Source organism: Callospermophilus lateralis, chromosome 2, assembly GCF_048772815.1.
Source record: "Callospermophilus lateralis isolate mCalLat2 chromosome 2, mCalLat2.hap1, whole genome shotgun sequence".
Lineage (NCBI taxonomy): Eukaryota > Metazoa > Chordata > Mammalia > Rodentia > Sciuridae > Callospermophilus > Callospermophilus lateralis.
The window spans coordinates 119625613-119761651 of NC_135306.1; the positions used below are offsets into that span (position 1 = coordinate 119625613).

General features: G+C 35.6%; 1 protein-coding gene and 1 pseudogene across 2 annotated transcripts; both read left to right on the top strand.

The window, feature by feature from the left end:
* The first annotated feature begins 13304 nt into the window (after positions 1–13304).
* LOC143387536 (rRNA N(6)-adenosine-methyltransferase METTL5 pseudogene) lies at positions 13305–13822 on the top strand (annotated as a pseudogene).
* Positions 13823–45404: 31582 nt separating this feature from the next.
* On the top strand, positions 45405–97516 carry Alkbh8 (alkB homolog 8, tRNA methyltransferase). 2 transcript variants are annotated; one of them, XM_076843803.1, is made up of 12 exons: positions 45405–45444; positions 50037–50172; positions 52935–53172; positions 56397–56528; positions 57196–57291; positions 59591–59695; positions 60741–60811; positions 71324–71430; positions 82069–82220; positions 84252–84508; positions 90260–90409; positions 96665–97516. In XM_076843803.1, the coding sequence occupies exons 1-12, from the start codon at positions 45431–45433 to the stop codon at positions 97205–97207; spliced, it is 2001 nt and encodes a 666-aa protein (XP_076699918.1). In that variant the 5' UTR covers positions 45405–45430; the 3' UTR covers positions 97208–97516. The 2 variants fall into 2 exon arrangements, with proteins under 2 accessions (XP_076699918.1, XP_076699919.1); XM_076843804.1 differs by lacking the exon at positions 90260–90409.
* Positions 97517–136039: the final 38523 nt, after the last annotated feature.

A 136039-nucleotide genomic window follows, 5' to 3' on the forward strand; every position in this document is an offset into this window, starting at 1 on the left:
AGATTGCAGCCACTGAAAGAATCAATTTCCTAAAAGAAACAAGCCCACTAATGATCTCCTTAGAGAAAAATCAGAGCAAAATAAGAATGTGCATTAAGGTAAGTCACTATCTTGAGGCAGAGAATGCCAGTCTTCTGGAAAGTGTGTTGAATTTTCTAACATTCAGGATGAGAGTGACTTTATTTTGTTATATTTTAATATGATATAAAATTTCACAGGGAATTCCATTAGTCCTCTTGAAAATCATCCTAAATATAAGTCTCAAAACAAAAACATCATAAACACACCATCATACAACATACTCAAGCTATTCAGTCTTCAGAAAACCAATCATAAATACAGATTTCAGAAATATCATTGAGGTAGCAAGAGCAGAGCCTAGAAGAAACTAGGCTAATCTTGTTCAGATTGGCCAGCCAACCAAAATCTAAATTAAGGGATATTTAAAATTAATTATTTCAGAAAATAATTTTATACAAATGTATTAGTTGGTTCCTTGACTGCTGGCACCTTAAACCTCAGCTTTCAGCCCAGCAGCATATCATACCATTCTTTAGAGACACACGCCATCAAGGTTGTCCATACTACTCATGATTTTGTGCCCATGTTCTTTTGTCTCCTACAAGTGCTCTGTCACAGGATCAATGTGCATTGAGGGTTGGCAGAGGAACTTTATGATCAAATTATTCTTGTCCAAAATGACAAAACAGCAGACCTGGTCATAGGATTCCAAATGGTGAACAGAAATACTACCCTAACTGGCAAAAAGGTTTCTTGGCTTTAGTGGGCTCATCCAGGAAGCCACAATCACTTACCTCAAGAAGTGCTTCATTGTGCCTCTGTTGACTGTCCAGATGCTAGGCAAACCGTGCTTCCAAATCTGCTTTTGTCAAAGTAAGTGTGAACTGTGGGAAGAAATTAGATATATTTACTAATTAGGGGACAAAAGACCCTAAACCAAAAATTTTTGCTCCTGAGGTAAGTGGACCAGAACAGCATCCACACAGTTCACAGAGTAGAAGTTCAGGGGATGAAGATTACAACTATAGCCTCTCACTTTATAATTATATAATAAACCTTTCATTTTAAGTCACTCGCTGGAGAAATTATTAATTTCATGAGCTTCAATACTAAGGTTTTTTTCCCCCTATTTTGGGCATTATTCTTGTATCTTGAGGAAGGGTATTTATAAGGAAAATAAAAATAAAGAACAATAGATATAACTAACTATCTTGATTTCCAGATACCCACCTTGGCAGCCTCAACCCTTCAGAAGTACAATTGAAGAAGAACTAGAAACAACTGATAATGTTATGAAGCTCATACTATATGCATATTTGAAAATATCACACTGAGCCCCACTAAAAAGTACAATTAATAAAATATTAATAAAATTTAAAAAATAGCTATAAGGAATCAGGTACTCCAAACAAATAAATGATTCTCCAGTTGCTATTTTCTGGGGCGTGGGGTGGGCAGAGCTATAAGACTTTTATTTGCACAGCACTTCTAAGTTTACAATTTGCTTTCACAAAGCTTACAACATCACTCTTCTTCATTCTGAGATGGGATAAGACAGACTGGAGAACACAGAGTGTCTGGGAAGTGACAGCAGAGAGGAGAGGAGTCACCTCTGGAGAGGAGAGACAAGTGGAACAGCAGCTCTAAGAGGATCGTGAGGAAACGCATATATGAACAAATGGCAGAAGACAGACACACAACTACCAACTAGAATAGCCCAGAAATGGGGGAACTCAGCCCCAATCAAAGCCAGTTTTTCAATAATACATTTTTTTTCTGCAAACATTCCATGCATAGTTGAGAGAAATGTCTATAAAGCAACTTAAGATTGTGGTTGGTTCATTACCTTTGGGAAAAGACTCAGGGCTTAAGCATAGGGAGAGGGAAAATAACCTTTAATTTTGTAAGTTTTTTTTTCTTAAAATAAAAATGTAGGAAAATAAAGAAGGATTATTCATTTTTGGTGGTGGGAACATACGTTATTTTTTGCAACTTTGTGGCTTTTAATATAAATCTCAATTTTAATTTAACTTGGTTAGTGCGCACCCAGCACTCTGATCATGGCTTATAATACATTCAACAATAAAGGAACCCAGGGATCCTTGGACAATAGTCTATTTAGGGCCGGGGGAGGGCAAGATGAACCTGAAGTGCTCAAGACAGACAATGTAGGGTATGTCAAATAAACACAGCTGCAAACTGAAAGAGCTCTCAATGCCCCAAAATTAGAATAATCTAAGCAATGAAAATAAAGTAGTATCTGATTATGGCCCAAAGCGTAACATAAAGATTCATGGTTTCATACTGATGTAAATATATGACCGAATAAATAAATGTGGAGAATATATAAATCTCTTATACAAAAGAATTTCAAATAGTTTATGTGGATAGTCTACACTCAAGGAGGTGAAATGTAACTCCTTACCCTTTAAGGGAAGGCAGGACTTACAGATTTTCCCAGTACAGTATGCAAATTGAACCCCCCCCCAAAAAAAAAAAAGCAAAGTAGAGAAATCTGACAGGTACTGCCTTGGCTAAGTGTTGAAGGCTAATATCACCAGTGAGACATCAGGTCAACAGCAGGTAACTTGACATGATATGATGAAAATGGTACTTTACGCCCATGATTTCCCTTCACAAAGCCTCCCAAAATCTAGTCTAATCATGATGAAAACTTCAGATGAATTCTAATTGGAGAACATTCCACAAAGTACCTATTTAGTACTTCTCAAAACTCTCATGATCATAAAAAAAAAACAAGGAAAATCTGAGAAACAATCAAAGGAGATGTATGCCTAAGGAGATATAACTTTTAAATGTTATGTATCCTGAATTGTATCCTCAAACAGAAAAAAAGACATGAGATAAAAACCACGGAAATCTGAATAATGTATGGATGTTAGTTAATAATAAGGTGTCACTATTGGTCGATTAGTTGTGGTGCATGACTTAAATTTAACAATATGGGAAGCTGGGTGCCAATATAATGGAATTCTCTGTAAATCTAAAACTATTCTAAAATTAAAAGTTCATTAAAATGTGTTAATAACTATTATACTCTAGACACAGAGTTAGGCACCAGGGGTCAGGGTGAACTAAAAGGGCATGACTCTATCCTTCAGATTCAACGGTCTTGAGGCAGGATGGGAGAGAAGATGATATAGAAAAGCAAACCATATGTAAAAACAGCATTAACCCAGGAAATGGTGACAGTGAGTAGGAGAGATGCCAATCCTAGCTGAAGGGCTTAGGGTTTCCCCAGACAACATATGCAAAACACTAGAAGCAAAACAAAACACAATGTGTACAGGGAGAAATGTTCAATGTGACTTAACTCATTGAAAGAGACAGGGAAAAACAGGGATGGCAAAATATGGAAAGGTAGACACTCCAGAAGACCCCACCTACAACTGTTGAGAAGAGAAGCTGAGAATAATTTGAACTGCAATGAAAAAAATTCTTTAACTTTCATCAAAGTTTATTATTATTATTATTATTATTATTATTATTATTATTCACTGTTTAATTGTGACCTTAATGCTACATGGACGTTTACACAGTTTCCTATTTTTTTTCTTCTCATCTCTAGCATTTTTGAAGCCAGTTATTTTACATGAATTAGTTTTTATAAACTTAGGATGTCTGATTAGTATAGTTTAGTTTTGTTTTATATTCTTTTATTTTTATTTATTTTTGGCAGAGCTGGGGAATTATTATTTTATTTTAATTTAAATTTTTACTTTATATAAATATTTTTTCCTGCCTGTTTCCCTTGATTCTCGCTTTTCTTCTCCTAAGAGCCAATCTCTATTATTTCTTTCTTTAACTCTTCCTTTAACCTTTCACTTCAACGTTTCCTTCTCCCTCATAATCATCACATCCTAAATCACTTCTGTTCTCTCCCTGTATACCATTTGAAAATGTAAACCTTTTTGCACACTTGCTTTTTTTATTATAGGCATAACTGATCATATCATTTCTGTTTATTGTGATAATTAACATTGTAGATGTCACAGTAGGAACTATTTGGTTCAATGCTGTAAATTGTTTGCATTGGTTGTTATTATTTGTCTCCCCCTAAACAGAGGCATGGAAAACCTTCAGAAACACTATAAGTCCACAGGGTAGAAATTTTACTGCCTCAGATTCATACTGTTAGATGGGTAGACACACAAACAACATGAAAAAGCAAGGGAACAAATCACCCCAAGCAAACCAAGATACTCTAATAAATAGAATGTGATGCTACCATAGTGGAAGAAATGTCAGAGATGGAGTTTAGAATGTACTTAGTTAAACTGATCTGTGAAGTAAAGGATGATGTAAGAGAGCAAACACTGATAGCAAAAGATCACTTCAATAAAAACATAGATATTCTGAAAAAAAAAAAAGCAAAACAGAAATCTTTGAAATGAAGAAAAAAATAAACCAAGTTAAAAATTCGATAGAAAGCATCACCAAAATACTAGACCACTTGGAAGGCAGAACCTCAGGCAATTAAGACAAAATATATAATCTTGAAAATGGAGTTGACTACAGAGAGAAGATGTTAAGAAACCATGAATAGAAGTTTCGAGAATTTTGGGTGACATAAAGAGACCAAATTTAAGATTTATTGGGATAGATGAAGGTGTGGAGATACAAACCAAAGGAATGCACAATCTTTTCAATGCAATAATATCAAATTTCCCAAATCTAAAGAATAAAATAAAAAATCAAATACAAGAGGCTTACAGGACCCCAAATGTACAAAATTATAACAGACCCATACCAAGACACATTATAATGAAAATGCCTAGCATACAGAAAAAATAAGGATAAAATTTTAAAGGCTGTGAGAGAAAAACATCAGATTACAAATAGGAGGAAACCAATTTGAATCTCAGCTGATTTCTCAACCAAGACCCTCAAAGCTAGGAAGGGGGTCCTGGAATAACATATATCTGCTCTGAAAGAAAATGGATGCCAACCAAGAATCTATTCTATATTTGGCAAAATTAAGCTTCAGATTTGAAGATGAAATAAAAACCTTCTATGATAAAACAAAAATTTAAAAAACTCACAGCCAGAAGTCCTGAACTTCAGAATATTCTCATCAAAATACTCCATAAAGATGAAATTTAAAAAAAAAATGAAAATCAGCAAAGGGAGAAACTACACTAAGGAAATATTAACTCAAAGAGAGAAACTAATTCAAATTAAAAACTAGAAATAAACCAACATGACTGGGAACACAAATCATTTCTCAATGATAACCCTGAACATTAATTGCCTAAACTCATCAATTGGATTGGATTAAAAAACAAGACCCAACAATATGCTGTCTCCAAGAGATTCACCTCACAGGCAAAGACATCCACAGATTGAGGGTGAAAGGATGGGAAAAAAAGTTATCACTCACATGGATTATGTAAACAGGCAGGGGTTTCTAACCTCTAAAATAGACCAAGTTATGTAAGCTATATAATTGTAATTATACAATTGTAATATACATTTTTAGGGGTTGCTTTGAAAGCTTCCTTTCCACTGATATTAATTTTTTCTTGATTAGACTTGTTAGATTTTTATCAACTTTTAGCTGTATTAATTTTTTTCTATTTCACATATTTCTGCTCCTACTTTTTTTTCCTTCCTTACTACCTAATTTGAAAATAATTTGATTGTTAATATAGTTTCTTTCTGATACAAATACTTTAAGTTATAAGTGTTCATCTGAGCACTATTTTGTTCCCAGAGATTCTGATATTTTAAGCTTTCATTATCACTTAGTTCAAAGCACTTTTAATTTACTTTTCTTGTGCTTTCTTCTTTGATCTGTGAGATATTTATAAGTGTGCCATTTAATTTTGAAGCAGTTGAGATGGGAAGGTGGGGTTCTACATATCTTAAGGTGATTGATTTTCCATGGAATAAATCATGCAGGAAACAGTCTACATGCTTTCAGACTTTTAAAATTTCTCAATGCTTATTTTATGACAGAATATAGTCTACCTTATTAATTTTCTACTTGTCATTTTTGTGTATAGTTCTCTGTAATAACAAGTAGGTCAAGGTGGCTGATAATATTTAGCCTTCTATATCATTATTCCTTCTTGCAAAGTGAAGGGACTCACAATCTCTAAATATGATTGTGGATTTGACATTCTAGTTTTATTAATTTTTACTTTATGTACTTTGAAATTTTGTTATTAGGTACATACACTTTTAGGATTGTTATACTTTCTTGAAGAAGTTTCCCTATTCTGGTTATGAAATGTTCCCCTGTATCTCTGAAAATACTTTTTCTTGAAATTTATTTATATTAATAGCTCTCCTTCAGATTTCTCATGCTTATTTCCCCCTTCTTTTGCTTTTAACCTATTGTTATATTGATATTTAAAGTTTGACAAATAGTTATTGTTTGCTTTTTATACATGTTGAATATTTATACCTTTTAATTATAATATCTAGTTCATTTATATATTCTTTAAAATATTTTTTAGTTGTCAATGGACTTTATTTTGTTTATATATAGTGCTGAGAATTGAACCTAGTGCCTCACTCATGCTAGGCAAGCACTCTACCACTGAACCACAATCCCAGCCCTAATTCATTTATATTTATTATTGATATTGTTGGAAATAAAGAACAGCTGACATGAAGGTCAGTGAGAAATTGGGTAAATGATAGGTTTGGTGATGTAATATTTTGGAAAATGGGTTGAATAGTCCTCCTGTCAGGTTCAGAGAGAAGATGGTTGGAATGCTTTCGTTGCAATTGTCATTCTCTTATTTGTTATTTGGTACACAACAACAAATTTATTGTTTGTTAACAATAAATTTTTTATTTTACAAAAAAATAATATATACAAAAACTTTAAAAAATATAGAAAGGCAAGGAAGGGTCACTTATTTCACAATGTCAAGAAGTTTGAACCTTATTCACTGTGAAGGAAATGAAAGCTTTCAAGCTGTGATGTGAAATGATTAGATTTCTACTTTAAAACATATACTCCAATTGTAGTATATGAAGAATGAATTGTACTATAATTTTTGGTAGTGACACCTTTGAAAAGCTTGCTACAATACTATAGGCAAAGATATTGGAAGGATAAATCAATGGACAAAGAGTGTGAAGGATTTGACAAATATTTAGAAGGTAGGATTGATGGAACTTTTAATTGATTAATTGACGGGTGGTGAAGGCAAAGGAAGAATCAACATTATGCCCATGTTAATGGATGGCAACTGGATAGATGGTAGAATGATTCACTAAGGAATAGAACTTTGAAGAAATACTTATGGGGGTCTGGGTATATTAGAGATCACCTAAAAACTCTCATTTCATAATGATATGAATAAGGGAAAAATATACTCTTGAAGTTAAAATAAAACACAAAGCTTGCTTTTTTCTGTATGATGTATTCTAAATTTATCCATTAAAAAAAAACTTTCTTGAATGCTTATGTGCTGTGGTAGTAAGGCAATATGATTTAAATACTGCAAGGAAGCTGTACTACTCAAGGTAAAAAAATTGGCAAATGAGCAGGGACTGTGTATGGTGGTTGAGAGCACTAGTTTTGGAGACAGAGTTTATGTGTCGGATCTACTACTAGCTAACCAGTAGTTTTAGGCAAGTTGCCTAATCTCACTAAGGCTAAATGGGGAAGAGTAATTATAACTACTTTGCAGGGTTTTTCTTAGGGTTAAATGAATTAAATAAAGCATATAGGGTACTTAGCATAGTTACAGGCATGTAATTGGCACTCTGTGAGTGGGTACTCATTGATATTATTAGTTTGTGATTCTTATTATATCCTCATCTAAATTAAAAGATGTTTTGTTCAAAAATCACTTAGGAAATTGTCAAATTCTGACAAATTGAAGTGACTTGAACTGGGACAATGAAAGAAGTGAGGGATAGAAGTGAACAGAGGTGAAGAAAATTTAGGAGGTAGAATCAATTGAAATTACTGACTGGATTGGGGGGGGAAAGTAAAGGAAAGGAAAATAACCATTAGCTTTAATTATCTGTCTTCCAAACAGGAAACAAAGATAACAATTAGATGTAATGTCCCCCAAAGAAAATAAAAACAAAAAATGGCTTTGGGAGATTGAAGACATTCTGTGCAAATGCTATTTAATTCATTTCTTATTGGAAACTTACTACACAACTTTGCTAAATGTTTTATGTAGAAAAACAAAAAATAATTTAATTTAAATTATTAGGGTTTTTTTGTTTGTTTTGTTTTAAAGGAGGGTCACTTGTTAATGCCCTATATGGTTAGCTGGATAATTGGTGTAATAAATCATAGTCTGGGTGCAGTGTATGGTACTCTGAGCCATTATTGTTAAGAAATACCTTTTGATACGCTTTTCTGTGAGTGGTGTCACAGTTTATTTACTCATTTGTGACCAAATCAGCATTTCCCAAGTGGCTGTGCAGGGCATACAGATGGGGAGAATTTAAGTTTGCTCTTCATCTGTACCATACTCTAACAACAGTGTGGCCACATAAACTTCTTACGTACTTTACACACCAGCCTGTTAACTCTAACTTGGTTAAATGTAAATTACTTACCTGGTTTATATCTGTTTTACTAATTGAAAGATACAGATACTAACTTTGTTTGTTTCATTAACAAAAGTTATGCTACCTGTTTCATAGTAATCAAGGAACACTGCTGTGTGCTGTCTCTTCTGCATGATGTCCTCTCCAAAGGGATTTTATCCTGCGATGGACATCAGAATTACGGGCTCTATTTTAAATCTCTAATAGTGTTCCAAAATTATCTGTTTTGTTTCTTTCTCCTCTGGACTCCTGTGGACTGGTGTAATGCCTGGCACAATGAGAACTCAATATGTATTTGTCAAAATGAATGTTGTATCTTTTTAGAAACATGTACCTTCCCAAATGGAAGAAAAATATGTGTATCTTCCTTTAATCAAAATAAAGAATACAATCATAATCCTAGGTTTCCTAACCCCATCAGTGTAGTGTAGTGATTTCTTTCCATGTGTGCGAAGACATTGCCCTGAACTCATTCAAAGGGAAGGATCAAACGATCGGGCTTGCCAGATCAAACACCCCTATAGATCAGTTGACACTACAGTGCTGGGCTGCCGTTACCTACCTCTTCATTATTTTTTTTTCCAGCTGAGAGGAAAGAGACAGCAATGAGTGGTCTGCTACTTCTGAAAACTCATCCTCCCACCTGACATCAGGGGACTTGCCCTGTCTCCTTTGAGCAAGAAACCCCCTGAGGTTCTTTGCAAAGTACCACGTACCTCAGGGTAACCCTACCTCTTAGAAGTCTATCTATCCATTGAACACCCCAGGGAATGAATTAGAGACTCAACTAGAGGGAATAGAGCTTCTTTCTTTAAAATCTTAATTCCTACATGAGAGAAAAACCTACTTTCTATGGAGCTTTTCAAATTCTGTATTGTTGGTAACAAGCAAAATATTTGTGGACTCAGTATGTTTATACAAACCAAAAAAGACAATCTACAAAGTAAATACTGTTTCATTCTATAATCTGCCTGATTTGGGATTATCCCAGAGTTGAAAAAAGTGTTGTATAAAGAATATTTTTAAAAATCTAATTTGAAACATTCTCAACTTAAAGTTTTGTGAAATTAATAATAACAGTTAATATTTACACAGTACTTGCCAATGTGCCAAGCAATATTTTATGGACTTGACTTATATTGGCACAGTTAATTTTAGCCATTTTATGAGATGAATAGTGATTATTATCTTTATTTTTCAGCTGAGGAAATTAAGACACAGAGAGGTAAGGAATGTTCCAAGGTCATATGGCATAGCTAGTATTTGGCAGAGCTGAGATCAAACCCAGGCTGCCAGTTTCATAGGCAGTGCTACTCATCACTGTCATATGCTGCCTTGGGAGACCACTGAGGCATAATTCTGGGTTGATATCAAAGAGTGGAGAATGCATAGAATATTCACTTTAAACTAAACTGCAGAGCTAAGGATAATCAAGGTCTGAGTGTATACCTGCACCTCAAAACCTAGTGTTCTCTGGGAGCTACCTGGGGAACTCCTATAGACACTTATTACCTGGTCTAACCATATGTACTTGTGTTACTTTTATAATGTGACAAGATCATGATGGTGAAATCCCTCAATCAGGCCATCAGGTAGAGGTTTGGGAATCTAGCAGAAACAGATTTAGGCTTCTATCCTGTTGCCCAGTTCTTCAGCAATGACTATGTCTGGAGAAGGTAAGATGAAAACGAAAGACAACTATCCTGGTAATGGCCAAGACTAACAGATACCTTAAGCCAATGTAGTTTAAATATGTATTTAAATCAGCTTCCAGCTCCCATTAGCTCTTTATCATGCCCTGCATGTATGCATGCCTGTGAAAGATTTTCAGTAAATTTGAAAAAGTTCTTCCAAACAAGCCTGCCAGCAGGAAACACATCTGTGTGGGCACACAAGGCAGGGACACAGATGGTTTGTGGATAAGCAGTACTTGGGAAGAGGCTGGGCTCTGGCTGAAGCAAACCACAAACACAAAAGGGTCAGTCTTAAATCAGCTCTGTCTAGCATCAGACTCAGATTGGGTGAATAGATGGGTCTGAATTAACACATTCAGACAGTGACTGTTTTCATCTTGCTTCATATTTCATTAAGTTCTAAGGAACACTCTGTCTATGCAAGGGAAATCAGAGAGCTGAGGAACCTATGGTTTTCAAGGATATAATGCAATAAAACTTTACCATATGAAACAAAAAGACAAAGAAAGGAGGGAAAGGGAATGGAAAAGAAAGGAAGAAAAACATTTTCTAAGGCTCTGAGTGTTTGAAGCATGTATGAAAGAAATATAATTTTTTACTTTATACAGATATGCACATGAGGAAAAGAAAGTAAGCATTATGAAAAATTACCACCCCAGAGAAATGAAAAATCTTTCAAATTGTGCATTTACAGTTCAAACATGCTATCCAGCACATCACATTAGAGGTATAATACTCCTACATAATGATCTCTCTCAGGCCACATTCCAGAACCTTCCATTCCTCCTTCTCTGACAATTAGCTTGAAAAATTCTCTGCTGGTATGCACTAAAATGACATGTAAGAGGGTTTTTTTCCTCCTTTCTTGGGGAATAAAAAACTCATCCAGAGTTTATTTTTGTGGTTTATAGCAATGGAAGTTCAAGCCAACCCTAGAAATCAGGGCTGCCTGTAAATTTACTTATGATCTGCTTCAAAAGTAAAGTGGTTTTTCTGACTTTCATTGTGGTCATCCACATCCAGACACTGGTTTCATGGAGGCAGCAGAGTGTGGGGTAGCAGGGGTAGTAGGGTTGATGAAATTTGTTCTGATCTACAAAAGAATAGGAAATTTCAAAATATGATAACATCAATCCATTTGGCACAAAAATAATCTAGATTTTATATGTTCTCAATTATATATTCTAGTTTTAAAAAACAAATTTCTAAATAAAGTCACAATATAAAATGGTAAACTTAACATTTGCATAAAAAATTAAGTGGATTCAGTTGTGTTGCTGTAGAATGATGTTTTGGTAAGATTTTTGCTTTTGTATGATAAGAACACATTGGAGGCATTTATCTAGAAACATCTGACAGAAAGACTAAGTAGACTGGGTCATCTTCAAGACCTTGGAGGTAAGCAAGGTACCCTGCTCTTAAGGCAACTGCTAACTCTGATCACACAGAGGAGGTCATAGAATTCATTTATGAACTAGACTATTAGATGGGGCTTTGCAATGAACTCCTACTGTAAAACCAACAACAACAACAACAAAAATAGTTTTTAACTCACTTTAGAGCTATGATTATGCACGAATTGGTAGCTGTTTTCTGAGTGATTTACAGTGTTAACAAACATTGAATATTTATTGAGTAAAACAGTGATATTGAAGAAGGAAAAGTGGATGCATACAAGGTGTGAAAGGTAAATCTTTATATCTGTAGTAGATCAGTGCCACAGTCTGGCTGGGCACAAACCACGAGCCACTGAAGCAGGAACAAACTTTATTTCTGACCTCCACCAGCACACTCCACCCACGCTCCCTGGGAACTGTCCCAATGCCACACCGCTCCGCCAGGAAGAACAACCGGAAATCCCCCTTCCAGAAATCCCTCCTCCTACACTTCCCCAACCAATGGGAACTCTCCGGGAATCCCCATGAGAACTTCAAAGCAGGCCAAGGCGGACAGTAAAGGTCTAATATACAATTGAATCAATTCAGCATCATCTTAATGGCTCGCCTCTCAACCAATACTATTGGCAAGATGCCAGGCGTCATCCTGACTCGGCTGTGGCTCTCAACAGATCAGTAGACCTGATACTTTAAAATATTGAGAAGTAGCAGTCAGAACTCAGGAGTCTGAGACAGGATCACATGTCTGTCTGAGGCTAGCCTCAATAACTTAGTGAGACCCTGTCTCAAAATAAAAAATAAAAAGGACTGGGGATGTAGCTCAGTGGTAAAACATCCCTGGGTTAAATTCTTAGTACAAAACAAAGCAAAAACCAAACCAAACCAAACCAAACCAAAACAACAACAAAAAAGCTGTCAGTCAGTATAAATGCTAGAACACACCCGAAGAAACAGTTAAAATAATTAAAATGGGTTCTCTTGAGAAACAGAAATCTGGAGATGGATTAGGCCGTGAAGATTGCTGTCTTTCCATTGTAAGTCCTGCAATACTATGATTTTCTTTTTTATACTGGGGACTGAACCCATTGAACTACACTCCCAGTTTCCCCCAGCTCTTTTTTAAGTTACTGAGGTTGGCCTCAAATGCATGATCCTCAGCTCTCAGCTTCCCAAGTCACTGGGATTACAAGTGTGTGGCACCATACATGGACTGTGATGTTTTAAATGATGTGAAAGTGTGATTTTAACATAAATAAAAAGTAAACTTAAAAAGAATGCTGCTGGGTATGGAGGTCCACACCTATAATCCTAGTTACTTGGAAGAATGAGGCAGGAGGATCACAAGTTCTAGGCCAGCTTGGGCAACTTACTGCGAGCCTGATTCAAAATTTTAAAAAGGACTGGGAATGTAGCTCAGTGGTAGAGTGCTTGCCTAATGTGTGAGCCATGTGTTCAATCCCCAGTAACATACAAACACACACACACACACACACACACACACACACACACACAGACACATCCCACCCAAGCAGAGGTACTAGAGATACAGTACCAATAAACCTCTTGAGATACAGTATCAATAAACCCTTACCCACTCTTTTGAAATACGAAGAAACTAAGTTTCAAGGAACTATAGTGTTGCATGCAACAAATGTATGAATTTAACAAATGCAAGCTACTTCTAGAAAAGTATTCAGGCAGGCCACACATTGCATAATTGTGTTGCATTTGATATAGAAGAAGCATGGGAAATATTTAATAGGAATGTGGAAGAGTTTCAGTTAAGAAACATTGACATGGTTCAATGTGATAAATGCTCAGTAGCTACCAGAATGTCCATGTAATCAGAAATAGTAATTATGAATCCTCCTTTGGGAACCAAAAATAATCAAGTGAAAAAATATGTCTTTTCTGGAGAATACATTGGAAAGAGCAAGAGTATTCTTTACATAAATCCTCAATGAGAGAATATAATCAAAATAAAGTAACAGAATGAAAATATCGAGATAAAATAGAAAATATCAGATTATTGCAGATCTGTGATATAACTTTTCAGTATCCTACAAATTTCATAAATAGAAACCAGTGGATATAGAAGTAAACCTAATTCAGTTTTCCTTTCAAAAACCTCCAAACATAAAAACGAAGCTTAAAACCTAGTTAAAATAAATGAAAATTTTGTTTATTAAAAAAGTACCACAAATTATAAGTATTTTTCCAGAGGTTTAATAAAGATATTGTTAGTATGTATTTTTTATATTTTGCAGTGCTAGGGATTGAATGAAGGACCTTATGTGTGCTAAGCAAGCGCTCTACCACTGACCTACATCCAAGCCCATGACTAATTATATATATATATATATTTTTAAAGTCCTTTAAAGACTTTACCTTTTAGAGATACACACTGAAATGCATACAAATGAAAAGATGGTACTTGGGATTTGCTTCAAAATAAAATGGGTGCAAAGAGGGTAAGTTTGTAAGAGATCAAACAGCATTGGTTATGGGCTAATGATTTTTGGATATTGGGATCTATCACACTAGTCTACCTACTTGTGTGTGTGTTTGTGTGTATATATATATGTATATATAATTTTCCAAATATAAAATAATCAAAAAAGGTGTTATCCACAAAATTGAGAATCATTGCAAGTAAGCTAACATTTTCAACAACCAAGAAAGATTATGATGAATTTGTTCATAAAAAAAAAGTTAAAGGTAAACTGATTACTCTTTAACCACTTTGTGAAACTATGAAACACAATAAAAATATTTAATTTGGTATTTAACTCACATCATTTCCATGATTGACTTAGTTCTCTTTAGACTTCTTTGAATCCTCTGGTCTATAGCTCTCGATATGCTGTTTGGCACAGTCATTATTTAAACAATTACTTAATGAGTTTTTACTTAGTGGTACAAAATATAATAATATATATCGATGACATCCTAGGTTCAGTGAAATATAGTAGATGAATTGAATAGATAAAAGTGGCAATTAAGACGTGACACATTCTAACAATACTTCATAATTTTATAAAGTTAAAAATGAAAGAAAAAAATGTGCCTCTTGGAATTGATGAAGCATAATATTTATTTTCCTGAAAAGTATCTTTTATTATTCCAAACCTTTACCTCCATACTAAATCAATCTTTAAAATCAATTGAATTATACATTAATATTTATCTCTACCTTAAGTTTGCCAGTGGTATCCCTACCTCCTCCTACTAACCCCATATCACTAGTTTGAAGATACTAGCTTTGTATTATCTCTCTCCTTTTGTCCAACGCCAAGCAAGGTGCCTTATCTCATAAATAATTAAGAGAATGAATAGACACAGAGTACATTTCAAAGTGCTGTGTGCTCAGTAGGTCCTAGTGACTGACAAATATCCCTCTGTAAACATGGACTTAAACCTTGTACCAGTCAGGGTATATTATTCAAAAACAGAAACTAGCTCTACCTATTCAAGCAGAAAAGGAATTCTTCTGGAGATGAGTAACCCACAGAATCTTTAGGTGGGCTAGGGAACTAGGTTTGCAGGTTATGTAGCCAAAAATAAGGCTTGAAATGATGACACAGAAGACTCCTCTACTGCCACCACCAGGCACAGACTGGTACTGTCCCCTTTGACCCTCTGGCATTGAATAAGGGACTTTACTGACTTGAACATGGGCCATGGAAGAGTTTGGACTGTGGGCCCAGGTCTATGGTGCAAGGATGTCTAGGAAGGAAACACAGGAATAGGTTCTGCCTTATAATGCAAGAGAGCTGGTTAATTTTAGGTGTCAGGTAGGTTTGCCATGGAGTACCCAGATTCAACATTACTTCTGGGTAGTCTGTAAAGGAATTTCTGGATGAGATTAGCATTTGGATTGATGGACTTGGTAAAATATATTGCCTTCTACAATGTGGGTGGGCATCATCTCATCTGTTGAGGGCCCCAAAGAGAACTAAAAACTGAAAAAAGGCAATAAGGAGAAATGAGCTCCTTGCCTACTGGTCTTTTCTTGCCCTTGGACTATTATTACTCTACCAGCTTTCCTGGATCTCCAGCCTGTACACAGTGTATCATGGGATTTCTCAGCTGCCCAAAACAAGCTTCTTAGCTGCCAATTCTTCATAGTACAGTTTTTCTATACATATCTCCTATTGGTTCCCTTTATCTGAGAACCTTGACTAATAACAGTCCCTAACATGGGGCAGGGGTTCAGATGGCAGTGTTGGAAAGGAATAACAAGTGTCCATTCTACATTATAAACAAATACCTTTGAAACCAAAACACAATACAGAACGATGATAGAGTACACATAGAGTACACTCAAGAGCAAACACATATTCACCTGGTATCTTTGATTAGGTGCACTGTGCAATTTATTTTAGAACTAAGACACTTAGCTATTTTATAGCTAATCAAAATACATATCATCATTTGGAACTAAGAATTTCAAATATGATCTTAGATAATTTTTAAAATGTCTGGAAATTGACACTTTAACCTAGTAGTAGTAGTTACAGAGGAGATGCATTTATTTTAAGTTATAATCAGCCAATTACCTCAGAAATAATTCAGTATAAAATAATGTTGTATATTCATTATAAATCAAAGAAATGAGGTGTAATAGTTACATGTATGTCAATAAGGCTTAATTAGACATTGGTGGGTTTGTTTGTAGGTGCCTGGAAACTCAATTTAAACTGCATAACCAGATTTAGAAGATGCTTTTAAGGTTATCAAAGCTAACATCCCACCTAGTAAAGGCATTCTTTCTTACTATATCCGTGACAGGTGGTCCAAAATGCATCACTTTATGTACAACATGCTGTAATTTTTGTTGTTGACCTTCTTTAATCTGGACTTTATTCATCTGAGTCCAAACAAAGTATAACACTAATTTCTTCTCTACTATTAGCTAACATTCAAGTGAACTAAAATTATTTTTAACAACCCAATTGTTGGTAAACTAGGACTTCAAAACCCAGTTATTGGTGACTGATTTTAGAAACTAAATGGACCTCACATCTATCCTTTTGAAAATATAATCTAAGCTTCAGTTCTTGCTCTAAGCTAAGAGACATCAAGTTTGAATCTGGTTGTTATTCAAATTCACTGCTTTTTTGAGCTTTTAGAGATGATTTCTGTATATTTGAATCATTTAGAAAATTTTAGAAATGTTATTATCAAGTAAAGAATTCTAAGGCAAGTCAATAGAAATCTTCTATGTTGGCTTCCACCTCTAAACATTCTTTGAATAAAGATGCCCAACTATGAGATGACATTTCAAACCTCATTTCTGCATTTCACTCACAAAGATTATTTAAGAGCCTAGTTGATAGCTATGTTGTGTATATGTAAAAATTGTATGAGTCTGACTGTATTTTAAATACTCTATGTTTTCTGAAAGTTAGAGGAATAGGAGGGGATTAAAATACTTGGTCCTTTACAGAACTCTTCAGTGAAGCAAAAACTATAACCCAATTCATCTGTTTTATAAGTCTTGATTTTCACTTATTGGGCTCACACATTGGGCTATGTATACACACATCATACATGAGACAGACTCTAAAGTCAAAATTCCATGTTAGGTATTTGAGTGAAGGTTTTAAAAATGTATATACATGTATATACATTCCAATTGAAACAGTTCTGATAAATGTTTACCATTTTAAGAGATTGTAAAGTTAAACTTCTCAATTAAGAGCATTTATTTATATTTTTGCTAATTTAATGGATTCTAAGGCCAAAGACAATCTGAAATTAAAATGTAAGTGTTCTGCTGAAATACAGAATCTTTAGAAAATCTGGCTTCCAAATGATGGAGGGGGTAAAATATTCCTCTGCTCCTTTTAAAGAAAAAAAAGAAGAAATATATAGTAAATTAACTCCATAGATTAATTTACATTTTAAATATTTATAAGGCCAACTGGCAAGTGAAAAAGATTCAGGGAACAGAGTTTATGTCGATGTTGATATCTGTGAAACTAAAATACAGCTGTAGAATAAATAAATTATTAACTTCATCATGAATGAAACCTTTAAAACGTATGGCAGATTTTCACCAACTACTTGCACAAAGAAAAGTAGGAAGGAGAATTACAGTAGCTGAAATAAACTCTTTATTTATTTTTTTTTATTTTTTATTTTTTAAAGAGAGAGTGAGAGAAGGGCGAGAGAGAGAGAGAGAATTTTAATATTTATTTTTTAGTTATTGGCGGATACAACATCTTTGTCTGCATGTGGTGCTGAGGATTGAACCCGGGCCGCACACATGCCAGGCAAGCGCGCTACTGCTTGAGCCACATCCCCAGCCCTGAAATAAACTCTTATATCAAGCATTTCAATTAGTCAAGTCCTAATCCCAAAATTAAGATAAAAGCTACAGGGGCTGGGGTTGTGGTTCAGTGGTAGAGCGCTCGTCTACCATGTGCGAAGCCCTGGGTTCGATTCTCAGCACCACATAAAAATAAGTAAATAAAATAAAGTCATTGTGTCCAACTACACCTAAAAAATAAATATTAAAAAAATAATTCATGTGCGAGCACTGGGTTCGATCCTCAGCACCACATAAAAATAAATAAATAAAATAAAGATATTGGGGCTGGGGATGTGGCTCAAGCGGTGGCACGCTCGCCTGGCATGCGTGCGGCCAGGTTCGATCCTCAGCACCACATACAAACAAAGATGTTGTGTCCTCCGAAAACTAAAAATTAAATATTAAAAAATTCTCCTCTCTATCTCTCTCTCTTTAAAAAAATAATAAAAAGATAAAAGTTACATTAAAAAGCTATATAAAGAACTTTGAATCTGCAGTCACAAACTTGTTTGAGACTGATTTTTAAAAAGGGAATTTAATGAGCTTTCCTTAGAGATTTATCACAATCATCTCACTTTGCACCAAAAGAAGGAAAATATTAATTTGTAAATTATTTCAATGGCATCCGAAACATCATATAGAGCACACAGACATTATACAAATTCTCTAATTTCATTAAGAGTGAAGCTCTCCATCCTTAGAGCCCTAGCAACATTTAAAGCTCATTTTATAGATACAGATATTGAAGTTGACACAATATTATTATTTTTAATGCTCATACCTTCCAATCTGTAACACAAAAACTGACATTAAATATGATTTGATTTGCTCATGGTTATCATAAGTGAGCTGAAAGGTTAAATCTCCTTTCAAGAACATTGTTTCTTTAGGATCTTTAAATTCAAAGTTTTTACTAAGGGCTTAGAATGTGAACTGAGGACACAATTTCAGTTGAGGCTTTCCCTGGGTGATGGTCCATATAAATTGTCATTTGATATCAATAAAGTTAGCCTTTCTTAGGTAAGTTGTATCCATATGAAACCTTGCTGAAAATAAAACCAATGATCTTTTTGCCTTGAAATTTTACAACTTGAATATGTCCTAATCACCACTTTACATATACTCTCAAAATTATTATGTAGGACATGTTTGGCTAATACTGCAAAGAGGAACAGTATAAATAATACCTTCTGTATTTTGAAAGATGATTACTTGATAAGAAAGTCCCTGATGGGAGTAATGGTGCATACTGGTAATCCCAGCAGCTTGAGAGGCTGAGGCAGGAGGATTGCAAGTTCAAAGCCAGCCTCAGCAACTAGTGAGGCCCTAAGCAACTTAGCGAGACTGTCTTTAAATGAAATATTTTTAAAAAGGGCTAGGATGTGGCTCAGTGATTAAGTGCCCCTAAGTTCAATCCCTGGTACAAAACAAAAACAAAAACAAAACGCTGATGACAGCTTATATGGACTATCACCCAGCGAGAGCCTCAACTAAAATTATGTGTTCAATTCATGTTCTATGTCTTTAGTATATACTCTGAATTTAAATGACCTACTCATCGGATATTTTTCATACAGTAATTTTTATGATTTCAAAAATTTATTGTAAAATATGAAGTAAAAATTTAACCATATATATGGATACTCAAGTATATGATGAGGGCCTTCTGAAGGATGGTCCTTATTCCAAATTTGTTGACAGCAGTATATGGTACTCTATTATCAGTTGTTGTAGTTTTCCCATTTGGAATCTTCAAAAAAATGAGTTACTGTTCTGTGCCTAGACTGTGTTGGTCTGATCTTCGACTTCCCTCGAATCTTCCTATCCTGAGTAATTGTGAAAGTACTTCTGGGTCTTCAAAGACACAAATGTAAGTGGTGTGCTACTGCTTTGGAATTAATTGCATTTGGAACACTCTAAGTAGGTATTCTTGGATACTACAAGCATATGGTCATTTTCACATAGTGCTATTTCTGTAAAATATACATTCTTCCCATCATCAAAATCTGCTTCCTTAAAGATGGATCAACCAAATCAGAAAATGATAGCAATTTAATGTTTTTTTTTATCTTCTTGAAGCAACAGATTTGCTAACATCAAAACATCTGCTTATCTTATTTCAGGAATTTGTACCAGAAGTAAACTGAATATTGATCAGCATCTCAAACATTACATTTAAATATCTACTTTTATACAAAAGTAATAAAACTTTCAAAGAATACATTCCCATATCATGTCATCACATCATGATTTTCCCTGAGGAAACCAGGATAGTAGTGAAATAGTGAAAGAGCACTCAGTGTGTTCATCAAAGGGTAGATCAACTGCTTTTTTGGGGTGGGACGGGGGAGGGTCCTGGGAATTGAACTCAGGGACACTCAACCACTGAGCCATGTCCCCAGCTCTATTTTGTATTTTATTTAGAGACAGGGTCTCACTGAGTTGCTTAGCACCTCGCCGTTGCTGAGGCTGGTTTTGAACTTGTGATCCTCCTGACTCAGCTTCCACTGGGCATTACAGGCATGCACCCGCCAGTATCTGCCTTTTAAAATGCAATGAGATGCATTCAGCTAAGCTCCAGTACCAGTCCCTGCAATTTTCCTTTTCTTCTCCCTCCCATCAGCAACTACTTAAACTTTTTCTTTTAGATTCTCCTTCTCCCTTCCCTCATTCTCAGCAGACCTCTGTGTCTTTTGAGACCATCAGGTAAAATCCTTCAATTTCCAGCTCTACTCCACTATCCATAAACCTATGACTTTTTTTTTTTTTTCTTCCAGGATAAGATCTCATACTTTATTCTAGGCCAGCCCAGTCAAAACTGCTGGGCAACTCAATTGTGATTGGAGCTGTCCAGTAGAATTCAGTGTCTCTCTCAGGCTCCTACAGCAGACCCCTTCCTCTTACCTCCTGCTTTTAGCACAGCAAATCCCCCATCTTATGTTGTAAATCCCTCTCCCACCCCACTTCTCAACTTTGCATCCTTGGCACCTCCCACAAAGCCTAACAAACAGAGGTATTCAGCAAATATATATGGAATGAAACTACTCATTTTTAAGCATGGGTTATTTTCAATAGCTTAAACCAGCACTGAGCTTGTCCCAGATTGTCTACAGAACAGCATATGATTTCTGCTCTACTTTATTTTTTTCAACCCATAAGTGACCCAAAAAGGAGGAATAAAACATTTCCATTAACTAGAGTTGCTAGGAAAAAAAATACAGGCTGTCCTGTGCAAACTGAATTTCACATAAACAACTATTTTTTTTGCATAAATATATCCCAAATATTATATGGAATATATTTAAACTAAAACAGTATTCACTGATTTGAAGTTCAAATTTAACTGGGCAGGGTGGATTTTTTTATTTTTTAAATCTGGAACCCTTACTAGTGACTGTTTAAAAATTCTCAAAGGACTCAGGGATTGCTTCCTTAACACACCTAGAAATTTGTATCTGAGCTCTTCAAACTTCTCAGATAGCTAGATTTTATGTATGTTAATGCAGCTGTGTTTATATCTGAGTAGCTCAGTAATACACTTTAGGAAATGCTGCTTATTATGTAACATTTTCACTTACTGTGTTAATGTCATTGATTCCTTTTTAATATCATGTATCAATTATTTTATACAAAGAATACTGTGATATTGGCTCAAAATCCCTTGAAAAACTAATATTCATAGAGTTATTACTAACCTGAGTTAAGTCCTGGCTGTATGTATTAATAAGAGTTTTTGAAAATGTCCTGTTTTCAAGTAAATCAACAATATACAATAAGAAATGTAACTAAAGCTCTCATTCTGGGATTTCTTTTCTTTATTAATCAAGCATAGCAATACATACTGTTCTCACTAACAGACTGGGAGAAACAGTCTGGCAGGCGGAGGTGGAGCCAGTGATGTAACTGCAGTAGGTCTTTGTTGGGAGAGCTCTCCCTAAATGTGAAACATCTGTAAATGGGAGAGCTTGAGCCTCACTATGTTGGGCTGGCAAAAGAAAGAGAGTTCTTCTTTGATCATCCTGTACTGAGAAGTTTGATATTTTAGTTAACAGAGGAAATCCTCATGGATCTTTAAGAATATTAAGTGGAGAGGGGTAGCAAGGAGTACCATTTTAGAGTACTGACTGTGTGTCTGTGTGCCTGTTTTCTGATTAAGGGTAATGGTGCAATGGAAGTTATATTCTAAAGTGTAGGGGAAAATGACTGAACCTGTTTCTCTCCTCAAGTTCCCTATAGTAATGGGTTCTTTTCTCAGCGTTCTTGACAGTGATGTCGTACAGAGAAAGCATCCATTTCTTATTCCCATCAAAGAGATTAAGGAGAGAGAGATATCTCCCAATGTAGAGGGATGTACAAGAGTGTGCCTTTGCCAAAATTTCAACTAGACTGTCCTCAGAGAAAACTTCTAGAGAGAGAATGACTAAGTCTGCTGTAACTACATGATGTTGTAGGATGATAATGAATTAAGATGTTTATCCCAATACTAACACACTACCTTCTTTCCACCATAATGGCAGCACCAGTAAAGGACGGTTGTCAAGCGACGGACACAATACTGCACACACTGCAGAGATGCAGAACAATGCCTGGAAGTCTGCCCAAAATTGGTCTTTCCAAATGACAGGTTCAATTTATGGTACCAATCTAAAGCTCACTGGGTGTTAGTGACATCTTTCTCCTCCTTGATGAGGGAAAGCGATAAAATTTAGAAGGCTCACGGCACTGGTTTGGGGCTTCCACCTGCCTGTGCAGAGCAAAAAGGCTGACAAACATACTCATTAAACTTGATCTGAAGCAAGTGAGACTGTAAGGTCGTTTCTGAAATATTCATAAGGCGTGTTACCGGACTCGCCACTTAAAGGTTGAGCTGAAACACCGTGAGCCGGAGCTGCCAGTGCCCACACTTGGAAAACGCACTTGGAAACACAGCAAGACCCACGGCTACACTCCACTGTTCGGGTTTTTAACAGCTCTGTCGGCTCCCCACTCGCCTATTTAATTCTGCCTGCTCTGGAAAGAGAGCTGTTTTAAATGCAGAGTTTCCCAGCAGTTGGAGGAGGCGCCAGCCCCTCATATAGCTCCTCCAGGTGGAAGCGCCAACGACCCTAGCCCGGCGACTCCACTCTTCTGCCTTGCCCAGCCTTAGTGACCAAGCCCACAGGGAAGAGGGTTCCTCAGGATCCGGACCGGCCACTCGTCCCACCCAGGCAGCCCTTTGTCCCGGCTTCCCATTTTGGCTTCTGCTTTGGATCCCTCCCACCCGATTCCGGTGGCGTTCAGTCGCTAGGCGACCTGCGCCCAGGCCGAGATGCAAACAGCCTCTGCGCTGACCTGCGGCGCGGCTGGTGTAAATCTCAGGGGGCAGGATGGGGAAGAGGATTATGATCCCAGGTGACCCCAGAGCTCCTGCACCGAAGTAGTGTGCACTTTCATCCAAGTCCCCTCTCTGCCTCCAACCCTTAGAATTTCTGCTGTGCCTCAGCGCAGCTCGCACTATGCCTGACGTCCTCGCAGCCACCTCTCTCCTCTTCAAGGGCATTAACCTTGCCCCGTGGATCTTCTGGGGTCACTACTCACCTGAGCTTTTGACAGTGAAAGGCTCAGCAGCTCCCAGCGCTCAGCAGGGCGGTCTCCATCTCTGCTTCTTCCAGCGTTCGGGCGGCGCGCTTCGCGGCCCTAATCGACGCGGTTGGTCTCTGGCGCCGAAGCTGGACAGAGGCTGCCGCGGCTGCCGCACTGGCTGCGGGCGCGGGAGGGGCGGGGGCGGGGCAGGAATCTGGGTCGCGTGGAGCTGAGCAAGTCGGGATGCACCCTGGGCGGCCGGCTCCGAGGAGGCGACCAGGAGCAGATGGGGAGGGCGTGCAGAGGTTTCCCTGGGAGCACCAAGCGGGCGGCGACTGAGCATGCTCAGTCCGGGAGCCCGGGGCGCGGGCGCGGTGCAGGGGGAAAGAGCGTGGCCCCCAGAATCAGAGTCTTGAGGGAAAGGGTTAAATCTGCGGACCTAACTTCTGTGGACCCATTGGCATGGTGTTGGTTGCAGTGACCCAGTTTAATTGCGCCTGGGTAGTTGAGTGGAGGCGTCCACGACTGGAAGATGGGTGAACCCAGGGAGACTTGTCAATGGGAATTTCAAGCAGTTCAGCGCAAGGTGTTTTCCCTACCCGCTTTTTAGAGAATTGTCCAGAAGTCAAAGTTTGTTTTTAGTTTAGCTTCAACCTCCGACATCCCACGGAGTGCGAGGCACTTCCCCATCCAGATACCCAATCCTCATCTGTTTTCCTGTGACAGGAGACCTCAGACAACTTCCCCCGCCTTTTCCTGACTCCTGGACCTGTCAGGTCAAGTTGTCAAAGAGCCAGCTCTTTAATTAGGAGTAATTAAAGAGAGATCTTGTCAGTATTCCCAGGTCCATATCTGCGTTTCAACCAGGGCTTGTGAAACAATACCTTAACCTCGCTGTTAATTATAATGGAATGAATTATAGGCACAGTGGTCTGGGGCTATTTGGGGAACATCGTTTCGCAAGGCAGTAGGTTGGCCCTAGAACCCACTTCCTCCAACCCCACCCGCATGCTCGTGTGTGCACAGTTGCACGCGCGCGCGCGCACACACACACATATACACACACTAGGAAACTTGACCTACCTTTCTTGGGGATTGTACTTCGTGTTTCATGAGACAGCATTGGGTTGGGCAAAGAGGATGAGCTTTGAAGTTAAAGTTGATTTCAGTCTTATTTTTCACACTCAAGCAAATTATTTGGTTATTTAGCCGTTCTGCACCTCTGCCTCATCATCGTGAAATGGAGGGTGGTAATAGCTACCTCTCTGAGCTGTGTGGAGAATTACCCCAGGCAGCAGGCTGCCAGAAAGCCACAGTAATCAGTTCTGGTAGAAAAAGCCCCTGTCACATAGTAGATGTTCACTGAATAAAAGTTTGTGGGTTCTACTTCCACTATTCTGTTTTTATGAAAGTTTGGTTTAGTGAGGTCCTTAAGTTTACCTATCATCCCACACAGTGAATGGAAAGTAACGGGGAGGGACAAAAAGTTTAATCTCCATACTAAAATATTTCCTTTCTCTATACCCAAGGACAGCATTTCTGTAATTGCCAGTGTCAACCTGGATTGCTGGACTCATGTCATAATCATCTCTTCCAGGATCTTATACCACTTGTAGTTCCTTACCTTTACCCACCTTTAGCCTCTATTTTTGTCAGTAGTTATTCCCTCTATCATATATCTACCTACTGTTTGAATAACTTAAGTTTTTCTCTCTGATCCTCTTATTGTCTGACAGTGAGGTAGAATTGGCACACTTAGAACCAACTTATCCAAAGCATATCTGTCTACATGTACTCCATAGCAACTAGTGATTACCTTGCCATTGTTACAAGTGAGCAACTCCAGGCCAAGGTCTCATTCATCTTTGTATTACAGAACTTAGAAGATGATCAGCATGTATGCATGTTCTCAACACTATTTGCTTCCTCAGACCATAGTTCTTTTCTGATTTGTCTTTATGTTAACTCTAGAATTAATTCACTAGCATTGGGCTCTATTTTTTTTCCTTTTCTTGGTCTGTTAATTTCCTTCTAGTCACAAATCTGTATGTTTCTTTACTTCTGGATGCTGAATTATTTTTGTATAAAAAATCTTATTTAGCAGATTAACGCACAACAACAGAGATGGTAATTGTAGAAGTTGAGATTATGTGATCTAGCATTTGCAAGTAAAAAGTAAAGAATCCATAGAGGAAGATGTTGTGCCCAAAGTTAAATCAGGAAAGCGGAAGAGGAAGGGGAAGACTTAGGAGGTGCTGGGCTGTGTCATCCACTTTGACTTAACATTGGCTCATTACAAGTGACACAGAGGTTGAGTCTTTTCCAGGCAGGTGGATATAATTCTTTGTTCAGGAGATCTCTTATTGAACATCATCCTGAGGAATTTATTTGAATAAAAATTTGTCCACCCAGAGATTTCTTTAGCAAGTTAGATTGAGCAACCGTCAAGTGGGAATTTCCTGTTTGAATCATTTTGTGGGTGGAGTAGAAGTCGTGGCCCATTTTTATTTTCAGTCTAGCTCTGATCCTAAGCATTGTGACTTGGGGAATTTGTAGTAGGAGACTATTCTTTGATGCATTTGTTTGATAACAAATCTAGAAAGAAAGCCTCTGGATTTAAAAAGTATTGAGCCTTGTCTAATTTTATTTAATTGTGTAAAGTTTAGAAATTGATATAAACCTCTCTGTCTTCCAATAGAATGAATTTTATAGACCTATGGAGTTCTGGGTACAAAACTGAAGTGGCAGTTGGACTCAACATGCCTATTAATTAAGCTATAGTGATAAAATTGTGACTGGGTTTACATGCGAGTTAATCATCACATTAGAGAGTAATTTAAACCAAATAAGCTATGACTCTTAGACATGCTGCTGTGGCAGTAGTTCTTAAAATGTGATCTAGAGATAGGCTTTTCCAGTGGCCCAAGGACTGGTCCAAAATGCAATTCATTTAATCATATATCCCCAAGTATATATGCCGTGCTAGATGGCTAGATGTTGGAAATACAAAATGGGTAAGACACTGTCTGTGATCTTGAAGTATTCGTATTTGGAAAGTTGCATATCTCTCTCTCTCTCTCTCTCTCTCTCTCTCTCTCTCTCTCTCTCTTTCACCAAGTGTGAGATTTTTCTTAAGGTTTGTTTCTAATGTAGAATTAAATTCGTATTAAACTCCCTTATCTTCTCATCTCAATCATCTAGACTCTTTTGTGTGTGATCTTTGTTTAAGATATCATTCCCCCACAACAAAGACCTTAATTTTTAAATTCAGTTGAATGTTGGTGTACAAGTCTCTACTCCTGCCAGGTAAATTTAAGGGAGTATAATTCACCTTGAAGAAATAACTGATCTTGCAAGAATATAAAAGAAAGAACTGATGTCAAAGAATGGGATAAAACTTTAAATACTTTGTGACTGACACTGTGTATAATGTTCCTGTTTAGAAATTATAATGGACCAATCCTTTATTGGCCTTAACTAATGGGAAGCTACTGAGAAAGGCATTGATATTTATGGGTGGCAGCTCCTATATCAGAATTTATTTTTAAGGAGGAAATTTACATTTTTAAGGCATAAAGTTTAGTCAAGTCTAGCATATGGGAGAAAATTTAGGCTTCTGTAAATCTATGAAAATCAGCCTACAAATCAGATTAAGGAGCTGTATTATTTCTTCCTGAAAATAATGCAGTTTTGACGTGAAATCCTTTGGTGAAACTCTGGAATGTTTTGATGCCAAGATAAACTTTGGGGACAGTGCAAAATTCCCACAAAATATTTGGCATGACCAACAAATAAAAAATGTATCTCTTGAAAATAAAGAAACCAGATGTGGTCGAAAATATACAAAACTAATCAGCTGGGCATGGTGTTGCACTCCTGTAATCCCAGCGGCTCAGGAGCTGAGGCAGGAAGATCACAAGTTCAAAGCCAGCCTCAGCAAAAGTGAGGCACTTAGCAACTCAGTGAGACTCTGCCTCTAAACAAAATATAAAATAGGGCTGGGGATGTGGCTCAGTGGTTGAGTGCCCCTGAGTTCAATCCTTAGCACCACCCCCTCCCCCCCAAAAAGAAAATATACAAACCTAGGTGGGACTATCATTTACTTTGTAAATGGTGGTGGGCTAGACTGGCTGGCTGTGATATCAGTTCCCTTAATGGTCCAAAACGCAGCCAGTTTCTTTGACCTTAGCAGTGGTATAAAGGAAGCTCAAGTACGAACATTTAAATTGTTCATTGCTGATCCTAAGTCTGAAATTATCCCAGCATTGTTTTAGGTAGAGTAGTGAAATCTGCTATTATTGTCAATGCCATCATTAGTGACTACTGAGAACTAGAACTCACAGCCTCTCTGGTGGTCAGGTTTGAAGGAATCAATGTCTTGGAGTCTCAGAATGAACTAAACAACATCCAAATTCCCTTTACTTCTGTTGTTGACTTGGAGGATAGAGATGAAATGGTTATGGCCAACATGGCAAATAAATGGCCCCTTCCTTCTAATCCACTGGGGAAGGAAATCTTCATCCTACAGAAAGGGACAGGCCCCTTATCACTAGGAAGACAATAGTTATCCACTAGGTAAAAGAAAAAAGAAGGGAAGGGTGGAGGAGAGTTTGTAACGAGGAATTAAGGATCTCATATCTATTCTTTTCTCAGGAATATATATCTAGATAACCTAATAATTCTGATTTCACATTTAGTCTTCATGACCATAACAACCTCTTTTTTCATGTTATGGTCTTTATCAAAGTAAACCTGTCAGTAGATCATACTTTGCTGACTTTTGGCACAATTCATATAGTCAAACAATGAGAATATAGTGAAAAATTAGAATCAGGTCATTTTAAAATTATTTTTTTTATTGAGGGGGATGGGTACTGTGGCTTTACATTTCATGGCATCATGTATTTAAGTGTATTAATTATAACATTGAGCCACCTGGAGTGAAGTGCCTTTGAAAGTCTGACTTTTCAGCTTTTGAAATTGCATTAAATAGATGTGTTTAGAGTACCTGTTCTTTCTTTTGTTGTTGTAGAAAGGGGTTTCTTCTATGTGAAGCATCTAGGAAACTCAACATTATGACTGCACAAGCATTAAATTCCTTCATTTCAGCAAGCATTTCTTGAGTGCCTATTACAAATAAGACTCACTTCTAGGGAGGATTCCACATATTTAGGTTCTAAAAATTAGCCATAGTCCAAGGATAATATTAACTGAAGATAACTTAAAAATGGTAAATAACTAGTACTTATACATGTTCTTACTATATGCCAGGCACTATCTGAAGGACTTTACATATTAACTAAGATGAAATGAGGGATTCCACTAATCTCTGACTTAATTGTTTTCCATAAATTTGAGAATAAAGGAGATCATAAATTATGTCAATGTACTGAGAAATAGTTCCCTTTTAAAATCCCTCTTTTTTCTGCTCTCTTCAGCCAGGTTTTCTTACAGCCTTTAAGGAAGGGACTACTTTAGATAGCTGGGTTATTAATATTTTGGGGGGTTTTTTTTGGTAATTTTTTACTTGTTCTTTTTAGTTACACATGAGAGTAGAATGTATTTTGACACATTATACATACATGGAGTATAACTTTCCATTCTTGTGGTTGTACATGATGTAGAGTTACACTGGTCATATATTCATATATAAATATAAGAAAATTATGCCCAGTTTGGTCTACTGTCTTTCCCATTCCCATCCTTCCTCCCTTCCCTCCATCTCCCCTTGTCTAACAATTTTGTGTATTAACAATTTTTAAAAGCAGAGATGCAGCCAATGAAAACAGGGAGAACTTGGAGGCTCCGGAGCCATCAGTGGGTGAATTAATATGTCTTTTTATTTATAACAACTATGCTTTTTTGAAACTAAAAAACATACTTTAGTTAAATAGAATAGAATCCGATTATATTTTTCCTAGTTTCTATTCTGCTCTTATCTCTTGATCAAAGTCCTTAGTGACTTGGGTTGTTCACATATGAAGGTAGACAAGTATCCTAAAATAAAAACATGGGGGATAAGCAAGCATCCAAGAGCAAAACAGAAATTGCAACAGCAATGCCATTATCCTTTCAGCATCCCAGTTTTTAGGCAAAAGAAGTGAGTTGCAGTATCCACAAAGGCTTTTGTTGTTTTGTAATTCTCAACAAAATAGCAGAAGAACCCACTAGAAGAATGACTAGAAGCTCAATATTAATGAAATATGAATCATAAATTCATGATATATTGAAAGATGAACTAAAGACATTTTCATTTGTGAGTGGAGAACCTGATAAGAAATTTCTAGTACACTTCATTATTTGGGCAGTGCCATCAAAATTGTGGATAGTCTATATTCCAGTTTAAGCTGGTTTTTGTTGAAGCGGGGAAAAGGGTCCAGGAATGCTTGGAAGAGTAGCTCTGATTCAGAATCACTTGGGTAAATATTTTCCAAATAAACGTGCCAGAACATCACCTAGGCCTCATGAATCAGAATCCTTGGGGGGATGGGGCCCAGGCCTGAATATCTTTTAAAATCTCCCTCAGGTGATTCTAATACACAAAGCTGATTAAGAACTGTAAGGAGATGAGCCAAGTCCTCTAAAAGCAGCCACTGAAGCTCATTTGTTTTATATTTTATTATATTCTTACAATTAAATAATAAAATTTATATGTTGCCTCAGGCTGAACCTTCTAAACAGGCCTATTGTGGATAGACTACATTGTGGTTATTTCCTTTCTTTGCCTAAGTGAAACAAGTATTACTAGCATAACACGGAGAACATTTAATGGGCACTCCACAGAGAGAAGCAAGAATGCTAGTTTCCCCAAAATACTTGCCATCCTTTATCATTAACATTTATTAGGCTGTTGTAGGCATGGTACGGCCACAAGGGACTGGGCCAATTTATTTGCAAGGAAACATGATGTAGCAGACAGAGATGGGGAAAGAGTTTTATAGCAAAACATTTTTTTTGTTTGTTTAGAATAACAGCCAGCACTAGTAGAGCCTTTCTGCCAGGCCTTATTCAGAAAACTTCAAATTATTTCATTTTGTACTCAAAGTAGCCTTAAAGGTGGATTTTATTATTATACAAGACTCACATTATAAACAGATGAGGAACCTGAAACATAAGGTTGCAAATCTAGTGTTGATGAAGGGAGCAAGATCAGGCAGTCTGGGGAGCCCACATTTTAACTACATGTGATATTGTCTCAAGGCCACATTAACTGATGGTTATTTGGTAAGAAGGAATGGAGGGTATAAGTTTTATTCTGGCTTTGTCTTTTACTAGATTGTTAGTCAAAATCAGTCTCATACATAGTGGAAATTTGGATGTATTTTGAGAATGGTAAGGAAGACTGGATCTCCCCCATGCCAAGAGACCACACACTCCTCTTCCTTTAATCCTGTTACCTTCTGTGTGCGTGTGTGTGGGTGTGTGGGTAGGGTTCCTGGGCATCCAACCCAGGGCCTCATGCACTACCACTGTGTTCCCAGCCCTCCTTTTCTCTTTTCTCTTTTTTTCTTCCCCTATTCTTTTTCCTTCTCTATTGGTTAGACCATTAGTCCATAAATGCCACCCATAGAAACTTCTTAGTGTTATTGGTGATCCTCAGGTATAAATAGCCAGGGGTAGTGGGTGGAAGGACAAACACTACTCCAGGCAAAAAGGAATAATAAAAGCACAAGGTAAGAATGCTCTGGAGAAGAAAAGCAGAAAGAACCAGAAAGGTATGTAAGCTGAGTGGAGAGAGGGAGGCGTCCCAAGTGGCTCTCCTAACAATTAGGACACCAATTAGGTTTATAGCAAGGCTAAAGGGAAGGGAGGAGCCTACATGTTTGAGATGACTGAGCCTAGGCTTGCAAAAGAGGTATGCAGTTACATGCAAACCACATCCATGCAAAAGTTAGAGATGTCTCTAGAGGCCAGTGAAGGTAAAAAGATGCACAGGTCTTAGGCTGGGATGGACCACTACCAAATAAGACACTTGTCTTACTTCAGTCTCAATGAAATTACAACATCATACACTGTTAGAGTGAAAGAGACCTTTGAAATAATTGAGTCATGATATTTGAAATTTAAGACAAAGAACCTTTATAAGTGGCCTTCTACTGTGAACCCCAGACCTCAAAAGCAGGTCTGCTCTCAGTAAAGTTGGGGAAGGTCAGTGTTCCTCTCCTCTCCTCACTCCACTGTGTATTGTAACTACTTCTTGGGAAACCCAAATAAGGCTGACCATTTAAAAAGCAGTGGTTTGGTCCAACTTCACTCCATTACAGAGAAGCAACTAAGGTGCAGAAAGGAGAAAAGACTTGCCAAAATAAAATTCTCCTCACTTATTCCCGCTTGCAGTATGTTCTCTGCTGAGTCATTCTGCCTTTAAGTTGGCCAACAGAAGGTTAGGTGCAGGGGTGCACATCTGTAATCTTAGTGATTTGAGAGGCTGAAGCAGAAGGATCCCAAGTTCAAGGCCAACCTCAGTAACTTAGTCAGACCCTGTCTCAAAATTAAAAAATAAAAGTTGACTGGGGATGTATCTCAGTGGTAAAGCACCTCTAGGTTCAATCTCCGGTGCCAAACAATAATAACAACAGAAAACAAACAAAAAACCCCCAAAAGCAAATAGAATAAGTCAACCTATATATACTGAGCACTATCAATGTTCAGGACTTGATCCTAGATACTGTAGGATAGGGTACAAAGTATAAGCTGTGGCTTTCAAAGTGTTTATAGCTTAATTAGGGAAAACTGAATAACAATATGAAAGTAAAACAGCAGAAAGAGACTGGGAGGTGGTGGTTTCTCTTCTATGAGGATTGGTTTGCTTGCTTTGTTTCCACAATGGGAGTTTCTTGAGCACACCTGGAGTTGCTTGACCTTTCACCTATAAGTGCAAACATGCCTAGTTGTTACCCTCAGACCTGACCCAAGCAGTAGGATTTAAAATCCCCACAAGAGGGGTGGGAATGTAGCTCAGTTGGAAGGGTACTTGTCTTCCATGTATAAGGCCCTGGGTTCAATCCTTAGCACCACACACATACAAAAATCCTTACAGGAAACTTCCTTATGCCAAGTTGCCAAGTCTCAGGTTGCTTAGCTAGGTTTTTACAAGAGCTTCCTGCTTCATATTATTATTTCGGAGCCCACACTATGCGAACTTAATTTCTCTGAGAAGTGAAATTCTGCCTTGCTTTTTGAAGGGTAGGGTACAAAGTATAAGCTGTGGCCTTCAAAGTGTTTATAGCTTAAGAATTCTCTTAAGGAGTGGACTTTATTCTTAACTGAGTCCTGAGACTTTTTATCTGAAGATGCTTGCTGGAAATTCCAAGAATTACCTGTTGTTGAATATTTTGTGGTCACTTGTGTTGAGATGACTGTGCTACTGTATGCTGCTTGCATGCCACAAGTCTTCATGACCTTTGGATATACTGTTTCCCGGCAATACCCCGATCCCAATGGACAGATGTCTAGTTCTACAAGTACTTCAGACTCTTCCCTTTGGGTTTCAGTGGATGGTGCAGACAGTGGCTGAAGAGCTTGACTGTTCTAGCTGATGGTTTCTCCTGGTCTTAGCAGTTATTGAACTGACTGAACATGCTGTGTCCCTGTTTGGGTGCACATATACCTTTCAGGCTTTATTTTGTTATGGCCTGACTTGAAAGTTAAGTCAGACTGACCCCATTCTGCTCAGACATCTCACCCCTTGCAGAAGCTGCCCCCCCCTTCCTATAAGAGCCAAGTCTCATAAAAGCTGACACCCCCACCCACTTGTACCCTGACCACAATGTCTTTAAACTATGGAGCTTGTGCTAGCTTATTTCCTGAGTAGGTACAAGAGGTGCAAATTTCTGAGCACATACTTGTGACTATACTTGCCTTTCCCGCCCCCCTCCTTTGTGTTTTTTCTGTTTTTAAATGGCCCTTCCATTTGCATTCAGTGCCTTGAACTGCAGAACTGTCTGTCTTCTGTTCCCTTGTCCCTGGCCAGAATAAATCCTTTGTCTTTATTTCAAAAAGACCTGAAGTTTTATTTGGGATTTTGAAATAGCACCTTAACAATTTCTAGTAAGGAATTCAAGATTTTTTTTTTTGACAACCTAATTTGCAATGAATAAAAGCTGTGGTTCTGGTGTCTAGAGAAGAAGTTGCCACAAAAGAACGCTGTTCAACAGCTTTATAGCTCCCTCCTCACCGAGGAGGAGTGACTCCTGAAGACCCAGCATTCCAGACATGCTGTCATGGTGTGACCTACTTCACTGAGAGTTGGACAGGTGGAGGAGCCACAGAAGTTCTAGTTATTTGTGAGGACATGCCTTTTTTTAGGGCCTAGAATCTAGTAGCAGACTCTTCAACTGACTAGAGGATAGTTAGGCTCAAAGTCTTTTGGCTGGGGGTAGAGAGTGGGGAGTTAAGAAACTTGCTGTGGAACAACCTTCATTCAGTGCCTCTGTGATAGGATTTATGGACAAATGCTGGCAAAGTTTTGGGGAGAGGCCAGTGATGGTATGAGAGAGAAGCAATAAACTAATTTTTAAATTCTAACCAGAGATCTTTCTCCAATGGAGACTGTATCATGGAAAAAAGCTCAAGCCACAAGTGTTTGCAGCAGACCCCTGTAACTGTGGCAGTCTGAGACGTCTAGCCACATGCCCGGTGTACGAAGGGTGGAGATAGCTCTGCTCCATATTAAAGATCTTCTTCTGATTTTCTCTGTGTCATCCACTTCTAGCTCTTAAACAGACTTGGAGCTCTGACTTCCTGGCCAATGATACGTATGGAAATTATCTTGTTTGGAGGGATAGGACTTGCATTTTTCTTTTTTCCTCTTTCCACATTTTTTATTGGTATATTATAGTTGTACATGCTCTCTTCCAATAGGACTGGGTCTTTTCAGCCTTGGCTATGTCTTTAGTGCTATTAGTTGGAGACTAAATCTCCAGGTCCATGTTGGCACTTGCTTCTCAGATGTGTTCTATTCTTAGTACTATTTACTTGGCTTGGAATATTTCAACTCTAACTTTGTACATTTGACAGCTGGGTCTTTGCAGACTGTCACTCCATAGTCTCTGGTCTTTCAATGTGGAGACCAGTGTTCCATCACTAATGAGCAACACTATCAGCCTCCCCTTGATGTTTCAGGAGCTATTGGTATTCTGTCCAGGTGTTTCATGACCACAGTGATAAAAGTCGGAACCCAAATCTTTCGGATTTCCTTGAGGATCTCTTGTCCCATTTGCACTGTGGCTGTGGGGCACTCTGATGTGACATGCCTGTCATCATCAACCTCTGGACAAGTTATTTGGCAAGGAAGGAGGCCAAGCCTGACCAATAAGGAGACTATTATCTTGGAACCTGATATTAAAGAGGACTATTTGGACCTATCAGTACTTCTCTATAGCTCTTCTGTATATCTCATGCTAATCACTATCTCCTATAATTAAAAAAAAAAAGACAGGTGACTGGTTCTTATTTTTTTCTTTTTTAAAGAGGGAGGGAGGGAGGGAGGGAGGGAGGGAGAGAGAGAGAGAGAGAGAGAGAGAGAGAGAGAGAGAGAGAATTTTAATATTTATTTTTTAGTATTTGGCGGACACAACATCTTGTTTGTATGTGGTGCTGAGGATCGAACCCGGGCTGCACGCTTGTCAGGTGAGTGCGCTACCGCTTGAGCCACATCCCCAGCCCCAGGTGACTGGTTCTTATTTAATCCTGGGCTCTGAATCAGATTAACAATCCAATAAATACCTGTCAGTCTCAACCCTGTTCATAAAACCTGAAAAACATGGCCAACAGAAGTCATTCTCCTAAAGTACATTTGCCCTCAGGAAATGTAAATGGATCTCTTAGATCTAAGTGTTTTTGTTTGGAACACCAAAGGTCCTCTTCATCAGTACAGTTTGGCCCCATTTCACTACTTTCAAAGTCCCTAGGTATTTAAATCTCCTATCACCATCCCTGTTTTGAATTTTTCCAGAAAAAATAAGGGCAGTTCTAGACAGTCTGGAGACCAAGCCACGTTTTACAAAGCAGCACAACCAGGAAAGTAAGGCATTGTACTAGAAGCGAAATTCTTACTGTAGGATCTCTTCTTCTTGTGGTATTAGGTCTGATTTCTCCTCACTCTCAATCACCTCTTCAAGATATTGGGGAAATCTTCATTGACCTTTATTAAATTGGTGAATTGTAATTATAGATAATAGTTGGCTTCATTGTGAAGTATTTGTACCTGTACACATGTTTTGGTTATTGATCTTCTTTAATCTGATTGATTAGTCTCTCCTTCATTCCTCATCACTACTTACTTTAACAGTTATTTGGCAAGGAAAGAGGCAAGATCTACACCATCAGATTTTTATCTGCTCCCAGGGATACCTAATATGGGCCAAGAAACTGAATTCCCCCAAATACGTCATCATTATTTGGGATTACCACTACAGTTCCTAGGTGGGACTTCTGTTCTCCCAGGAGGCCTGCCCTGTGCTCCCACCACTACTTTAATAATTGGTGTGAACCAGAGGTCCTGCCCAGATTGTCAGCCCTGGAAACATTTTCAGTCCAGTCAGATTTATGTCTTGTTTTGTTTGGGGACTTGTGGCTTAAATCCTAAACCATTTTCCTGCTTTTTATTTCGGTGGTTCCCTGCCTCTGATACTTGTATTTCACTTCTCTTGTTATTAATTGGGATAAAATTGGAGAGATCCTTTATTACTGTGGCTTAGCAACATCAGCTAAAAGACTTAATCCTTGATTATGGGTTAAGGGGACTCCTCTCTGTACTCTGAACAGAAGCCTGGATCACTTCGTGGAAATGGCATCTTCTAAAGACCTCCTACCAGCCAGAAGCAGAGCTCTTGAGAAGAAATCCTTATTTTCCAGTACTGATATTTGCCTCAGGATTCCATTCTACCTACAGACGTTCCTGCTTCTATTGCTGCCATCTCCTGGTAGAAGATGATGGTTACATTAAAACAAAAACAAAAAAACAAAACTGGGCTAGCAACTTCTGGTTTTTTTAGGCCTTAGATCCCCATGTTTTTAACAAATTGCCAAGAAGACATTAAGAATTCTCAGCCAAGTCTTGTGTAACCACCCCATCTTATCCCAATCTTCTTGGGTTTAGAATAGAACCAATTAATGTGAAGTTACTGCTGCCATACATTTCTGTTAATTTTACTGAAAGAACATTAAAAACTGGAGGAATTTGTAATATGGAGAAAGACATAAGGAATAAATCAGATAGCTCGGTTTGATGGCGCAAGCCTGTACCCTGCTCCGAATGGGATGGGGGTGCTCTGAGCCAGGAGGATTGAAAGCTCAAAGCCAGCCTCAGCAACTTAGTGAACCCCTGTCTCAAAAAATAAAATAAATAAATAAATAAAAAATTTAAAAAGGGCTGGGGATGTGGCTCAGTGGTTAAGTGTCCCTGGGTTCAATCCCTGGTATCAGAAAAAGAAATCAAATACTCAGAAATCCCAGATGATGACATACATTAAAAACACATGTTAACATAAGGTCATGGTCTTCTGATACTACCAGGTCAATAGTTCAACTTCACAAAACTTCATTTCAAATAATTCTTGAAAGTAATCTATTTTTAATTTAGTACATGTCTTGGCCTATTTTTGCCACTATAAGAAAACACCTATACATTACCTAGTCTAAGCAATAGAAACTATTTTGTATATTTCTGGAAGCTGGGAATTCCAAGATCAAGGCACCAGCAGATTCAATCTCCATAGAGGCCCTGTTCTTCATGAATGGCACTTTCTTTGTGTGTCCCATGTGGTGAAGGATGGAAGGGCAAACACACTTCTTCCACCCTCTAGTATTAAGGGCACTAATCCCTTTTAATCTCTTCCTAAAATTCACCATCTCTTAATAATATCAGGAATTAAATTTCAACATGAATTAATTAATAAGGATGGTGGAGGAATGTCACCATTTAGACTACAGCCATCTCTTAAATTTCATGAAGAAAAGTGCCATAACCAATGGTAATTAATTATTCTTCATCCTGAGGAAGTCAACAGACTTTCTGGGAAATGTTGAAAAGTAAATTCCAGATCTGGTAAACTGACTTGACTACATGATTCCATAAGACTTATTTTAAATAGATGACAAAATAAGGCTATCCGATCTTATGTTTGACTTGGACATCTGGGACAAGAGACTAAAATAATGCCCTTTTTTTTAATAATATAGCACATAAACTTTCAATTAAGATTCTGTATGTGCTAGCTTCTTTGAAAGTTTCAAAATTACACTATGTAAATTTTTCTTGTATGTGCTTGCATAACAGATGAACTCACTTCAACAAGACACTTATCATATTGGCCATGTCTATATTTGTCTCATTACACTTGTATAAACCTCAAAATATAAAAAAAGGTATATCTTCTCATAATGATGTCTGTCCCTCAGCAATAGTGCACGAGGTCAGTCAAGAGAAGTAACTTTGGATTGGATCGTGGCTTCATACTATCTGATCTTGGGAGAGTTCCTTAACCTCTCTGAACCTCAGATTTCATTTGTAAAATTAGGAGAATTAGATTTTTGAGTTCTTTTTTTTAAAAAAAAGAATTCAGTAATAGTGTATATTCAGTATTTCGTATTTACTACTTCAATAAAAGTTAGCTGTAGAAAAAGAGGTATGTGTTCTATAAACTGCACCCCTTTATTCATAAATAAAAATACAGACACATAAATGTAAGGCACTCTTAAAAATATCTCCTACTTATATACTCTGTCTTAGTTGCTACATGTGTAAAATGGGATATGGTAATGCCAATAATTAGAATTATTTTGAGACATAATTTCATGGATTCTTAAAAATTTTTCTCAGTTTTTGGATCATCAAAATTCTTTGTCCTTTGTACCTTAAGGAATTAAAATATTCCAACTGAAATGAAAATTCCAAATATAATAGAAATCTGGCAGCTGGTCACCTTTGGGAAGTTTGTTAGACATTTATCTGTATTAATGAATAATGTACAGTGTTTTTCTTCAATGGTTATACATTTACAATGGAAGCAGGCCTTTTTGATAAACATACAAATTACCAGACTCCAGTCCCCCAGAGATTCTGGAGTACATACTATAATTCATTGATGTTCAAAGGAAACTATTAACATCTATATTTGTTCTCAATTTCCTCATTATAGCTTGTCTGGTCATAAATTACATTTTCAGGGGCCAGAGATGTAGCTCAGTGTAAGCACTTGCCTAGTGAATACTAGGCCCTGGGTTTGATCCACAGCACCAAGAAAACAAACAAAATTACGTTTTCCGGGATGGGGATGTGGCTCAAGCGGTAGCGCACTTGCCTGGCATGCGTGTGGCCCGGGTTTGATCCTCAGCACCACATACAAACAAAGATGTTGTGTCCACCGAAAACTAAAAAATAAATATTAAACAAAAATCTCTCTCTCTTAAAAAAATTGCATTTTCAATAAGTACTCCAGTGATTTAGTGAGGCAAGTAGTCTAACAACAACCCTCTGAGAAATATGCCCTACTGCAGTGGCCTCTAAGGGTAAGTATGTATAACTTAGAGGATCTGGAAGATTATATTGGAAATTCTATTTATATTTCTTATCTTATTGAAGTTTCCATTCACACTTTATAGACTAGAGCCTTCATTAGGTCTGAAAGTCTGATTGTCATGAACTCTGAGAGATGCTGTCAAAGAAAAGAAGAGGGGTGCTCACAGGCAGGGGAACTGCCTCTGACACCTCCCTCTTTTGATTTAAGCAAGACATGATTTTTTTTGGTCTGGTAAATGGATGAAATAATGCAAAACTACTTTTGCAAAATGGAGAAGTAGGTTAAAAAGCTCCAAACTCCTTACAATGAAGTGAATAAAGACAATAATTCAAGCCCAAGTAACCAATACAAAGTGGTAAAATTGATGCTCTAGTATGGGAGCTTAGTTAGTCATAATGCAAGCAAAAGCCAAGACCATCTAATCAGATCTCACAGAGTCGACTCTCCAAATTAGAAATGATCGCAAAAGCTATGTGAAATACAAATTTATATTCAGTGTAGTTAATGATGCAGCTTGCACTTTGGGGGCAAGTATCTTTGGGTCTTAGGATTGAGCATAGCATGAAGCCATCAAAGTAGCAAGACATTTTAAAATGAAGTATTTATAAATTCTTAAGAGATTTTTTTTCTTATAGAGTAAAGGGGAAATATTTTAAACATTATTTTATTGAAACCTTTAAAAATCCACAAAATCTATTCCTCTAGCCATCCCCAAAGATTTTCCCTCACTTTAAATTGCCTACTATTTCCTCTCTTCTACTTGAAAAATATGTTGCAGGAAAAAACAAAACAAAACTGCAGTGTAAATAGGTTTTCAGACTTAAGAATAAACAAACCATTTTTGAGAGGTTAATGCTTCACAGCTTAAATTTTATGTTTTGCAAGTGACCAAGATATAACCCTCCAAGATGAGTTTTATGTTTTGTATTACAGATTAAAGTTTGGTTTCATTTCTTCTTCCTCTTTTTTTTTTTTTTTGGAGTGGGGGGGGGTGGGTGCCAGGAAGGTTACTTTTTGCCTCTAATTACTGCACCAGGAATACTTTCACCATCTGACTTATAAAACTGCTAACTTTTCATTGAATTTTTATTACCATAGCATGAATAATGCATTTCGTTCTGAAATGTCACAGTGAACATCAAATGGTTTTACATAATGCATTCTTGCAGGAGTTTCAAGAAGCTAGCAATCCTGGGAAAGAGTAGTGAAGACACAATCTTGGAAAGGAAACTTGATACAAATTTGTCATTTACCCAGGAGGGAAAAATAAGTAGCAGAAGAGTAAGTGGAGAGGAAAGACTGTGGAATACAAGTTTTTTTTTTTTTTTTTTTTAACCAAAAATAAGGGAATAAAAACAAAACATGTACACTTGCTTCCAGGGTAAGTGGAAGAAAAACCTAAGGGAGAAAGAAGCAAATATGGGATCAGGGTGGATAGGGAGAGGAAGGGGAAGGGAGGTTAGAAACTTCATAAATACAAGAATTAAGTCTGCATTTAATACCTTGAAAAAGACTGAAATTGAATTTGAAAATGTAGAAAAACCAAATCATAGTTTGGAACCACAGTATGTATAGAGACTATGAGAGCCATTTTCAATTTTTTTCTGATTGATGGATCTGGAAGAAGAATGCAACAAGATGCTGTATTAATTGATACAAATGCTCATACATCTTTTAGGATTTGAGACAGACTATATTATGAACACCTGACCAGAAATAAGTGGTAAACCTCCATGTCTCCCTAACAGAATTCTAATAAAACTCTCTCTATATTTTTAATTTTTTTGTAGATGGACACTACATCTTATCTTTATTTTATTCACTTATTTTTATGTGGTGCTGAGGAACAAACCCAGTGTCTCACATATACTAGGCAAGTGCTCTACCACCATGTCACAACCCCAGCCCAGAACTCTATATTTTTTAAAGCCGGGCCCCAATATTGCCACAGGGGTGTGGCACCTCTACCTAGGGTATGACAACACCCTAGGTAGAGCCTCCATCCTGTGGTGGAAAGTGGTTAGAAGAGACCCCCCCCCCCCCAATACACAAACTTCACTGAAGCCACCAGAACTTAGCTCCACCAATAGGTAGCTGGGGCAGCATGTGTTGAACTCACTTTTTGATTCTTCTTCTCATTGGTTTTTATATATTCTTCCTTTAAAACATCTCTCAAGTTAATCTTTCTTTCAAAAACAAACAAACAAAAAAACCTGGAAACCACTGTCCTACTTTTTTCCCCACAAAGCATAGTGTATCAAGGTCTTTTGATCTTAGGGAAGCTTCATCATAGCCCTATAGAAGAAATCTCATGGCTGGCCTTAAAGCAATCATGGTAATTCTACTCCCCTTACCTAGGGATTGGTCTGGGATAAGCCTATGTATTAATTTTCTATTGCTGCTATAACAAATTGCCACAAATTTAACAGTTAAACACAAATTTATTATTTTTCAGTTCTGTAGGTCAGATGTAAGGAATATTAGTTTAGTTGATTTCCCTGCTCTGAGTTTCATGAAGATAAAATAAAGATGCCAGCTGGCTAGGTTCTTATCAAGATGCCATGGGAGGGATCTGCTCCCCAACTTATTTAGGTTGTTGGCACAATCCATTTCCTTGTAATTATATGATGAGATCATCTTTCCTTTTTTTGGCTATTAGCTGGGTACAGCTCCTAGCTCATCTGAGGCCTCTCTTCAGTCCTTGCACAAAGACCCTTGTATCTCAGCAACAGTGTTGACATCTTCACACTTAGCATCATTCCGTGTGGTTTCTTTGGACCCTTGCATAATCTAAGATAGTCTATATTAGTAAAGTCTGCACTTAATTATATCTGCATGTTTACAGGTTGCAAGAATTAGAGTATAGATGCTGATGGGGCCCATAATTCTGCCTTCCATATTATACTACTTGTACACAGTTAAAAAATAAACAAAACAACAATAACAAGGGGAAGTCTATTGGAAGCTTCATTTCCTGGATCAAAAATGAAAAGGGGGAGACACTGCTACTTTTTTTCAGTTACAGGTGCTAGTATACTGGGAAACATTAAGAATTAGAATAAAATGTCAATACACCAAGGGTGGTGAAGCAGGGGATTAGAAAGTACTTGGATTTTTTATGACATTTTTGAGCAGCAAAACCAATGACAGTGACTACCTTTGGGTAGCTTCTAATTTGGAGAAAAACAACTGTTCAATAAGACCAGTTTTCTGTTACTGGCAACTAAACACTCGCCTAGCATGTGCGGGACCCTGTGTTCAATCCTCAGCACCACATAAAAGTAAATGAATGGAATAAAGGTATTATGTCCAACCACAACTAAAAAAAATAAATATTAAAAAAAGCAATTCTAAATGATATGTTGTTCTTCTCCTTAATTTCTGGAACTCTTACTTTTTACTGCTTTAATAGTGTGGGCTAATCTGATTAAATTCATTTATGTTAACATGCATAGTAAATATCCTCAGTAGTGGGTTCAATCACAACTTTACCTTGAGAATGTGCTCTCAATTAGAAGAGGGTCCAGGGTTGGCAAATTATGGCCCACTGGCCAGGTGCTGTGGCATAGTTAGAGTAACTAAAAAAATTTTTACATGTTTAAAGGTTTGTTTAAAAAAAGGAATATGTGGCCGGAAAGCTGAAAAGATTTATTATCTTGTCCTTTGTAGAAAAATCTTGCCAAACCCTGCAGTTGCACAGAGGACCTATCTCATGAAGTTGAGATTAGGATTTTACTAAGGAAAGAATCATTATGTCAGTATTTAATACCTTTGAAAAATTATTATAGATCACCACGTTAATTTTGGTACAGGTTAAGATGTATTCTATCTTTAAATTAGATTCCTTTTCAGTTTACTAAATTCCTATTATTACAAGACTATGAAAGACACTGGGGTTATGTAGTGAATAAAAAAAGGATCTCATTGTAGTTGCAAATTGCTTAGGGAGAAATGGTTTGAGGAATACTCCAAAGAAAAGATAAGGGTATGCATACAAAAGATTGCATACATTTTTTTTTTTTCAGTACTGGGGATCAATCTCAGTGTCTTGCACATGCTAGGTAAGGACTCTGCCACAGAACTTCTTCCCCAGTCCTTAAAATTTTATATGTATTCACCTTTTTCTATAGATCTTCAGGCAGGAATGAACAGTAGATAGAAATGTGGGCCTAAACCTCAGGAGCAGAAGAGGAGAAATGAACAACCATCCAACAGCTACTCTATATGTGTCATTTTATTACATCAATCCTCAAAGTTAAAATGTTTTGCAGTTTCTACTTCAGGTCATACTCCAATGCCCATATTATTTTCATTAAATTAAATTGCTTCTTAAAGGGAAGTCAGAACTAAAGGAAAATAGGGAATGATTCACAAAAAGTCTGGGGAGGGCTGTCAGGGAGAGATTATGGAATAAGATGTAAAAGTCAAACACAAAACCTGAGGGATTGCCTGTGTTTAATTATGGTAAAAGGAGGAAAGGTATTAGAAATCTCTGAAAAAAGTGATCCAAATGTATAAAGATAACTAAATGAGACTTCATGGAGACTTGGAAATTCAAAAGTTTTAAAAGCTCAGTACCTTCAAGTACAACACATACAGAGAAGAAGTCATTTAATTTGGCCAATAGGAGAAAAGGGGATATCTTACAGTGTCCTTCAATTAGGTAGCAACTCGTCACATGTAAATTAATTGAAGCTAAATAAAAATTTAGAGATTCAAAATTCAGTACCTTACCTATCTGGCCACATTTGAAATGCTCAAAATCCAGATGTGGCTAGTGTCTACCACATTGGACAACTCAGGTTATAAAAAATTTCCATCACTGCAGAAATTTTGATTGGGATATGTTTGCAAAATATCAGAAGCAAGATTGAAATGGGGGAGATTGAACATGTTTACCTTCACACTAAAACTTGATTTGACCTCTCCAGCTTGCACTTGCCTTTTCCTCTTATGTTCTGGTCTCAATCTTCCTTTCCTGGACTACTGCAAGGCTGCTTGTCTGCCTCCCAACCTCTGTTCTTTTCTCCTTCTAACTTCCTTTTCTCAAAATAAAACATTTCTCCACTCAACAATACTTTCTTTTCAGTGCCACTTTCCCTGGCTACATACATAGCCTTAACTTCTATTCACAGTCTGTTTTAGTGGAGTGCTGCTGGCCTTCTGGATCAACGCTACAGGAAGGCGGCTGAGTGTCTCAAAACTTCTTTCCCTGAACTCACAGCTCATAAAACAATGCTGAGAGAATGATTATGGTGCATTGTATCACATTTAACATTAGAATAGAAACAATTGCTGATCATTGCACTTTCCTATCTTTTCTCATCTGTGTCAACCCTTTTTTTGGGGGGAGGGGTGGTGGTACCAGGGATTGATTCCAGGGATGCTTAACCATTGACTACACCTCCAGCCCTTTTTGTATTTTATTTTGACACAGGATCTTGCTAAGTTGCTTAGGACCTCACTAAGTCGCTGAGGTTGGCTTTTTTTTTTTTTTTTTAATATTTTTGTAGTTGTAGATGGATACTATACCCTTATTTATTTTTATGTGTTGCTAAGATGGAACCCAGTGCCTCATAAGTGCTAGGCAAGTACTCCACCACTGAGCCACAACCCCAGCACCCCCCACCCCCCCCAGGTTGGCTGGGGATCCTCCTGCCTCAGCCTCTGGAGCTGCTGGGATTACAGGTGTGGGCCCCGCTCAGGCCCAAACATTTTTTTCTTTCCCTTTGCCGCTGTTGTGACTCAGTTAAAATTCCGGTACATTTCTGTTTACCACTGCAACAACTGTCTTAATTCTAGTCTCTTCTTTCACTTTCCACAAGGAGGTCTGGTCATACCATTCCACTTCTCTAAGCTTTCCTCCCTTAGGCAAACAGGATATAATATCGTTAAGTTTTCTAATAATTTAGGGACACCCCACCTTTCCTACCTTGACTTCTTTAACACATCCTTCTATTACTCTGCGGGTACTCACCATTCTCCTGGAGCTTTCATGCAATGTCACCCTTTCCCTCCCGCCCACGTGATGCCATCTTTCATACCCCAAGATCCTCTCAAACCTCTAATAAGATTCAGGACTAAAGTAGCACAAAGAGCCCAAGCTGAGGGAGGCTATTATTGATGGAGTAGAAGGACACGACCTGTGTGACCTTGTCCTTTTGAGAAGGGACCCATAAAAATAAGCGGCACGTCCAACCACAACTATTCGTCCGAAAAAGAACCAAATCTTCACTGTTATGGTCAGCGGCTGACAAACAGACTTTTGGGGTCAACGCTCCCTGGGGCTTTGGGAGCGAGGGGGATTGTGGGAGCGCTGTTCGCGCCCCGCTGGCTCATGGGAAATGTAGTGCCGTGTTCTCCAACATGGCCGCGCCCAGGTACGGTGGTGTGCGAAGGCCTGTTACGGCTCTCTGGGGCTAGGTGGAAAGGCTGGCGGGGGAGAGAGCAGCAGAGTAGCGAGAACCCGGCCTGAGCAGAGGCGGAGGTGTGGGGCACTTCTTGCTGGCGGGCACGAAGGGCTGCATGTCCTCATTTTCTCTTGTCGGACTTTTTCGTTCTTTGTTAGGTCGCTGGCCTGGGGCTGAAAGCTCGAAAGAAGGAAGATCTAGGCGGCGCTCCCCTTGTAGTTTGTGGGCTGTACTGTGTCTGTGCGCTGGGTGATCCACTTAAGGTTGAAGGTGCACGTGTGTTGTGTCTTGTTTTTGGGGCCGGGCAGGCACTTGTCACCTAGGGCATGTTAGTATGGCTCTTCTAGGGCTTTTTTGACCAGTGTCAACTCAGTGAAGCAGAGAGCTTGTTGATGGCCTGATTTCCCACGGAGCTGTATTCCTGTGCTTTTGTTTAGCAACCCCTGTGCCCCTTGCGTGTGGTGGTGTCACCCTGTGGTTTTGATCGATTTCATTGGACATTTATTGCTGGCCATATGCCAGGCACCCAGTCTGTTCCGTTAAGTAGATGACAGCCTTCTGAGAGCCCAACACACAAACAGGTAACTATAATACAATGTGAGAACTCCAGAGATAGAGGTATACACTGTGCTAATGAAAACGTTGAAGAAGGCCACCAGAATCAGAATTCTGGGGGAGGAGAGGTTTAGGAACTAAGATGGCACATTCTATTTAGTTATTTTTTAAAAAGTTTAATGAGTAGCTACTGGGTATTAGATCTTGTTTAGGTGTTGAGTGCTACATGGTGACTAATAGACAAAATCCTTTCCTTACAGAGTAGACATTCCATTAAGTTGTAGGAGAAAGGAAAAAAAAAAGTTGTAGGAGAAAGAATAAACACATTAATGAACACACAGACATTTAGAAAGTACTTCAGTACTTCTAAGGTACTTTTGAGTATTCAAAGGGTCAAAAAGGGACGATATGATAAGTGATAGGGGAATTTTTCCTAGTTGTTTAAAATCTTTATTTTCAAATAGGAAATGCATTTGAATAGCCACTAAATTCAAGTCATGAAAGAGGAAAATTCTCATTTCTGGATTCATCTTACCATTTTCCATTCCTGGAGACAACCCATGTCACCAATTTCTTGTGTGTTCTAAAGATTTATATGTATACTCTGTATACCTGTACTATCTTTAAAATCAGGCCTCATTTGATGGGAATTTAGGGTCTTTCTACTTATTGTTATTTAAAAAAATTTGTTGTTGTTGTAGATGGACACAATACCTTTATTTTGTTTATTTTTATGTGGTCCTGAGGATAGAACCCAGTGCCTCACATATGTAAGGAAAGAGCTCTACCAATGAGCTACAACCCCAGGCCTTACTCATTGTTATTAATGCAGGACTACATAAGCACAGGAACATTTGTTTTGCCTCTTACTACTTTGTTCAAAATAAGCTCTGTATTGTTTAAGAAGGGCATGGACATAGATACTACAATTGCCACTTGGGGTGGTATTCAGGGTATATTGAGGGTTAAACTACCTAGCAAGCAAGTTGCAAAGCGTGCATATTCTTTAGGCTCTTTTATCCTACAGAGAATATCTTCAGGCTGGGAATGCTCAACTGGGCCCAGCATGGCTAATATCCTACTAAATAGTGACTTTACTCCTATAATATGCCAAGGTGCAACTGAGAATCTGTGCAATAATGGAAAACTCCCTGGCTAGGGAAGTGGCCTTGATGAAAAGGAGGTACCTTTATGCTTCAACAGCTGACATCCTGTTATTGTTGAATTGACGGTTCTGCTGGGCCATTGCATTGCCAAGCCACAGGAATGGAAGTGGGAGACCACCTTCCAAGGCTATCTGGATTTGTCTTTCTTTACATGCAAAAATATAGCATGAATGAGGGAGGGAGAAAATAGAAGGGATGACCAAAATGTGGTATGAGGCTCCATCTGCTGGTGTTGGACTCTTAGTGGCAAACTTAAAAAAAAATGTATTCAGCATCTTTTCTTTTTCATTCTTCCATTCTTAGCTTATGTGAAACATCAAGAAAAAAATTTGTAGTATACTCACTATTTGTTTTCCATGACATACTACAAAGTTGCTCTTAGAAAGATGGAGAATTTAGAATGGAATGACTGTAAAATAGTCTGTTGAAAGCCCTCAACTATTCTTTGTTTTGTTAAACCATTCTGATATGGCTCGAAAGAAAATTAACAGTAATGTAGTAACAGATAAATTTAATCCTAAAAAAGTTGTGAGAGGCACTACTATTATTATCCTTATTCATATTTACGGAAACTGAAGCACAGATATATGTAACTAACTCAGTCAGGATCATTCAGCTAGTTGGACTCCTAAACACTGCACTGAAGAAGGGTCTAGGGTAACTAGGGAAAATATGACTTAATTCCTCAAAGAGCTCATAGTCTAGTGGAAGGGAACAGATATTAGAACAAATAATTTGAGCAATGTTACCAATATCCAGTCATTTATTCTCTTCCTCTCTAATGATTACTCCTCAGGTTGTCCAACCTTAGTGGTCTTCTTAGGAGCTACTTAGTATTGTCAACTGCTAGGCAGACATTGAGACTGTTTCTCACCAATGCCTTAAACATATCATATCCTAAATCTGACTCAATACTTTCCTCCTCAAGTGGCCCTTCCCAACCTTCCTCTTGACTTTGCAGTTTTGAAATGACATCACTAGTCTCTCAATCACTCAGTCTGTGTACTATTAGTATGCTATCTTTTATTCCTTTCTTCCTCACATCTGAGTGGCAATCAAGGTGTACTGATTCTACCTGAAAAGATTTTTACCCTTCCTCTTTCCCCTCTCCTCATTTCCTTTCTTTCTATAACTCCATTGTAGACCAGGCCAACATTTCTACTTGCCAAGCTGGGTTATTACATATTTTCTCATCTCTCATCTCCCTAGTATGCTGTCTAACCAGCCTGTCTTACTGGTTTTCCTTCCTATCACACGTGCCCTGTGTACTAGGAAGCTGGAGAGCTGGCATTTCAACAAACTTGGTGTTTTTTTTTAATTGTATACTTAAAGACTAGTAATGAGAGTTTCTACTGTTAGCCATTTTTAAATATAATTTTACTTAACCCCCTAAATTTTGAAGTGTGCAAAGTGGAACTAGAGGGTCAGCAAACATCTCTGCTCAAAAAAACATTATTTCTGTATCACACTGTCTTTGCCAGACATACTCTTTTCTGTTTTAGTTTCTGTTCTTTACCACCTCACTAAATATTTTCTTCTTCATATGACTCTATAATGTTCTTATCCTCCAGTACTGAGAATGGAACCCTTTCTGGTTTGAAGTTTTCCCAACTTTAGTTAACACTGATCTTATGTTTTTGGATCTAATTCATGTCACACTTAATGACTGTACCATTAGCACTTACAGATGTGTCATATGATTTCATTGTTTGGTATTTGCCTTGTCGAACTTAAACTTTTTGAAAGCACATGGTATGTATTATAGTTGTATGCTGCAGGGTGAGACTATAATAGGAATATGTGTATTCATACATTTAATATTTATACCTTCAACAGTATTCACTGGGCACCTACTGTGTGTTGGCATTCCTGCTCTCTTGGGGGTTACATCATGATGGGGGAGTTAAGCTAACGGGTGAATCATAAATTATGTTAAATTCTGTGAACAAAATAAAATTGGCTATTGTGATAAAGCATGGTGTAGGGTGCTGATTTTTAATGATTATAAAAGCCTCTTTGGGTGTACTTAATAATTCCCAAATTTGATGATTGACACGTTTGATGATTGATATATTTCAACAAAATGAATAGTTTTATAGGGTTCTTATTTCTATTATTTAAAATTATAGCTATAAAATATATAATATATACAGCTTTTAAAATAGTAGTACAAACACCTGTACCTGTTTTCTGGCTTGAGAAATACCTATGATGCTTCCACGTGACACTCTCATCAGTTTTCTTTCCCTTTCCCACAGATATAACCTCTCTCCTAAATTTTGTGTTTATCATTTTATTGCTTTTATTTTAACTTTGTTATATATATTTAATATATATATTTAATATCTAAACAGTAATGGCTTGCTTTTGGATTTTGAACTTTATTATAAGTAGAATTGTATTTATTTTATGTTCTTCTGTCAATTTTTTGTATGGTTCTTCCCTCTATTGCTCCTCTTATCCCTCTTCCTCTTCCTCCTCCTCCATGTCTTACATTGTGATAGTGAAATTTATCTATGCCAGTGTTATATTGGACTTTATAGTAATGGCATTCATCACCTATGGGTAGAACTGTGTGCTTAATGGACTAAAGCATTGAAACATTTCTTAGAACCCTCAGAAATGTTATTAGATGTTCCTATCTTACTACCTTCTTAGATATTCCTTTATTTCCCATGTCTGTCTGTTCTCATTTCTTTGGATTGGTGAAAGGTAAATAAAGAATTTTAAAAAAATTGTCATGTAAATATTTTTATAAATTATAGGACATGAATAACATTATTATAATTGTTCCTTTAGGGAATCTTAAGGTTGACATTTTTTACTACTTTTTTTTAATAGTGTTGCTATGGACACCAACCATCAAAGTAATATCAAACTCAGTAAAACTGAGAAGAAATTCTTAAGGAAACAGATTAAAGCCAGGAATACTTTGCTGAGACATGAAGGCATCGAGGCAGTATCCTATGCCACTCAGGTGATCTAAAATATTATTATTATTTGAATGTACATATATTGGTATGTAAATGTGTTTTATTTATATTGTTAATTGCTCAAGACTGTAGTTGTGTGTTACCTCCACATTAAATATACATATGATAGGGCCTAACTTTAGATTTTGGGCCATCGCATAACCCAAAAGGTTTGCTAATCAGTAACTATTCTTTGCACTAGAATAAGTTATGGGTTTATATTAATGATAACAATATACAAGTCTTTTCAGTTGATAAAACAAACTTATATTCATTATCATATTTAATTTCCTAAAAGTCCTTATGAAATAGCTGAGAAAACTATAAAGTTTTGAGAGATTATGATTTATCCATTGATTTAAACTAGTAAGTGGTTGATCTTGTAAGCCAGATCTTCTGTATCCTAATACAATCTTTCTTCTGTTCTCAACCTTACCTGTGTTATAAAGTATTTTGATAATATACAGTAAATCTTTTTTCATTTACTAGACCTTATTTACAAAACTTTTTCATTATTTGCCTACATAATGAAGCTTCCATAAAAACCCAAAAGGACAGAGTTCAGAGGAATTTCTGGATAGTGGAACAGGTAGTGGTTCCTGGAGGGTGATGTAGCAGAGAGGGAATGGATTCTCTCTTCCCTTTCCACAACTTTACCCTGTGTATCTTTTCCATCTGTCTGTTCATCTCTGTCCTTTGTAGTACTCTTTATAATAAGTGGGTGCATGTAAGTAGAGTGTTTGCTTGAGCTCTGTGGGCTTCTCTAATAAATTAATTGAACCTGAGGAGGGGGTCCTGGGAACCATTTACAACCATACTGTCAGAAATATAGGAGACAACGTACTGTTTGCTGTGGCATCTGAACGTGAAGGCAATCTCGTGGGACTGACCTCTCAACCTGTGGGATCTGATAGTGTCAGAATTAAACAGAATTAGAGGACACTTTAACTAGTTTCTCCTGGAGAATCTGCTGCAAAATATACTGGTTGCTGCTGGGGAGAAATCCTCACAGTTTTTGATGGCTAGAAATCATAGAAATATTTTCTATTGGGTTGTATTGCATGTGTGGGAATAGGAAAAAAACAAAATTTAACCCACTCTGTCTCTCAGAGTTAGGGATATGGAAATGTTTTTGTGATTATATGTGACTACATATAAGCAAATTATTTTGGCATTTTAATCAAAAAACAATGCTCATTGACTGAGGTCCAGGGCAAATAAATTGCCATCTGAAAATAAATTTTCTGTCCTTTAATATAGTATTGTAGTACTGAATTTGTTTACTATGTATATGTGTATACTTGTATGCATATAAAGTATTGGATACTCTATGACAAAATAGTTTCACTTTTCTTCTTATCCAATTAATGGTAATTCTTTCACATCCTTTTTAAACAAGGTTATAGATAACTTTCATTTTGTATAACAAAACTAATACCTAATCTTAAACTTGGAATAAATTAGGGGGTCATCAAACAATTGTCCTAAGAGCAAATTAGGCTTATGAGTTAAGAATGGATTTTACATTTTATGGGCTTGTTAAAAAATAAAACCAGGGGGCTGGAGTTGTGGCTCAGTAGTAGAGTACTCAACTAGCATGTGTGAGGCACTGGGGTCAGTCCTCAGCACCACATAAAAAAATAAACAAAATAAAGGTATTGTGTCCATCTACAACCAAAAAAATAAAAAAAATAAGAAATAAATAAAGCCAGGACTATATTACAGAAACTTATGTGGCTTTCAAACTCTTAAAATATTTATTATCTGAGTCTCTTTAGAATTTTACCAACACCTGGTATAAAATGATAAAGTGAATGAGAGGAGACCGACCATGGTTTACTTTTGTTATACTGTAACATTTTTAGAAATCATAGGTCATAAATCGAGCTCTTAATATTGTGTAGAATGGTTTTTAAGTATAGAGATATAAGGACACAAGGCTATAAACATCAGAATGAAGACAGGAGGACTCTCCAACCCAAAACCTCTTGAATAAAGCTTAGTGTAGGACTGTAGATGACAAGAAGCACAAAACTTACAAAGGAAACAATTTTAACTGCAAATTGACTAAATTACTTAGACTGAATTAATTTCCTTAGGGAAATGTTCATATTTTATGCTCAATAGAACCTATAATTGATTTTTCTTTGAGCTAATACCTTTACTTTTAGTTTTTAGTAACCATTTTATAATAGTTGTATTAAAAGTGTGGATTCTGTAAAACTAGTAGAAATAGGTTTGGAACCAGCTCCTCCTAATCACCACCTTAACCTAATTGTTCTGATTTTCAGTTTCTTCCTCTAAAAGGCTCATATTACTCAAATAAATATACTTCTTGTAAAGATTATGTTAATCAAGATTAGGTAGATAACAAGAATATAGAACATTCATTCTCTGGAAAAAAGCAAGTATCATAAAACTGCTTGTTTCTTCCCATTCTTCCTCTTTTCTTCCCTTTCATTATGCTAAATTTGTTTTTAAATGATAAAAAGTCATTTTAAATTTGCATTTATAGTTATTAAGAAATGAATATTTTACAGAAATTGGCTATTTAAAAACAAATGTTATTTACAACATAGGAATTCTTTTTATTCTTCAGATATTTAGTAAATTGGTTTACATACTTTGAATGAAATTAACAAGTAATTACCACAAAAAATTTCTTTTTAATTACATCTTTGTTGAAAATTATTTTAAAATAACTTTATTTTAAAACAAACAAGTTGATATCAATTGATCATGTTTCTTTCTTTTTTTTTTTTTTAAGAGCCTGGTTGTTGCCAATGGTGGTTTGGGTAATAGTGTGAGTAGGAAGCAACTGCTCCCAGTTTTAGAGAAATGTGGACTTGTGGAAGCTCTCTTAATGCCACCTAACAAGCCCTATTCATTTGTAAGATACACAACTACAGAAGAATCCAGAAAAGCCTATGTTACCCTCAATGGAAAAGAAATAGTGGATGATTTAGGACAAAAGATTATTCTGTACTTGAATTTTGTGGAAAAAGGTATTATCATAAAGGTATTATATAGTTATTTTTTAAATAATGGTTCTTGCCTTTGTAAGTTTTCTTTTTTTAAAAAAAATATTTAACATCAATAAAATTTAAGGTTATCCTGTATTCATGTTTAACTATGCAAAAGTACAATAGGAATTGATTTTGTGATTTTAGTGTTGCTGCAGTGAGAAAACATATTGCATGCTAAAAGATAATGCTTTTCATCCTTTTTATAATTATTACTTTAATCATGATAATCATAATCATTCCAAGTAATATATACTTGTGTATATACTTACATATTATATTTACATATAATCATATGACCTAATTATCATCTTATAAGTTATTTTTTATTTCAAATTTTTTCTTTTTTTATTTGTTTTAATTAGTTATACATGACAGTAGAATGCATTATGATACACCATCTGGGAAGCTTTTGTGAGTTTTCTTTTCATGGGCATAAGTTGGATGGGAGTTCAGTTACTGTGAAACAAAAGGCCATTGGTAAAGCAGTCCTCTGACATATATTCTTTAAGCACCTATTTGTGCCAGACTTGGGGCTAGTAGTTAAAGGATATAGTGGTGAATAATACATGGTCTGCCCTTCAGGAGGTCTCACAAACTAATGATTAATTAATTAATTTGTTTATTCATTATAGTATTGGGAAATAAACCCAGTGCCTAGCAAGTGCTAGCCAAACACTCTATCCTTGATCTACATCCCCGGCCCTTTTTGTTTTATTTTGAGACACAGCCTTACTTGGTTAACCAGGCTGGCCTTGAACTTGCAATCCTCCTGCCTCAGCCTCCTAAGTAGCTGGGATTACAGATGTGTGCCACCACAGCCAGCAAACAATACATTTATTATGCCTGTTACTTAATTTAGAACTTTGCTACCTAATTTTACTTTTCAGAGTTTAATATTGAGGATTCAGATCAGTTTATTTCACAGTATGTACCCGGAAGCTTTGAATTAATCACTTAAGAATCAACTGTGATCCAAGTGATGTATGTCAATCTTCATCTTTTTTGAAGAGCGGGCAGAAATCCCCAAAACTTTATAGGGTGTTATTCAATGGACTTTCAGTGTTGGTGAATACTTTCATTTCTGTGCTGTCCATACAATAGTTGTGGATAGTGTAATAGAGGAACTGAATAATTTAAGTAATAGCTTTATAGACTTATTTGTACAATTGCTATAGGGAGTGTTACACCTTTTTACCTCTACCCATAGATATGAAATGTATTGAGATGAACTGTAATTCAGATATCTAATTTTATATCCATTTTTTATTTATTTAGCAATAAAAGAGATGTTTAGATATCCTGGGGGTAGGTAACTGGGTAAAATATGATCAAATTTATGTTTTTGTAAAATGAGACTTAAAGGAAAACTTTTAAAGACTCTTTTTAAATATATATGTAGAAATTATACTTCTCAGTGTCCCTGTGTTTAATTTTAAATCTGACTTAGGCGTCACAGATTTTAAAAACTAGATTATTCTTGTACTTTGTTTCTGATTAGTTTTTGAAAACTGAATGGTGAAGGAGTAGCTAGTAATCAGGAAGTACTGTTCTTAGATTGCCTCCTCTGCCTCACTCCATTTAGTATATAGGACGTTCAGAAAGGAATTGTACAAAGTGAGCTTGGAGTATTCTTTATATGATATCCTTCATTAGCATTATATCCAGGTATACTTCTAAGACTGTAGCAATCACATTTATAACCTTGGAAATAATTTTTAATTGAAATAAGAACTTTTATTATTTATTTATTTATTTATTTATTTATTTATTTATTTGGTATCAGGTATTGAACCCAGGGGCACTTAACCACTGAGCCATATCCCTAACCCTTTTTTATATTTTATTTAGAGATAGGATCTTGCTAAGTTGCTTAGGACCTCACCAAGTTGCTGAGGCTGGCTTTGAACTTTTGATCCTTCTGCCTTAGCCTCTTGAGCCATTGGAATTATAGGCATGTGACAATGTGCCTGGTTACAAATGTTTTGATACTTTTTTATATCTGCTGAAGAGCAAATATAAGAGCTTAATTTTAATTTTTTTTTTTGCAAAATTATTGTTACACAATAGAATACAAGAGATATTTTTAATTTTTTTTTTAAAAACAGGTGGATGTTTAGGAAACCAAATATAACTTAATTGTACTATGAATTATCTATCTTTAAGGAATTCTTCCCAAAGCTTTTCTTAACAAAATTTGAATAAATAATATAATTTCTGGCATATAGTAGGCACTTGGTCTATACTTATCAAGTGATTTACTATTTATATTTACAAAGTGCTATTAACAGAATCTAGTGGGTACTTATTATTTTTGTAAATTTTTATATTAAATAATTCTAAGATATATTTGCCTGGCTGAAAATCTTTAGAAATCATTTCTGCAATGTGAACAATTGGATACTTAATAGTAGATATTAATATATGTATTCCCTTAATCTGGTAGAAATTTTTTTCACTTTCCTTCTGTACCTATCTAAAACTTTGAAGGACATAGAAACTTAAATTTATTTTAATATGTATTAAATAATTCTTCTTACGTGATTTTTAAATTTCTTTAGAAAGCTCTGTGCTAGTTTACATTTTTCTATTACTTGACCACATTTAGTATGAAGAGATTGAAGAGTAAAAATGGGCAACTAAATTCTTGAATTAATATTCAAAGATAACCTTGACCTTGTTGTAGAGTTATATACTGTGAATATTGTGAGAAACCTTATCTTTTAGTGATGATTAAAAAGTGAATTATGATCAAACAGTATACTTAGTACTGTTCTATATGCTGAAGGGAATTGGGTGAATAAAATATGCCATAATTTTGATCTTGGTCCTTGTTTTTGTAATTTCTTTTTTTGGGGGGGAATGGGGGGCACGTGGTACTAGGGATTGAACTCATAGACACTCGACCACCGAGCCACATCTCCAGCCCTATTTTGTATTTTATTTAGAGGATTTCACTGAGTTGCTTAGTGCCTCACTTTTGCTGAGGCTGGCTTTGAACTTGTGATCCTCCTGTCTCAGCCTGATCCATTGGGATTACAGGCATGTATTACCAAGCCTACCTATAATTTCAATATGTTGTGTGCCTTTTAGCATTCTTATTTATATGAGAATTTTCTGAGTTGATAAATGACTATTGGACAGAATTATCTGTATATAAAAATTTTCTGTTTTATATGTAACTATTTTAATTTGATTTCCCCTAGCACAATGGAAGGAGATGGGGCTTCAACCTTTACCTCCAGGACTCATGGTAGTGGAAGAAATTATTTCGTCTGAGGATGAGAAAATGCTTTTGGAAAGTATTATTTGGACAGAAGATACAGACAATCAAAATTGTAAGTAAAACTTTCCGAATATCATGTTTAAAAGTTCTGCAAAATGTTCTGTCACTACTCTTCCTTCCCTCCCTGCTTTGGTTTATTAAAACTTTAAAATTTCCTCAAGTTCATTGAAAGTAGCCTGTATCCAGTGTTAGGCAAGTCATACCAATAATTCTTAGGAACACTAATAGTAGATAACATTTATATAGCTATCAATTTTAAACTCCAAACTGATGAATATTTATTAGTTAGCATTATACAGCTAACATTTTAAGTCTTTTCACATATATTATCTTATTTGCTCCTTTCTACACTAAGGCAGATTTCCTCTGAGGAATCAGCAGTGCAGTACCATACCACTGTAGTGTAGCCAAAGCCTCCTGGTGTTATTTGCAAATTAGAGTTACTCTGACTTTCCAGATCATTAGCAGTCTTGTGAGTGGCAGTGTGTATGTTTATGTCTTTCACAGTGATTAGGTGAATCTCTTCATGTGTTTGTTACAATTTTAGACTTGAAAGAACAGTGGATATGAACAGAATGGTTAATGTTTTCAAAGACAGTAATTTAGCAGTCAACAAAAGTTATCATTCTAAACAAATCCATACTCATAATGTTGACTGAAATATATGAAGGATTGCATTTTTTTCCTCCTAAATAGTTTTCTTTTTTCTCTTCACACAGTTCAGAAATCCTTAAAACACAGAAGAGTAAAGCATTTTGGTTATGAATTCCACTATGAGAACAATAATGTAGATAAAGATAAGCCATTACCGGGGGGTAAGTAATTGTTAATAATAAATATGAGTTTATAAAAAAAGACTTGTATATTTGAAGTTTGTCATAGCTAAAAATGTATGTTTTATTTGTAGGTAAACTTTTGATATATTTATTAAAGCCTTTTAATTAGATAAATGGTATTATTTTTATATTTTTAGCTTCTTACTGTATTTCTTATTGGTATAATTATACATTATAGTGGGATCCATTATGCCATATTCATATGTGTATCTAACAGTTTGATCAATCTTATTCCCCAGAACTTTCCTATTCCCTTCCCTTCTCCCTCATCCATTTGCTCTGCTCTACTGATTTCCCTTCTATGATTATTGTTATATATACACATATATATATTTTAAACATTTATTTTTTAGTTACAGGAGGACATAATACCTTTATTTTATTTTATGTGGTGCTGAGGATTGAATCCAGTGCCTCATGCATGCTGGGCGAGCACTCTTCCTCTGAGCCACAACCCCAGCCCTATTATTATATTTTAAAAATAAGTGTATTATAATTATGTATATAGGCAGGATTTATTGTGGTATACTTGTACATGGACACAATGGTAATATTTTGTTGTAAAAAAATTTGAACATACAAATAAAACTACTTCTTTCTTTTAAGAAGTTTGTGATATTACAAGTTTAGCATATATTCTTCTAATCCTTTAAAAGATAAGTGTACATCCAAGTATTTACCTACTAAAATATGTAGTTTAATATATGTAGTATTATATTGTATAAATTGTATATTCATATATTACATGCATCCCTCCAACATGTTCATTTTCCTTCGTGATATATCTTGAATATCTTATGTAGTTTTTCATTTTATTGAAAGTTCCATAATAGCTTATTCAGTTAGTTTTCTCTTGATAAGCATTTAGGTTATTTCTAGTTTTTATCATATAGTGCTATAATGAATATCTTTGTGTGTGCTTCCTTAAGTACAATGTAAATGTGTTCTCAAGAGAGACTGCCAAGAAATAGAATTATTGGGTTAAACATTAATGCTCATTTGACATTGTTACAAGATACAAATTGTTCCTCAAAACAGCTGTGCCAACATATTCTCCCCAAGTGTGCACCATTTTCCTTTCACATTTTCTTACATGTGATGTTATAAAACTTTTAAATTTTTAATTTCCTAATTAGTAATGAGGTTAAGCATTTGTATATCATTTTTTATGAATATTTTTCATATTCCTTACCAGTTTTTTAATATGGCTCGCTTTTATGTCCTTGATATTATTTAAGGCTTTTCGTTCATTGTGAAATAACATTTATGACTCCCATGGACTAACACTTATGACTCCCATGACTCCTATCACTTGAAAAATGTGGTATTTTAAAGACAATAATTTAAAATTATATAAAATAAATATAATACTTAACATAACAAAAAGAAAGTGAACAGGTTAATTTCTAATATATAATGAACAGGTTGATTATTCCTAATTAGAAAATCCAAAATTCTCTAAAATCTGAAAAGTTTTGAATACTAATGTGATGCCACATGCATTACCCATATGAGTTCATGTGACGGGTCAGTCAAAACATAGGTGCTGGGCACGTGGTGCATGCCTCTAATCCCAGAGGTTCAGGAGGCTGAGGCAGGAGGATCACGGGTTCAAAACCAGCCTCAGCAACTTAGCGAAGCCCTAAGGAACTCAGCAAGACCATGTCTCTAAAAAAGAAAATTGTGTGTGTGTGTGTGTATGTGTGTGTAAAGGCTGGGGTTATGGCTCAGTGGTTAAGCATCTCTGGCTTCAATTCCCAGTACCAAAAAAAAATAAAAAAAAAAACTCCAAACAAACAGAAAAACTACTTAGGCAAACTAAAAATATTATATGAAATTACTTTCAGACTATGTAAATAAGATGCATATATGAAACTTGAGTGAATTTTGTTTAAATTTAGGTCCATCTCTGAAATATCTGTTGTTATATATGCAAATATTTCAAAATCTGAAAAAATTCCAGAATCTGAAAATTTCTAGTACCAAACATTTTAGATAAGGAATAATCAATACATACTAAGTTTTATTATTTTGTTATTATTTTATAAAATACTCAAATTGTTGTTAGTGAAATTATTATTTTAGACTTTTTATTTGATAAAATTAATGACATACATAGATTCTTAAGATGTTTTGTTTATAAGCTCATTGTTATATTAATAGATCTGACTGCTACATTAAATCTGTTTGATTTATATCAGAGTGACTTTTTTATTTTGGGTGAAACATGCAAAGTAATTATTTTAATATGTTTTGCCTTTATGATTGCTGATTTCAGGTCTTCCTGACATTTGTGATAGCATTTTGGAGAAATGGCTGAAGAAAGGTTACATTAAGCATAAACCTGATCAGTTGACTGTAAATCAGTATGAACCTGGGCATGGTAAGTATTTATTCTTTTAAAATACCAGTTATATATTTCAGAATTAAGAAGATTATATAACATTTTAAGATCAAAGGTATTTGATAGTTAGCTTAAACTCTAACTTTGCTTATATTCAATATTTATGTTTATCTTAATTTCTTGCAAATCCACGCCTCAACCCCTTGAGGAACATTAGTCAAAAAGTCTTAAAAGACTGATATAAATTGATGTTAGTAATTTTTTTTTTGTTTTGCTTCTCAACATTTTATTTAGAGAAGGAGGTGACTGCTTAAAACAGAAATCTTCTATAATGAAAGAACTGAATAATTTAAAGAAGGGAAGAAAGTTAATTGGTTGAATGCCACTTTCTCTATTTGAGAATATAGAAGACAATTCTAGGATGTCATGTTAGTGGAAAATCTTTAGGTTGTAGATTTTTTGCCTTTGTTAGCAACATCTTTATCTGATATTTGAAATAATCACATAATTTTGAGGGTTTTATAAATGGCAATAGTTGATGTATTTTTTTATTGTTTATTAACCTGTCTTTCCACTTGTTTGTAAACTTCTTGCAGACAGGGACTAGGTCTTGTTTTATATCTTTTCACTATCCTCTTAGTTTCTTTACTAAGAGGTGCTCAATTAACAGATTGATAGATCAGTAGAAGAAGCCTTATCTTAATTATTAGATATGCTCAGTCTTCACACATGGCTATTGCCTTTATTCTCCAAGTACATGGGAATTCAGAATTCAAGGGAAGCAATGACACTTATTCATCTTTCACGTCTTCCTCTTGGGCTGGGCTTGGATAAGTGTCCTAGTTAAGCACTGACTCCCAAGCCTTGATTGTAGAATTCTAATGGTACTTTATCATGAAGTTATTTTTAGTTTAGCTTTAAGTTTAATTTTGTTTAGTTACATTACCTTGTTTCCCTTTAACTAAAATTATAGTACCTTTTTGATAATCAATGTTTTCACCATAATTGCATGAGGCTACATTTAGAATCATCTTAAATTTTCTACAAGGAAAAATGAAATGACATGTTATATTTTTTATCTCAGGAATTCCTCCTCATATTGACACACATTCTGCTTTTGAGGATGAGATTATTTCTCTCAGTTTGGGGTCAGAGGTAAATGTTCAAACATTTTTATTATCTTTCAGCATGTGTCTTACTTTGGAACAATGTCTTTTTTATAAAATTATTCACATTCTTAATTAAAATGAATTAAGATTTTTAAACGATAAGTAAGGGCATCATTAGCACTTTATTTCTCATAGGGCTGGGTATAGTGTTATGCATCTGTAATCCCACTGACTCAGGAAGCTGAGGTGGGAGGATTGAAAATTTGAGGCCAGACTCAGCAATTTAGTGAAATCCTGTCTCAAAATAAGAATTAAAAATGACTGGAGATGTAACTCAGTAGTAAAGTGTCTGTGGTTTTAATCCCTAGTACTACACAAAAGTAAAACAAACAAACAAACAAAAAATCTTAGAGAATATGAAATTATCATATTCTCTCCCTTCAAATATCCAACGTTTTACCATCCTTCTTATCAGATACTAAGAAAAATTTAATTTTTACATATTTCACTTTAGCAGTTAAATGAAATCCAGATTTCCCTTGGTAGGTTGGCCAACTTTGGACCTACTGATGCTGCATTGCCATCTAGTGGCAAAAGACCATACCTGCAGGCCTTAGAAAAAAGACAAAACTAAAATGTGTCAGGAATTTTGATAAACTTTTTTACATATGTTACGTGATTAAATACTTTCCCAAACTCTGAGCAGTAACAGGGTCTTATACACATTTTTTCCTGATGAATAAGAGGCTTATGTTTATTCACAGTTTCTGTAGCTGAACTTTGTTGAACTGCTAAAGAAGATATCAAAACCATGACTTAAAATGATATACGCAATTGCAAGAATTTTAGAGAGAAAAAATTAGAATTTTAAATCCAGAATAATCTTTAAAATATGGGAGTATCTAACCTAACTAGACATTGCTTCAAAATCTGATCTTGTACCTGGTTGAGTTTTGTTTTAGTTTTCTTTTCTTTCTTTCTTTCTTTCTTTCTTTTTTTTAACCATAGTTTAGTGCCCATCACTAGGTCTTCAGTGCTTTCACTTCTCAATCTTTGCTGAGCTCCTGTGATCATGCTAATACTGTGGTTAAAGAATTAAGGCTGTTTGTTTGGTATGACAAAACCATCTTATCAACTACACTTGTGGTTTCTTAATTTAGACTTTCAAAAATAATGAAGATGGGGAAAAAAAGAAAGAGGTCTTCTCTGTGATTTATTTTTATTTTTGCCTCTTGTCTTTGCTTGTAGCTTTAGGAGATTGATTTAAAAAAAAATCTTTGTTTTTTCTTCCCAGCTAGGTAATCAGTTGAAAAATGAGACCAAAGATAAATGGAAATTAGAGCATTAATTTTGCTACTAAGAAAGTGATAATAGGACATAACTGTAGATTTATGACCAATTGGACTTGTAATACTTCACCTCTGAATTACAGAAACATACTGACCTTGTCACTGGCACCTATCTCCCCCATAGAGACAGAGGCTACACCTATAACAGGGATGTCAAAGAGCTATGTTAGATCCTACAAACCAGCTGGTTCTGAAAAGAGGAAAGGAATGAGCCGGTTGAGTCTGGCTGCAGACTAACTCGTCAGCCAAGAGGTTACTTCTTTTCTGGAGAGTTGTAAGTGAAGGGACAGAGAAAGCTAGAAATGTGCTTTCTACTTTTCACTTCTAGAGAAATTCCCCATTTAGCAGTTTTTCATTAAAAGTTATAAAGAAGGGAAATCTTACCCTTTAGTTGAGCTAAAAATCTGCTGCAATCATTATTTTCATTTGTTGTCTCTAGAAGCCTATAATTTTTAGCCACCAACAGGAATGATGGAGTTTTTGTTGGAGCCATCATTGTAAAAGTCCTGGCTTTGTCAGATTTTCAAATCTTAGGCTTGCTTTATATGTTATTTAAATGATTTTCTGATTAAGAATGTCAGGGATGAAGGCTGGTTTTCTATATTTATAGTTTTCTTCCATATAAAACAAAACTTCAGATAGACTTCTATCTTTTGTAAGAATTGTGATTCCAATTTGTTCATATTTGCATTGCATTGGCTCATATTTGTAACATCAACATTCACTAAAAGGCTGACCAAAGGGGTTACAGCAGTGAGCATAAGTAGTAGCTGATGTTGAACAATGGTTTGGGCCATTATTAATTTTATAACAAGTTGGTTGGTTTATCAGTGAATATTTCTTTTTGGACTTTTGCAACTCAGTGGGTTTGGATAATCCTGTACATGGGTAATGAAGATCCTATCTACTGAATACTTACTACTAGGCAGCATCTTTCATTATACTGTCTGCTTTCTCTCTAGGCTTATTCTTTCAGTAAACAGCTGTTGAGTCCAGTATGATCTTCTTAGTAGGAAATTGAATATAAATTCTTTGTGAAATGTCTTGAAATACCCAGCCAAATGGTATGGTAGCTTTCCTAGTCTTTTCAATTTGATCTTGCTATATAGTTTTCCCAGCAGTATTCTCATTCTGGAGAATTCTTATCACTTTTATCTAACAGGAATATCTTCTCTTTTACGAGTTTATTGTTTTAATGGACAAATGTTCATTACTTTCTGATCTTTAGCACAAACTGGAAAAAGCACAGACCTTTTCATATACAGCTTAGAACAACAATTACAATCTGAACTCCAGACATACTGACTTCATCTACAGCCTTTAATTTAGCCCTAAGTATTTGCATTTATAAGTAACGTTTATAGACTCGGACACCAATCTCCTCTTTTTATCTGGATTCCAAGTTTTAACTTATCTAAATGAAGCTCATTATTTTTGTCTTCAGCCTTTTACCTCCCATTGCCATTCTCTCATATAAAACAAAACAAATTTCTGCTCTCTCTGGGTTCCCTGCTCTGGTTAATGATCAATTCAGAACCTGGGAAATGTTCTTGACATATATTTTATTTTTTGTTGTTTGTGTGTGTGTGTGTGTTTCTGGGGATTGCACCCAGGGCCTCACTCATGTTAAGCTCTATCACTGAGCTACATTCCCAGTCCTATAAATTTTACTTGTAAGTACTGCATTATTGCATCTAATGTCTTCTTTGTAGAACAGCTTTACAGAGGTAAAATTAACATACAATAAGCTGTACTTATTTAATATGAGATAGCTTTACTACACTCAAAATAATCAAAAAGAATGAATATATATATAATTCTCTAAAGTTTATTTATTTTTTCAGCAAAAAAAAGGGATACAAACATATTTTCATTTCAGTCTTTATCCCCCCAATACCTCCCACCCCCCATGTTAGACCAGAATATCCAATGTTCTGAAAACATTTTAGTTTGTTTTCTTTTTGGGGGGTGGGAGGTGGGAGGGGTACAGGGGATTGAACTCAGGAGCACTGGACCACTGAGCCACATCCTCAGCCCTATTTTATATTTTATTTAGAGAAAGGGTCTCACCGAGTTGCTTAACACCTCACCATTGCTGAGTCTGGCTTTGTACTTGATCCTCCAGCCTCAGCCTCCTGAGCTGCTGGGATTACACGCATGTGCCACTGTGCCTGACTAGTTTGTTTTCTTTATTAAAGATTTCACTTATTTCTGACTTATGTTATTGCTCTTGTTACCTTTGAAGGTGACTGGCTTTTTTTTTTTTTTTTTTTTTCTTTTTTATGGTCTCCAGGGGTGCTTTGCCACTGAACCACACCTTCAGCCCTTTTTATTTTCTTATTTTGAGACAGGGTCTCACTAAGTTACTGAGACTAGTCTAGTACTTACAATCCTCCTGCTTTAACCTCCCAAGTCACTGGGATTGCAGGCTTCTTGAATCTGTGTGTTGGTTTTGTCCATCAGTTTTGTAAATCTCAGACATTGTCTCTGTAGATTTGCCTTTGTCCCATTTTCTCTCTTTATTTACCTTTTCTTTATATTCTTTATTTTACTTTTCCTATTCTTATATGTTTTATTTTATCTCTTTATGCTTCATCCCAGATAATATCCTGTATCACTAATTCTTTCTTTTGCCATGTTTAATTTGTTCTTAAACCCATTCATTGAAGTCTTAATTTAATTCATGGTATTGTTCTGTTTTAGCATACTTGTTTTGTGTCTCCTTTTATAATTTCCATTCCCTGATGAAGTATTCAAGCTTAGCGTTTATATCTTTGAACATGGTACACATGTTTGTTTTATAGCCTGTGTTTGATATTTAAATATTTGAGGTCTCTCTGGTTCTTTTTTTTTCCCCTTTGCTAGACTGTCTTTTTGTACTTTGGCTTATTCTAATTAAGAATGTCTGTGATGAAGGCCTTTTTGTATATTTATAGAAAGCTCATAGATGATTGTGTTATTTAGCTGAGATTTTGGACAGTGGAGTTAGAAAATGCAAAATCATGGAATTTGCAGGGAAATGGATGGCATTAGAGCAGATTATGCTAAGTGAAGTTAGCCAATCCCTAAAAAACAAATGCCAAATGTCTTCTTTGATATAATGAGAGCAACTAAGAACAGAGCAGGGAGGAAGAGCAGGAGGAAAAGATTAACATTAAATAGAGACATGAGGTGGGAGGGAAAGTGAGAGAAAAGGGAAATTGCATGGAAATAGAAGGAGACCCTCATTGTTATACAAAATTACATATAAGAGGTTGTGAGGGGAATGGGAAAAAAAACAAGGAGAGAAATGAATTACAGTAGATGGGGTAGAGAGAGAAGATGGGAGGGGAGGGGAGGGGGGATAGTAGAGGATAGGAAAGGTAGGAGAATACAACAGTTACTAATATGGCATTATGTAAAAATGTGGATGTGTAACCGATGTGATTCTGCAAACTGTATTTGGGGTCAAAATGGGAGTTCATAACCCACTTGAATCTAATGTATAAATATGATATGTCAAGAGCTTTGTAATGTTTTGAACAACCAATAAAAAAAAGGAAAAAAAATGCTGAAATGCTAATATCACATGGTATAGTTCCAATTCCAAAGACAAGAAATTTCAGACTTATTCTTTCAGAGAAAGATTAGAAATGAATTAATATAGGCTCTGAATGGCAGTTTGAATCATCATTCAATTAATATCCTAATGCAATGCTGGAAACTGAAAAAGTTAAAGCCCATATGTTTTATTTTCAGATCCTTGTGTGTTCCTACTGGAACTGAATTCAGCATGGAACAAGTCAAGAAACTTGGGTTCAGCTCATCTCTTATATTAATAACTTTTAATTGACTAAGTAGAGATAACTTCCTTTTTGTGTTTTCTGTCTTATATTGCAGTTGGCATACAATATTTGTATTTAATTGTCACAGGGAGTTGGTAAGCATTTAGTACAAATAATAGCAGCTACTATTGCTTTTCTTCATCACTGTCAATGCTGCTATTGCTATCATCATCATTGCCAGCAACTACCTGTTCTATGCTTGGGATGTGGTAGATGCTATAAGTGACCTTTTTCTTATGGGAACAATCTAGTGCCTCAGGAACAGATATACCCCTGACTGTTGTTCTTTGTTCCTCTAGATGTCTTTTTTTGGTTATATGTATATATGATTTGATTTATTTTGCTTAAGGAAAAAGGTCCATACAATATACAAATGGAATTTAGGAAGTCTTATGTCCAAAAGATACACCACTGTATTCTTTCAAATAAAGTATTTATAATTAATTAATTAAAAAATCCTTATAGAATATAATACACTAGACAAGCTATAATGAGTATATAGGGATAAAATTTTAAAAGTTTATATTTTTTAAACTAAAATGTCTCATTACTTCTTTAGCCTTATATATAAAGTGGTTTGTGACTAACATTTTTGAGACCCCATTTTTGGATGCTGGTTCGGTTTCCACAAACAAATGAAGCCACAGTGTAATTAACGAGAGCTCATAGCAAATGGTCTCAGTGTAAACACATAAGCATGAGCATATTATCTTTTAGGCATTTAAACCAAGCATTTATAATATTTAATATGCAATGGTATCTAAAGTATCTTCTTGAGCATCTTTTATTTTTCACATTAATTTTTCTATTATGCAGTGGGCATTTTGCTCTCCATTGTACCATTTGTAAATTGCATTTAGACTATTGAGCTAAAAGATGCCTTCTGTTTTTATTTTATATTACACTGGAGCTTAGCTAGACAAGAAAGTTCAAAATCATCTGTAATTGGGGCTGAAAAGGATAAGATGGTATAATTTATTCATTCTGCAGCTGAGACCGACTTTTGGAAGGCAGAGTTATGTTTGAAAGGTAGAATTGGCTGATTTGTGCTATAGTGTTAGTGTTTTATTTTTAAAATTTTTAACCTACATAATATTGCTTGTTTCACATATGCACACTGCAGGCATGTTCCTTGATATGTGTCCTAAATGTGTGTGTAGTACCTGATCAACTGAGAAAGTTTTTACACCATAAGCATCAAATGAAGTTCTGCCCTTCATATTCTCTCTTAGTAGCAATGAGAATTGAGTGCCTTTGGATTGCACTGTATTTAGCTGTTGCACGTGCTATTAAGGGCTTATTCTCCCATATTGTAGGGCACCATCTCATTTTCATGTTCAAATGGGTGTGATTTTTTTCCATTCTCATGACCAGAATAGAGAGGCCTATATCTTTTAGAAATTGATGTTGTCTAAAGGACAAGGAAGCAAAGCTTGTTTTTTATTTTTATCATTTTCAAATGGGAGGTCCTATATGATGATTTCAGGGTGCATCGGTGACATTTTTCTCTTTTACTTTAGGTTTCACTAGACTTGGTACTTTTGGGATTCCAACTTTCAAACAATTTAATCAAATGGATTCAAGTCTCCAATGTGGGTTGTTTAAAAAAAAACAATTTATTATTATTATTTTTTAAAACATACTTTGCCAGTAAGAACCAGGAAAGAGAAATAGGTTTGTTGCAGGTATTGATTTTAATTTGTCTTAAAGGAGCAGGCTATGTGGCATACATAGAAGTTTTAAAGGCTACTGAAATCAGCCATTGGTTTTCATTGGTGTCTATCTATTTTTCTGTCAGAAAAATATGGCATACCAACAAACTTCTCTTGCAACTACTCTTCAGCATAGCGGTATGTTCTTGTGGGAGCATCATCTTTTGTTGAGAGACAGAAAACTATATTTGTTTTACTAAAAATGCTCCCAATTCCTCTGATTACCTACAGTAGACAAATTAGCTCTTCAAATGGTGGGACTCAAAATTTGTAAGTCCAGGGAAAATACATAAACATATTTTTGGCACAGCTATGTTTTGTAGTTCTGATAATTTTTATATAGTTTTTTAAATATATAATTCTAATCTTATATCTTTGCAATTTTGAGTCTGTCTTCTCTTTTTCTTCTTTTCTTTCCCACTTATCCAGACATGGTGGACATGTCTGTCCATATCAAAGTATGTGGAGTCTCTTCTTTGCTGTTATTTCATTTTAGTCAAATTAAGATATTAGTACAATCTAGAAGATTTAAAATTGGTAGTTTGTGGGAAGCAGTGGACTTCAATCTATGAAATATCTTCTGTAAATAATGAAGTAATTTCTGGCCTCAGCTTTAAATTTTTTTTTTTTTTTTTAGTTGTAGATGGAAACAATATCTTAATTTATTTTTATGTGGTGCTGAGGCTCAAACCCAGTACCTCACATGTGCAAGGCAAGTGCTTTACCACTGAGCCATAACCCATGCCCCCAGCTTTTATCATTCTTTGTGAATCACATGTCATTCTTTACATCATATTGTCACTTTTCCACATATTCTTCAGGGTTTCTCTTAATAGGTGAATGATTTTAGTCTATTTCTAACCATTAAGGATCAAGATTAAGTTTGTCTTCTTTTCAGAAGTGTGCCCAGTGATGATATGTCTTTCATTTTCATGTTTAGCCAATGTGGAGATCTGTTCCTTCTTTTATGTACTAATGAATCTTATTTTTTTCTAATGAATCTTATTTTTTCTTGGGTGATAGAGTGATAACTGTATCTGAAATGTTCATTCTGTTGCATTTTGGATGTGTAAAGTTGTAAAAGATCAGAATGTCTAAGATATTTGTTTGTTTATTTGAATTGAATATTGTCCTCAGACATGTCCACAAGTTTCTGAGGACTTGGTCTTTATTGACTCTGCCATCTTGGAAAGTAGAGAAAATAGGTTAAAACAAAAATAATAATTGGAAAGGGCTCCTGTACATCTGAGCTGTCCCATGGCAGAATGATTCAGCAGTTGCTGGGGAATGTTATTCAGTGCATTGCAGTTTCTAAGAGCACTTGCAATAAAGTAATCAGGCTCCCCTGGCTGGTCATGCTCTTATTCTTATTTGCATTCCTAGCTCAGGTGCTTTCTTTTTGTGAGGCCTTTGGTCAAGGTCCTCTTCATGCACCTCTGCCAAAACCTTCTTGTTGGGGGATGAGTGGCAAACCTAGAAGACACCTTTTCTCACTGGTCTTTGTACTCATGCCTTTTGAACTCTTAGTCCTTCTCCTTCATCTTTTCAATCCCTGGGTTCATAAAATTGTTAGAGCCTTCTGTTTGGGGTTTAAGTTGAACAATTTTATAGGTAGCTTATAGAATTCTATAGGTGTCCTATATATAGGATAATGCACATAATGGGTTAGTAAATATTTGTTTGATGAATGAATTGGAGTCTCATTTTCTAGAATATTTTCCTATCACAATGTGGGATTTCCTTTAAGCTACAGATGACTGTCTCTAATAAAACGATAAACATGATGAATATTCTTTTCTATATGTGGAACTTAGCTTTTATTCTGAAAATTGAATCCCATATACATTGGTTGAAAATGAGCCACAGTCAGGTGGATTTCTTCCCCCTTTCCCTCAGTAATATATTATAAAAATTTTCATGTGGAAAAGTTGAAAGAATTATAGAGTAAATATCTATATACACACTACCTAAATTCTAAAAGTATCATTTTAAAACTTTTGTTTTATCAAATATCTATCCATCCATCACTTCATTACTTCTTTATTTATACATTTAAAGAAAGTTGCAGGTATCAGTACACATCATCCCTAAAAACTTCAGAAGTAATCTGTAGTGTTTATGAATAGAGTGCTTTTAGAGTATAACTATATGAAATTACATGTATCACCTTACATTACTTTCCACAATTAGATTGAAAGAATAGGTGAGGATGGGGAAAAGAATCAGCTTAGATCTGTATAATTACTTATAGTTTTCAGAGAATTTTCATGTGGCTTATGTAGTTTTATCCAATATTATTATTAATAATAGCATTAATAGCATTTATTGAATGGTAACTTTGTCCCAGGTACTTTGCTGAGTTTCTCTCTCAGAAAGGTATTTCTTCATCCCACTTAATACTTTGTTGTATTTATTTTTCAAATGGGTTGTTCAATTAAAATATTTTTCAGCCCTATGGCATGCCTTTTCATTTCACATTTGTCAGCTGCTGCTATTTTAGATGAAGTCTGGTGTTTGATAGGCTACTAGGACAAAAAATATTTTATGGGTGTAGTATCTTTACAAGTTGCTGTTCTGAATAATATTTGAGTATAACTTAGGAAAAGTGACTGAAAAATTTCCTGTTTTCTCTAATCATCTCTTATTAATCAGTATCCAATTCCAGTATGTTGTATGACTTTCAGGGTGCAAAATGGGTTACATTAGAATCTGTATTTAATCGTCACTTCTCCTTAGATTATTAATTATTAGCATTCTAGAGATAATAAAAATAACAGCTACAGTTTGTGTATTTACTATGTGTCGTGTCTCTTAGCACCACATAAGATTAAATAAAATAAAGGTATTGTGTCCATTTATAACTAAAAAAAATAAAATCATAAATGTTAAAAAATAATAAGTAAAAGATTAAAATTCTAAGTGTACGACGAGAGCTAAACCTCAGCCTGACTTTCCCATAGCTGTGCAAGTGACTTCCCTGGTCACCAAGGCAGTGCATACATATTGGGGTTACCTTTACCTTTTCTATAAGTTGTACCAAAACATCCACTTATGTTCCTTAATTTGTACCATTCCTTCAAATAAAGAAATTTGGTACCAAAAAAAAAAAAAAAAAAAATTCTAAGTGTAAAAAGAAAGGCCATAGATGCCCCTAGGTTTCTAGTAGAATTGAACCCAGAAGTCCCAATGTGCAGGCATGATCCTATTTATGTCTATTACATATTTAATCATATAGCAATTGTATAAGAGCTGAGAAAGGCAGGGCACAAAGAGGTTAAATGGCTTGTCCCGGTTTGTGTGGCTGGTAAATGGAAGAGCCAGGATGTGAGCGTTTCAGCTCCAAAGCCCTTGTGTTTGACCATTACCTTAGGTTTTCCATGGTATGATCCTCAGATTACCTGCTTCATAATTTCTTGGGGTGATTGTTAGAAATGCAGATTCCTGAACCTTATTTAGACAGATTAACTCTGAATTTCTACGGATGGATTTTTTTTTTTCATTCATTTGACTGTATTCTGCATGAAAGTTTGAGAACCACTGTGCTGTACTTTTCTATAAGCATAATTTAAAAAAATATGTTATCCTAGAAAATAGGCCAGAATTAATAAATCACCCTTATCCTTGGAGTATATGAAATTTTGTATTGACTTTATGTTTTTGTTTTTCCTTCAAGATTGTTATGGATTTTAAGCATCCAGATGGTGTCACAGTACAAGTTATGTTGCCTCGTCGGAGTTTGCTAGTGATGACAGGAGAATCCAGATACCTTTGGACTCATGGGTATGTATATTTTGCTTTGTGAGAGTTCTTGTTCTTCTCTGTCTGAGCCACTGGATCATGCTTGAACATTGGGGCTTCTGGGTTCAATTCTACTAGGAACCTAGGGCCATCTATGGCCTTTCTTTTTTACATTTAGAATTTTAATTTTTTACTCATTGTTTTTAACATTTATGATTTTTTTTTTTAGTTGTAAATGGACCTTTATTTTATTTATTCTTATGTGGTGTTAAGGATCGAACCCAGTGCCTCCCACATGCTAGGCAAGCATTCTACCACTGAGCTACAACCCCAGCTCTATGATGTTATTTTAAACATTTTAAAATCTTTTTATTTGGGGAAAAATTAAAATTTAAAGCAAAGTTGGAAGCATAGTGAAGTGAACTCCCTTCACCTTTTACCTAGATTTATCATTTGGGAACATTCTGCCACATCTGTTATTTCTTTCTCACATGTTATTATTATTTTTGCTGAATCATTTGAAAATTATATCATGACCGTTTATCTTTACATGCTTCATTATGTGTTTCCTAAAAACAAGGACCATGTGTATGTCAGGGGTTAGCCAACTATGGCTTATGGGCCAAATTTAATTCTGTTTCTATGCAGCATTGAGCTAAGAATGAATTTTATATTTCCAAAGGGTTTTAAAATGGAAAACAATGGAGAATATACAACAGAATCTATATGTGGCCTTCAATGCCTGAAATATTTATTGTCTGGCCCTTTATGGAATGAGTTTGCTTATTCATGTTTAATAAAACCATAGTGCAACACTCAAATTCAGAAAATCTAATATTGATAAAATACTTATATATAATCCATATTCAGGTTTTGCTAGTTGTAAGACAAAAAGTGCTTTATACCAAGCTTTCTCTCAATTTGAGATTCAGTTCATGATCCTACATCACATTTATTTGCTAATTTTGTTTAATCTTTACTTTGAAACACTTCCTCAACTTTTCTTTGTCCTTCATGATGTTTGGTTCTTTTGAAGCGGCCAATTGTGTTGTAGAATACTCCTTGAGTTTGATTTAATCTAAATCTAAAGAAATACATTATATGCTTTTGGTAGGAATGCACTTTTAACCTTTTGAGAAGAGAGTACTGTTACAATTTATGTCTATTGTCACTTAAAATGTTGCTGAGTTATGTACTTACTTTGTTCTGCTTGGAGGTTTTAGCTGACACATTTTTATAAAAATTCATGGAAATGATCATGTAAATGAATTTGTAACCTCTCTTAAATGTGAGCCATAAAAAAGATGGCCTGATTTTGTGCACTAGTGCTTAAATTTATTTGATTTTTTTCATGGCTACTAAAATGTTCACAACTTAAAATAAATGAAAATGGTGATCTAATCCATTGGTTTTATATATTCTTGGAATTTTGAATGTAATGACATTTTCTTTTTTGGGTACAAGCATTTTTGCTGTCACTAATGTTTAAACTTAAGAGTAATGCTATTATAAAAAATGCAAAATAAGAAATTACTGTCTATATAGTAAGAAAATATTTCCATCTACTTTCAGTAATGATACAGATTATTCTAAAACATCATTTTGATCAGATTTATCCTGTTGTTGAAAGTATATCATGCCTTTAAATGTTAATAGTTATTTCTGGAAGGTTGGATTATAAGTAATATTTATTTTTAATCTTGGCTGTAGACTCAAAAGTCTTTTCAATATTTTTTAGGGGAAAACCCCTCAGTATTATTATTATTATTATTAACTGTGGACTGAATTCAGGGATACTTTATCTCTGAGCTATGTTCCCAGCCCTTTTTATTTTTTGAGACAGGGTCTCATTGAGTTCCTTAGCACCTTGCTAAGTTGCTGAGGCTGACCTCTAACTTGGTGATCCTCTTGCCTCAGCCTTCCAAGTTGCTGGGATTACAGTTGTGCACCACTATGCCCAGTATTATTTTTGAAGGCTGTCATTGACCTCATTGCCTATAATGTGACTGTATGGTGGTGTGTGTGTAGGGTGTGTGTGTGTGTGTGTGTGTGTGTGTGTGTGTGTGTGAGGGGGGGGGGGAGGGAGGGGGGGGAGGGAGGGAGGGGGGGAGGGAGAGAGAAATGAGAGAAGGAAGGAGGCAAAGGGATCAGGAGAGAGAAAAGAGAGAGAAGAAACAATATCCCAGCTATTTAAATGTTTATCAGAATCTTTGGTGAAAGGGAAAATAGATTGAAAAAGCATATTTAATATACCTTAAAACTATATAAACATAGGAAATAAACCTTGATTAAAAACTTTATTTCTATTCTGAAATAAAAAAGTACTAGAAAGCACTGTGGAGAGTCATAGATTTGAAAAAGTTTAATGCTGCCCTATAATATTAATTTCAAATACCTTAATCTAACTTCAATTTGATGAAACTCAAATTTATTAATTTACGTGTTCTAAATTTACGTGTTTGCAAAGGTGGCAAACCTGTAGCATGTGAATAAACTTAACAGTCTGAAATGTTCTGTTTGACTGTTACAGGGTGGATCACATGGTTTGTTCTGTTTTAATTACGTACATACAAGAATCATGAGCTTTCATATAAAATTTGAGTTTTTAGTTTCTTCTGAAAACTGAAAAGTTCTGTCAATACTGGGTCACATATTGCTTGGTAGCAATAATGGAGACTGATATCAATGTCATTTTTTAGGTGGTAGCTACTTTTCCAGTTTTCTACAGTTATACCCTTTTCTATTACTCCTGGATCCAAAACTGAGTAATAATTGTTATTTATCACTGTGTTTGTTAATATTGTTTTTATGTGATAATAGAATTAAATAAAAATTAAATATTTCTTGAACTAATATCTGTTTTTTTAATATTTATTTTTTAATTGTAGGTGGACACAATACCTTTATTTTATTTTTATGTGGTGCTGTGGATTGAACCTAGTCTCTCACACATGCTAGACAAGTGCTCTACCTCTGAGCCACAACCCTAGCCATCGTGTCTGTTTTAAGAAAAGTAGGAAATGGAAAACTAGACTGAATGAGAATATGTATTCCCAGAAAATGGAAGATAATACTCTGCTTTATTAAAATGAAAATTATTCCTATATATATAACAGCAGACAATGTGTTTCTAAATAAATCTACCTGCTTCATTTTATTTGTTACACGACTGTCCTTGGGAGGCATTAATTCATGAGATTTCGTGAACTCTTCTTTTAAATTATTTGTCGAGGGCTTGGATTATAGCTAAGTGGATGAGTGCTTATCTAGCATGTACAAGACCCTGTGTTCAATCCCTAGTACAGGAAGGAAAAAAAATATGTATTTAAATTATTTTTGGAATATTTTCTTTGTATCAATTATTGTTCTGAAAGCTTTACATCTATTAACTCATTTAATTTTTACAATCATAGTGGGAAGTTGTTCCATAGTTTTGTCTTCATTTTTAAAGGAAATTGATGCATTAAAGAAGTTAAATAACTTGCACAGTCACAAAGCCAGGAAGTGGCAAGCCAAGATCAGCAGCCAATTTGGCTTTAGAATCGGTGCTCTTTTTTTTTTTTTTTTTTAAAGAGAGAGTGAGAGAGGAGAGAGAGAGAGAAAGAGAATTTTTTAATATTTATTTTTTAGTTATCGGCGGACACAACATCTTTGTTTGTATGTGGTGCTGAGAATCGAACCCGGGCCTCACGCACGCCAGGCGAGCGCGCTACCACTTGAGCCACATCCCCAGCCCAGAATCGGTGCTCTTAATCACAGTTCTAGTTTGTTCCCTTCCTCTGAACTTATACTGTGCCTTCACACACTGTTAACCCTCAGAACAGTATGTTTCATTTTCCTTTCCATTTACTCTGTTTACACTCAACTTTTGCTTCCTTTTTAATTTATAAAACTTTTCCTATATTAGCTTGAAATAATTGATTCCTTACTTTCCTGAGGACTGTATTGTCTCCTACTACCTCTTCTATTATATTGGATTATTATTTAAAATGTTTTTATCTTTTTATTGAATATTTTCCCAATTAGATTATAATTTGAGCACGGGGAAAAATAAAAATTTTTAGTGATGTGTAAAGAAATCATTATTTTAACATGGAGGTTACCTATCTCTAAAAATCTGAGATTGGTATCAAAAGCAGTTAAAAGCTATTTGTCCTTCAGTAATTGACTTAAAAGTGCTGTAATAGAGAACTTCTTAACCCCCAAGAAAGGAATTTAGTTTTTTAACAAAGAGTTTCAAGACACTCATAAAAAACTCTAATGTTCAACCTCATAGTTTTAATATTTTTAGCTATTAGAGTAACATATATTTAGGCAATGATTGCTTGCTTTTCCTTCTTAAAAATTGCCCTTAGCACAAGCTCCTTTAGTTTTCATTTTTTAATTTTCTTTTTTAAAGATATTTTTATTAATGCCTTATGGTTATGCATTTTGACATTCATGGAATTTAATTGTCTCCATTTCAGTCCCCAGTACTTCCTCTTTCCCTCCTTCCCCCTTAAAAAATATATTTAATATACACAATATTAACAATATAATTTGGCCAATATCACTTTCCAGCACTTCCCCCTCTCCCTCTCTTGGTCCCTTTCTTTACTGATCTCCCTTTGATTTTCACGAGACACCCCTGCCCTCTGCCACACCTTTCTTATTTCCTCTCTAGCTTTCACATTACTAGAAAAAACATACAATCTTTGACCTTCTGAGTTTGGCTTGTTTTGCTTAACTGATGGTCTCTAGTTCCATCCATTTACCTGCAAAATGACATAATTTCATTCTTCTTTATGGCTGATTAAAACACCCTACTGTGTATATACCACATTTTCTTTATCCATTCATCTGTTGATGGATGGACACCTAGGCTGGTTCATAGTTGACTGTTGTGAATTGTGCTGCTAAAACATGGATATGCATGTATCACCCTAGAAAGATGCCTTAATTCTTCAGAGTGTATACTGAGAAGTGGTCTAGCTGGGTCATTTGGTCGTTCCATGCCTAGTCTTTTGAGGAGCCTCCATACTGATTTCTACAGTGGTTGTACTAATTTACCATCACACCAACAGTGTAAAAATATTTCTTTTCTCCACATCCTCTTCAGCATTTATTATTGTGTTCTTTTTTTAAATTTATTTTTTAATTTTAATTTGTTCTTTTAGTTATACATGACAGAATCTATTAATTAATTAATCTAATCAGGATTCTTGATGACTACCATTCTGACTAGTGTGAGATGAAATCTCAGTGTAGTTTTGATTTGCATTTCCCTAACTGCTAGTGATGCTGGACGTTTTTTTTCATCTATTTGTTGGCCGTTTGTATTTATTCTTTTGAGAAGTATCTGTTTAATTCATTTGCCCACTTATTAATTGGTTTATTTGATTTTTGATATTAAGTTTTTTGATTTCTTTAGATTTTCTAGATTTTAATCCTTTGTCAAAAGAGTAGCTAGCAAAGATTTTCTCCCATTCTGTAGATTCTTTCTTCACATTCCTAATTGTTTCCTTTGCTGGGCAGAAGCATTTTAATTTGATGCCATCCCATTTATTAACTCTTGGCATTATTTCCTGAGCTTTAGGGGTCCTATTGAGAAAGTGGTTACCTGTGCCTATCTGCTGGAGTGTTAACTCTATGGTTTCTTCTAGGAGTTGCATAGTTTCTGGTCGAATTTCTAGGTCTTTGATCCATTTTGAGTTGATTTTTGTGCAAAGTGAAAGATAAGGGTCTAGTTTCATTCTTTTACATATAGATAACTAGTTTTTCTGGCAGCATTTGTTTAAAAAGCTGTCTTTTCTCCAATGTATGTTTTTGACACTTTTGTCAAGAATCAGATGATTGTATATGTGTGGGTTTGTCTCTCTTGTGTTTTGTACCATTGGTCTGTGTGTCTTGTTTTTATGCCAATACCATGCTATTTTTTGTTACTATACATTTCTGTAATATAATTTGAAGTCAGGTATTGTGATGCCTCTAGCATTGCTTTTATGGCTGTGAATTGGTTTGGTTAGTCTGGGTTTTTAATTCTTCCAAATTATTTTAGGACAGTTTTTCCTAGTTCTGTGAAGACTGTCATTGGTCTTTTATTGGGAACTGTATTGAATCTGTGTAATGATTTTGGTAGTATGACCATTTTAACAATATTAATTCTGCTTACCCATAAACATTGGAGGTCTTTCCATCTCCTGAGGTCTTCAATTTTTTTTTCTTCAGTGTTCTGTAGTTTTCATTGTAGAAGTCTTTTACCTCCTTGATTATATTTGTTTATTTTTTTGAGGCTATTGTGAATAGAATTTTCCTGATTTCTTTCTCAATGCATTCATTGTTGGTATATAGGAAAACTATTGATTTTTTTTCAGGTATATTTTATTTATTCTTTTATTTTTCTTTGTACATGACAGTAGAGTATATTTTGACATATTGTACATACATGAAGTATAACTTATTCTATTTAGGATCCCATTCTTGTGATAAAGCTACTGATTTTTGTATGTTGATTTTATAAACTGATACTTTGCCAAATTTATTAGCTCTTACAGTCTTTTAGTACAGTTTTTTGGATCTTCTAAGTATAGGGCCATAACATCTGCAAACTGATAATTTGACTTCCTTTCTTATTTTTATCCCTTGTATTTCCTTCTCTTGCCTAATTGCTCTTGCTAGAATTTCTAGCACTATTCACTAGGAGTGGTGAGAATAGACATTCTTGTCTTGTTCCAGATTTTAAAGGAAATGCTTTCAGTTTTTTCCCTTTTACTATGAGGTTGAATTTGGGTTTTTCATATAGAACCTTTATGATGTTGAGACAGGTTCCATCTCTTCCTTTTTTTCTTCAGAGTTTTTTTTTTTTTTTATCATGAATGGGTGCTGAATTTTGTGTATGGCCGTCTCTGCATTTATTGAGAAGACTAAGTGTCTTTAATTCTATTTATGTGATGAATTACATTTATTGATTTACATATGTTAATCCATCCTTGCATGATTGGAATAAAACCAACTTGGTCATTATGTACAATCTTTTTAATAGGTTATTTAACAGGATTTGCTAATATTTTGTTAAGTATTTATGCATCTAAGTTTATCAGGGCTATTGGTCTGTAGTTTTCTTTCCTTGATGTGTCCTTATCTGGTTTTGGTATGAGTATGATACTGGCTTTATAGAATGAATTTGAAAGTGTTATATCTCTTTCTACTTTATGGAATAATTTGAGGAATACTGGCATTAGTTCTGTTTTAAAGGTCTGGTAGAATTCAACTGAAAATCCACCTGGTCCTGGTCTTGGAAAGTTTTTTTTCACTGCTTCAATCTCATTACAAGTTATTGGTCTGTTTAGGTTTTCTATGTCCTTTTGATTCAATTTTGTCAAATCATATTTGTCTAGAAATATATCCATTTTTTTTCTAGGTTTTTCCAATTTATTGGAGTATACTTTTTCAAAATAGGATCCACTGGATTTCTGTGATGTCTGTGGTGATTTCTCCTTTTTCATCTCTAATTTTTATTAATTTGGGTCTTTTTTCTTTTGGTTAGTTTGGCTAAGGACTTATTAACTTTGTTTTTTCTTTTCAAAGAGATAACTCTTTTTATTGATCCTTTGTTTTATTAATATTTATTTTTTAGTTATAGATGGACAGAATATCTTTATTTTTATATGGTGCTGAGGATCGAACCCAGGGCCTCCCACATGGTAGGCTAGCACTCTACTCTGAGCCATGACACCAGCCTTTGTGTTTTTTTTACGTTTTCAACTTCATCTCTAATCTTAATAATTTCCTTCTTTCTACTGGTTTTGCAACTCATTTGTTCTTATTTTTGAAGGGCCTTGAGATGCATCATTAGATTGTTTATTTGGGATCTTTCTGATTTTCTTATGTAGACATTCATAGCTATAAACTTTCCTTTTAGACTGCCTTCACAGTGTCCAGAGGTTCTGATATGCTGTATCACTATTCTCATTTAAGTTTAAGAATTTTTGATGTCTCCCTTGTTTTCTTCTACTACCCATTCATCATTCAAAAATGTATTGCTTCATCTCCATGTATTTATATAATTTCTATAGGATTTTGTTGGGTCGAATTCTAATTTCATTCCATCGTGATCTCATAAGATGCAAAAAATCATATTAATTTATTTTTTTTGTATTTGCTGAAAGTTACTTTGTGTCCTAAAATATGGTCTGTTTTGGAGAAGGTTCCATGAGCTGCTGAGAAATTATATTCAGCTGTGGTTAGACATCTATAGATGTCTGTTAAGTTCATTTGACTTATTATATTTGATTTATAGTGTTTTTCAGGTCTATAAGGTCTTTACTGAGTTTATTGTGTGGATGGCTTATTTTTGGGGGGAGAGGTGTGTTGAAATCGCCCAGTATTATTGTATTGAGGTCTATCTGAGGCTTCCATTTCAGTAGTCTCTCTTTTATTTGCCAGATAGGTGCTATGTATCCATTGGAAATAAAATGAACCTCAGTATTTCATACCAGTAATAAAAACTAATTTGAGGTAGATCATCTATTTCAATATAAAAATAAAAAATATAAAATGTCTAGAAGACAATATGAGAGAATATTTTTGCAACCTTGGAGTAGTCAATTTTTTTTTTCCTTTTAAGAAAGATTTCAGAACACCATGATAAAGCATAATAAATTGGGCCTCATCAAAATTAAACACTTCTGCTCATCAAAAGTTATCATTAAGAAAATGTAAAGGCAGCCACATATGGGGAGAAAATATCTGCTGTATACACACACACACACAAGAAAAAAAATTGGAAAAAAGACTTAAACAGATCCTTCATAAGAAAAAAGATCTGTGAGCTGCTAATGAACACATGAAATAATGTACAATATTAATCATCAGAGATATGCAAGTTAAAACAATTTCATACCACTTGCCATTCAAAAAAATGGCTCAAATTGAAAACTCAGGAAATATCAAGTGTTTGTGAGAATGTCAAGCAACTGAAAATCATTCGTTGCTTGTTAAAGTGTAAAATGTTGGGATCACATAGGAAAACTGGCAGTCTCTTAGTCTATGATCCTACCAATTTCATTCCTAGGTATTTAGCCAAGAGTAATGAAAATATGTACCTAAAAGTGATGTAGATAAAAATGTTTATAGAAGCTTTATTTTTAATGATCCCAAACTGGGAACACCAGAATGTGCAACAGAGGATTTTGAATAAATAGATTGTTTTTTTTCATATAGTAGAATATTGTTTAGCAATAGAAAGACAATAAGGTACTGATACATAGCATAACATGGATGAATCTCAAAATCATTATGTTAAATGAATAGATACTGTTTATGAAATTCATGAGCAGGCAAAACTGTATTGATAGAAATCAGAAGAGTGATTGTTTTAAGGTGGGAAGAGAACAAAAGGGAATTTCCTTGAGTGATGGAAATATACTTGATTCTGTATTGGTTACATTTGTCATGCATTATACATTTGTTAAAGCCTATTCAACAGTACACTTATCTGTGCTTTTTACTATAATTGAGCTGTAAAGAGTTTTATTTCCTACCAATTGATCCCTTTTTCCCATTCAAAAGTGTGACTTTACTCCAAGGATCCTCTTTAAAACTTCTAATAATCTAAAATAAGTAGTACCTCTCTCTTTTTTTTTATTTTTCAATTTTTATTCTACTTATTTATATTATGAAGTTTAAGAGTTAATCACTACTTTTTGGATTCTATTATCTGTTGTTTCTTGATGTTTAAATATGTCTCTAAATTAGATTTCAGCTACTGAGAAGAATGTATCAAAAACTCCGATATAGTCATGTATTTGTATATTTTTCCTGTTTTTTTAAAATTTTTGCTTCATGTTTTAAAATTGTTATGAAAATATAGGATTTTAGTATTTTTGTGTTGAATTGACCGTTATGGAATGCCCCTTTTATCTTTAGTAATATTGCTTTAAAATCTGCTTTATCTGATTAGTATAGCTGAATAACTTTTCTTTTGGTTTTGTTTGGTATATGCAAAATATTTATTTTTATATGTTATATATGTATTTTTTATTTTCAGCCAGTCTTTATGCTTATAATTAAGATTTTTTTTGTAATTATCATGTAGTTGGATTTAATTTTGCAAGTCTAGGCCAGCAATCTTTGTTCTTTAATTAGAGTTTTTAGTCATTTTACATTTAACTTAATTACTGAAATTAGATTTAAATTGACCATCTATTTGTTACCTTTTTGCCTAATTTGCTTTTGTGTGTGTGTGTATGTGTGTGTGTGTGAGAGAGAGAGAGAGAGAAAGAGAGAGAGAGAGAGAGGGAGAGAGAGAGAGAGAGAGAGAAAGAAAAAGAGAAAGAGAGGGAGAGATATACTGGGGATTGAACCCAGTGCATGCTAGGCCAGTATTCTATCACTGAGCTACATCCCCAAACCTTCAATCTGTTTTTTAAAAAATTGTTATTAATTGAATATTTGTTATTTCATTTTTGCCTGGGATGTTTGTTTTAGTTGTACATTCTTCCAGTATTATTATTCTGAAAATAACTTCCTTAAATATTTATGTCTCTTTACTTTTTCTACGGGGTCTAACAAATCTGGGAATCTAATAGATATATGTAAAATATTCTTATAGATTTGCTCTGTTCCCTTAATAGTTTAAAAAGACCCAAAATGGTTTTCTTAATGCAGTGTAAAGTGAGTTATTTTACCTATTGTTTTTAGAATCACACCCAGGAAATTTGATACTGTTCAAGCATCTGAGCATTACAAAAGTGGAATTATCACCAGTGATATTGGAGACTTAACTTTAAGCAAGAGGGGAATACGAACATCATTTACATTTAGGAAAGTGAGGCACACACCTTGTAACTGTAGTAAGTATATGATTTCATTTCTACTATAAAATGAAGTAAATCTAGTATGGAAATCCTTTAAGGTCCCCTCAGTACCTAGGATAGCTTTTCCATAGCTTCTATAATGGCATTTCCTATATTCTGTCTTGTATTTTACTTTTGGAATACTTTTTCTGTACCACCTCCATTAGAGTATTCTTTGAAGTTAAGAACTCTTCTTATGATCTTTTTTTAAAAATATTTTTTTAGTTGTAGATGGACATACAATATCTTTATTTATTTTTATGTGGTGCTGAGGATCGAACCCAGTGCCTCACACATGCCAGGCAAGCGCTTTACCACTGAGCTACTAGTCCTAGCCCCTCTTCTTATGATATTTATTTTCCCCATACTTAGTTTTTTAAGCAGTTGAGTGCCAAGAAATACTTTATTTATTGAAGTAACAGTTTAGAGTATTAGAATTATGGGACAATAAAATATCACTTGTACAAAAATAGGTTTTTGTTGAAAATAACTTGTCAGATTTCTTCTTATTATTATTTTTTTATTAATCCAACAGGGAAGCTAGAGATGACAAATAGCTTTATGGTAGGTTACTATAGGGAATAAGCATTGGTTTATGGCTTAGTCTATTTGGAAACCTAGAAGGGACTAAAGGGAACTGCACAAAATTTGTCACGAGGATACTGTTTTGAATTGTCTACATAAGTACATCATGCTTTCTTGGACTTAGTTTACAGAGATTTTTTTCATTTTATAAATAAGAATTTTTAATAACAGTGATAGAATCCATTTTATATCCGGGGGGTTTCAATTATGGGTAGTATCTACCAGTAGCTTTTGAATTTAATCATAATCTTAAACATTTTGAATTAAAACTCCTCATTATGTCTACAAAATGTTAGCCTATCAGAAACTTGAAGTCTTCTATGTTTGATAATCTTGATGGTAGTGAAGCTTTAAAACAAGTTTTTGCCTATTTTGCTAAAAGTGTCCTAAGGGCCTTAAAATGTGAATTTTTAAATTAAAAATATTTATTATTATTTTGTAAGGATCTAGCACTCATCAAAAAAAGAAAGAAAGAGAGAGGGAGAAAGAAAGAAAGAAAGAGAGAAAAGAAAGAAAGAAAGAGAAAGAAAGAAAGAAAGACAAGGCTTCTTTTCTCAAGTAAAGTCTAGTTGTAGAGATACTAGTTTTCTTACGCAAATGTAAGGGAAGTGCTAAGAAGCTTCAATTGGGTAATCAGTTTACAGATTTTTTACAATAACAAAAATTGTATGTATTGTGTACCACATAATGTTTTGGAATATGTATATATCGTGGAGTTACTGAATTGGGCTAATTAGCAAATGAATTATATCACACATAATTTTTTTTGTGTGTATGTGTGTGTGATGAGAGCACTTTAAATCTAATCTTTTAGCAATTTTCAAAAATACAACACATTGTTATTACCTATGGTCACCATGTTGTAAAATAGATTTCTTTGACTTATTCCTCTATGTAACTGAAATTTGGTATCCTTTGACCAACATTTGGTCAACTGCAGTGAAACAAATGGAGACAGAAGCAAGATGCAGAGGCAAAAATGACTGCTGGTCTAAGCTGCCATCTTAGGTTATCATTAGGTTACATTAGGTCACTGGCACCATTGATACGTTATTTTTCTTTATATCATTAAGCAGCGTACGTTAAGTTATAGTGTAAGATGTTCTTGCTTATGATTGGATATGTGCACTGGCCAAGCTTGTATTAGTTATCTTAATAGTTCCTGGGAAAAACCACAGAATGTTCCCTTTAAGCGGATGCAAAATTATATTTATGTTTTGTTGTAAATAGATTTGCCCACTCCTTTTTATATTGAATTCCTCAAATATATAATTAGACTTGCAGGGAAGAACTTTTTTTTTTTTTTTTTTTTTTTAAAGCAGGTAAGTCAGAGCCTATGTATACCCAGTCCTGAATTTGTTTTGATTTTCTTTTAAGAAAACTTGATAACTTTGAGTCATTTATAAAGATGAAAGGTTTGTATTGCCTTATTTTTATTTTTAGGTTATTCTTCTGTCTGTGACAGTCAGAGGAAAGAGGTTCCTCCCTCATTTCCAGAGAGTGATAAAGAAGCCTCACAACTAGAGCAAGAGTATGTGCATCGAGTTTATGAAGAGATCGCTGGGCACTTTAGCAGTACAAGACATACCCCATGGCCACGGATAGTGGAGTTTTTGAAGGCTTTGCCAAGTGGTTCGATAGTGGCCGATATTGGGTGTGGAAATGGGAAGTATCTTGGCATCAATAAGGAGTTATACATGGTAAGTAATGCTGCTTCTGACTTTCTTTTTGCTGTATTTGCAATGGTTATCATTATCTTTCTTCCTCATGATATACATTGTTTTTAGGCCATTGTAAAAAACTGATGATAAACAGAATGAAAATTAATTATTGCTTTCATTTTTAATTCCCCTAGAAATTTATGGGCATGGTATTTTTGTAGGTTTTTTTTTTTTATTGGTTGTTCAAAACATTACAAAGCTCTTGACATATCATATTTCAAACATTAGATTCAAGTGGGTTATGAACTCCCATTTTGACCCCAAATACAGATTGCAGAATCACATCGGTTACACATCCACAATTTTACATAATGCCCTATTAGTGACTGTTGTATTCTGCTACCTTTCCTATCCTCTACTATCCCCCCTCCCCTCCTCTCCCATCTTCTCTCTCTACCCCATCTACTGTAATTCATTTCTCTCCTTGTTTTTTTTCCCATTTCCCTCACAACCTCTTATATGTAATTTTGTATAGCAATGAGGGTCTCCCTCCATTTCCATGCAATTTCCCTTTTCTCTCCCTTTCCCTCCCACCTCATGTCTCTGTTTAATGTTAATCTTTTCCTCCTGCTCTTCCTCCCTGCTCTGTTCTTAGTTGCTCTCATTATATCAAAGAAGACATTTGGCATTTGTTTTTTAGGGATTGGCTAGCTTCACTAAGCATAATCTACTCTAGTGCCATCCATTTCCCTGCAAATTCCATGATTTTGTCATTTTGTAGTGCTGCGTAAAACTCCATGGTGTATAAATGCCACATTTTTTTTATCCATTCATCTATTGAAGGGCATCTGGGTTGGTTCCACAGTCTAGCTATTGTGAATTGTGCTGCTATGAACATCGATGTGGCAGTATCCCTGTAGTACGCTCTTTTAAGGTCTTCAGGGAATAGTCCGAGAAGGGCAATAGCTGGGTCAAATGGTGGTTGCATTCCCAGCTTTCCCAGGAATCTCCATACTGCTTTCCAAATTGGCCGAACCAATTTGCAGTCCCACCAGCAATGTATAAGAGTACCCTTTTCCCCACATCCTCGCCAGCACTTGTTGTTTGACTTCATAATGGCTGCCAATCTTACTGGAGTGAGATGGTATCTTAGGGTGGTTTTGATTTGCATTTCTCTGACTGCTAGAGATGGTGAGCATTTTTTCATGTACTTGTTGATTGATTGTATGTCCTCCTCTGAGAAGTGTCAGTTCAGGTCCTTGGCCCATTTGTTGATTGGGTTATTTGTTATATTATTGTCTAATTTTTTGAGTTCTTTATATACTCTGGATATTAGGGCTCTATCTGAAGAGTGAGGAGTAAAAATTTGTTCCCATGATGTAGGCTCCCTATTTACCTCTCTTATTGTTTCTCTTGCTGAAAAAAAACTTTTTAGTTTAAGTAAGTCCCATTTGTTGATTCTTGTTATTAACTCTTGTGCTATGGGTGTCCTATTAAGGAATTTGGAGCCTGACCCCACAATATGTAGATCGGAGCCAACTTTTTCTTCTATCAGATGCAGAGTCTCTAGGTAGGGTACTAGGGACATGGCTTTGATGTATCTATTTGTATCTGGCAAGTAGAGACCTCTTCTCTGCTGTCTGATCACCATATGAGCCACTTCCCTACGCCACATTCTTCTGCCTTACCTCAAGCCCCGAGGAAGTCTGCTGTCTGTGGATTGAGACCTCTGAAACTGTGAGCCCCTAAATAAACTTTTCCTCCTCTACAACTATCTGGTTGGGTCTTTTAGTTACAGCAGCAACAAAGATGACTAAATGAAATTGGTACCAAGAGTGGGGTCATTGCTGTGACATGTGGTTCATAAGTTTTTGGAGCATTTTGGAATTGGTGGGAGGAATTTTGAGGTGTATAAACATAGTACAAGTTGGAAATGTTTTACATTGTTATAAATGGAGCTTAGTGACCTATTCTGATGAGAGCTCAGAAGACCCGGATGTCAGTAGGACTGTGGATAGTGAAGACAGGGCTCAAGAGAGTTCAGAAAAGGAGGACTTTTTTGGAATTTGGAGTAGAGGCCATTCATGTTTTGTTCTGAGAAGTTATCTGCATTTTGTCCTTGCCCTGAGACTTTCTGTGAAGCTGATTTTAAAAGTGATGGACTTCATAATCTGCCAGAAGTAATGTCTAGGCAGCATAGCATTCAGGCGGTGGCATAGTTATTGTTGGCTGCTTTTAGCCAAATTTCTTGTGATAATCAGGAGTAGAAAGCAGAACAGAAAGATTTGGAAAATTTGGACTTGAAAGGCAGAAGTAAAACTAGGTCTAAGGAAGTTGCAGTTGTTAAAGACATTACCGCTACTGAAAAATGGTACAGGGACAATAAGAAAGATGACTTGAGGGCATCTCAGGAGCTGGCAAGACCACACCCATCTAAAGCTTGAGAGAATAAAAGTAAAAATTCTCCTGAGCCAGTGGGGAATCCTTCTTGTACCAGGGGGCCTGATACAACATGATAAGCCACCTAGACACTTGAAAGCTGCTGCAGCCAGGGTCTCTGGAGGCTTTACTGCTCCTTGAAATGGTGGCAGACCTTGGCAACAACCATGTGGTGCTGGTTCTGCAGAAGGCAGGATGCTGGAGTTAGGGGGTCATGGAGGCTTCCGCCAAGATTGCAAAGGAAGGCCTAGAAGGACAAGCAAAGTGCTACAGGGTTGAAATCCCAGTGGGCAGCCCCTGAGAGGGCAAAGCATGGAGATAGGAGGAAGAAACCAAAGCTGCAATGGAGACCCCCAAGATTAATAAATGCCAGTAACATGGAACATCTGCTGAGGAAAGCTACAAGAATAGAACAGAAAGAATCCAACAGAAAGGCCAGTTGTGCTGCAACAAACAAGGCCACCGGGGTAGAACTACCGAAGCCCTTTGGAGAGGACATCATGCCATGTACTCCAAATGCCTGACACAGAACTTGTTTGCCCACCTGGATTTCAGTCTTGCTTTGGTCCCATTCCTGCTTTCTATGTCCCTATTTTTGTAAATGGAGATATTTACTCAGTACTTTATATATTGGATATTTGTAAATTGCTTTTAATTTTATAGGAGCTTACAATGTGAGATTGCCTAAAGCCTCAGAGAACGCTTTGGACTTGAACTTTGAGCAATCTCAGAAATGTTGAGACTATGGGCACTCTTGGGAATAGACTACATGTATTTTGCATTGTGAGATATTTGTGAGCTTTTGGGGGCCAGGGATGGAATGTTTTGGTTTGGATATAAAGGTGGCCCTCAAAAGCTTACAAGTGAGACAATGCTGGAATATTCAGAGAAGAAATTATCGGGTTATGAAAATCTTAACCCAATCAGTTTAATAGGAGAAAAATGGAATTTTTATTTTAATTTGCACCCTTGATTAATAGCTTGAATTTTTATGTTTGCAAAATAAGCCATTTTCTCTTTGGTTGTTGTCATTAGGTAACATTATTAGGGAGAATTTCAAATACTTGACATTATCCTTGGTATTAAAACTTATATCAATTTAAAATAGAAAAGTAAAACAATTGTGATGTTTTGACTACCATATACGGGAAATCCAGCAAAATAATGGAAATGTGAAAGTCGTGAGCCAGGTATGAGTCAGTGCCATGTCAATGAGGAATCTATAATAAGTCTGGTGCTTTATTACTAAAATTTGCTGCACAGTTTCTTCTTGGTGAAAAGGAGTAGTATGAGCAAACAGACCTAAGAGCCTGACAAGAAGGAGAAAATTTCCTCTTGTTTTGTTTGGCTGCTGTTCTTGTTCTGTTTTTATCTGTGGTCCTCAGATAATAATTCTCCTCTTCTGAGTGACTATTGAGCCCTGTCTCTGAGGATTTGTTTTATAGGCAAGCTGGATTTTTTCCTGTTGGCTCTTAGTAAGGTTTAGCTGTCAGAATTGGGCATAATTGAAACTTCTGAGTCTCTGAACTGAATTTAAATGTAACAAAAGGTAGCAAGCACAAAAATATTCTCTCTTTCTCTGTGTGTGTTTGTGTGTGTGTGTGTGTACACATTGATATTGTAACTGTTGGCTGGGTGACATAGAATATTGGTGAAAATAAATAAAAGCAGTAAGTCAGGCATGGATCTTAAACAGATAAGGAAACAATTGGGAATTATGCCACTGTTATTAATAGCCCCTTAGTACTTTTCCATCTTTAAGTATTTCACAGAAAATTGCAGTACTTTACCTCTAGCTTGGTGCCTTTTATTCCACTTCACAAATTAAAGCAGCTCTGAGATAGAATACAAAAGCTGTTAAAATGCCTATTAGAAATTCAACAAATTCATTAAATATGATCTGCATGGCAATGTGATTTAATTGCTAAAGAATTATTTTGATATGAGAATTCATATTCTTTATTCTCAGGACTGAGAGAACCTCAAGGATCATGAGTAAATATTTTGAGCTAGCCACTTCTGTTTTTATTAAATCTGCTTTTACAATTCTTTTCCTCATTCATAGAGATTGGATTAAGAAGAGATTTCTGAGAATGATTATTAGTGATTTAACATTTCTTATGCCCCTCCCATTTTCCTTCCTCAATTTACATGTGCACATTGCGACTGCATATGTGTGTGTGTGTGTGTGTGTGTGTGTGTGTGTGAGTGTAAACATATTTTCTAAGACTGCCATATATATGTGTGTATATCTTTGGTATTAAAATTTCAAATGAATATAATATTCATATATATAGTATTCATAGAATTAAACAGCAAAACTGTATACAAAAACAACAGCAAAACTAGAGAGAAGATGGGAAGTCCCAGTCCCTGAACACTTTCTGCAGAACCAGACATGTGTAAGGCACATTTGGCCTCCCTTACTTGAAACATGAAAGCTTGTTGCTAACTGCCTTCAGTAGCAACATTCCGGTAGAAGGCTTGATTATGCTAAAAGCTTTATTTAATTAAGTAGCATTTTATAAGTTTTAATTCAGCACTTTATTCTTGATAAGGCTAAATATTTAACAGAAAAAAATAAAGAGTAAACTAAATTAAAAAATTGAAATATAGAATAAATGATTTTACCTTTATGGATTTTTTTGGATTTTATTTTCTTATAAAAGTAATACATGGGCTGGGGATGTGGCTCAAGTGGTAGCGCGCTCGCATGGCATGCGCGGGGTGCTGGGTTCAAACCTCAGCACCACATAAAAATAAAATAAAGATGTTGTGTCCACTGAAAACTAAAAAATAAATATTAAAAAATTCTCTCTCTCTCTCTCTCTCTCTCTCTTAAAAAAAAGAGTGATACATGTTGAAAAGTATAAAGAAGCAGAGAAAAAAAATCACCCATCCTCCTGCTATCTGGATTATCACCATATAGTATATATAGTAATGAAAGATACCTTAGATCATGTTCTTTGTAGCTCCCCTAAAAGTCTAAAATGTCTATGTTTTGGAGACAGTTTTGATTTTTATATGTAACATTACAGAAAGATGAACATTCTGAATGGTGATCAATTAGGTGCAAATTTGGACCTCCCATTTTCATTGCCGTCATTTTTTTTAGTCATTTTGTTTTTATTCACCAATTTGAGTTCTGTTTGATATTTGTTAAGATAATAAATGTTATCATGAGCATTATATATTCTGACTTTGTGCTGACTATCTGAATTGGAAATATCATGGTCCGAGACCATTTTACGATAAATATGAAATCTATTTAATGACTTTAAGGTACGGAATAAACCCATAGCTCTTAATTTCTTTTAAAAACAAAACATTATGATCTTTTTTCTCTTAAAGATTGGTTGTGATCGTAGCCAAAGCCTTGTGGACATTTGTAGAGAGAAGCAACTTCAGGCCTTTGTCTGTGATGCGTTGGCTATTCCAGTTCGCAGTGGGTCTTGTGATGCCTGCATCTCCGTTGCTGTTATTCACCATTTTTCAACAGCAGTAAGTAGTTTAAAAAATATGTTTTTCTTTCTCCAAAATTTTTGTCAGTAAGTGGCAGCAAAAGTTCATTATTTATTGATGTTGGACCCTATTTTAGTTTCTCATCTTTTTCCACTACATAATCCATCCTCATTGAAGAGAGCATGTGTGACAAAGATAAGGCTACATTGGAGTTCTGGTTACTTAAACAGAGGCTTAATGGGACTTTATGCTACTATTGCTGTATATTATAGCCTTTTTCTACCCAGGTTGCCATTCTTTCTAAATGCCTTCGTTCAGACCCAGAGTCCCAGAATTTTAGTTGGAAGAGACTTTGAGACTAGGCTTCATGAGTTTATACACTCCTCAGATTCTTGAGTCTCTTCTCTCTCTTTCCCATTTGTCTTTCTCAGCCCACACCATTCTTCAGAAATCTGTAGTAGTATGGTAACTCTTAAAATGTTTTTAATTTTTCACTTTTACATTGTATGTGAGATTGAGATTTGTACAACCTCTATGGAAATCAGTATGGAGGTTCCTCAAAAGAAGTAGCAGTTCACACACATTAGGAATAGAACCACCATATGACCCAATTATACTACTATTTGGTATTTATCTTAAAGAATTAAGGTCATTATATTATAGTGACATATGGGTACCCATGTTTATAGCAGTGCAATTCACAATAGGCAAATTATGGAGCCAGCCCCGGTTTCCATCAGTGGATGAATAGATAAAGAAAATGTGGTATATTAGCGTTTTGTTCAGCCATAAAGAAGATTGAAACTATGTCATTTGCAGGAAAATGGATAGATCTTGAGAACATTATGTTAAGCAAAATAAGCTAAGGTTCCAAAAGTCCAGGGTCTTATGTTTTCTCATATGTGGAACCTAGTGAGAAAAAAGGAAAAGAAAGTTGGGAAGGGGGATATCAGGAAAATCAAAGGGAGATAGTAACATAGAGGAAAGTGATCAGGAGGAGAGAGGAGGAGTAAGAAAGGGAAAATCCTGAGAAATTGTATTGGCCAAATCCTATTGTTATATCATGTGTGTGCCTATACAAATATGTTAACACTGAATCCCCCTATCATGCACCAATAAAAATATGGCTGTATTTTAAAAAGTAAAAATATTAAAAACAAACAAAATCTTCTTAAGTTTTAAATAAATGAATTTAATATTTTATGTTTTACTTAAAGGGAAAAAAAAGTTTATTTTTTGTATATTTTGTAAGCATCAGTAGTTCCTCCCCTGATAGAAACAAGAACCATATAGCTTACATTATGGGTCTCTGGCAGATTCAGTAGATTTTATATCCTTACCTGATTTCAAAACAAATCAGAAAAACCTCTATGACATTTGTCTCTTCAATTGTTAGCTCTTTATTTTTTAATAGTAACCGGGAGATTCTGCTGGACTGCAGCAAACAGTGTAAGGGGACTATCTTAAAAGAATTAGAAGAATTACTGCAAACAGAGAAAGGCTTGTGAGCAACAGCTATACCTGTGAATTTAAAAAAAATCCCCTTCCTTTGGAAGAAATGTTTGGCACACTTTAGTTCCTTCAGCCACAGCTTACTCTGTGAAAGAGGACTATCTTCAAAGTATGAAAGAAAGTAAAATACACAGATAATATCTGTATCCATTTTTTTGCAATTGCATTTATATGTTGGACCCTTCCCCTATCTCCTTAGAAATTTGTCATATTCACCTTTCTCTCCATATCTCCTGTTATCTATTTAAAATTCATTCATTGACCATGTATAAAAGAATCAAGTTGAATCCAAGTCCTATAAGAGCCCAAACTATAAAACTCTAAGAAGAAAACATAGGAGAAAATATAGGAGAAAAGTTCTGTGACATTGAGTTTAGTAATGATTTCTTGGTTATGGTTCTAAGAACATGGGCAGCAAATGAAAAAAATAGAGAAAATGGACTTTGTCAAAATTAAAGCTTATGTGCATCAAACAACACTTATCAAGAGAGAGCATCCCATGGAATGGAAAATAATATTTACAAATCGTGTCTGATAGGGAATTAATATCTAAAATATATGCAGAACTCCTAAAATGTGATGACAAAGCAACAAACAACCCAATGAAAAAAGATGAAGGATTTAAATAGGTATTTTAAAAGGCGAAAGATTTATACGATCTGAAGAGAAACCAGAGTAAATAGGTATTTTAAAATAGGTATTTTCCATGGCCAATAAGCACATGGAAAAGTGCTCAACATCATGAAACATTAGGAAAGTGCAAATCAGAACTACAGTGCAGTAGCAATTCACACACATTAGGATAGCTATTACCAGAAATATAGAAAATAACTAGTGTTAGCAAGGATGTGGAGAAATTAGAGCCCTTCTGCGTTGCTGGTAAAAACAGAATAGTGTAGTCACTGGGGAAAACATTGTGGCAGTTCCTCAGAAAGTTAAACATAGAAATACCATAAGATCCAGCAATTCTATTTCTAGATATTTAGCCCTTCCCCCCAAAACTGAAAGCATATAGACTTGCAATATTTGTACACCCATGTCCATAGAGCCATTATTCCCTATATCCAAAATGTGGAAACAGCTCAGATATCCATTGATGGATGACTGTGTGAGCAAAATGTAATCTATATACATATAGTGGAATATTGAATATTATTCAGATTGAAAAGGGAAGGAAATTCTGATATGTGCTACAATGTAACTGAACCTTAAGGACATTATACTAAGTGAAATAAGCCAGACAGAAATGGAAAAATATTTTGAAGTACTTACAAGCAGTACCTAGAAAAGTAAAATTCATAGAGACAGAAAGTACTACAGTGATTCTCAGATGCTGGGGAAGTTAGAATGGGGAGTTATTATTTACCTTGTACAGAGTTTCAGTTTGGTTTGAGTTTCAGTTTGGTGATGGACAGTGATGATGGTTATATAACAGTGTAAGTGTAATTAAAATCACTAATTTGTGTACACTTAAAATAATTAAAATGGCAAATTTTACATCATGTGTTTTTTTTTTACCACGATAAAAACTAATTCATTGAAAATTAGTTATATGCTGGTATTAAACAAGTGGCTGGGAATACAAATGGTGAAGTCCAAGTCCCTGCATTCATAGAGTTCATAGTCGAGTGGAGGAGGTAACACTGATTTATGTGTTGGTTGGTTTGGATTTTATGTTGCTGATTGAGTGCCATAGTAGTGATTTTGATTTTTTTTTTTTTTTTTTTTTTTTTTTTTTTTAAAGAGAGAGTGAGAGAGGGGGGAGAGAGAGAGAATTTTTTGATATTTATTTTTTAGTTATCATCGGCGGACACAACATGGTGCTGAGAATCGAACCCGGGCCGCACGCATGCCAGGCGAGCGAGCTACCACTTGAGCCACATCCCCAGCCCCCATGATTTTGATTTTTAGAGACATTGAAAGATCTTACAAATGGGAGTGCCTTGATCAGATATATGCCATATAGGGATCATTCTTAGAGCACTGTGGAAGGTGGTTTAAGATAGGAGGCAAGACTGAATATAGAAAGGCTATTTTGACAGTCCCAGTATCTGGAGACAATAAGAGCATTGAAGTTTTAGTAGAAGAATTCTACTGCCCTCTACTTCATTCCTTCACCACTTTAGTTTTCTTTCCTGCCTGATCCCAGTATATGTCATTTTTAATCCATTATGGATTTCTGGCAGATTCAGTACATTCTGTACATTCTGACATCAGCATTCTCCTCCCTAATGTAACTACTTCTACCATTTTGTATTCTTTTTACCTTCTGAATACTTAGGTCTCTGAATACTTAGGTTGCTCATCTGTAAAATAAGATGACAATAGCCTATCTCATAAGGTTGTTGTCAGAATAAATGAAACAATGCATAAATTCCTATCTTAGTGTCTTGTATGTTGTAAGAACTCAGTAAATGTTATTGTTTTATTTTATATTCAATAAAATGATCTCATCTTAGATTTTCAGCTTGATTTCACAATATTTCCCAACTCCTAGACCACCCTGGAAAAATTCTCACAGTTTTCTTCTATTAACTCTATAAATTATTCATGCTAAAGGTGCTTCTTCCTCTTTTAACATACAATCTGAGGTTATTTCTTGGGCTTTTGGGCCACATGAATAACCCATTGCATGTTAGAATTGTGTGTCACTTTGACAATTTGACATTATCTGAGGCTAAGGAATCAGTAAGATCAATTTCTTTTTATCAAAGAGCACACGTATATTTATAAACATTTCCAATCTCAGTTCTTTTGTTTGCTAGCCTTATAACCTTAATGCAGTTTATTATTATATTTTTCCTCCTCTGTAAGTTTGCTAGTTAGATGCTATTTTTCAGTGGTTGACATAGGCATTGTAGTATGTATCCATGACTTTATTGTCTACCTTCAGTTGGTATGTTTACCCTTCCTAACATTGTGAGACTCTGATTAACCAAGCTTTTAGAGGGTTTAGATTTCTATTGCTTGAAGAATCCTTATTTTTTTTAAGTATAGGTATATTAATGACAAAATTTCTCATGCTTTGCAAATATGAAATCTTTATATTTTGTCTTTATTTTTAAAAAGATTATAACTAGGCTTGAATTCTAGAATGATAATATTTCTATATTTTCTATCCCTGTGTTTTAATCTGGGAAATTTGTTCTAGTCTGAATTCTTATTCAATAATTCTTTGTTGCAGTGTATCTAATTTGCTGTTAAATAATCTATTGCTTTTTTCTGTTATAGAATTTTTGTCTGACTTCTTAATATATTTTAATGTATTTTATGTCTTTACTGAAGTTCCTTCTTTCTATTTTCATGAATGTATTAGCCACAGTAATTTTGAAGTCTTTGGGGGTTTACTTCTATGGTCTTCTTTTGCTCTGATTTTCAGTCATTTGGTCATGATTGATTTTAACATACCTTATAATTTTTTATTGGATGCTGGACATTTTGTATTAAAAGATTTGGATATTTTATCTTTCTCCAAAAAGGATTAAATTATGGCAAGCTGATGAATATAAGCAGATCACTTTAATTCTGTGAAGGATTGGTTTTATGCTTCATTAGAGCTGATTTATACCTTTTTTCCCCCCACCTCTCCCTTTCTAGAATATGGCCCTTCTTGATCTCAAGCAAAAGCTTGAGTTATATTCCAAGATCATTACCCCATGGTGGACTGTGAAATCCATTGACTTTCACTCTAGCTTTGTTTGGCTACTTAAATTCTGTTTAGCTTTTTAATTTCCTAGCTGCCTTTCTGCTGAGTTCTTGGAATTTCACTCAGTGCTCATGCAACTTAGGAATTCCCAAGTCCTTCTAGAGGAGTTTGCATATAGATTTTCAGAATCACTTCCTAGCAGTTCCTTTACCTATGATTCTGTCTCCCAATTCTCATCTGCTTTAACTTCCCTGTATTCCAAGCCTTATTTCCTCAGGCCAGTGAGATTTCTGCTTCCTGCTTATGTTTTATTCTCCCACCCTGTGAATTATCAAATTCTCTGAGGGATTATAGCCCGTCAGGTCCACCTTCCAGAGTTGATCTCCAGTGCCTTTAAGTAGCTGTTTTATGTGTAGATGAGCATCCCTAATCTAAAAATCAGAAATGCTCCAAAACTTGAAATGTTTGAACACTAACATGATGCCACTCCACACCTGACTTCACATGATGGGTTGCTGACGTGATACAAGGCACATTAAAAGTATCATATAAAATTGCCTTCAGGCTATGTGTATAAAGACCATATGAAACCTAAATGAATTTCGTATTTAAGCTTGGGTTGGTTTCATCCTCAAGACACTTCATTATATATATGAAAATATTTCAGAATTCGAAAATCTGGTCCCAAGCATTTCAGATAGGAGCTAATCAACCTGTATTTCATCCAGCCTTTGTGATTATTTTCAGTGGGAGAATTAATACAAACTATTTCATCAAGACTGTAAGTTTAAGTCTCTATAATCTATCTTGGGCGATATTTTGTAAATATAAATGTAATGATTCCCCTAAAAGTGCCTCATATTACCACTTGTAACTCTAAATCTGTTGTTTCCATGTGTCCTAGCCAGCCAATTAAGGAAAGTCATGGGGGAAATTAACAAAAGGCACAGAACAAATTGCCTCTTCCTTTTTATCTTTTTTGTGTTTATATAAAACATTTTGTTAGATTTTCTTACTGATAATTGTAGTTGAAAACAGGCCTAGAGTTAGTTTTATTTTTACATTTCCACTCTATGTCTCCTCCAGGTTCTTAAATGGCAATGTGTGCATGTGTGTGTGTGTGTTTTTTTTTTTAGGAGCGTAGAGTGGCAGCTCTCCAAGAACTTGTTCGACTCTTGAGACCTGGAGGGAAAGCACTCATTTATGTCTGGGCAATGGAACAAGAATATAATAACCAGAAGTCCAAATATCTTAAAGAAAACAGAATTAGCCAAGGAAAGAAAGAGATCAGTGATACATCTGCGCAAAGGCAGCTTGTGGAGCAAATGCCTGATGCGAACAGTCAAGACTCAGCAGCTTCTGTCCCCTCCATTCAGAAGGGAGGATGCAATTCAAGGAAAGTCACTAATTCTGAGCTGCCTATTCATACCAACAGGACTACTTTTCATTCTCAAGATGTACTGGTTCCCTGGCATCTTAAAGGAAACCTTGGTAAAGACAAAACTGTTGAGCCATTTGGTCCAATAAGATCTCATGACCCAGGTTCTGTGTTTCATCGTTATTATCATGTGTTCTCTGATGGAGAATTGGAAGCTGCCTGCCAGACTTTGAGTAATGTCAGCATTCTGCAAAGCTACTATGATCAAGGAAACTGGTGTGTGATTCTTCAAAAAATCTGAATATTTATGTGAACATATTTTATGTAGAGAATAAACTTTAAAAAAAAGGAGACTAAATTAATTGTCCTTTTAATTAAAGAGAAAACTTGTGGTGAAGTACCAAAGGAGAAATCCTGAGAGAAATTTGGAAATAGAGATTGCTTAGGAAACATTTGATCTACTACTTTGACTTCATAAATGTAGGCTTTTCCTACATCCCTACTCAGGATGGTGTTTAAAAGTAATTCAAGTAATTTGTGAAGTATTTGAGATTCTCATGTAAGAGTACAGCATTTTGAAGATGATATTTTATTATAAATTCATCAAAGAACCTGAATTATGTTGAATCTTATTGAAGTAATTATATAATATTTTAATAAAGAAACTATTCTTGGTCAATAGAAAATTATCTTAAGTTTTATCTACAGTTCTTTTTTTAAATTTGTTCTAATTATACATGATGGTAGCACGCATTTTGACACATCATACATAAAATGGAGTATAACTTCTCATTTGTCTGCTTGTACATGATGTGGAATTACACAGATGGTGTAATCATAAATGCACATAGGATAATGTCCAATTCATTCTACTAGTTTTCTTTACCCACTCCCCTTCCCTTCATTTGCCTCTGTCTAATCCAAAGTACCTCTATTCTTCCATAATATCTCCCCTTATTATGAATTAGCATCTGCATATCAGAGAAAACATTTGGCCTTTGGTTCTTTGGGATTGGCTTACTTCACTTAGTATGATACTCTCCAGTTCCATCCATTTAGCAGCAAATGCCATATTTCACTTTTCTTTAAAGCTGAGTAATATTCCATTGTATGTATACACTAAATTTTCTTTATTCATTTATCTGTTGAAGGGCACCTAGGCTGGTTCCATAGTCTGGCTATTGTAGTTGAGCTGCTGTAAACATTGATGTGGCAGCGTCTCTGTAGTATGCATAGATTTGAAGTCCTTTGAGTTTAAGCCAAGAAGTGGGATAACTGGGTCAAATGGTGGTTCCATTCCAAGTTTTCTGAGGAATTTCCATAGTTGCGCCAATTTGCAGTCCCATCAGCAATGTATCAGTGTACCTTTTTTTCCACATCCTTGCCAACATTTATTTTTGCTTGCATTCTTGATAATTGCCATTCTGAATGGAGTGAGATGAAATCTTAGTAGTTTTGATTTGCATTTCTCTAATTGCTAAAGATAAGAACATTTTTTTTTTTCATATGTTTGTCAATTTATTGTATTCTTCTTCTGTGAAGTGTCTCTGTTCAGTTCCTTAGCCCATTTATTAATTGGGTTGTTTGGGTTTTTTTGGTATTAAGTTTTTTGAGTTTTTTATATATCCTGGAGATAAGTGCTGTATCTGATATGCATGTGGTATAAAAATTTGCTCCTATACTGTAGCCTCTCTTTTCACCTTAGTGATTGTTTTGCTGAGAAGAAGCTTTTTAGTTTGAATACATCCCATTTATTATTATTTTTATTTTATTTCTTGCACTTTAGAAATCTTGTTAAGGAAGTCAGGTCCTAATCTAACTTGGTGAAGATTTAGGCCTACTTTTTCTTCCGTTAGGTGCACGGTCTCTGGTCTTAATTCCTGGGTCCTTGATCTACTTTGAGTTGAGTGAGAGATAGGGGTTTAATTTTATTTTGTTGCATATGGATTTCCAGTTTTCCCAGCACCATTTGTTGAAGAGGGTGTCTTTCCTTCAATGTATGCCTTTGTCTAGTATGAGATAACTATATTTATATGGGTTTGTCCCTGTGTCTTCTATTCTATACCTTTGGTCTGTGTGTCGGTTTTGGTGCCAGTGCCGTGCTTTTTTTTGTTTTGTTTTGTTTTGTTACAATAGCTCTGTAACATAATTTAAGGTCTTTTATTGTGATGCCTCCTATTTTACTTTTCTTGCTAAGAATTGCTTTGGCTATTCTGGATCTCTTATTTTTCCAAATGAATTTCATGATTGCTTTTTGTATTTCTATGAAGAATGTTATTGGGATTTTAATAGGAATTGCATTAAATCTTTGTAATGCTTTTGGTAGTATGGGAGATCTTTTCATCTTCTAAGTTCTTCTCTAATTTCTTTCTTTAGAATTCTGAGTTTTCACTGTAGAAATCTTCCATGTTTTTTGTTAGATTGATTCCCAGAAAATTTTTTGAGGCTATTTTCAATTGGATAGTTTTCCTAATTTCTCTTTCAATGGATTCATCACTGATGTATAGGGGTACATTTTATTTGTGGGTGTTGATTTTATATCCTGCTACTTTGCTGAATTCATTTATTCTAGAAGTTTTCTGGTGGAAGTTTTTGGATCTTCTAAATACAGAATCATGTTGTTGGCAAATAGTGATACTAGTTTGAGTTCTTCTTTTCCTATTTGTATCCCTTTAATTTCTTCCTTCTAATTGCTGTAGCCAGAGTTTCAAGGATGATGTTGAATAAAAGTTGTGAAAATTCTTGTCGTGTTCCAGTTCTTAAAGGGAATGCTTTCAATTTTTCTCCATTTAGAATGATGTTGCCCTTGGATTTAGCACAGATAGCTTTTACAATGTTCGAGGTATATTCATACTATCCTAGTTTTTCTAGTGTTTTGAACATGCAGGGGTGGGTGTTGTATTTTGTCAAATGCATTTTCTGCATCTACTGAGATAATGATATGATTCTTGTCTTTTAAGTCTATTGATGTGCTGAATTATGTTTATTGATTTCCATATGTTGAACTAGCTTTGCATCCCTGGGATCAAACCCACTTGATCATGGTGCACTATCTTTTTAATACATTTATGTATGCAGTTTGCCAGAATTTTTTTGAGAATTTTTGCATCTATGTTCATCAGGGATATTGGTCTGAAGCTTTCTATTTCATAGAATAGTTTGAGAAGTATTGGTGTTAATTCTTCTTTGAAGGTCTTTTAGAACTCGACTGAGAATCCATCTGGTCCTGAGCTTTTCTTAGTAGGCTTTTGATGGTGTCTTTTATTTTATTGCTTGAAATTGATCTGTTTAAATTTTGTTAAGTCCTCCTAATTCAGTTTGGGTAGGTCACATGTCTCTATAAATTTGTCAATGTCTTCAAGATTTTCTGTTTTATTGGAGTATAAATTTTCAAAATAGTTTTTGATTATCTTCTGTATTTCAGTAGTGTCCATTGTAATATTTCCTTTTTCATCACAAATTTTAGTAATTTGAATTTTCTCTTCATTAGCATAGCTAGGGGTTTATCAATGTTATTTATTTTTTCAAAGAACCAAAAGTTTTTTGAATTGTTTCTTTTGTTTCAGTTTCGTTGATTTCAGCTCTGATTTTAATTATTTCCTGTCTTCTACTGCTTTGGGTGTTGATTTGTTCTTTCTTGGAATTTGAGATGTAATGTTAAGTTATATTTTTATTGACTTTTTTATTTTAATTAATAAGGTCAATGCAATAAACTTTCTTCACTGCCTTCATAGTATCCAAGAGATTTTGATGTTATGTTGCAATTCTCACTTACTTCTAAGTATAGTTTTATTTCATCCCCGATTTGTTCTGCTATCCATTCCTCATTCATTAGAATATTATTTATTCTCCAGGTGTTAAGAGTATCTTCTATTTTTTATTTTATTATTGATTTCTAATTTCATTCCATTATGATCTGATAGAATGTAAGGTATTATCTCTGTTTTTTTTTTTTTTTTTTTTGTATTTTCTAGGAGTTGCTTTGTGGCATAAGATAGGATCTGTTTTAGAAAAGGATCCATGTACTGCTGAGAAGTCTTATTCATTCATTGATGGATGAGAAATATTCTATATGTCTGTTACATCAATTATTGATTGCATTATTTAGTTCTATAGTTTGTTTAGTTTTTGTCTGGAGGATCTATCCAGTGTTGAGAGAGGTGTGTGAAAGTCACTCAGTATTATTGTGTTGTGGTCTGTTTGATTTTTAAAATTGAGAAGGATTAGCTTGTTTGTATTTAGATTCTCCATGTTTGGGGCATAGATATTTATGATCATTATGTCTTATTGATGTATAATTCTTTTAAGCATTATGAAATGTCCTTCTTTGACCCTTCTGATTAACTTTGGTTTGAAGTCCACTTATCTGATATGGGGATAGCAATTCCTGCTTATTTACAGAGTTCATGTAAATGATATGATTTTTCCCATCCTTTCACTTCAGTCTGTGGATGTCTTTGCCCATCAGGTGAGTCTCTTGGAGACAGCATATAGTTGGGTCTTGTTTTTTAATCCAATCTGCCAGTCTATGTCTATGGATTGATGGGTTTAGGGCATCATTTTGAGTCATTTTGGTTAATTTCTGGGTTGTAATTTGAATTAGTTTCTCCTTTGATTGACTATTTCTTCAGTGTAGTTCCTCTCTTTACTAGTTTTTACTTTTTTTTATCCATTTCATCTTCATGGAATGTTTTGTGTATAGTGCAAGCTTTCTAGTTGTGAATTCTTTTAATTTTTGTTTATCATAGAAGTTTTTTATTTCATTTTCTAATCTGAAGCTTATTTTTGCTGGATAAAATTGTTGGTTGGCATCCATTTTCTTTCAGAGCTTGGAATACAAGACTGCCCAGCTTTGAGGGTCTGGGCTGAGAAATCAGATGAGACCCAAATTGGTTTCCCCCTAAATGTACTCTGATATTTTCTCTTGCAGCCTTTAAAATTCTATCCTTCTTCTCTATTTTTAGACATTTTCATTATAATGTGCCTTGGTGTGAGTCTGTGGTAATTTTATATATTTGGGATACTATAAGACTCTAATATTTGATTTTCCATTATATTCTTTGGGAAATTTTCTGATATTATTTTATTGGTTTGGACCTCCACACCTTCATCTATCCCAATAAGTCTTAAATTTGGTCTTTTGATGTTATCCCATAATTCTTGGGAGTTCTGTTCATGGTTTCTTAACTACTTCTCTCCATGGTCAACTTTATTTTCAAGATTACATATTTTGTCTTCATTGCTTGAGATTCTGTCTTCCCTGTGGTCTGTTGGTGATGCTTTCCATTGAATTTTTAATTTGGATTATTGATTCCTTCACTTTGAGGATTTCTGCATGATTTCTTTTCAGAATCTCTATCTCTTTATTGAAATGATCTTTCACTTCCTGAATTGTATCTCCGATTTTATTCCTTACATCGTCCTTTATGTTGTGGATCAGTTTAACTATGTACATTCTAAACTCCTTCTCTGTCATTTCTTCTACTGTGTTGTCAATGGCTTCTATTATTGGAGCATCTTGGTTTGTTTGGGTGATTTGTTCCCTTGTTTTTTTTTTTTTTTGCATTTTTTTTTTAGTTGTACGTTGACACAATACATGTATTTTATTTTTATGTGATGCTGAGTATTAAATTCACTACCTCATGAATGCTAGGTGAGCACTCTACCTCTGAGCCACAACCCCAGCCCCCACCTTGTTTTTAATATTGTTTGTGTATCTAACTCATCTTGCAATATAATCTCAGGCAGTACAGTTTCTACCCTGTAGATTTATAGTGTCCCTGAAGACTTCCAGAACCTCGCCTTTAATAGGGAGACAAATAATAACAGACCCAATGCAAACAATAATACAGCTCCTACTAAGATGTTACAGTTTTGTCACAATAAACAGAAAGGATGTGTTCAATTATTGTATACAATATAAATAGTAAGTTTGCAAAAGAGTTTAAAATTTCAAGTGGTGGACAAAGTGAGAATAGAAGTGGTATATAGTGTGATGTTTATGAGAAAGGAGGAGAGACTATAGAATTTAAAAATTATAGGAAGTGTGAAAGATGGATTTATAGAGATTGGCTGTTAGTAGGAGAAAAGAGAGAAAGAATCCACGGAAACAGAGGAAATATATGAGATATATATATATACATAAATACATATATGAATGAGAGGAAATATATGTATAATGTAAAAAATTAAAAATAGTAAAAAGTAAAATAATATACAACAAAATTATAATATACTATTCTGACATCCCAGACCTCAATAAACTGATGCATGAAAAATACTTGGTTCAAAAATGGTAGAAATGTGAGAGATTAAAAGAAAAAGGAGAATTAAAAAATAAATCTTGATAAAAAATTGAACAATTTTTCCATTGGAGTGAATTCAAAAGTTTCTCAGGTTTCCTTCTCAGCAGGTAGGTGGGGTTGTCTGGTATATAATGCTAACTCCACCCAAAGGATGGGTGGGCTTGCTAGGGTGAGAGGGTTAGTCCTGGAGACAGGGTTCCTGGGGGCAGGATGTAAGTTTAGGTATGCTCCGGTCTCTTGCTGGGTGTCAGCTGGTCTGGAGATTTTAAAGCAATACACCTCCAGGGCCCAGCAATTGCCAGTCCATGCTGGAAGACTGCACCCCAGGAATCTCCTTTGGGTTTCACTCTTGTGGTATAGGAGCCTGTTCTTAGCCTATTACTTTACATGTGGATCCCATGCTTCCTGGTCTCTGATTCAGTCACCCCAAACTCAAGTCTCTCCCCAACCCTGCCCTTTTGAATTCCTGGTCTATTACTTCTCTCCCATCCTGTTCTGCAAACTGCTAGATTGGAAGGTGAGGGGAAAGTCAGGTGGATTTCCGTGACCAGTATTCTATATAAACCTCCATGCTTGATTTTTTCCTGGTCACTTAGGCACACCCTCTGTCACACAGCTTGGGTTTGCCTGGCTTGTTTTTCAAGCCAGACTTAGGTCTGCTAGTAATTGCTCCCCTAGCTGTAGACCCCTGAGCTGCAGGTTCCTTCTGCTGTTCTCCACCCAGGCCACTGGGAGAGAGATAGTGACTTCTTTCCCATATATGGATATTGTGTAGCGTATTTACTGTTTTTTCAGTCAGTGATTCTGATCTCTAAACTCTCTGCACCCTGACATCCCCAGTCTTCCCAAGAATGGGGATTCCTTTAATTCCTTTATTGCTTTACTGCGTTTATGGAAGGACCATTCTGGTTTGTGATTCCAGTTGCTGCTGTGACTGTGGCGCTTGAGATCTTTTCCCCTTATTATATAAGATTTCCTGAGTCCTGATCTGTTTTGAGTATCCAGTATTAAATTTCTGGGCTCAATTACAGCATCATAATGAACAAATAAGAAAGAAAAAAGCCCTTGCTTTTATTGAGGTTACCTTCTCAAAAGGAGAAAGACAATAAGCAAATAAATAAATAAATACTACATGCCACATAGTGATAAATACCATGAAAAAATAAAATGGAAGTCAAGGGGACATTCACCCAGGAGCAAAGGATTATTTTTTAAGTGGCAGAAATAGACTGTAATTTATTACCAAGAGTTAAGTGGTATTACTAATTCATTGGTCTAGGTGCTAAAGACAATCTAAACATGTCCTTTTATGCTGCCAATCAGATCTAACTATGCCGTTATAGTCAAACCTGTGGTTTCATTATTTGGTTTTTGTAGTTTATTCATAGTTTGTCCCAGCCCAGGAACAATCAGAAGTTATTTGCTTATCTATATAATGTTGTATAGTAACTCAGTTAACTTAATTGCTTATGTCATGGTTCCAGGAGGAACAAAATTAGGAAGTTTACCACCAATTCAATTATTACACAGAAGAGAAAGGCTTAAAAACAAAAATTTCAACACTTTACTCCAGCAGATATCGATTTTGTAGTAACCAGGCTTAAGACTATTCTATAGGAAAATTACTTTATGTAAATTGTGGGTACTGGTCTATAATATATCTTATTATTAATGTCAGTGATGTTTAATTTCTAAGCATTGAACTTTCTGAAATCTGTAGTGACTGTAATTGGTCTTAGTTAAGACAATGGATTTTTTGTCATGGAATTTCAGTACAAGATCAAGATGTATTGTTTCTTCCATATAAATTTATGAGGTTCAGGATAAAAGAAGAAAGAATATAGGGCTAAATATAGTTTATGTTTATTATTTTTATATGGCAGAAATAGCTGCTAATTCTGACTATAATTTATTCTAGGACTTCACATCAAAATTTGAAGTTTGAGTCTTGTTAATAAATTTTAAAAATTTAGATAAAACTGATGATTTTCTAGAAGATACAAGAAGAAAGAAAAATGAAACATGTTGAAAAATAGCATAGGAATTCAGAAGTTGGCTCTAGAATTAAATTTCCTAAAAGCTGAAATTTAGATCTGTCATTTATTAGCTGTGATTTTGAGCAAATTTCTTAATGTTTCTATGCTTTAGTTTTCTAACTTGTAAAATTGGACTAGCTATATGAAAATTCACTGAAATAATAATTGTATAGATCTTGAATTAATATAAGAAAATAGTATTCATTTGGGCAATACTTCTTTATTATTTCTCCCAAAGAAGACCCAGAAGAATTTTAGGTATTGAGTAATGTCAAGCCTAATTTTTAAATTGTATAATAAATATATTGTTTTCTAAATTTTTGTCTGCTTGTTCTTGTCATTTGAGACAGATGTGTTAAAATCTCCTTCTATGCTTATGGATTTTTCTGTTCTTTTCTTGTAGATGTGTCAGCAGTGCAAATCTCAAAAATATTCAAGTGACCATTAGTAGTAGAGTGAGAATTGTAGTCTCTTCATATAATATTTTACTACACAATTAGAGAAACTGTACTTACAAACTATTATATGAATGAATCTCAGAAACATAATACTAAGTAAAAGAAGCCATATAGAAGATAATGTCGAATGATTTCTGCAGAGTTCAGGAATCCCTAAGACCAACATCACTTCTGACATCCCCTATAAAGTTCAGGCATTCCTCAAGACACCCACACTTCTGAAATCAACTGCAAACTCATGTGTTCCTAAGGCCATCCTCAGGTTTGATGATTTATGAGAAAGTTTCACAGAGGCACTGAAACTGTTATAGTTATGGTTTATTACAGCAAAAGGATACAAGTTAAAATCAGGGGAAGATGTTCACTGAACCAGAGTTGAAGAGTGTTCCAAGCATGGAATTTTTGGTTGTCCACTCTAAGTAGAGTTATGGGTAGAACAGACTTCTCTTGGCAGCATTGTATGATAATACACATGAAGTGTTGCCACCAGGGAAACTCACTTGAGCCTTGGTGTTCAGATTTTTTATTGAGACTTGGTCATGTAGATATGGTTGACCATGTGTGTGGCTGACTTTTATTCTCCAGTCTCTCTGAAGGTTGAGCTGATTACTGCTTGGTCTAAGGTTGTAAGGTTTGTTTATCTCCAGATAAACATGTTTCTCAGGCAGGACTTTCCATGAGTAGGAATTACCTTCTAGAAGCCTAGAGTAAAGGCCAGCTCTCTTTTTGGATAAGGCTAAGTCTCAATTTCCTTTAAGTAAAAGATCAAAAACACGTGAAACTGCATTCTCATAAGACTAAGTTAATTGTGAATTTCTACTTGGAGAAAATTAGTGGGCCTTTTTTGGTGTTCACAATGTTCTCTTTCTTTCCATGGGTGGTATTTATATGAGTGTTTCTCTTGATAATTCATTGAAATGGACACTTCCAATTTGTATATTGTTTTGTGTATATATTTTAGGCTTCAAATTTTATAGCAGTTTAGAACAGGAAGTTCTAAAATAACAGGTCAATATTTCAAATATCTTTTTGTGTAATATTTTATAATGTATACTTTACATATAACATTTACCAATTTTAAGTGAACAATTTGATGAATTTTTAGAAATTTCATGTAGTCATGTAATCATCACCATGGCAATCATGATAAGAGAACTTTTCCTTCACCCATAAAGCTCCTTTCTACCTCTTTCAATTAATCCCCTCTACTTTTGGCAACAACTGATCTATTGCTTACTTTTGCTTCTTCTAGAATTTTATTTAAATAGAAACATGCACTTCAGTATAAGGTTTTATGTCTGACTTTTTTCCGTACAAATAAGATTTTTTTCTAAATCTTGACAATGCTTTTGAGATTTATCCATGTTCTTGCATATATCAATAGTATTTTCCTTTTTGCTGATGTTATATTTTGGATTTTGAATTGTCTTCTGAAGACAGATATTTTGAAGACTTGGACCTCAGCCCATGGCACTATTGGTAAATGGTAGAACCTTCAGTAGATAAGGCCTAGTGAAAGGAAGTTAGGTCAATGGGGGTGTGTCCTTGAAGGAGACATTGGGACCCTTATCATTTTTTGTCTCCCTATTTTGCTTCCTGGCTTCCAGAAAGTGAGCAGATGTTTCTACCATGTTCTCCTACCATAATGTACCATGTTGTCACAGACCCAATAACAATGAAGCCAGTCATTCATGATAGGAACCTTTGAAACTGTGAGCCAAAATAAACCTTTCTTCTTTACAGGTAGATTACTTGATGTATTTTGTCATAGTGATAAAAAGCTGGCTAACAAAGAAAATTGGTACTGAGAATGAGGTTGTTGCTGTGACAATACTGGAAATGATGTGAAAGAAACTTTGGAACTGATTTGCAAGAAAAATTTGGGGAAGTTTGGAGAAAAAGACTAGAGGAAACATAGAATGCTGTTAGGAGGAACTTAACAGGCAATTCTGGAGAGGACTCACGTGGGAAACCAACCTCGCATGTGACCAAGTTAACTTTCCTGCTGGGCAATGTGGCGCCAGGCAGCAACCATGCTGCTAGACTGCCCAGCTCTTCTAGGGTTCCAGTGACCGTGTCTTCCTGTAGAGGGGTGTCTCTCCACAGGTCCAGGAACCCAATCACCTCACCTGTCCTTGCAACTGTGCACCCCTTGACCTTCATTGGACGGGATTTTCCCAAGAATTAAGAGTTCCTCAATAAAAGCTCACTCCAAAGCGTTTCTCTCCCTCTCTCCCCGCCCCCTCCTCTTCTTGTGTAGATCCTCGCTCCCCCGCTTAGAGAGCTTGAGGTAGAGGGAAGAGGAGCTGTCCTGGAGCTTGGTTTAAAGGTAAATTGTGTGTCTGTGTTTTATTTCTAACTCCCTGAGAATTTCCCCTGAGTAACCCAACAGTTAGTCGTCTGCGGTGGACACGGGTGATAGAAGAACATAATGCTGATAGAAATGAAAATAGGAAAGGTTATACTCACGAAATTCAGATGAAAATAAGGACTGTTGAGAATTGGTCTAGAAGTCATTCCTGTCACATTGTGGTGAAGGGTTTGGATTCCAGTCATCCAAGCCCTGAGATTTTGAATAAGGCTGAGTTTAAAGTCTTTTTATCTGGTGGAGGAGATTTGAAGACAGCCCAGCTTTCAGGCAGCTGCATGGATGGATATACTAGCTACTTTTAACCAAATTTACTGGAGAATTAGAAGCAAAGAGGAACAGAATGGAAAAATTTTGAAAACTTGCCTTTACACCATGTTTTAGCCAGTTTTTGTTTTTGCTGCTGTGACTAAAGAACCCGACCAGCACAATTATAGAAAAGGAAAAGTTTATCTGAGGGCTCACAGTTTCAGAGGTCCCAGTCCGTAGAAGGTTGGCTCTATTTCTCAGGGCTCAAAATGAGGGTGAACATCATGGTGGAATGTGTGGCAGAGGGAAGCAGCCCACATCACCGTGATCAGGAAGCAGAGAGAGATTCCAGTCTCCAGATACAAATATACACACCAAAACCATGCCCTAATTCCCTCCTCTTCCAGCCACACCCTACCACTTCAGTTATCACTCAGTTAATCCCTATCAGGGGAATTAAATCACTGATTGGATTAAGACTCTTATACCCGAAATCATTTCTCCTCTGAACATTCTTGCATTGTCTTACATGTGAGCTTTTGGGAGACACCTCACATCTAAACCATAACAGACCAGAAAAGGACATTTAAAGAGTCTGCAGGGATGGGAATATAGCTCAGTGGTAGAGCATCAAGGCCCTGGGTTTGATCCCTAGTACCATACCAAAAAAAAAAAAAAAAAAAAAGGTGGAGGGGGTGCTGCCAAGTATGGTGAAGTTGCTACAGAAATTAGTCCCATTAAAAAGAAGTCAAGCTGGGTACAATGGCACATGCCTATAATCCCAGTGGTTCTGGAGGCTGAGGCAGGAGGATAATGAGTTCAAAACCAGCCTCAGCAAAAGCAAGGTGCTAAGCAACTCAGTGAGACCCTGTCTGTAAATAAAATACAAAATAGGGCTGGGGATGTGGCTCAGTGATTGAGTGCCCCTGAGTTCAATCCTTGGTACGCTCTCCCCTGCCAAAAGAAAAAAAAAAAAAAAAGAAGCCAAGTACTTTATACTGGGACAATAGGGAAGATATCTTGAGAATATCTCAGGAATCAGCAAGATCCCACCCCTGGTAGGCTTAAATGTGTAGAAGTGTAAACTCATTTCAAAGACTTAGTTTGAAAAGAGACCATAGGGCACTCTGCTCACATAGGGCTACCGTGTAATTGCGACCCCAGGATTTGTTTCCCCTGTTCATCTATCAATCGACTCAGAGGCTACAGCAGTCATGGTTCAAGAAGACCCCAGTATAGCTTGTGCTTATCAGTATAGCTTTGGGAGCAGCCCTGTGATGCTGGTTTTGCAGGCAGGCAGAATGCAGGGCTATGGATTCATGGAGACTTCCACCAGGATTTCAAAGGAATGCCTTGGAGTCCATTTGTCAAGCCTGAAGACCCTGCAAGCAGCCCCTAAAAGGGTGATGTATGGAGCTGTGATATGAAGCTGTCGTGGAGATCCCAGGAAATTAGAGATGCCAAAAAGGTGAACACCTGCTGAAGAAAGCTTCAGGCAGTGAGCAGAACTAGCCCAAGAGAGTGGTCTTGTGGACTACAACCAGTAAGGACACAGGAGTAGTGTTTCCTAAATCACGTGGAGTGCACATCATGCTACTATGTGACCCAGATGCCAAATATGGAGACTTAGGCTTTAATGTTGGCCTTAATGAATTTCAGTCTTGCTTTGGTCTGATCCTTCTTTCATTTTTTCCTATTGTCCTTTTGTGAGTAAGAATGTTTACCCTGTGTCATTGTGTCTTGAAGGTATGTAACTTGTTATTTTAATTATTTACAGGGGCTCACAGTTTACCTTGAAGGACAGAGAAGACTTTGGACTTAGACTTTTTAGCAATACTGGAACAGTTAAGATTCTGGGGACGATTGGACTAAATGAATTTTATATTATACAATGGACATGAGCCTTTGGGGACCAGGAAAAGAATGCTATAATTTGAATAAGAAATGTCCCCCAAAGACCCATGTGTTATGAAGTCTAAGTCCCAAGCCCATGAGATTATTGGGAGTTGGTGGAACGGTTGAGTAGGGGCCTAGAAGTAAGTTTGGTTATTGGATACATGCCCTTAAAGAGCATATTGGCACCCCAAGCCTAATCCCCCCCCTTTTTTTGGCTTCCTGGCAACCATGAGGTGAACAGATTTGCCCTACCATGTGCTCCCTGCCATGATATTCTGCTTTGCTATAGGTCTCAAAGCAATGGATACAACTAATCATGGACTGAAACTATGAGCCAAAATAAACCTTTCTTCCTTAGAAGCAGTTTATATCAGGTATTTTGTTACAGTAACAGAAAGCAAACACAATTGGTGAATATTATTATATTTTATAGATATATCATAATGTTTATCCATTTACCAGTTTGTATAATTTCTATTTTAGAACTAATATTTTTTTAAAAGTTGCTATGAACATTTAAGAACACATTTTTCTATGAACATGTTTTCATTTCTCTTAGGTAAATTCCTCAGAGTTGAAGTTTTAGATAATGTGGTAAATGTATATATACATTAACTTTATAAGACACACTTGAACTATGTTCCAATATGGCTGAACCAGCTTTTATAACTATAAACAAAGTTTGAGAATTCCAGTTACTGCCCATGTGCAGCCATTCATAATGGGTCTGAGGTTAAGGGCTTTCTGCTACGTGTATGTGACTCAACTGGCTCCTGTCACTCTTCACTCTGAACTCTTCTGTAGAGGTTGTCTTCTCTGGGACATATTGGATGTTTGAGAAAATGGATCTGAATGAGTTGGACTTTTATGCTGTGTTGAGTATAGATGACCTGGAAAGCATGGCAGATGAGCTTTGGCCACATTTACTCTACATCATTGTTAACACTTGAGATCATCAGTCTTTTTTTGTATCAGTCATTCAAGTGGGTGTGTAATGATATCTTTTAGTAAAAGATCAAAAACATAGGCAAAATCCAACTATTTTTTTATAAGTCTAAGAAATAGTAAACATGTACTTGGAGAGAGTGAGTGGGCTTTCATTAGTATTCACAGTGTTTTCTATTTTGCCTGGATGGTATATACATTTTAATTTTCATTTCCCTAAAGACCAGTGCTTTGGGACCTTTTCCAAATGTTTATTTACCATTGTATATATATGGTGAAGCATTTTCTCAAATCTTTAATCATTTAAAAAATGAGTTGTCTTCTTTTTAGTGAGCTGTACCACTTATAAATTTTCTACATAGAAGTATATTCCATAGTCTGTGGCTTGCTTTTAAAATTACCTTTACAATGTCTCTTTTTTCTTTTTTCCTTTCTGTGGTGCTGGAGATCAAACCCAGGGCCTTGTGCTGGCTAAGCAAGTGCTCTTTCTTTCAGCCATAGCAATGTCTTCTGAAGGGCTAGTGTTTTAAATTTTTATGAAGTCTAACTTATCAATTTTCAGATTTTATAGGTCATTTTTCTGTGTCCAATTTAGGAAAATTTTGCCTAACTCAAATTGCTTAAAATTTTTCCTATATTTTCATCTAGGAGTCTTGTAGTTTTCATCCTTACATTTGAAACTAGGTTTTGTACATGGTCTGTGCTGAGCATGGCTTATTTTATTTTATTTAAATTTGGCTATTCAGTTGTTCCAGTATCATTTAGAAAGAAATATATACATATCTATGTATACACCTTTGTGGAAAAAACCTTTGACCATATACATGTGGGTATATTTCTGGACTGTGTATTTTATTTTTTATATAAACACACACACACACACACACACACACACACACACACACACACATATATATATATATATATAGAGAGAGAGAGAGAGAGAGAGAATTTTACAGTTTATATATAATATATACTGTATATTTTTATAATTTATATATATATATATATATGTATGTGTGTGTATGTGTGTGTGTGTATGTGTGTGTGTATTTGCCAATATCACATTGCTTTGGTTATGTACCTTAAAAATTATAATCAGGTAGTATGTGGCTTCCAGCTATGTTCTTTAATGCACTTAATAATAGAGTTTCAAAATAGTTGAAGCAATCTGGGTGTGGCTTGGGAGGCTCAGACAGGGGGATCATGAGTTCAAAGCCAGCCTCAGCAACTTAGTGAGGCACTAAGCTACTTGGTGAGACCCTGTCTCTAAATAAAGTACAAAATAGGGCTGGGGATGTGGCTCAGTGGTTGTGTGCCCCTGAGTTCAATCCATGATACCAAAAAAAAAAAAAAAAAAAAGAAGAAGAAGAAGAAGAAGAAGCAGCAGCAGCAATGTCCTCACCACAATGAAATGATAAATGTTGGAGGTGATATTATGCTTAATACACTGATTGTGATCATTATATATATTTTCATGTAAAGAAACATCATGTTGTATCCTACAAATATGTACAATTATTATGTGTCAATTAGAAACAAAGCAACAACAACCAAAACAAAATACATGAAGCAAAACTGTTGTAACTGCAGAAAAAATAGACAAACCTGTAAATTTTCACTTTGTGGCCTGTGCTTTTGGGTTCATATCTAAAACAGTTTTCCTAGGTCATTGCCCTAAAGGGTTTCCCTTATGTCTTCTCCTGTTGTTTCATATTTTCATGTCTTACATTAGGTCTTTCATCTATTTTGGGTTGATATTGAATCATAAGAATCTGGTTTCTTTCTTCTGCACGTGGATATAAAATTTTCCCAGCACCACTTACTGAAGAGACTTTCTTTTCAATGGTGTATGTTGTTGCTGCCTTTGTTAACAGTTAGTTTTAAATATTTGGATTTATTTGATTGTTCTCCATTCTGTCCCATTGGTTTATGTGTCTGTTTTTATACGAGCACCATGCTGTTTAGGATATGAGAACTTTGTAGTACTGTTATAATCTAGATATGAGGTATGCCCCAAACTTCTATTAATACAGAAACTTTAAAATGACATACAGTGATTGAGTATGAGAGCTGTAACCTCACTGACCCATCCTATTTTAAATGGATTTATTGGGTGATAATTGTAGGCAGGTGAGGCATAGCTGGAGGAGGTGAGTTACTGGGGGCATGCCCTGGAAGGTTGCGTTTTCTCTGTGGAAGAGGCCTCTTTCCTACTCCCCGCTTCCTGATACCACCATGAGCTGAGCAGCTTTTCTTTGCTGGGCTCTTACCCTATGATGTGCTGCCTTGCCTTGGGGCCCATCTGTGGACTGAGACCTCTGAAACAATGAGCCTCAAATAACTTTTCCTCCTCTGAGTTCTTCTTGTTGAGTGTTTTGGACGCAGCAATAAAAATCTGACGGAAACAAGCATGTTTTTGAAGTCGGGTATTATGTCTCCAGTTTTGTTGTTTTTGCTTGGGATTGCTTTAATTACTTGGGTCTTTTTTGTATTAATTTAGAATTTTTTAAATTTCTGTTAAGAATGTCTTTGGTAGGTATTTTGATGGAAACTGCAATTAAATTCATAGATTTCTTTGAGAATTATAATAATTTTAACAATACTAATTCTCCCAATCAATGAACATGGAATCTTTTTTCCATTTTTTTTGGTGTCCTCTTCAATTATTTTCATCAGTGTTTTATAGTTTTTATTTTAGAGATCATTCACTTCCTTAGTTAAATTTATTCCAATACATTTTGTATTAATTATAAATAGCCCAAATTTCTTGATTTTTCTCATAAATTTTGTTATTCGTGCATGAAATATCTACTGATTTTTGTATGCTGATGTATCTTACAAGCTTACTGAATGCATTTATCAGCTGTAACAGTTGTTTAGCGGAGTCTTTAGGTTTTTCCATATATAACACCATTCATCCGTAAATAAGGATAATTTGACCACTATTTTCCTGTTTGGATGCTCTTAATTTCTTTCTTTTGCTTGATTACTCTGGCTAAGAATTTCAGTACTGGGGCTGGGGATGTGGCTCAAGCCTTAGCGCGCTCGCCTGGCATGCCGGCGGCCCAGGTTCGATTCTCAGCACCACATACAAACAAAGATATTGTGTCCAACGAAAACTGAAAAATAAATATTGAAATTCTCTCTCTCTCTCTCTCTAAAAAAACAACAACAACAACAAAAAACTTGCAGCTGAGTGGCACCTGATCCCCCAACCTAAAGGGTCAGCTGCAGGTTTCTTAAGAAAAAAAAAAAAAAAAGAATTCCAGTACTGTATTGCAGACTATAAGGTAGATATCCTTTTCTTATTCCTGATCTTAGAGAAAATGATTTAAGCTTTTCCCTATTCATTATGATATAAGCTGTGGGCTTGTCATACATAGTGTTTATTGTCCTGAGATATATTCTTTCTATAAATAATTTTTGAGGATTTTTATCATGAAGAAATGTTGAATTTTATTCAATGCTTTTTCTCCATGTATTGAGATGATTTTATAGTTTTTATTATTCATTATGTTGATTTGTATGTTGAACCATCCTTGGGATAAATCTCACTTGATCATGGTATATAATTATTTTTATGTGCTATTAGATTAAATTTGCTAGTATTTTGTTGAGAATTTCTGCATCTGTGTTCATTAGGAATAGAGATCTGTAGTTTTGTATGTGTGTGCTGTCTCCATTGGTCTGGTATTAGGGTAATGTTAGTATCATCAAATGAGTTTGGAAGGTTTTCTTTCTTTCAGTACTTTGGGATCATTTGAGAAAAACTGAAGTTTGTCATGTTTTACATGATTGGTAAAATTAAGTAGTGAGGCCATCTAGTCCTGGATTTTCTTTGTTTGGAGAATTTTTATTATTGTTTTGATTTCATTACTTGTTCATTCTGTTCAGGTTTTCTGTGTCTTCATGGTTTAATTTTGTTAGGTTACATGCATTCAGAAATTTATACATTTCCCCTATTTTTCCCATTTTTGGGGGGTTTATAGTTGTTCACAACAATTTCTAATGATCTTTTATATTTCTGTGGTTTCAGTTTGAATGTCTCCTTTTTAATCTATGATATTAGGTGTCCCCCCCAGAATCTCATGTGTGAGAAAATGCAAGAGAGTTTAAAGATGAAGTGGTTGGGTTATGAGAGCCTTAACCCAATCAGTGACTTAATCCCCTGATGGGGATTAATGGAGTGGTAACTGAAGGCAGGTTGGGCATGACTGGAGAAGGTGGGTCAATGCGGGTACATTTTGGAGTTGTATATTTTGTATCTGGCAAGTGGAATCTTTCTGTCCTTCTTGATCATGTCCTGGGACACTTTCTTCCACCATATCCTTCTTCCTTGATGTTCAGTCTCACCTTCAGTCCAGAGGAATTGGAGATGGCTGTCTATGGACTAAGACTTTGGGGACTATGAGCCCCAAATATGAGTTTTGTGTATTCTGCAGCTTTTTAATGAAATATTTGAAATTCTTTTTAGGCCTGCTTGGTCAATATTATAGTTTAACTTCTATTTTTCTGTTGTTGATATTTTTGTTTGGATGTTCTGTGCATTGATGAAAATGTGTTGTTGAAGTCATCAACTACTATTGTATTAGAGTTTACCCATCCTTTTTGATCTACCTAATTGTTTGATTTACCTAATTGGATGCTCCAATATTGGGTGCATATATATTTATAATTGTTATTTCCTCTTGTTAAATAGATCCCTTTATCATTATATACTTATCCTTCTTCATCTCATCACAGTTTTTTAAAGTCTCTTTTATCTACTATAATACAGCTACTCCTACTTGCTTTTGGTTTCTGTTTACATTGTATATCTTTTCCCATTCCATTACTTTCAGCATATGTATCTTTATTGGTAGACAGCATTTGGTTAGACCTCTTTCTCTTTCAATCCACTCATCCAATCTGAATCACTTAATTGGGGAACTTGCTTACATTCAAGGCTACTATTCATAAATAGAGACATATCTCTGCTCATTTGTTAATTTTTTTCTGGTTGTTTTGTGCAATCTTTGTTCTTTTCATCCTCTCTTATTTCTTGTCATTATGGTTTGGTAGGTTTCTGTATTGATACATTTCTATTCTATTCTTTTTCTCTTTTATGTATCTGCTCCACTGATGAGTTTCATACTTTCCTGTATTTTCATGGTGGTAGTTATCAACATTTCACTTCTTGGGTCTCTCTTAAGGGTTTCTTGTAGGTCAGTTTGGTGGTGCTAAATCCTCTCAGTTTTTGTTTTCTCTTAGACTTCATTTCTTCTTCATTTATGATGGATAGATTTTCTGGATATAGTATTCTTGTTTTTCTTCTAGTTTTGACTATATTATCCCATTCTCTCCTGACCTTTAAAGTTTTTGCTAAAAAGACTGCTGTCATTTTAATGGGGATTTTTAAAAAATCTGGACTGGATCATTTCTGGTACTGGTTTTAGAATTTTCTCTTTGTCTTGTAGTTTTTCAAGTTAATTTATTTTTATTTGTGCATTATAGTTATACAAACAATGGGATTCATTTTCACATAGTTACACAAGCATGGACTAAAATTTGCTATAATTCAGTCCCTAGTACTTCCCTTTTCCTTTTCCTCCTTCCTTCCCCTGTGCCCTTTCCTGCACTCCACTGATCTTTCTTCTATTTCCTTGTAGTTTTTTTAAAATTAATGCATTAGGGATATACATAAAGGTGAAATTCACTATGGTATATTCCTATGTGTACATAGAAATGTTTGATCATATTTATTCCACCTTTCCTACTCTTCCATTCTTTCTCCTTCAATCCCCTTCCTCTACTCCACTGATCTCTTCTATTTTCATGGGATTTCTCCCTTGTTTCTCTCCCTTATTTTGATCTAGCTCCTAAATATGAAAAAATAGGTTGGCTCTTGCCTTTTTGGTTCTGGCTTATTTCACATAGCACAATGTTCTCCAGTTCCATTCTTTTACCAGCAAGTGCCGTAATTTCATTCTTCTTTATGGCCAAGTAAAACTCCATTGTATATATATCCCATGTTTTCTTAATCCATTCATCATTGATGAGAATCTGGGCTTGTTTGATAGCTTGACTATTGTGAATTGTGCTGCTATAAACATTAATGTGGCTGTATATAGCTGATTTTAGAACTTTTGGATAAATACCAAAGAGAGGAATATCTGGGTCATATGGTGATTCCATTTCTAATTTTTTCCAGGAATCTCCATATGGCTTTCCAGAGAAGTTTTATTAATTTGCAGCACACCAAAAACTGATGAGTGTACCTCTTCCCCACATTCTTGCCAATGTTTATTATTTTTGTATTCTTGATAATTACTATTCTGACTGTGATGAGATAAAAATCTAAGTGTAGTTTTGATTTGCATTTCTCTGATTGCTAGAGATGTTGAATATTTTCATATTTTTTGGCCAATTGTGTTACTTTTTTTGTGAAATGTCTCTTCAGTTCTGTTGCCATATATTAATTTGGTTATTTGCCTTTTTGGAGTTAAGCTTTTTGAGTTCTTTATATATTATGGATATTAATCCCCTGTCTGAGGATCATGTGGCAAAGATCTTCTCCCATTCTATGGGTTCTCTCTTCATATTTCCTTTGCTGTGCAACAGATTTTTAATTTGCTGTGGCCCTATTTATTGATTCTTGATTTTATTTCTTGTTCTTTAGTAATGTTACTAATTAGAGAAGTTGATACCTGTGCCAGTATGTTGGAGTTTGAGCCTACATTTTCTTCTAGCAGTTACATAGTTTCTGATCTAATTCGTAGGTCTTTGATCTATTTCAAGTTGACTTTTGTGAAGGATAAGATGTAGGGATCAAGTTTCATTCTTCTACATATGGATATCCAGTTCTTCTAGCACCATTTGTTTAAAAGGCTTCTTTTCTCCAATATATACATTTTGTCAAGTATCAGATGACTATATCTATGTGGATTTTTCTCTGTGTCTTTATTCTATTTTATTGGTCTTCATGTCTGTTTTGGTGCCAATACCATGCTGTTTTTATTACTATAGTTCTGTATTATAAGTTGAGGTCTGATATTTTGATGCCTTTAGCATTGCTCTTATTGCTCAGAATTGCTTTGGCTACTCTGGGCCTCTTATTCTTCCAAATGAATTTTATAACTTTTTTTCTAGTTCTTGAAGAATGCCATTGTTATTTTAATGGAGACTGAATTGAATCTATACAGTGCTTTTGGTTGTGTGACCATTTTGATAATACCAGTTCTACCTGTCCAAGATCATGGGAGGTCTTTCCATCTTTCAAGTTCTTCTTCAATTACTCTCTTCAGTGTTGTATAGTTTATCTTGTAGAAGTATCTCACCTCTTTGGTTAGATTCATTCCTAAGTATTTTTTTCTTGAGGTTATTGTGAATGGGATAGTTTTCCTAATTCCTTTTTTGGGAGATTCATTACTGGAATATAGGAAAGCTATTGATTTATGTACATTGACCTTATATCTTGCTACTTTGCTGAATTTGTTTATCAGCTCTAGGATTTTTCTGGTTGAGTTTTTTTGGTCTTCAAAATTAGGGCCACATCATAAACAAACAGATAATTTGACTTTTTCTTTGCCTATTTTTATTTCTCTAATTTCTCTCTCTTGCCTGATTACTCTGGCTCATTTCAAGAACTATGTTGAATATGTGTAGTGAGAATGGACATCCTTGTCTTGTTCCTGTTTTTAGAGGATGTGATTTCAGTGTTTTTGTTTAATATGATGTTGGCCTTAAGGTTGTCATATATAGCCTGTACAATATTGAGGTAAGTTCTTTCCATTCCTAGTTTCTGTAATATTTTAAACATCAATGGGGGCTAGATTTTGTCAAACGCTTTTTCTGCATCTCTGGAGATAATCATGCAAGTTTTTTGTTCTTAACTCTATCTGGTGAATTACATTTATTGATTTGTGTATACATCCCTGGAATAAATCCCACTTAATCATGGTGTACTATCTTTTTAATGTGTTTTTTTGAATGTGGTTTGCCAATATTTATTGATAATCTTTGTATTTATGTTCATTAAGGATATTAATCTATAGTTTTCTTGATGTGTCTTTATCTCATTTTGGTATCAGGATGATACTGGCTTCATTAAATGATTTGGCAGTGTTTGTTTCTTTTCTTCTTCTTTTTGGTACTGGGGATTGAACTCAGGGTCACCCAACCACTGAGCCACATCCCCAGCCCTATTTGTATTTTATTTAGAGACAGGGTCTCACTGAGTGGCTTAGTGCCTCACTGTTGCTGAGGCTGGCTTTGAACACTTGATTCTCCTGCCTCAGCCTTCCAAGTTGCTGAGATTATAGATGTGTGCCACCATGCCCACTGCTCATTCCTTTTTCATTTTATGAAATAATTTTAGAAGGATTGGTATTATTTTTCATTTAAAGGTCTGGTAGAACTTGGCTAAGAATCCATCTGGTTATGGCCATTTCTTTGTTGGAAGTCTTTTAATAGATACTTGGATTTAATTGCTTGATATAGGTCTGTTTAAATTTTCTATACCCTCATGGTTCAATTTGGGTAATCCATCTGTCATTAGGAATTTGTCAATATCTTTGAGATTTTCTAGCTTATTGGAATATAAATTTTCAAAATAGTTTCTAATGATCCCCTGGATTTATTTCAGTAGTGTCTGTGGTGATATCTCCTTTTTTGTCTCCAATTTTATTAATTTTATGTGGGAAGCCACCTGTGAAATACATGAGAATCTTCTCTTGGCATGTAGGCAGGTAGAGTTAGGCCTGGCATTGGGAACTACCTGTGGCTCTCCCAAGGCAATATATTGCCCAATGCATGTGACCTTTCTCCCAGCTGTGCTAGGAAGGTTCCTCTAGTAGCTCTGGAGATGGGTATAACCCATTAGGAATTGAACAGCCCACCTTTAGCCACTTTTGGAGAAGAACATTCTAAAGAATCTCTTTGATGTTTTCAGATATAAATAAAGGAGGTGTGGGCTTCATTTTGTCTAGAACTTGATCCGTCTGGTGTTAGAATTTTTTTTTGTCTTGTTATTGATTTCTATTTTCATGTCATTATTATCTGATAGGATATAAGGAATTATCTCTACTTTTTTATTCACTAAGATATTCTTTATGCCCTAAAATATATATAATTTAGAAAAGTTCCATGTACCAATGAAAAGAAAGTGAATTCAGTTGTTGATGAATGAAATTTTTCTATAGGTGTCTGTTAGGTCCATTTGATTAATAGTATTTTTTTAGTTCTCAAGAGTCTTAATTTATGTCTCGATGACTTATTTAGTGGTGAGAAAGGTGCACTGAACTCAGTTACCCAGTATTATTGTATTGTGGTCTATTTAATTCTTTACAATGAGAGTTCTTTTTTTTTAATGTATGTAGCTACACCATTGTTTGGGGCATAAATACAATCATTTTATCTTTATTGTTGAATGATCCCCTTGACCAGTATGAAGTGACTTTCTTTGTATCTTCTGATGAATTTTGGCTTGAAGTGTCTCTTCTGATTAACTTTGTCTGATATGAAAGTAGTACCCCTGCTTGCTTTCAGCCTTCACTTACATGGTACATCTTTTTCCATCATTTCACCTCTGTGGATGTCTTTGCTTGTTAGGTGAGTCTCTTGTGAGCAATACATTGTTGAATCTTGTTTTTTTTTTTAATGAATATGCCTTTGTATATTTTTAAATTGTAAAGTTTAGACCATTTACACTTGACATTATTATAGAGATGATTTTTATTTCCTACCATTTTGACTCATTTCTAATGCTTAGTTCAGACTCCTTTAATTGACTATTATTCTAGTACAATTCATCCCTATGCTGGGTTTTATTTCTTCTGCATGAAATATTTCACTGAGTATTTTTTGATAGTGTAGGCTTAGTAGTTATGAATTCTTTTAGTTTGTGCTTATCAAAGGTTTTTATTTCATCTTCGATTCTGAAGGATAACTTTTTTTGGAGTAGTAATTTAGGCCAGCAGTTATTTGCTTTGAGAGATTGGTATATATTATTCCAAGCCATCCAGGTGTTTAGGGTCTGTGTTCAACTGAGAAATCATTTGAAATCCAAATTGGTTTACCTTTAAATGTGACCTTCTCTTTTTCTCTTACATCTTTTAAAATTCTATACTTATTCTGTGTACCTGACATTTTCATTATAATGTATCTTGTAGAGGATCTTTTTATATTGCCAATCTTGGGTTTTAGATGCCCCTTATATTTGGACTTCATCTTGTTTCTAAGATTTGGAATTTTTCTAAAATTATTTCATTTAAAAGATTGTACTTTAATTTGTATTTCAGACCTTCTTCTACCCCAATGATTCTTATATTTGGTCTCTTGAGATTATCTCAGATTTGTTAAACATTCTGATCATGGTATCTTACAACTTTTCTTTATTGTCAACTTTATTTTTATGATTATATACTTTGTCTTCAAGTCCTGAAAAATCTATCTTCAAAGTGGTCAAATCAAATGGTGATGCTTTCCATTGAATTCTTAATTTGATTTATTGAGTCATTCATTTCCAGGGTTACTATTTGGTTCTTTTTCAGAATCACTATCTCTTTTGAAATGATCTTTTATTTCCTATATTTTCTAAGTTTATTCCTTACATCTTCTTTTAGCTCATTAAATATTTTAACTATAAGCTTTCTAAATTATTTATACAATGTTTCCTCCACTGTAGTGTCAACTGGATCAGTTGTTGAAATGCTATAGGCTGATTGGGGTGTCCTGTGGCTTTTTCAAACAGCTTGTATGTTTACCCATATGTTGTGATGATTATTGCTTCTTCTTTTATGCAAGGGACCATTTTGTGAGTTTGTTTCTCTTAAGAGTTCCAGGATGGGCAAATAGATACTTTAACTCAGTGTGTATGATACTTTCACTCAGTATGTGTCCTATGCTGTTCACAGTATCAGCACCACTTTAGGAGAAGACACTAAATCTTATTTACTTCAATCACTTCAGATCAAAGACATGTACCAATCAACCTTAGGAAAAACTCAAAACTTGTTGATAATATTCTCTACAGGTCTTGTAGTCTAGGTATGAACTTGTAGTAAAGGTCTGGAATAAGTTGAAAAAATAATTATTAAACAGTAAAATAGCTATAACATTATTTAGGGGCTAAAGAGGGGAGGAGAGAAAAATTGGACAACAGAAGAGAGATAAAAATTAAAAAGAAAGAAAAGAAAAGGTAGAAATGAATAATGCACATCAAGGTAAAAAGAGGAAAAAGTGGATGGGGGTGAATTAGAGCCAGTATCAGGTAATGTAAGAGGGAATAGAGGGGTTAAAAGGAGGAAGTGTAAACTTGAACTAGGAAAACAAAGAATGATTTCAATTAAGGCTTTAAAACATTAGAGGAAACACAATAAACAAGGTTGAGAGCAGTATTGAATACCAGAGTAACAACTATTCAATCAAAATGAAGCATGGTATATTTTGATCGAAGTTGATGTTAGAGCTACTTTCACTAAACTATGCCAAGGTGAAGAAAATTCTTATTGAGTCCTCCTGGTTTGGATTTCATCAGGATTTGGGACCTTTGAAGATGTCCATTGCTCTGTAGCTTTGGATCTCCCTGAGAGTTGCTGGGGGCACAGGAACTACTCTCATGGTTGGAATTCTCTCTTCTTCTCCCCAACTTCATCCCTTTCCTCTATTATACTGGTTTCAGTGTGGAGATGCACACCTTCCCCCCTCCTTTTTTCTAACTTCCACATTTGAGAGAAAACATATAACCCTGACTTTCTGAGTTTGGCTTATTTCACTTAACATAATGCTCTCAAGTTCCATCTGTTTTCCTGCAAATGACATTTCATTCTTCTTTCTTTATGAATAAATAAAACCCCATTATGTGTGTGTGTGTGTGTGTGTGTGTGTGTGTGTGTGTGTATATATATATATATATATATATATATATATATATATATATATATATATATACCACATTTTCTTTATCCAGTCATCTATTGATAAACACTGAGGCTGGTTCCAATTTCAATTAACTTTTTTTAAAAAAATTGCAGTTGGATTACTTCAAATGACAACTCAAATTAAGTACACAATTTTTCTGCAATTCATCTGTTTATCCATTAAATAAATATGATCTTTGTTAGTTCATAAATATAAATTTTTGAATAATGTGTTTGAGAATTCAAGATTCTAGGTACAGCAAACAAGCCATATTAGCCATAAGAATAAAATTTCTTAAAATGCATTATTCTTTCTTTTCACTAATTTTGAACATTTCTCTATTCCATGACATTTTAAAAAGAAAAGTATATACAAGACACAGTTTCCTTGTATAATTCCCCTCATTGCTTTTTTGCTTAGAAATGACAACCTTGGCTGTCAGTCAAGTGTTTACTAAGCAGTAAGTCCATTGTTCTTGTAGGCGTTAAGGCAACTTTCTGAATGTTTTCTACTCACAGAAGTTGGCAGAACATGTATTACTTCTCTCCCATTACCCATTTTTAGTTGCTTCTTGTTACCTATTACATATATGTAGTATGTCTTTCCTTGAAGTTGAAGAGGAATATCCAATATGAAAGACTTATGGTCTCCTGTATAGCCTTCTGTAGTAGAATTTTTTTTTTAATTTTGTCATAAAGCAAAAGAAAATGATATCTGATTAACTTGTCAGTTATGACTCTATAATTCAGAAGAATTAACTATCTTAGTGAGAGAACCTCAAGTTTTAATAGTACTGAGAGATTACAATGTTTTTTGTCTCATAACCTTCACTCCTTCCTCTACTATTGTTTTTCTTTGCTTTTGAATGAAAATATTCAGTGACCAAGATCAGTTAGAAATACTAGCACCCCACACATGATTTTAAAACCTTATTCATGGCATGGAAGGTAAACTTGTCAAATCAGCACCCTATTAGTTAAAAGTCTAAGAAATAATAATGGAGTCATAATGACCTGAATCATGTTTTATATGATCTAAGAATTATAGCTATATATTTGAAAATTTAGTTGTGTTTGTGATAGTATGGTAGCAGCTGTGTGACTATTTTATTTTTTAGCATGTGACTTTCTAAACACCCTCAGTGTAGTTTTGATTTAAGGTTAATTGGTCAGTGGTTCTAGAAAGAATTAAGTATTTTCAAGCCAGATATAGACTTGAAATTGAACTTTACCAGTTAGTAACTAGAAGAATTTGGGAATATATGTCTAAAGAAGAGGATAGTAAAACCTACTTGCAAATTTGTTGAATGAATCATATGAGAGAATATAAAATATCAAATATTTTATTTATTACATAATAGATGGTCAATAGATGTCATCTTGCTTCTGTCCAAATTGCATAACTGAGAGTAATCTGGTCTTTGCCTTTTCTAATTAGTGTACATGCTTGTGTAGTCAATATGACACTGATATTATTAATTCATTCATTTATACAATTCATTTAGTGTAAATTTACTAACTACCTACTACATTTCAAGCACTACTCTAAATAATGGATACATAAGCAAATACACAAAAAGATCCTACCTCCACAGAGTTTGCATTCTAGTTGGAGGGAGTAATGTAATTGAATATGGTAGAATATACAATAAGCAATAAATTAATAAATATGTAAACAATATGTCATATGTGAATTTTTTTCTCCATAAAGAAAATGAGGGGTAGGACAGGAAAAGAAAGTTAAACAGTAGGATGGCAAGTGAGTTTCAATTTTTAAAAGGATAGACAGGATGGTTCTTATGAGAAGGTGAAATTGAAGTGAAAACTTGAAGAAGGTTGGGGAGTTAACTCTGTACTTACTGGGAAAAGAACATTCCAAACAGTAAAATTCTAAATTGTAAAATTTAGAATTCTAAATTGTAAAATTCTAAATTGGGGTATATTCACAAGATACTAATTTATTTTTAAAAAGTAAGTAATAAATTAAATAAAGATTGGTAGCGTAAAGGGAGGAGAGCAGAGGAGAGTGGGGAAGTGCTGGGGACCGAATTGGGGTGGGTTGGGTTTCATGCTTTTGTGCTTATGTCAAGGTGTATCCTAGTGTTGTATCATAACTCAAAAGATTTAGGATTTTTAAAAATCCTAAACTGGAGCTGGAGTTGTGGCTCAGTCATAGAGCACTTGCCTAGCATGTGTGAGGCACTGGGTTCGATCCCCAGCACCACATAAAAAACCTAAATAAACAAAATAAAGGTATTGGGAACATCTACAACTAAAAATGTTTTTAAAAAAGGATATATATATATTTTTTTAAAATCCTAAAGTGAAAGGCCAAGGATGAAGAACCCATAGGTGGCCAGTGTGGCTCAAGCTCAGTGAATGAGAATATTCAGTCCTCTGTATCTGAATGTTCATGGATTCAACCAACTGTAAATAGAAAATATTATTTTAAAAACTTGCATCTGCACTGAACATATACAAATACTTTTTCTTGTTTCTCTTCCCTAAGCAAACAGTGTAATAGCAACTTAAACACTGTTTGCATTGTATTAGGTATTATGTGTATTCTAGAGATAACTTAAAGTATATGGGAGGATGTATATAAGTTATTTGCACCATTTTATATAAGTTTCTGAAGATTTGGGTATCTGCAGGGGGTCCTGGAACCAATCCCCCGTGGATACTTAGGGACAATGTTTGTTGGAGATTGATGTCAAAGAGAAGTTCACTCTAATATGGTAAGCTATTTAAATGTTTGCACAGATAGGTGACATGTTGAGTTCCATTTCGAAGGGATACTCTGCCTGCTTTGTAGAGATTAGCCAGTGAAAGGATGAGCAGAATTATGGGGACAGTTAGGAGGCTTTTACCATAATCCAGATGAGAGATGATGGTTGGTTTGCAACATTGTGATAGTTTGCATTAATAAGGGAGAAATAATAAGCTTTTAGACATGAAATTTGGAGGTAAAGCCTTCAGGATTTCTGATGAGTTGGTGGTGGGTGTGAGAGAACAGATGGAATCAGGGATGTCCTCATATTTATGGGTGTGTAACTTTTCTATAGTTCTAAGTCTGTCTTGTGGGACTGCCATTCTTTAGTTCAAACACAATTTTTTTTGTCCTTTCTTTCTCATTATTTGCAGGCATGGGTCTACCATGGTGCTTCCCTGAGCAAATATTCCTAATAATACATCTGCAGACAAACCCAGCAGTTACTGTAAATTCAGATATTCCATGCACTGCTAAGCAGCAGAATGTGCAGTGTGTGAAAATGGAAATAAACAGAATGCAATGCAAGGACTGTGAACATAAATTCCTTTAGGGACCATTAGACTGAGACACACATTCAGGGACGCAAAATCATTCTAAGTAATGGAAAGGCAGGTGATTGATGGCACTTTATTTTTAGCAAATCACTAAAAAGGTAAATGCTTCCACAAGAGGAGCCAGGCATATAAAAGCATAACCTTCAAATGTCCTTAATAGAAACAAGGGAATAAATGGTGATGAAAAGAGGGAGTTAAGAGCTTTCTTGTGGCCTTATCTTCTAATGTGGTTCTATTTATAAGTCCCTCAAAACCTAAAAAGCAAGTATATTTATAAGATTTAAAGACAGCCCCAAAATCTAAGCACAGGATATTAAAGTGCCCCAGTGATTTGTACAGTATACAAAGCTCCCACATATGGTTAGTGTGTGTGTTGTGCATGTATGCGTGTGTTTGGGGGGGGGCAGTTGGGCATCTGTATGATGAACGAATCAGTCCCCAGCCCAGCCCTTTGGATCCTATGTGGAGAAAAGATGATAAGTATGTGGTATATTCCTTAAAGTTTTGTGATTAACTTTGGGACAGGAATAAGAAGTACAAATAAGTGTTAACTAAGAGACTGGGGATCATCCAATAACTTTGGCTCTTTCTCTCTCTCTCTCTTAACAATAAAAAAGAAGCCATACTAATAAGTGTCCCTATAGAAACCACTACACTTTCAGGCAGACCAGAGGAAACAATAAGCCAATAACCTCAAAAAACTTTCACAGATTGTCACTGTTTAGACTGTACAGTTATAAAATTGATAGTTTAGGATTACCTCTGAGCATTGCATTATTCCTGTGGCAATGGGAATGGAGTGTTGATTGTCTCAGGCCAGGGCGCTGTGTACTTCTTTGTATCTAGTGTTCAAGGGAAAGAGATTCCTTGACTGGCTTCAGCTATTCAGAGTTTTCTTGTGTATTTTTTTGTAGTATCACTCCCATACAAACTATGGGATGGAAAATAGAGAAAAAATTTCCCCAAAGAAATTTGGACTACACTAATCAGAATTGGCAATGGATACTGGGCTACAACAGCAAGGATTTTAATATTGCTATAAATCTCATTAAAAGGGTACAAATGAGCCCTTATGCAGGTTCCCAGGATTGATATCTTTGAGCTTTCTGGTAGGGCATAAATGATATAGCAGCCTCTTCTGGTCAGAGTCACTATACCTATAGGAGAAACAACAATGTCTACAGTTATAGGAAGAGCAGCAGGAATACTTTGGTTCCAAATATCAGCCAGAGATACTTCAATGTCACACAGAAGGTGAGAAAAGTGGGTATAGCATAATACCTCCAAGGTTGATAGCACAATACCTCCAAGGAGACCTCAAATTTGTGAGGAGTCTTTAGCATCCTTGGAGAGGTCCGTGGTCACTCTTCTCTTTAATTCCAGTTGGAACTGCTGCCAACAAACTGGGATCTTTAAATGTATTGGGGATGATTGGATTCCAAGGTGGTAAGGCTCAATTGGTAGCACTTAATCATCAAAGGCAAGATAGACATGGTTACTGTTATGTTTTGGATATGAGGTGTTGCTGCAGTCTGGCTGGGCACAAAATCACAAACTACTCAAGCAGGAACAAACTTTATTTTTTGAAACTGCCGCCAATGCCCCGTACGCTCCCAGGAAGATTGCCAACCGACCCACGCGGCATTCTCTCGGACCCCAACAGGAAGTCCCTCCTCCGGAATTCCCTCCTACCGCAATTCCCCAACCCATGGGAATTCTCCAGGAGTCCCATAGCAGGCTGAAGTGAACAGCAGGAGTCCAATATCCATATGAATGCAGATCTTAACATAATTATATCATCTCAATGGCTTGCTGGCGTCACTTGTCAACCAAAAATGCCATGCATCATATTACTTGGCTGTGGCTCTTAGCAAGGTGTTCCCTAAAAAGCTCATATGATAGACAGTGCAGGAATGTTAAGAAGTACTGTGATTAAATTATGAGATCCATAACCTCATCAGTGGTTAATCTATTTGTGGGTTAATGCCGCAGTCTGGCTGGGCACAAAAATCAGGAGCCACTCAAACAAGAACAAATTTTATTTTTGAAACTCCCGCCAATGGCCTGTAAGCTCCTGGGAAAATATGCCGAGACACACACACACACACACACACACACACAAACGGCGTTCTCCTGGATCCCAACCGGAAATCCCTCCTCCGGAATTCCCTCCTACCGCACTTCCCCAACCAATGGGAACTCTCCAGGAGTCCTTTAGCAGGCTGAGGTAAACAGCAGGGGTCTAATATCCATTTGAATGCAGATCTTAACATAATCATATCATCTCAATGGCTTGCTGGCATCACCTTTCAACCAAAAATGCCATGCAACATTACTACTTGGCTATGGCTCTTAGCAGGTTAATAATTTGAGTAGATTACTGGGTGATAGCTATAGGAAGATGGAGTATGACTGGAAGAAGTAGGTCACTAAGAGTGTGCCCTTGAGGATTATATCTTGTACCTGAATTCTCTCTCTCTCTCTCTCTCTCTCTCTCTCGCTCTCTCGCTGTCTCGCTCTCTCTCTCTCTCTCTCTCTCTCTCTCCTTCCCAGATGCCATGAGCTAAGCATCTTTCCTTGACCACATATTGTACTATGATGTTCTGCCTTACCTCAGACCAAGAGAAATGGAGTCAGCTGACCATGGATTTAAACTCTGAAACCTGACCCCAAAATAAACTTTTCATTCTCTAAGTTGTTATTGTCAGATATTCTGGTCACAGTGATACAAAGATGACTAACACAGTTATCCTGGCAAATAGTGAAGTTTATTCCCAAAGACCTACGACATTGTCTAGTTCATGACTGTGTCCCTAGAAAAGAATTAGATGAGAATCTATAAATTCTTACTTAATCTGTGTAAGTGGAAGAGTTCTAGGTCAAGTCTAACTTGCGTCACTAAAAAGAATTCACAGCCCATTAGTCAGTTTCCATACCTGAGCCAATTTATAGACCCAGAACCCTTTGAATGAAGAGTAGGCTGTTCCCCTTGAGGAAGGACCCTCCTATAGTGATGAAAACTTACAATGTTAATTGTTGTGGGCCAGCCAGGGGCTGTGTGTGTGAGCTGTGAGCATTTTGAGCGCATGAGCGGACTGGACTGACATTGCTGCTCTGTATGGGCTGTGCACAGTATGTGTCCTTTTCGCTTGCTCTGCCTTTTGATCCCACACAGTCCCTGAGATGGGTGTGACCTTCCAAGATGTCAGTCAATCTGCTGACCACAAGACATTACCTATGCTAGATTCAGCCCCCTAAAACCTGACCCCCCTCATTGGAGTGGAACTTTCTTGAGTGTCTTCCCCTTAATTAAAAGGGTCTTCAGAACGTTGTCCTCTTTTTTTATGCCTTCCTTGTGGGAGCTGGAGCAGAGAAACCATCGCTGAAGAATCCCAAGAAAAAGGTATTTTCTGTGTCTCGGTATGGTTATTTCTGCCAACCCAAATTCACCTGGAGTGACCCTGAATGACATAGTTGCATGTTGCGGCAGTTAATCTTTCTCTCATAGCTCTGTTAAGGAACGTTTATAACTTTTAACCAGGGAGACTGTGCGTTGGAGAAAAGGAAATAATTAGATTTGGGGGACTACTGGAAAATGGTTTGTAACTGATACAAATTCTAAGAACATCAAAATGCCACTATAGACAGAACAGAGGCTTATGGAGTTCAAATGATCAACGGATTTACAGCTCAGGTGTGTCTCACAATGAGAGCAGTGTGTTTCTAAAACCATAATGTGGTTTCTCCCCAGTTTCAGAATAAATAAGTGGAAGAGACATATTCAGCAACTGGCAGAGTGTCTGCATTTTGTTCACTGGCCTGTGGCGTGTGAGTTGTTGAAGATATGCCAACTGGAAGCCAGTGGAACTGCCTTCCTAATGAATGTGGTAAGCCAAAAGCAAGACCACATTCCTCAAGGGATTGCAGAGATTAGTGACACCTTCAAAGATGCAGGGGTGCATCTTCTTGAAGGAGGGAGGTGGTGATTCCCACCACATGCTGTTTCAACTTTATTTTTTTTTTAATCAGTATACAAACAGATGGATCATGGAGAATGGCAGTGGATTATCATAAACTTAATCTGGTGGTGACTCTGATTCTAGCTCCTATTTTAGATCTGTCTTAATTGCTTGAGCAAATGAGGACCTCCCTGTTACCTGGTATGCAACTAAATTTATTACCAAAATATATTTCCAACTCATTTTGCTTTTGTTTTTTAATTGCTCCAAATATTGTATTATTTGAGTAGATTATTTAATTATTTGGTTCTTTTATTTACAAGAAGGAATTCAGTTTTCGGATTCTGTATCTGTACTTGAATACTTGATCTTTAGCAACACTAAAATTATGGTTCATTTAGCATCAGTGGCAGCTCTTCAAGGTCTCACAGAATGCATGACCTTATATCTGGGTATTCGGATGTCTTTCCAGGCCTCTCTAGCCTTTATTGATTACTCCCTGTCCTGACCTCCATACCACAGTCTGTTCCTGAAAATAATAGGACTATGAGTTGTTTATTTCTCGTGCTGTTTATAACCACTTCATGTATCTTAGGTCACCAAATCCTGCTGACTATACTCCTACATATTTCATGTGATTTCCCCCCTGCTTCAGGCCTCACTGCTTTGATTTTCTACACTGATGCCAAAATGAGTTTTATGAAATCCAAATATATCTCTCCTTAACTCTATCAGTGATGTCTAAGTCTTAGCAATGAAATCCAAAATCCTTAAAGTAGCATTTTCTCATACCTTTATTGCTGCTGTTGAAACTGTAGCTGTTGGCTTCAATGCAAAGAAAATGAAAGAATATGGGATTTTAAATAAAATAGTCAAGTGTCAATTAAAAGAATAGAGAGTCATCTCTGTTTTAAAAATCATTTTATGCTAGCCTCAGGGGCTTGACCAATATAGTGTTCTGTCTTTTATCTATTGCTATGCACACGAGTGAAGATTCTCTTAAGGAATGAAAAATCTGTGTAATTCTAGTTATAGAACATCCTTCTTTCACATCCTGTTTGAGAAATAAATAGACCCAAATAGTCATCTTGGACCACACAAAGTTTACGCATGTAAGTCAGAATATTTTCAACATATTTGACCTATAGAATAAAGTTTATGCCTCATGGTAGTTTCTCTCCTGGGAGACATTAAAATGACATAACTTGTTTAGATTTTCAAGGTTGTGAAATTGTGTCTTATATACCATACTTAAGCCTTTTCCTGTGGAAGCAGATGGTCCTTTAATAACCTGGACAAAGATTTTTTTTCCAGGTGGCCTGAGAACATTGCTGTAGTCAATTGAACAAAATGTCAGCCAAAAGTCTCTCCGAAAATTTGGTTTGAAAACTCTGAGCAGATGAGCTCCTTCAGAGCACTTCTGAAATAGAAATGCTATGCATGACCTCCATGCTTCCCAGAGGACAACTCAAAAGTGAGCCCACCTGTCTCCATTGAGGGGATGAGGCTTGCACTGACCACTGAGCCAGCATCTGGTCAGCCCCCTGTCTGTTGGTCTGGAAATGAACAGATGGGGTTTTAAAGAAGCAACTTTTACAATTACAGTGAAAATGCTCTTGGGCAAAGGTCTGTGATCGCTGGACCAAAAAAGGTTTTCCCCACTATTAAATCTTAATTATTGTTGAGTTATCATTTTACATGGATAAAATGGCTCTCTGGAGGTTTTCCTACAATCTCCATATGGTGTGTAGTCACCTATAACAGTGTTTTTCAAAATGTGGTCTCTTACCTCCTGTGTGGGAATTACCTAGATCCTCTGAGGCTGGTATCCTGATATATATGCACTTTGATATGCTTCCAAGGTGATGTCTGTATCTTTTAATGGCAAAAGGGGAATTGAATTCTATTTCTGTCTTGAATATTTCAAATAGTAGAATTATAGGAGTTAGGAGACCTATACTCAGAATATAGTTTTGTAATTTACCTTCTGTGTGAGCTTAGGAAAGAAATTTCTGGACCAGAGTTTCTTCATTTGTCATTTTGGGGTGAAAGATCCTTCCTAATACAGTAAATAAATATTGATGGAGATCTATGGAAAGGCTTACAAAATTGCAAATAAGTAAGTAAATGATAATTGTCATAACAAGATATTATGAAAGTGTGACAAATTGGTGTAGGAATTTAGAGAAAGGCTTTGATAACAAGCACTTGGTTAGGGAATCAGAAAAGACTTCATGGAAGGAGTAACATTTTGGCTAGACTTAGAAGACTGGTTAAGGATTTTAATGTTTAAATGGTGATGGAATTACAAAAAGGTGAAAGCAGAGTCTGTTTGGCTAAAGCAGTGGTTCTCTATCTTGGTGCATATCAGAATCATCTGGGAAGACTGCAGAGGTATGGGCCACCTGAGGCCAATTTAAATCAAAGAAGCAATTCAAGAAGATTAATCTAATGTATATGTAGAATGGATTGGAGTGAGGGAAGAGATAGCAAATAGGGTGCCAGGAGATCCCTTGGGAGGCTAGCAGAGAAGTCCATTATGAAATAAGGTTTAAATGTGTCCTCCAAAAGTTCAAGTGTTAGAAAGCTAATCCCTAAATTCATATGCTAATGAAAATTGAAGGTGAAGTCTTTGGTAGGTAATTAGGATTTGATGAGTTTGTGTGGGTGGGGTCCCCATTATGGCCTCTGTGGCTTTACAAGAACAGGAAGAGAGACCTGAGATAGGGATACCAGTGATGAGAATCAGGGCTGAGTCCTGTTTCCCATGTGAAGTTTGCCTGAGAAATGTGGAGGCAAGCATAGAAAGCAAGTTTTATTTAAAGGATAGAACAGAGATAGACTTCTCTGAAGAGAAGAGACTCCAGAGCTGGGTATATGAGGAAGTGGGGGTGTCCTGCCCCTTTCCTTCTTCTCATCCCCTGTCCTCCCCCATCCTGCACACTTGACTGGTACCAGAAGGTGAGCCAAAGATGGAGTGATCCAGGCAGGAAGGGAGCAGCCCAGGAGGCATTAATTAACAACTCCCACAACTCCTTGCAGGGAGGAACAATTCCCTGGAGGCAGGTAACCTTGGCAACAGATGGAGGAGGGGAAAGTGCTCTGGCAGTATTAGCATTTTATTTTCTTCTGAATCAGCCCCCATCTTCGCGACCCAGTCATTCATGACCTGCACTGACTGTCCTTTTACCCCTGGCCTCACTAGCCCATTTGTTCTGTCTTCCATATGATGCCCTCCACCATGTTCCATGGAACAAAAAGGCCCTCACAGATGCTGGCACCATGTCTTGGTCTTCTCTGCCTCCAGAACTGTGAACTAAATAGACCTCTATTCCTTATAAATCACCTCGTCTGTGGTATTCAATCGTAACAGGAAACATACTAAGACGCCACAGATTATCTGAAAGAGACATATATACCATTCTTAAGAAAAAAAGAAGATCAGAAAAAACCGAACTTCTTTAAGGAAGAAATACAGCTTCAAAACTCTGTAGTGTTTGACAGCTAGATTGAAGGTTAAAGAAAGTTGTCAAAAAAAAAAAAAAAAAAAAAAAGAAAGTTGTCAGCATGGAAGTATTTTTAGTGCCTTTACATTCTAATAATAGATATGTAGCCTGAACTTAAAAAGAAGATAATTCTTCTAGTCTCATAAATTTACTTTTTTTCTTCTTTCTTTTTTTTTCTTCTTTCCTTCCAACAGATTAAAGAACTTTAGGGTGACTTTAATAGTTTTAAGTGCTTTGTTTATGTTGTTCAGATAAGTCTACTTCAGAAAGACTGGTTAATGTGAAAATTAAAAGTAATTTAAAAATTGTATTAGTTGATTTAAAAATGTAAAATCTTGCTAAACTAGAATCACAGCCTCTGGGACAGAAACCCTCTGTTTTTCCTTTGCTAGCAAAGTTATAAAATTTCTTCTTCCTTTTTCTCAAAACTATGTCCTCATTATTGGATTGGCATTGGGGACAAGGACCAAGCTTTTGGTAACAAATTCGGCACCCCAGATGGGACCTGGGAGCAGTCCCTGCTCCAGCTTTTTTGGGAAGGCCTGGCTCTCTAAGTTATCCCACCTCCATGCTGAGGATGCAAAGTGGCTGGTGAACTTGTTGAGAGTCAACTTCAAGAGAGTAGGAGACAGGTGAGTTTACCTCAGGTTGAACTGGAAGGGCAATTCCTATGAGTAAAGAGAGGGCCTAAGAAGCCATCTCAGCAGCGGCTGTAGCTCCTTTTGTTTTGGGGAACTGCCTTCTCTCCCTGAAGGTTGCTCCATCATGGTTCACTTTAAGAAAAAGGAAACTGAACTCAGTAAAGTCCCAACATTCCTTAACCATTTGATAAGTCCCCTTGTGTGCACACCAAGACAATTGATTCTGCATATCTGATTCCTCTTCATTGGAACATCTGGTTCCTCTTTGTGGGAGCATCTGGCCCTTCTGTGGGTACATCTGTGGTGCCACTGGTGTAGGAGTCATGGTTAAGCAGTATTCGAGAACCTAGGGATATTTACTCCCTTCTGGTCTGTTCTAGGTTTTCATCTGTTTGTTGGTCTTAGGTTTGGGAATTCCCTCTGGTTGTCTATGGTTTGTTTTGTTTGTATCTATTACTGCCCCATTTAAGACATGGCCAATACTGCATTGATCCTATAGGTAGTCTCTTGGGAAAGATCTTGGCTGTTCATTTTAAAAGTTTCTGTCTGTTGGTCATAGTTTTGGGGAACTGCCTTCTCTCCCTGCCTTTTCTCTCCTTCCTGATTCTCTTTTTGTTTCTTTTTTTGTATAACCTTGCAATTGGAGTTTGTCTGTCAGAGATAAAGTAAGTTGAAGAAAGGACCACTTATTGGTATAAGCCTGTCTAAGATAATATTTTACTGTAATGATCTGGTTTTGAATAGCTTTCTGGATTATTATACAATTTTGCAGTTAAAGTTGGTCTGTGAAAGGTAAAGTAAGTGGAAGAAATTTTTATGTGCAGATCTGTCTGTTTTAAAGGTTTTAGTCAGCCCTGGTTTTGATGACCCTCTCTTTTGGTCTGTGTCTTTTGTATCTGTTACTGGCCCTTTAAGACATGGGCCATGCTGTGTTGATCTTACCAGTAGTCTCTTGAGCAAAGCGATCTTGGCTGAATGGGCTACCTATTGGTATAAGCCTGTCTAAGAGAAAGATGGTTTACTGTAACACAATCTGGCCTTTGAATGTTTTTTTTTTTCAGTTTATTATACAATCTTGAAGTTGGTGGTCTGTCAGGGGTAAAATATATGAAAGAGATTCTGTATGTTCAGACATTTATGCAGTTGCATGACAAGGAGTCTGAACAGTCAGGAACTAAGTTGAAGGAACTAAGTTGAAGTTGCCAAAAAGTACTTGTGCAAAGATAGCAGGGTGCCAGATTTAAAATTTAAATCTTTTAAACCTAATGCTGGCTCTCCCAGCAATATTTCTCAGCCTGGCACCAGGCAGCTGCAGATCATCTCACTGTGGGTCAAGGATACCAGCCCTAAGCTGGAAGAAAAAGTCCCAGAAAAGCTACTGGGGATATAGAAAAATAGGCAAAGAGAACCTGGCCTCTGCCCTGCCTTTCAGCCCTTTTAGCCCATGGGGTGGGGGTGGAGGCTGTTGGCCACAAAGTGATACCAGTGATGAGAATCAGTCAGGGCAGAGTTCTGTTTACCCAGATGTGAAGATTGAACACCA

What these genes read in the sequence shown, in the direction of transcription:
- Alkbh8 (XM_076843803.1), top strand. An exon ending in CTCTCAGTTTGGGGTCAGAG is followed by an intron (nt 60,812 to 71,323) that starts GTAAATGTTCAA and finishes TTTTCCTTCAAG; the next exon opens with ATTGTTATGGATTTTAAGCA. An exon ending in TCAATAAGGAGTTATACATG is followed by an intron (nt 84,509 to 90,259) that starts GTAAGTAATGCT and finishes TTTCTCTTAAAG; the next exon opens with ATTGGTTGTGATCGTAGCCA.